Source organism: Dipodomys spectabilis, unplaced genomic scaffold (genome assembly GCF_019054845.1).
Source record: "Dipodomys spectabilis isolate Male_0828 unplaced genomic scaffold, ASM1905484v1 ptg000073l, whole genome shotgun sequence".
Taxonomy (NCBI): domain Eukaryota; kingdom Metazoa; phylum Chordata; class Mammalia; order Rodentia; family Heteromyidae; genus Dipodomys; species Dipodomys spectabilis.
This window is the reverse complement of record NW_024870750.1, coordinates 7,311,105-7,433,000: the sequence shown is the minus strand read 5'-3', so window position 1 is coordinate 7,433,000 and position 121,896 is coordinate 7,311,105. Positions and strand designations below refer to the sequence as shown.

Here is a 121,896-nt window from a genome sequence, read left to right as displayed (position 1 = left end):
TAGTGTGACTTGAACTCAGTACTTGTGATGCCTCCATTACTTTTTTTTTTTTTTTTAAAGCTCAGGAAGACTTTAGCTATTTGTACAACGGCCCCATTTCCAAACACCTTAGCCAGACTAAGTTTTCACCTTCTTACTACATCAGAATGAGGCTCAATTTTCACATAGGAACCCTTGAGGGAGACATTGAAACCATATCCAAACTATAGCATTCCTTCTCCCCGCCTTTGTCCCTAGTGAGTTTGTCCCTTATGACTTATGTGAAGATGAGAATGGAACAAAGTGCAGAAGATGCTACAGGTCCTGGCTTGGGGAGAGGACCTCCATCTTTGCCTCCTCCAGATGGTGACTTCAATGGTAGAGACTCAGTGAAAGGGAAGATGGTAGATAGATAGATTATGAGGCCTCTCTCACTGGGCCCACGGAGCGGCTGTGCATGGTGGAATGTAAGGATTGTGCAGAGTAGAGTCTGGATCCCATTCTCCCTTCTGTAGCCCTAGCAGAGCTGACAGATGACAACTTCTGTGCTTAGAATGGTCTCAATCTCTTCTCCTTCTTTTTCTTTCCTCCTCCTCCTCTTCCTCTCCCTCCTCGTCCACATCTGCCTCCTTGTCCATGACCTCCTCCTCCTCCTTCTCTTCATCTTCCTCATTCTCTTCCTCCTTCTCCTCCTCCTTCTTTTATTTTTTTGGTAGAACTGGGATTTGAACTTAAGTCTTTGTGCTTGCCAGATAGGCACTCTACTACTTGAGCCCAGTCCATCCATTACTTTCTAAACCCAGTGTTTCAAGCAGTCACTTCCCATTGACTGGGGTTGGTGACAGAGATGAAACAAACCCATCGACCACTCCCCAGGACTGCTGAGGCAGATTACAGAATGATGGAGCCAGGATTTCTTTATGTCAAAAAGAGCAAATGCGAGCTGTCCTTTAGAATGGTTGGAAGGCTTGAAGATAATGTACATAAGCACAGCAGAGTCCGGGGTGCTTGGTACTAAGTAGATGTGTAGGAAGGCTGAGTGGTGGTTATGGCGAGGCTGCTGCTGGTGAGAGGCAGGCAAGGTGCCAGGCCTCTGCATGTGAATGCTCTTGGGGATGGGGAAGGAAAGGTGCGACTGGCCTCCCTGGGTTGTCTGTCTGCATTTTGTGACACTGCAAACACAGTGTGTTCTGTTGTGAACAGTGCAAACAGCTCTCTCCAGAAATACAGCTTAGAGAGAGGACTCACTCTCAAGTGATCTTCTGGCCCAGCAACTTAGAAAAATCATGCCAGGTAAACAGTCTGGGCCCACAGTGCTAGACACAGGTTGAAGGGCTGAAGAAAGTTCTTTTATCCCAAGTCTAGGTCCATTGTATGTAACACTCATAAAGTAATCAGGTGCTGCAAATGGGCTGGTGTGTGTTGATGAATCCATTGGGCATTGTTATGCTTTAAAAAAATCAAACCTCTAATGAAAAGTGTATTTCCATAAAGATCATGCCTCTTTTTTTTTTTTTTGCAGAAAATGGAGATGCTTTAACTTCTTTATTTGGTTTCATTAGTTATTTAATATATGTCTTAAATGTCTCTGGCTATGTCATGATTTGCTGTGATGTGTAAACTCCTAAGGGCGAAGATGATGTCTGCTTCATTTACTTTCTAGAACGCCCAGAAAAATGCCATGACAAGTAGGCTTTAATCCATTTGCATGCTATTATTGTAAATTGGAATATCAATTGTGTCCTGTGCAAATTATTATTTTGTTCTTATTTTAACCTTTTAAGCCCAGAAATCTAATGAAATACTTTCATAAGAGCAGCATTGAATGCTGCATAAATATTGCTTTCTTTTCGTTAAAAATATTCATGTTAACTGGCTTTCTATAATAAAAATCAGGCCAATGTGAGAAATGATGAAAATCATATAGAAAAAGAAAAGTAGAAAAGTCATGTTCCATTTCCATACACGAGATAATCATTTTGAATATCTTGGCATTTTCCCCTATATGATTCCTTTAAAGAAACTAACAGTACTGCTTAACTAATTTGAAGACTGTCAACAAGTCTTCTTGTCGTAATAATATTCGTCTTTCAGTGAGGGATCCCATGTTCTTTCCAGTAATCATCATTGTTTGGCTATTTTTCAACGTCTTGGATGTGTGGTGAAGTCAAGAAATGAGTTGGTCATGAGCTACTAGTGACTTAGTCCTGTTTAAAGGAAACGTGTGGTTACCACGAAGGAAAATTTAATCCATCTTGCCCCAGTGCATTTGTTCTCTGAGAACCAGGTGAGTTACCTTTGAGGGTTTTCCTGGGATTATGTCACCCTCTGGGGCAACTTGCTGTTTCAGTAGTTGATGTTAAGAAACAAAACACCACCCTTCAAGTGAATCAGTTTTTGGAAAATAGAGACTGGCTTTATATTCCACAGCTTTGATGTGTTTAGTAGTTCCTGTAAGAATCTGCCTCTCTGGTTTTGATTGACAAGACCTTCCCTATATATTTGAGTAAGCAAGCAGTCCAGTACCAGGGTACATTTACCCAGAGCAAACTTCTGCCCTTCTTTGGGACTTTCTAAAACCTCAGGCACAAGAAGCGTAGGCTCCAGCAAGATCGGGTAAGTAGCTCTCAGTTTTTCTAAGTTCATTCTTCCTAAGAAGAAGCCCATAGTAGCACCTATGATTTGGAGATGCAGCCCATCTCTTGTGATCACCAGCCAGGGTAGCCCATAGATGCAATGTCCCCTACACTTATACATCCAGCTGTGTTCTTTCTAGTGAACCAACCGTAAAAGGCCCATTCCAGTAATGAGAGCGCAGCAAATGGCTGAGACCCAGAGATGAAGTACTTGCCTGTAGATTTGGATTAGGTTGGAAATGTGCTCATTGTTTCCCACCGTTTGGTTTTAAATCGAATGACAGGGCTCATTACAAGTGGAAAGTGGAGATAGTTTGTGGTGAGTAATGATACTTTCATAAATGGCCATGAACTCGGTTCTGTGTCTTGGTTCTGTGGTTCATTGGATTCGTAACAGTTTACATAGGCAGACCATTATTCTGGATCCCCTCTTCATTCAGGCCTGACACTGAAAATATAATCTTGAGCAAAGCTTATAGCATGGCATTCAAATATCCTGGAGCTGAATTAAGACAATATATATGTACTCACATACTATGTTGGGCTATGCATTACTTGTGAACTTCTATTTTGTGTTCATTTTAAAGAGCCCGTTGGGATAAATTTCTTCAATGTCCACATCAACTCCAGCAATTGGGTTATAATAGGAAACCCTTGGGCGTGTACTGCTAGGATTAGGTTCTAGAATACTTCCTATATCTCTTAGTAGAACCTGCTACTGAGGCTCTGGGCATCCTGTGCCGGACACTGTGGGTACTTCCGACTTCCTACCTCATTTCTTCTCTTGTGCCAAGAGCAAGGTCTCTTTGACAGCCACCAGCACATTGTTGGCTGTCCCCCTGTGGGCAGCTGGGTTTGTTAAACTCTACCTTTGCATCTCTCGGAACAGCATGAAGCTCACCTGCCTTGTCCTTGGCACCGGGGCCCTCCTCGTCCTGTGTGTCTGTAGCTCTGTCCTCAGCACCTCCAGCGAGAACCTGCGTACCTTTGTGGGCTGTGCTGTGAGGGAATTTACCTTCCTCGCCAGGAAGCCGGGTTGCAGGGGACTTCGGATCACCACCGATGCCTGCTGGGGCCGCTGCAAGACCTGGGAGGTAAGTAGCAAGGCCACTAATTCAGCATTTTCCAAAAGTGATGGGAAAGATATGAAGTTGCTCCCCTAGGAAAGCATCGATAAGATGCACATCTTGATTCCCATGGTATCTGTGCATTTGGGAGACATCTCCAGGAGGTCAAAATGGGCTCTTATTCCACACATTTCACAGATAGAAAGGGGGCCTAGCTAAGCACTGGTGGCTCACGCCTGGAATCCTAGCTACTCAGGTGGCTGAGATTTGAGGATCGTGGTTCAAAGCCAGCCTGGCCAAGGAAAGTCCGGGAGACCCTTATCTCCAATTAACCACCAGAAAATCAGAAGGGATGCTATGGCTCAAAGTAGTAAAATGCTAGCCTTGAGCTGAAGAGCTGAAGGATGGCGCATAGGCTCAGATCAAGTCCCACAACTGACCAAAAAGAGGGGGAGGTGCTCTGACCACAAAGTCTCATAGAGACAATGTCCAAGCCTTTGACCTGGTCTCTTCCCTATAGGCCTCCATTTGTGGTAATGAACTCCTAAGCTGCTTGGTGAGTGAGGGGTGGTCCCAGGCCCTTCCTCAGTTGCTCACCCCAGCCCTGTTCCCCGCAGGGATGATCAGTGACAGACCAAATAAGTCCCTTTATATATAATTATACCTGGCCTTTCATTTAAAATGGGAATAAAGGGCTGGGAATGTGGCTTAGTGGTACAGTGCTTTCCTCACATGCATGAAGCCCTGGGTTCAATTCCTTAGTACCACATAATCAGAAAGTGCTGTGGCTCAAGTGGTAGAGTGTTAGCCTTGAGCAAAAGCTCAAGGATAGTGCCTAGGCCCACAGTTCAAGCCCCAGGATGGGCAAAATAAAGTAAAATAAAACAAAATGGGACTAAAAATCTGAAAGTCAGAATCTTATTAGACTGAGATGAAGAGTTGGTTGAAGAATGAAGATGAAACCATCTGATCACAACACAAGGTGAGTTGCTGACTCCCTTACCCCAGGCCCAGCTCTGATCTTGTCACTGCCCAGGTTCTTGGCCTTCTGTGACCAGCCATCAATACTGAATTTCAATGTCCTTGGCAATATGGCTTTCCTATGGACTGTTTATCTTTTAAACTTTGGCCTTTTCAGGCTAACTTTTATTTATTTTTTATTTTTTGGTCCGGTCGTGGGGCCTGAACTCTGGGCCTGGGCGCTGTCCCTCAGCTCTTCAGCTCAAGGCTAGCACTCTACCACTTGAGCCACAGCGCCACTTCTGGCTTTTTTTTTCCTGCTTATGTGGTGCTGAGGAATCGAACCCAGGGCCTCATGCATGCAAGGCAAGTGCTCTACCACTGAGCCAACTTCCCAGCCCATCAGGCTAACTTTCAAAAGCTTTATCAAACTCCTTTTAGTCCTTTCCCCACATTCCTTGTCATCCAGCTGTCATTTCTTTCACAATCATATTTGTTCCCCATTGCTCCTTCCCCACACCAGCTCCTTCTCTAAGCTGGCTGGCTTCCTGGCCAGTGCTTGGCTTTCTGTTTTGCATCATCCCCCACCAAACACAGGGTTTTACATTTTGTTGGAGAACTGATCAGGGTCTCTGGTTGGACCATGGAAGCATGGGGACCATGAAAGATTGGATTCTCCTTAATCTGAGCAGCTAGTATGGGGCCTTTGCTGTACAGGAAAAGGGAGGTTAGCTATGGAAATAAGTACAAGGAGGAAATCCATCTTCCCAGAGTTCCTGACATAAAGAACACTTTTTCTTGGCAGCTTCATCAGGGAGAATGTCTGAGAATCAGGATGTTCATGCTGATAGAGGGGCTAGAGTTACTTTTTTGAAGGTAGACCTACTGCTGAAAATTGTGATAGCTCAATTACCTGAATTTATTGTGGCCAGATATAACAAAAACAACAAAACAGCCCCTTCCAACCTCCAAAGCAACCAAATAAAAAAAAGAAAGAAAGGAAGAAAAAAACACCAATTCTCCTGCCAAAGCCAAAGTGAAGTTAATAAAAAGAAGAAAAACCCAGAAAGCCCATGTAAATTCAAATATACAACATTTTTTAGCATAAGTCTAGAATAATGTATATGAGACAGATTAATTATCTGAAATACAAATTTAACTAATGTCTGGTCTGCCTGAGGCCTTTGATAAGAAGACACAAAATAGGGGTGGGAGAAAATGGCTGAGGACAAATTCAGCTTTTCTGTGTGATCATAGGAGCTTGGCATTTCTAGAACACTCAGGCAAGGATTCCACCTCCAACCTTGCCTTGCTTATCATCTACTGTCTATCAGTCTGTCTGTCTACCTATCTATCTATCATCTATCTACTTTGTGTCTATGTATCTACCTACTTAGGTATGTATCTATGCATATATTATCTATCTTCTGCCATATATATATGTATCTGTGTATTAATCTATGTATGTATGTATCTATTATGTATGTATACATGAATCTATGTATTATCTATGTATTTACCTGTTACCTATTGTCCTACGGGAGTGTGTGTGTGTGCATGCACATGGATCCTGGGCATTGTCCTCAAGTTTTTGTGCTCAAGGCTGGTGTTCTACCACTTGAGCCACAACTCCATTTTCAGCTATTTTGGTGCTTTATTAAAGATAAGACTGTCATGGACTTTCTTGCCTAGGCTAGGTTCCATCTCAAATCTCAGCCTCCTGAGTAGTTAGGATTATAGGCATGAGCGACCTGCACCCAACTTCATATTTACCTTTTTTGTGTGTGTGGTGGTGGTTGTTGTTCAGGACAGGCAAAGGCATGGTCCTTTGTAACATAGTTACCTTCCTTACTTCCTTATAATTGCTCTCATGAGAGCAATGGATTACATTTATGGAGCACTTACCTTGCATACATCCTCTTAACTGCCGCCACAATGTATGAGGCTGGTGTTTTGTGGAGGCTTCCTGGATGTCAGTGATTTTCATAGGTTTCCAGGGAGAGGCTGCCTAGCTCAGCAGGTCTAACTTCAGGTCTTGGGGCTTTCCAGTGGCTTGCACTGCTTTTTCTCTGATTTCTGGGCTCTGTCCATCAGAATTACCTTTGAATTCACAGTCCATCGAAGGCGAAGGAGGAGAGTGAGTCCTTAGCCTATCAGAAGAGTGCACGGGCCTGGCTCTGGTGGCTTATGCCAGGAGGCTGAGATCTGAGGATTGCAGTTCGAAGGCAGCCCAGGCAAGAAAGTCTGTGAGATTCTTGTTTCCAGTTAACCACCAAAAAGTTGAAAGTTGCTGGGCACTCACGTCTGTAATCCTAGCTACTCAGGAGGCTGAGATCTGAGGATTGTGGTGCAAAGGCAGCTGGGGCAGGAAAGTCTGTGAGAGTCCTATCTCCAATGAACCACCAGAAAACCGGAAGTGGCGCTGTGGCTCAAGTGGTAGAGTGCTAGTCTTGAGTGAAAGCACTCAGGCCTTGAGTTCAAGCCCCAGGACTGGCAAAAACAAAACAAAAGAAAACAAAAACAAAAACAAAAGATGTGCACAGAGCATCCAGCAATCTGCCAGCTCTGCAGTCTTCCATTGGTATAACCACGAATAGTTACCGAGACCCTTCTGGGTGCTGATCTAGGTACTGAAGCATGGCAGTGGGCAAATGGATGAGCATCCTTGTCCTGCTGAAGCTCACTCACTCGAATGGCAGAAAGGTCTCACAATAGAGTAACAGTGTGTAAGATGTCACGTGGTGTGGAGAAGACCAAGGCAGGAAGTACCATGGCGTGGATGTGGGGATGCCGCCCTTGATAAATAGGATCATCAGGAGCTGCCAATGAGTGGCCCCTGAAGCAACGCAGAAAGGTGGTGAAGGAAGGCATTAGAGCGGAGGGACCAGCATTGGGGCAGAGCCTGGGTAGTTTGGGAGATGAGTTATTGTGCTGTGGACGTTTGGGAGGTGAGCCTGCAGGGAGGGGGTTATGGAGGCTGGTAGGGAATCACAGGGCTCTGTGCTTTCCTGAGTGAGATGAGAAGTCACTAGGGCTGTGAGCCGAGCTGGGCGTGATCCGCCTTGTGTTTTGAAAGGCTTATTCAGGCGGCTGGACTGCCAACAGCCGGTAGGAGGTAGCCTCCTCAACAGTGAGAAGCCATTTGCCGTGATCTACGTGACTCCTTTGCTCCACGTTGACTGAGTGCGCTTCCTGTGTGCAGGGGCCTCTGCGGGAGCTCATGTGGGAGCCAACCAAACCAGCTTCCTGGCTTCAGGAGTTTGTTTTCTCCTGGGAGGAGACAGAGCCATAAGTAAACAAATAGAGCCTGAGTTAATTTCCCAGAGTGCTAAATGGTTTCAAGAAAATGAATGTGGGGGATGGTGAGCTCTAATAGTTCCTTGTTTTCTACTGGTGGGGACAGAAACCCATCCTGCAGCCGCCCTACATTGAAGCACATCATCAAGTCTGCACCTACAAGGAGACCAGACAGGTGACTGTGCAGCTGCCTCACTGTACCCCTGGAGTGAACCCTTTCTACACCTACCCCGCGGCTGTCCGCTGTGAGTGTGGGGGCTGCTCCACGGCCACCACCGAATGCGAGACCATGTAAGGCCCAAGTCACAGGCCTGCAGAAAGCAGCAGGTGGCTCTCCTGACGCTGGCGCTGCCCATCTACCCTCTGGAGTTGAGAACTGTTTAACCCTGACCATCCCTACAGGGGAGATTACCTGTCGCCCTGCAGTCTAGCTTAAGCACAAGGCCCCGGTGCAGAAAATGTATGCTACTCAGTATGTATGCCTTCAACAAAATTATTTCTCTGCTTCAGTTTGTGTCTTTTAATTCTCCCTCAATTTGGAGAGGCAATAGCCATTGGATCCAATGTGTTGGATAAAATAAGGTAGTACGATTGGAAAGTGTAAGTTCTCCGTAAGTTCACTGCTCTCCAGTGGGATTCAGGACCAAGAGCCAGAAATGATCAAAACCAGTATACTAGTCTTCCTTATTCCAAAGGAAATCCAGTTGCAAGTTTCCTTCCAGGAAGTGTCTCACTGCCACTTGAACTGAGCAGTTACCTACACAAAAAACAAACCTCTCAGATCCCTTTGGAAAGGGGGTTGATAAAAAGAATAGCTCAAAGTAACAGGTGTTTGGATTTGATTCATTCTTCTTCCAAGCAAAATTCTCTGCATGCCCTTAAAGACCTTCCTAAATAGTCCACTGGGTGAATAATTATAATCAATAATAATGATAATGTTAAAAAAACTCAGAAAAAAATGCAACTAGAAGCTGCTATTGAGGTTTTCAAACCTCTGAAATTACACTCATGTTTTTAGACTGTGACATTCTCCCCAAACTGTGGCAAATGGTAAATTACAAATATTCTTCTCTCTTTAGTGTGTTTCAAGTTTCAGTGGCAATTTATTAAGCCCAGAAACCTTACATGCTTGTACGGGGAAGCTGCAGTGCTGATCAAGAGGAAATGTATCTGTGATCATCCAGCTTTTGCTAAAGTCTTGCAAAAGCTGTTGTGACCTTTATTGTAAACTCTGATTTTATGCAAATGTCTTTTAATTCTGGCCTTTTGGAAGATGAATTAACCTTGTTCATTTTTTTGCATTAGGCCAAGAAAATCTGTATTAATGACAATAAAATATGCGCTCTGCTTTTTGAATGTATGCAAACGTTTATGTCTTTTTATTTATTTAATATTTATTTATTGCTGGTACTGGGGCTTGCACTCAGGCCCTTGGGGCTATCCCTTCATGTTTTTGCTCAAGGATGGCATTCTACCACTTGAGCCATGGCTTCATTTCCAGCTTTTTGGGTCTCACAGACTTTCCTGCCTGGGCTTGCTTTGTACTGTGATCCTCAGATGTCAGCCTTCTGAGTAACTAGGATTATAGGCATGAACCACCAGTAGTGGGCTCAGAAAGTTTTTTTTTATTTTTAGTCTTTAATACACTTGGTATAGATAGCAGTATGAACATTTCAACCCCAAGGTTATTTTTTGACCGAGTATGAATTAGAGATTTCATATTTGGTAAGGGAAACAGACAGGTGACTCTGGGTAGAAGAGCAAGGTGGTACAGTCTGCAACCCTGGCACATCTCATCTAGGAGACTTGAGCCATGCCAAGAGTCCCTAGGAAAAGGGCTGATGCTCCAGCACTGGGATGGGGTTGGACTTCTGGGAACAACAGGAGAAGATACAAGCAAAATCCACTCCAACCCAAAGCAGGTCTGTGGGCTGGGAAGGAAGTCACTCTGACACAGAAAGGAATGGAGTGCTGGGGGGCGTCTCTGCTAGGGCAGTGGAGATTTGGGCTGATGCTGGACGCCGTCCTGGGGTTTCAAGCTGCCTCTCAGGATTTCCTGGAGGAACAAGGTTTGCCAGAAGTAGAGGTGCGTCAGGAAAGGTCCTGGGAAGAAATGGCTAACATTTCCAGCTGTGTGGGTAAATAAAGTTAAGGAAACACAGGGCACGTTGAACACATCCAGTTTGGAAGTAGTGGTTTTGCTCCAGATGGGAGGAGGAAGGAGAGAGCGGGTCTCACAGGCCAAAGATAACTTCAGCCCGACACAGCGGTGGCCTTTGGAAGGAGGTCCCAGTTATTACCTAGCTGAGTCTTGGGAGGCAGGGGAAGGCGACCCTCCTTCCACTCCGGGTCTTCGATGGAAACAAGTGAGAATCACATGAGAAGGTGGAAAATGAGAGAACCCACAGGGCTGCTCTTTTTATTTTTTGTCTGTCATTAAGTCATGGGGCTTGAACTCAGGACCTGAGTGCTCTCCCTGAGTGCGCACTCTCTCTCTCTCTGTCTCTCTGTCTGTCTCTCTCTCTCTTTGCTCAAGGCTAGTGCTCTACCATTTTGAGCCACAGTACCCCTTTCACATTTTCTGGTGGTTAAATGGAGATAAGAGTCTCAATAGATGTTTTTGCCAGGGTCGGCTTTGAACCTCGATCCTCAGACCTCAGCCTCCTGAGTAGTTAGGATTATAGGCATGAGCCACGGGTGCCTGGCTCATAGGGTTGCTCTTTAAAAGAGTGGGTTTCTGGGCAGGACGGGTCCATAGTGTATCTAAGGAGGACTGGATAAAATCCAGCCTAGCTAACTTTTGGGCAGCGCAGCTAACAATGAGCTCTTCCCATTCATTAATTTTAGTGTCATAAAATCATTTCAGAGTGAACAAGTAAAATCCGTATTTAACGGAAAACAATGTAGCACTGACAGAACAAATTGCATTTCATACAGTTTTCATGGGGTCTGCTTGTCTCCTTCCCAGAAGCCTTTTCTTCAAAACAACTTGCTCCCTACCCTTTCTCCACATCTTCAGAAGCTGAAGCAAATGAGGAAGAAATACTTTTTCCAAAAGTAAAGAAAATTTCAACTATTCTTTAGCAATAATTAGTCTCTGAGTTTTATTTCCTGTTGAAATTTTCTACTAGGAAAACAGTCTTCTGGATTTTAAGAGTTATGGTCCTCATTTGCATAATGAATCTTCTGGCACAGTCAGTAATGGCCTTCCGTCTAATGTGTGGTGGACTGGGCAGCAGGAAGGTTTGAAGTTGTTGTGGGCCTAGAGTGTCTGAAGGGGGCGCCAAAGTGCTCTGAGCAGGTGCTGCTTAGTAGAGGAACAAGCAGTTAGGGAAAGCCTGAGGAAGCAAGGGAGCAGGTGCAGAGCTCTGTAATTGGCAGTGCAAGACACAGCCTTTCCCTGAAGCGCAGGAACTCAGAGGATTAGTCTTGTCTCCTTTCCAGGTCCTCATGATCAGAAGTAAAGTAAACCTTTCCTAAGCTTGTTGGCTTTATAGTTGGCCCCCAGTCTCTCTAGTTGGATGAATCTTTAGCATACTGCCTAACTGAATGTGAAAAAGAAAAGAATTCCTGACACAAAGATAAGGAGTATAATTTGACCTTGATGGTGACCACATGCTCCTGAAAGTGAAAAATATAAACTACCTCCACTGGGGGCAGGGGAACAAGACATTCCCCCAAACCACAACAACACAAACCCTCGTTTCAACGAACTGTCAATATTATCAATATGAGAATGCTATTTTCAATTCTAGAGATTGAATTTGGGGTCTAAAATTTGCTAAGCAAGCACTCCAACACTTGAGCCATGACCCCAGTCATCTTTGCTTTTTTTTTTGTTGTTGTTGTTACGTTTTTTTTTTTTTTGCCTGTCCCTGGGGCAATTTGAACTCAGCGCCTGGGCACTGTCTCTGAGCCGCTTTGTGCTCAAGGCTAGCTATCTACCACTTCATCCAGAGGTCCTCTTCCAGCTTTTTCTGAGGAAAAGAGTCTCATGGACTTTCCTGCTAGGGCTGGCTTCAAATCGTGATCCTGAGATCTCAGCCTCTTGAGTAGCTAAGATTATAGGTGTGAGCCACGGGAGCCTAGCTTGCTCTTAAATTTTTATTTCATTTCTACTCTTATTTTTTTATTTGCTTAAGGACTTATGTTAACTTTGCCTAAGCTGGCCTTGACCCAATGTCCTTCTGACCGCCTCCTGGTACCTGGGATTACAGGTGTACACAGCTCACCCAGCTGAGAATAACTTTCTTTTAGTGATGTTGAAGATAGGAGGCTATAATCAGGGAATAAATGTGAAGATCCCCAAGTCACAAACACAACTTAAAATCATGTGAAAGGCCAGACATCTGTCATCCCAGCTATGTGGGAAGTGTAAATAGGAGGATCAAGGTCCAGGCCACCTGGACCAAAAAACCCCAAAAATGTGAGACTTGAAAAATAACTAATGAAAAAGCTCTGGGGTAGGCGCATGCCTCTAGTGATACAGAGCCTGCTGAGCAAGCATGAAGTCTTGGCATCAATTAGGAGTACCCCAAAACAAAACAAATAACCCCCCAACAAGGTGAACAAACTCACTTGAAAGAACATTTTATTCATGAAAAAGAAACTGTCTACATATAAGATAAAGGATATTGACACATTACTAAGTCACTGGCAGAATTAGGCACTTGACATATACGCACAGATTCCATTTATTATTATTTTTTTTGGATTCACCATGCTGCTTCCTGAACCATCCACAGTGTGGAACAGTGAGCCGTCCAGGTCAGCTGATGGAAGGAAGCCTGCAGGCTGTTTTGAAGCACGGGGGATTGTACTCAGTGCTTCACATCTGACAGGTGAGTGCTGTACCCCTCCCCTTGTCCCCAGCTCTTCTGGGCTGTTTTGAACCTCCAGCTTCCATTTCCTCTTGGAATCTACATATCACAATGAAAATATTTGGAGTCGGGGGGACACAGTTTTCCTGATTCAGAATGTTTTGAGGAGGAAGGTTTTGTTCCGTGTTTGGGTGCTACTTGAGCAAGTTGAAGAAACCTTTGTGTAACATCTCCCCATTGACATATTACACTCATTAATGATACACAAGGTCCAGCTGAGATTGGCCTGCAGTTTCAGCATGATCAGAATTGAGGCCAAGTTCAGGACAAAGTCAGAAGGAGTAATGTGTACCATATGCTAGTCCTGACTCTCTCAGCGTTTTTCAGATGGGGACAAGAGGAGGTGAGTGAATGGGCTCTGACCCGCAGGTTTCTCCTCCTCAGCCTTTGATTGTAGCCATGAGCCCTCAATTAGTAGACACGTTTCTATTATTCAAATGAAGAGAAGCTTTCAGACAGCTTGGACTAGAAATGAAATTCTTAAAAAGAACAAGCAAAAAATAAGGATTCTTTTGTCTTCCATGAAGAGGGCAAAACTGACAGGAAGAGTAGGGGGAGAGGGAGAGAGCCAGAGAGGTGTTTAGGTAAGGAGCTGGGCTGTGTAGGCCACAGGCACTACTAGCAGAAGCACTTTAAAAAACACACACACACCATTTTTTTTTCTCCTAGCTCGCATCAGTGGTTACAAGCAAAAAATCAGGGCTACATTTGCAGCGGTGAAAATAATCTTTGGTAAGATTCCATTTTGGGATCTGATCAAACCCTTTCAAGAATTCTAGCTGCTTTGATGAGCCCTATTTCTCCCAGATGTATAAAAAGGTGGCCCAGTTTAAAAGCCTCTCCATTGCAAGGTCCTCTGGGGACACAGGTGGGCTCCTACTTGTAAGTCAGGACACCTGGCTGCAAGTGTGGAGGTCAGGCCTTGGTCTGGGAAGGCATGCCCTTCTGAGGAAGACCAATGGAGATGGTCCTTCATCAAGGGGGGAGGCCCTTAGGGGCTTGGCTGCCCAGTGGCAAAGAACCTTCTTCTGAAACCCAATCACTAAGAGGAAGCTTGCTCCAAGGAAGGTGGTTTGTACACAGCTCATCTTCAGCAACAGTGGGATTTGAGTAAGACCACAGGCTTCCCTGTGTGGAGATTTCCTGAGAGTTCTGGATGGAGAGTAAAACATGGTTCCAGGATCTTTAGCGAAACTGCTGAACAGGTAAGACTCTGGTCTGTGCTTAAGACTTGAGCCTGTGGAATGGGCCCAGGTCCTGTGTAGGAAGTAAATTGTGTGCAGTAAGCCCTGGTAGAGAGTCCATGGCTTTTAAACAATGAAGACAAGTGTTTTGAAAACATTTAGGTCTTAGAAATTTGTTTAATTTTGTGTGTGCCCTGATTTGGGGGCTTGAATTTAGAGCCTGGATGCTGTCTCTGAGCTTTTGTGCTCAAGAGGAATGCTCTACTACTTGAGCCACAGCTCTACTTGTGACTTTTTTCGGGTGTTTAATTGGCAATAAGAGTCTCATGGAGTTTTCCTGCCCTGACTGGCTTTAAATCACAGTCCTCAACAGAGGTACTATAGACCTCACATCTTCTAAACCAGGTGCTGCTTTTTCTGTTTGATTCCAAAACATGCCTATTTGTTTGCTGCAGCAGACAGGGCAGGAAAAAGAAAGGACTTCAGCTGACCCTTTTATTCATCCAGTAAATGTGAGGGACTCGAATGAATGCTGACCTAAGGAAGAATCACGAAGCAGCACGGGGGAGGGGCTGGAGCAGTCCTGTGTTCTCCTGATAGCTCAGAGCGATGATACACACTTGTCATGGACCTGGTTACAATCTGTTTCAGAGACTGATTCTTCCCTCATTTGAATGTACGTACGAATCACATGGGGGCTTGTTGAAAGGTAGATTCAGATGTAGCAGGGCCGGGCTGGGCCTGAGATGTAATGGTCTAAACTAGCTACCAGGTGTAGCTGATTGGGTCTGGTTTAGGAGTCAGTGCACCTGTCCAACTTCCCAATGAGATCCTGTGCCTGAATCCAAAGGCCGGGGCAAACCGCTTCAGATAACCCACAAGTGGGAATAGGAACACAAAAAAAGGCTAAGGATTTGAAAGTCAGAACACGCCACACAATAACTGGCAAGGCAAAGCAATACATGCAATAGCATTCCGTTCATGAGGGAACAGGTAGATAGCAATGGTATTCTACAGGGCTCAGGTTGAAGCAAGCGGGCAGCGCTGGTCCCTTGACTGTGCAGATGGCGTTGGACAGAAGACGAGAGAGAAAAAGAAAACTCCCTGCTGAATGTCCTTAACCACGAATGCTGTTTGCAGAGAGCAAAAGACAGGTTCCCCAGGCGATGGGAACATAGGCATCGTTCACTTTCTTACCTGTGGCTCCTTGAGTAGAAAAATGATTTACAAAATGGTAGGGTGAAGTACTTTTAGGTATGTGTTTTCAACCGACTTGAAACCTACTGCTATGTGGAGGAAGCGTTTCTGTTATTTTATTCAACTCCCCCACTCTCCCCCCAAAGAACTAACATAAACTCAAGAAGACTGCTCACAGGGAGCATGATGACCTCTTCCCACGGCCCATAGCGCACAGGTCCTGCTCAGTAAACCCATCTGCACACCGAGTGCCTCAGAGGACACGGCTAAAAATACACCCTGATCGCTCCAGCTATATCCCACACCGCTCAGAGCCACTGCCGAGCTCATACAGCGACATGAAATCGCCAGGGGAGAACGTGGTTTAGGCGCACACACACCAAAGCAACCCTAGGTTTTGCAATGATTTTCCCCTGAGGAGGAGAATCACCCAGATGGAGACCAAGATGAATCAGCCAGCATTTACTCTCATTTCCTGTTGGGCCATTTCAAAGCCAACAACTGCTCTTGAACTTGTATCCTATCCCCTCACAGAGGAGCCAAACTGTCTGCGACCCATCCTTCCCCCTGACAAAGAGCTCCCCAAAGAGCCTGGCTCAGTCCTCATGGCAGGAGAGAGGCCTAGCCGAGAGAGCTTGGTGCCTCAGTTTCCTTTTTGGTCTTTGTTGACCATGAATGAGTGCATCATTGTGTTATTGCGTTTGTGTATAGTAAACATCCTCTTTCTATATGGAAGTATCTCACTGAAGTGATTCATATGGCTTTTTTTTCCCCTGGGTATCTCAAGGTTATTCCCCCCTCCCCCGTTTTGAAGTCCTGTTCATGAGCTCAAGGAAGCTTTCAAAGTCTAAATTAATTCACTCAGAGGTCTCCGTAAGTGTCCCTTGACTATGTGCCATACACAAGCAGAGAAGGTGAAAGGGTTAGGGTCCACCCTGTATTTAAATACCCCAAGGGTCCACTTGTGATTGGAGTTACCTAGCACTCATGCAGGGCTGCTGCAGGTGAGCAAGGGGGTGTCCACATCGGTATTCTTACCCTCCCTGAGCCTCTGGGGGCTGGGCCGTGTGTTTTGCCTTTAGCTTCCACTCTATTCTCCCAATGTTTTCTTTTTTTCTTTTAAGTGCCTGGCTTTCTTGGTAAGAAATCCAGTTACCCTGACCTTTGCCTTTTCTTTTCTGCTTCTATTAGTCCTGAGATGACATTTTGTGAGGATCCTCATTTGTACTTGGACAGCTATTCAAAGACTCCTGGGGAGCTAGCTGAAGATCACTGGTTCTCTCAGTGGGGAGAGCACACATCCACATCATTGCAGCTGGATGGATTTAAGAAGAAACATGTCTTGTGAGATATTATCTCTAGCACGATGTTAAGTATGCCTTTTAAAAACCACCACGGTTTGGACTCATCTAGCATGTTGGTCTCATGAATGAGCTTACTTTTGTGGATATGACAGAATATCATTTTTTTTAAAAAAAATGGAGACAGTCTTCCTACATAGTCAAACTGGCCTTGAATTTGAGACCCTGATTCCTTGGCCTCCCAGGTGCTGAGATTAAAGGCTGTTCCACTGTGACAGCCTGAGTCATATGGTATCCTAGGAGTCTTGCCTCAAATCAAATATTTCTCCTTGAAGACACTCACTAACTGAGAAGTGCTTACAGGTGCTTTGACTGTAACGCATCACATTTCTGTTGGATTCAAACTCCATATTTAGTTTTTAAGGTTTCCTAAAATCGAGAAGATAGCTGCAATTGCTCTTTTGCTATCATTTGAAACACTATTTCCTTTACCGACTGTCCGATGAAAATGGAATGTGTCGGCTTCATTTGGCACTTTTCTTTGCCATCAGCATCAGGCATTGCCAACTGAAGCTTTGGGATCAAAACCTTCTTCCTGCCCACCAGTGCACTTCCTAGTGTAGGGTTGCTATAGATACTGTTGTCTGTGGTTGCTCTTTGAGAAGTGTTTCTCAGCAGAAATCAGTCCAGATTTCTTACCATGGGCATAGTGTTGACTTATGCCTTCTTCCTTTTTTTTTTTTAACTTCCATACTAGCCTAAGGAGGAGAGGAGGCATGGGCCAAGTGGTAGAGCACCAGGTGTGAATAAATAAGCCCAATTAATTTGCCCAAGGAGTCCATTCATCTTATTAGTCAACTATCTGAGTGGAAAAATAAAATCTGTCCAACTAGCTGCTTGATTGAGCTGTTAGGTTGGGAATTACATTGCTGTTCCTGCTGGATTCCAGGCATTTGTACATAGATTAAATCTTAGTCTCTAGTTTACTAGTAATTGGATGGATTGACGTTGCTTAGATTAGCCTAGCTACCTAAAGTTATGTGTTCAAACTGTGGCTAGAGATCTGGGTGCCTATGGCTCACGCCTATCATCCTGGCTACTCAAGAGGTTGAGATGAAAGGATTAGAGGTTCAAAGCCAGCCCAGGCAGTAAAGTCCATGAGACTCATCTCCAATTAACCACCACAAAACAAACACACAACTGGGAATGGAGATGTGCCTCAAGGGTAGGTACCCTCCTTGAGAGAAAAAGCTATAAGATAGCACCCAAGTCTGAGTTCATGGCCCAGTATTGGCACACACACACACACACACACAATGTGGCAGAAAAGCTGATGTTTGCCTAGCTCAGCCAAAAGACCTCTCTTTTGATCCATGGAGTTAATTTCTCATTTGACTCTGAGGGATGGCCCTGTGAGATCATCCATCTGAGGCCCAGAAGATTGTTCTGGAGATCAGCTGCTGCTGGCTGACTTGTGAATACAGTACAGACCACGAGTGAATCTTCCTTCAGATGTCAGTCTCTTTCTATTTATAGTTTCTGAGCAATTTCATAGCACACACTCTCATGACCATGGTAATGATTAATTTGGTGGGATGACATCACCTCATGAAGTGGCTTTGCTCATCACGGCTTTCTTTTATTTAGTAATTGGCTCCTATGACCCCTTCCGAGTCTGTACAGCAGCCTGACACCCACAGGCTCTTGTTGGGGTTCAGGTTCTCGTTGAGAGAGTGAGCTTCCTGCCAGGAATGCGTTGATCCCTGGGGCCCAGGGAGAAGATGCTGACCTGTGGAGCCATTTGCCTGGTGAATGCACACGGCTAGAAAATTCTCCTTGACCAGAGCAAACACACTGCTTTCAGTTTTTCATCACATCAGTGAGGAGTGGCTCTTTAGCAAGCCATGACTCTGTCATAATGTGATAGAGCTGGCTCCCACGTGCTGCCTGTATTACAGGGCTAAAGGATCTTTATTGTGTACCAAGGATGAATAGTAACCTCAGCAGGGACAATTCCAACACCCAATTGATTTCCCCTTAGCCAAGGCAGAAATCCTCCTCCCCGAATGTCAAGCTCTGATTTATAAAACTTTCCTTTTAGGGGTGTATATTTGCCTCTGTGTATGTGTATGTATTTATACATATATATGTATGTGTATATGCACGTGTGTGTACACACGTATGTACATATGCACACGTGTATGTATTTGCTTATGAAAATATCAAACAGTTTAGGTGGATTGAAAAGTGAAATAATACTTGAAATGTAGAAGGGCCACCACATACCAGAAATGCCAAACAGAACTCAAGTGACAAAGATTTCAGGGACGGTCTTAAGAGAAATGATCTATATCACCAAATTATTTTCTGTGTCGTTCCTTCGGGAGGGGGAGAGACTACCAGTGACTGGCTTTTCTCAACAGAGGGAGCTTGAAACTGGAAAAGTTGGTGTAATTTCATACTGCCAAGCTATACTTTCTTTATGCAACAACATAAAAAAGTTAAGTATATGGGAGATTCCAAGAATCAAAGATTATTTAGAAGGCAAGATAGCCTCTAATTAAATGGTAGGAACTAACTCACATGATGGTACGGATGTCCTGGGTGTCTGGATTCATGTAGAGACAGCACATGGTTCCTCAGCCTTTCCTTCCTCAAGGATAAAGTCCTTGTTCTATGGAGAAGTGTTTCTGAGGAAGGGTGAGGCATTGGGAAGGAGAGAGGCAATCATTCATCTTGGTTGTAACTGGAAGGTGTCACTCAAACACAGTGGGACCTCATAAGGAACAAGCTGAGGAGCACTTGGAGTTACAGGTAGAACTATGGAGGTATTTCACCTGACCTTTAGGATTTTGAGATTCTTGCTTTTCCATGCCTACTGTGCAAATCCTTTGGTTAGGTCAGGTTAGGTTATGACTGGAGAGAACAGAAGACATTGGACTGGAGAGAGTGTAAAATTACAGGAGGAAGAGAGGGAGCAGGAGAGGCCACTGAGCTCAGAAAAGAATATTTGATCAGCCAGGTGCTGGTGGTTCATGTCTGTAATCCAAGCTACTCAGGAGGCTGGGATCTGAGGATTATAGTTCAAAACCAGCTCAGGAAGGTAATTTTCAGATTCTTATCTCCGATTAACCAGCAAAAAGCCAGAAGCGGAGGTATGGCTCAAGTGATAGAGCATCAGTCTTGAGCTTGTAAAAGCTAAAGGACAGTGCCCAGGCCCTGAGTTCAAGACCCAGTACTGGTGTGTACATGTCTACACACACACACACACACACACACACAGACTCAGACACACACAATATTTTCAAAGATCCAGCATATTCTTGCCCTTGTTGACTTGGATGAAAAGAAGAAGAACTACTTTCTTAAACACAGTTTATCTTTAGTTTTCATGATCATATGATATGGGAAAAAGCAGCCACCTATCAATGTAAGCAATTTATAGGTTAAAAATCTTTGGCAAAATTGTTGACTTGCAATATCGTAGTGTCTTGTTCCCACCAGGTTTAAAACTTATGGCTCTGTAAATTTATAAAAGTGTTTTTAAAGTTTCCTTACAATCAGGCATTCAGAAACACACATTGATTCTCATAAGTTGGTTGAAACCTGCTGAAAATAGCAATGAACATCCATCCACTCCCATGTCCTTAGGCTACTTTGGTATGGATTTGTTAAGGCCTGAGGAAGTTGGAAATTAGGCAATTGCTTGTAATATAAATGCATATAAGACACATGAGCAAAAGAGGAAAGGTTAGTGTTGTATCCTCAGGTTTTGTGGAGACAGGGAATAAGGCCACAGTTCAGGAACCAGCACTCCTTTGATTTTCCTGCGACAATTTCCTATCAGCTTGAGTTCATGAGCCGGAGATGGACCCTGTTGGATGACCTCTGACCTCACATCCACCTTGTGCAGCAGGGTCCTGAGGGAGTGTGGGAAAGGGCAGCTGGTCGGCAGGGCGCTGTGCTCAGGATGGCTAGCAGGTGGAGGACTCTCCTGGTGGGCAGGACTTCCTGTATGGTCATGCCCTGTACTGGGGCTGGAGGTCTTGTCAGTCAGGACACTTCAGACAACGGAACAGCCACTGCAACATGCCCGGCAGCCTTTCTTCTTCTTCTTGGGGTGGAAGATGGTGAGGAGTGCTTCATCAAAAACTGCTTTGAGACCTTTCTGCGTCAGGGCTGAGCACTCCAAGTAGCACTGGGCTCCGATCTTAAACACAGACAGAAAGCCATGAATGAGGGGAAAAGAGAGAGAGAGAGAGAATAAAAACCCCACACAATAAAAACAAGCACCTATGAGCTTGCCAACTCTACCTATCATGTTCTGTTTGTGAGTCTCTTTCACAAATAGCCAGGGTTTGGTCTGGATCCTGCCTTTTTGTTTTTTGACATTCTAATTTTCATTGGCTACTCTATATGTTTTTTTTTTTTTTAACACCCTTTCTTTTTGTGTATGTGTGCTGGTACTGGGGTTTGAACTTAGGGCCTTTCATTCATTTCAGCTTGCTTGTTTAGGCTGTCTCTAAGAGACGGAGCCTTAGAGACAGAGCCTTGTGGAAGCTTCTGCCTGAGCTGCCTTTGACCTGTGGTTCTTAGGATCTCAGCTTGCTGAGGAGGATTACGGGCACTGGCTTCCATTTTTCTACATTTGTATGGGAAAGCAGTAAGTTGTATGTCAGTTTTGGCAAGCAGATTCCTAAAGTGATCCACCACTATTTGTTCCTGATGGAAGAATATGAAACAATAAATCTATTTTAAAAAACTAAGAGGAGATTTAAAACAAGCAGTAGTCTTTGAATATGTTTTGTGAAGATTAGGGTTTCGTGATGCTGTTTGTAACAGCTTCTCATTTGTCTGAGGAATGTGAAAGTCAAGTTCAAGTGAAATGCATTTCCTGGGTGTGAAGGCAGAGAGGTAGCCTGGCAGAGAAAGCATGTAGAAAGGAGTGAGTGATAGGGCCTCAGGTCATTCTGGGCTCGCATGGACTTCTGCTAGGTCATCACTTAACAAGGTAATATCGGGTAGGTATTTTTATCTAGTATTAACATACTTATATACTTTAAGAAATTAGAAGATATAAACATTTAAAATAATTTATTGACAGAGACATCTTCCTTGTCGGGGTATAGGCTGTATTTATTTATTTTGGGGTGCTGGGGCTCCAACCCAGGGCCTTATGCTATATGCAGTTACTACTGAAGTATACCCTAAGCCCTTGCCTGCCTGCCTGCCTTCCTCCTCCTCCTCTTCCCTCTTCCTCCTCTCCCACCTCCTCCTCCTCCTCCCCTCCTCCTCTTCTTCCTCCTCCTCCTCCTCTTCCTCCTCCTCCTCCTCCTCTTCCTCCTCCTCCTTTTCTTCTTCTCTCCCTGTTCTTTCTTCCCTTCCTTTCCCTTCCCTTTCCTTCTTGCGCTGATCCTGGGACTTGAACTCAGGGCCTAGACTCTGTCTCTGAGTTTTTTCTTTCCACAAGGCTAGTGCTCCACTACTTGAGCCACAGCTCCACTTTTTCTTTGGCCATTCCTGGGGGCTTGAACTCAGGGCCTGGGTGCTGTCCCTGAACTTCTTTTGCTCGTGGCTAGTACTCTTATTACTTGAGCCACATGCCACTTCTGGCTTTTTCTGTTTATGTGGTACTGGGGAATTGAACCCAGGGCTTCATGCCTGCTAGGCAAGCACTCTTATCACTAAGCCACATTCCCAGCCCCACAGTTCCGCCTTTGTACCTAATTGGAGATTCAAGTCTCACTGACTTTCCTGCTTGGGCTGGCTCTGAACCATGATCTTTAGATCTCAGTCTCCCAAGTAGCTACAATTATAGGTGTGAGCCACTGACCGCCTGGCTTAGCTCTTGCATTTTTTATTTTTGTTTTTGTTTTTGGGAGGCCCGGTTGTGGGGCCTGAACTCTGGGCCTGGGTGCTGTCCCTCAGCTCTTCAGCTCAAGGCTAGCGCTCTACCACTTGAGCCACAGCACCACTTCCGGCTTTTTTCTTTTTGCTTATGTGGTGCTGAGGAATCGAACCCAGGGCCTCATGCATGCAAGGCAAGCGCTCTACCTCTGAGCCACCTTCCCAGCCCATGCTCTTGGATATTTTGAGTCAGAGTTTCACTATATAGCTCAGACTAGCCTGGAACTCACTATGTAGTTAAGGTTAACCTAGAACTTATGATCCTCTAACTTCTATCTCCCCAGTGGTGGGAGTATATACCCTATACCCAGTCTGTACATTAAGGGTAAAGTATTTTGTGCTTGTTTAGAGCTTCATTTCAAAGCTTTTGGTTAATTTTATGACGACAGTATATTCGATAATCATAGAATCCTCAAGAGAAGCAGCAAGCCAAGCCAGAACTGTAAGCTTTCTTGAAGAAAACCACAGCTTGTTTGGCAGACAGCTTCACCGAAGGAGATCAGGGGTGTGATTGCCCACAAGCTCAGGAGACGCCAGCAGGGTGGCTCTCCTCAGAGGAAAGCATCTGGAGAAAAACTTTTATTTTTCATTTCATATAGTAAGACTAACTTTGGCACGTTAAAGGTGATTCAGAGGAGTCTGGCTGGATGGTGATTGCTTGCCAAGTCTGGCGATGAGCAGTTACAACAGGGTAGCAGAATCCCATGCCCACCGAGGCCAGCTGCTACATCGACAAATAAAGCAGTGTGGAGTGGGATGATGGAGCAGTGAGGCCGTGGTGGGAGGGGAAGCCTGCGTCCTGGGGGGGGGGGGGGGTGCTCTTTCCCTGTCTCCCTAGGGGAAGGCTGGGTCATGGCTGCTCAAGTCTGTATTGTTCAAGAGGAGTTGGAAGTTGGATATTTAATATTTAGTTATTTATAAAAACCATCCTGTGGGCCAAACAGGACACTGCTGAGAACATGTTTGGCTGTGGCCAGTCCATTTGCAATGTGTGGACGAGGGAAAAACCTGTTTAGCTCAGACTAGAGTAGGCGCAGCTCCAAAACAGACTGTTCCAGGGCGTTAGGTAGGAAGTAAGAAGACCAGACTTCAATTCTGGGCCTTTGCAGGTGGTAACCGAGACCCTTATCACTCAGCCCTGGGATGATCTGGTCAGGAAGACAGATAAATAGGTTAAGTCACGCATTGGAAAGGCCACAGATACAAAGACTTATATGAAATAGAGTGGTTTTGGCTGGGCCTGGAAATTACTTTCTAACTTCTCCAATAGATACTATGCACTTCTGTGTGTGTGCGTGCGTGCGTGCGTGTGTGTGCGTGCGTGCGTGTGTGTGCGCGTGCGTGCGTGCGTGCGTGTGTGTGTGCGCGCGCGCGCGCGTGCCAGTCCTGAGGCTTGAACTGAGGCCCTGGGTGCTGTCCCTGAGCTTCTCTTGCTCAAGGCTAGCACTCTACCACTACTACAGCGCCACTTCCAGCTTTTTCTGAGTAGTTAGTTCATTGGAGATAAGAGTCTCAGGCTTTCCTGCCTTAGCTGGCTTCAAACTGTGATGCTTAGATCTCAGTCTCCTGAGCGTGAGCCACCAGCGCCCAGCTGCCTTTTTTTTTTTTTTTTTTTTTAATGACAAGAATAAGCCAAAAGAAAATATCAAAAGCATGGTACTGAAACCATCACTGGGTATTGTAAACTTGTCTCGTGGTTTTTATCTTGACCACAGTTTGACCTTTAGATGAGGAAATAGCTTCCTTTTAAAAAGTAATGGAAAACAGTAGGTTGTGAAAGAGGAGTAGAAGGCAGAGACTATTTTTCCTAATCCTGTCAGGAAATATAATCTGTTATATTTGGTGCAGTGTTGATGCTTGATATAAACATGAGGCGGGGTGGGGAGAGGGGCGTACAAACATTTAGTGAGGGAACCTATTGTTTATCAAGGCAGCTCCTGTCCATCATGCTAAATACCTAGAAGGGACCCTGGGGCCACCATGGCAGAAGAGGGGGGTATATGGACGGACTTCCTACCAAGCTGATCCTGAACTTTGAACTCTGAACTGAGCTGAACTCTGCTTTCACTGTGCAGCCTAGCAGGATGGTGGTGTGAGGGGTCCTGCAGGATGGGTGGACCCCTCTTTTCTCCTTTCCCAAAGCACCGCCAACTGCCAGCAGATGAGACTCTGCTATTGGATGGTGCCGGATGAGCCTGAACTTGTCTCTCCCCATTCTGACCTCACTGAAGTTAATGCGACAGTAGATAAAGGCATGGTTATGTAATGAGGTTAGCATAATATTCTGAGTTCCTGGGAAAGTAGCCAGCAGATGTTGATGTGTAAGAAAGAGAATCGATTCTGAGGTGCGTACTGGTCCCACATTTTACGTTCCCGAGGGCTGGAGAGAGGAATTCCTGTTGGTTCAGGGAAGAAGCAGAGCTATATTAACAGCCATGAAGGAAAAAAAATCCATTTGTGTCATCAAATGTGAAACAGAGAACTTTTTTGAGAACTTTTTTCTAGGGCAGCAATCTTTTTGGAGTGATGTATTCAGCAATATGTTTAGAATCCATCTGCAAGAGCTCAGGGTTTGGGGATCCTTGTTTGGACATGCATGCTAGCAATCTGCAACATGCTTTACCAAATGGACATGTTTTCTTTCTTTCTTTTAGCTGGAAGTGGGGCTTGAACTCCACCGGGGTGCTGTCCCTGAGCTCTTCAGCTCAAGGCTAGAACTCTACCACTTAAGCCACAGTGCCACTTCTTGTTTTTGAGCGGTTAATTGGAGATAAAAGTCTCACTTTTCTGCAAATGGACATATTTTCAAGAAAAAAAGAGACTGGAGCTATAAATAAGGAAGACACTTTTCTGATAATTTTACATAATAGCTGAAATGTAATTGTTTCCAAAGCTGGGAAACATGTCATCAGCGCACAGAAAATGCCAGAGTGTTAATGTGTGACCAACGAGTTCAATGTTGGCTACTAAAGCACATTAAAAATACCTGGGTAAGGCTGGGAGAATATGGCTTAGTGGTACAATGCTTGCCTAGCATGCATGAAGCCCTGGGTTCAATTCCTCAGTACCAACCACATAAACAGAAAAAACCAGAAGTGGCACTGTGGCTCAAGTGATAGAGTACTAGCCATGAGCAAAAGAAGCTCAGGGACAATGCCCAGGCCCTGAGTTCAAGCTCCAGGACTGGCAAACAAACAGTGTGAGCCAGGTGCTGGTGCCTGATGCTTGTAATCCTTGCTTCCAGGAGGCTGAGATCTAAAGACCAGAGTCCAAATCATCTCCAATTAGCCAGCGAAGAGCTGGAAGTGGACGTATGACTAGAAGTAGAGTGCTAGACTTAAGAGCAAAAGAGCAAGGGGCTGGGAAGTTGGCTCAGTGGTAGAGTGCTTGCCTCGCATGCATGAGGCTCTGGGTTCGATTTCTCAGCACCATATAAGCAGAAAAAAGCCGGAATTCATGCTGTGGTTCAAGTGATAAGGTGCTAGCCTTGAGCTGAAGAGCTGAGGGACAGTGTCCAGGCCCAGAGGTCAGCCTCCATGACTGACCAAAAAAAAAAAGCTGAGCAAGAGTACGAGGTCCTGAGTTCAAGCCCCAGTACTAGCATCCAAACTTGTGTGAATTGATCAGGCTCTCTGTGGGTAAAGTGACTGATCAGTTTCCAGGACACTGGAAGCTGTGCCTGAGAAGATGCCTCTGAACACTGGTGTCCCTGCCTGTTTTTGTCCACCTTAGGGTGGAGGATCCCCAGCTGACATGTCTGCTGTGTTGGGAAGCCTCTTCTGGGCCCTTCCTTCTTGGAGTGTGTCCATGTGCTTTGCCTGGGCCTGTCACTCTGCCCCATCATGCCATGTGCTTATTTGCCTGGCTCTCTCTGCTTCTGGCCTATGGGCCATGCTTGTGGTGAACTGACCTGCCTGCCATAACCAGGGAAGAAAAGGAGATGGTCGACAGGGCAGGCCCCTGCGTCCCTGCATACAAGGCAGGATGGAAGACTCTACTAGCTCCTCATCAACTAACACTGACACAGTGTTTTTGCTGCTTTTAATCCCATCTGGGCATTTAAAAACCCAAGGGAAACAGGTGTCAAGTTAGAGTGACAAAAACAGAAGGCATAAGGTGAAGAAGATGGTGGGAGAGGATGAAGAGAAGCCAGAGATGAGCCAGAAGAAAAACAGGAAAGAGTCGTATGAAGAAATAATATAGGAAGTTTAAGCTGGGTGTGGTGGTGCACACCTAGTTCCAGAACAGGAAGAAAATTGTGAGTTCAAGGTCAGCCTGGACCCTGTCTCAAAACAAAAACAAAAAAAGTAATAAATCTGAACTTAAGAAGTCATATTTGGGCTTCATCAGATGGAAATGAGAAAGAATGCCCAATGTTAATCCTTGAGCTCATCTGTAGTATCCAGAATGGTACCTGGGACATAAGTAGGTGCTTATTTTGAATAGTTCTAGTAGCAGTCTATGGACATTTATATAAGTGTAGGCTGAGGATTAAAAACAATAATTGAACGGGGGCACTGGTGGCTCACACCTGTAATCCAAGCTGCTCAGGAAGTTGAGATCTGAGGATTGTGCTTTGAAGCCTGCCTAGATAGGAAAGTCTGTGAGACTTATCTTCAGTTAAACACCAACAAAACCAGAAGTGTAGTTATGGCTCAAATGGTAGAGCACGGCCTTGAGTGAAGGAGCTAAGGGACAGTTTCCAAACCTTAGGTCCAACCCCAGTACCAGAACAAACCAAACAAAACCCCAAACAAGCAACAACCAAGAGACATTCCAAACCTAAGGGTTTCTTAGAGGAAGGAGGCAAACAAAACTCTGTGGTTCAAGCATTGTTTCCTACTCCCGCTCTGCTGCTTTCTAGCTATGTGTCCATCCATCAGCCTCAGTTTCCTCTCGGAAAGCAGTGGTACTCCTATATACCCCTCTGGGGGTGGCTGTGAGGAGTAATTATGATGAATCATGTAAAGCAATGGCCCTGCAGCCTTGCACATTATGAACACTCTGTCCATGCTAGCTCTTATAATCAACTACTGGCCGGAGAAGCAAAGACTAGAGACACTTAAAGCATCTCTATAATTACAGGAATTGGGATGAAACAAGTTAAAAACCTTGTTTGGCTTTTCCTCTAAATTGGATTTTGTAAGCTGAACCTGATTGTCTAGCAGAGTGCAGTTGCTAGGAGAGACTGGAAAAAGGCAGGAAATTGGAGAGCTCAGCCATTCTTCTTAAAATAAGTCTGAAATGAGATGGGAGGCTTTAGAGTAACTTCTTTGGAGTGGGGGAGGAACCCCCCCAACCCCCAAAACCTCCCAAGTGAGAAATGAGGAAAGGAAGCTGATGGGATAAAGGTGGGAGAGAGGTCCGGGGACCTCGTGCTAGGATGCTGTGTAATTATTTCTAGAGCTCTGTGTTAAGTGTGGTAATGGGAGTGGCTGAGGTTGAAGGAATGCTTGGGGAGGAGGAAGCATTCATGCTCCCAGCAGAAATGCATATGGCATTTCTGGTCTGAGGCCCATGCAGCAGTGTCACAGAGCTGGATGGGGACTTCTTTGTTATTGTTAGGGGTGTGAGTCAAATGTGTGTCTCCTTCCAGACCCCTGATTGATGAAGTGAGACTTTCTCTGGATGTATGGGGATTATTGTGAGCCTGAATTATGGGAAAATTTGTTAAAATGCTTAGTGTCCTAAGAACTCGGGGTTAAGCTGGGCTCTGGTGGCTCAGGTCTGTAATCCCAGCTACTCAGGAGGCTGAGATTTAAGGATTGCAGTTTGAAGCCAGCCCAGGCAGGAAAGACCCTTATCTCCAATTAGCCACCAGAAAACTGATGTGGAGCTATGGCTCAAAGTGGTAGAGCTCTAGCCTTGAGCACAAAAGCTCCAGGACAGCTCCCAGGCCCTGAGTTCAAGGTCCCTGACCGACAAAACAAAACAACAACTAAAACCAAGCAAAAATCCTCTTACAATGGCTGGAATTGGACTGTTCACATGACTGTTCACAAAAGTAGGAAGAGTCTGGCATTCCTGAAATGTGCTTGTGAGTGCAGTGCCTAAGGACATCTTATTTGATTTCTTTTTATTCACTTTTTGTCATCTATAAATGACCTTGAAAAGAAGATGCATACTACATTGTTTTTGGTGGTATTGGGGTTTGAACTCAGAGTGTTATGCTTGTTCAGTAGATGTTCTACTACACTTAAGCCATATTCCCAGCCCCTTTGTTCATTGCTTATTTTTGTGAGGCTTATTTTCTTTAGACCTAGATTGGCTTGAACTGTAATCCTCCTATTTGTGCTTCTTTGCCACTGGATGACAAACATGTGCTTCTGCACCCAGACATGGTGCTTCTTCTGGAACAACAGGCACACTACCATCTCCAGTTGAGATGGAATAGCTCAACCAATGGAGAATTTTTCACACTCAGGCTGCCTTCCAACCGTGATCCCCTGACTTCCACCAAGTGAGTATCTAGGATTACAGGTTTGATCTACTGTACTCAGCTTGTAGTTAATATTGTTATGAACTGGTGTGTGTGTGTGTGGAGAGAGAGAGAGAGAGAGAGAGAAAAAGAGAGAGAGAGAGAGAGAGAGAGAGAGAGAGAGAGAGAGAGAGAGAGAGAGACTTCTAACTCCCCAGGGAATGCATTTTTCAGGGTTACTTTCTTACAAAGTAAAACAAAGCCAAGCCTAATAGCACATATCTGAATCCAGCGTGGGCACAAGTGTGAGACTCTTACAAAATGGACCAAAGCAAAAGGGCCTCCGGATGTGTTCCAAGTGCTAGATAGAATCCTTGCCTAGCAACTGTGAAATCCTGAATTCAATACCTAATGTGTGGCTGGGTGGTGGAGGGAGGGAGGAAGAAGAAAAGAAAGTAAAATAGAAAAATGTAAAGCCTACTTGGATCAGTGGATTTATGATTAATTCAGTAGGGGAATGAATTGAAATGATGGGAGTGTGATTTTTATACGCCTCCTTGTTCATGGATTACTTGTGTCCATTTTAGTGGCTGCTTTGCAGATGTCTTGTGGTTAACAGAGAGGCCAAGATTTGTGGGCTGGCAAATTCTTTGTGAAGTATTTCCTCCACGCAGTTGTTATCTTGGTAAACTCTCAAGAATGAAGAAAGGTCTGGGAAAACAGATCCAGCTCTGAGCAAATTGCCTTAATCTGTGAGCAGCTGCTTAGATTCCCCAACAAGTTGATCTTCGGTGTATGTTATTTTTCCGTATGTTGTTTGCAACAGCCGAAGTGGCTTTTCATTATACGTGGAGGAAATATGGGATAAATATAACCCTGTCAGATTCTCACCTCAGTCTCTCCCAAGAAAATCACAAAATGCCTTGCTTGGGCCATTTAAATGAGTTACACTGATAATAAGCAATGAGAGTTGCAAATGTTCATCTTGAATGCCCACTAAACATGGCAATAGATGTTCTTGAGGCTGCTAAATCAAAATAATAAGTGTTATAGCTGTTTTGACTCACAAGATTTCTTTCTTAATGAGAAACAGGCAATGCTGGCTGACAAGAACACCAACCAAATGGCCTCCTCCCGCCCCCTTCAAACACAAGGAGGGGATACAGAACAAAATGATTCTGAACACATCATGGTGGAAAGCAAATCCTATATTGCTCACACATTCCCAAGAACACACCCATCCTTCGGCATGCATGAAGAACTGAGTTCAAATCTGACTGTACCGCTTTGGCAAGTTTCACACCATGCTCATAGGTGAGGGGTTTCTCCTTCATGTACAGCAGACGGGCCAAGGTTTTGGGGTCATCCCGGAGATCAATCTGGCAAAAAACATACCCATGATGAACTTGTGTCTGTGTGTCTGTTTGTGCATGTGTGTGTATGTGTACCATACTGAGGCTTGAACTTAGGGCCTTGGGCTCTTGCATGGACTCAAGACTGGCAGTCTGTCACTTGAGTCACAGCTCCATTTCCAGCTTTTTGCTTGTTAATTAGAGATCATCGCTTGGATTTGTCTGCTTGGGCTGGCCTTGACCTGTGATCCTCAGATTTCAGCCTCCTAAGAAGCTAGGATTACAGGAATGAGTTACGGGGCTTGAACTTACTTGTTTTACCCACTTACTAACTGTGACCTACTAGAGTTATTTTAGCCTCCCAAATATCTGCGTTTGCAGAATTTTCTTTAAGAAAGTACATCACCCAGGCCCTTGTTCTGTTTGAAAAGGTAAGATGTTTTCTTTGTAAATAGATACTGGCATGTCTTTATACTGTCTGCTTCAAAGTGGTCACCCGGGGGCTGAGGGCTTACTGCTGTAATTCTGGTGCTGTTGTGATTTTTATTTGTTGATTGATTTCTCGATTTCATTGGTAAGGGCAGAAAAGACAACCAGGCAAAAAACAACACAGCAGCGGTGATTTATTTAACCCTAAGTGATATGACTCATTATTTAGTACTTATTTCCTAGCTCTGGCCACTTTCTTTTCCAAATCAAATCTTCATCTGTTTTTTTTTTTTGGGTGGGGGTGGGGGGAGATTTGCTCCCTATGAGACTATTCATCAAATAACAAAGATCTGGAGAGCTCTGGAAAGCAAGTTCCAAAGAAGGTTTCTTCAATGAATAAACATGAATCTTGGCAAAGACAGAATTTCATGGAAGGGAGCACATATTAGATTTGATAATTCAATTAAATATCCTGAGTACATTTCAACTTTACTGTGTATATGAACTTGAGAGTGAGCACACAGACCTGGTGTCTTAAAGAAAAACCAATCTGCTCATTGATGAGCCTGGCGCTCAACACTACTAAGCCACGTTTTGTTTTCTCCTCCTTTTGTTTTTCTTAATTATTCCACTTAGTGTATGTGATCAAATAGGCTCAAAAATGACCCTAATGTGTTTGAATGTCCCTTCTAGGCTCCATCAGTATGGAAAAATGCTAATATTTGTAATTTAAAGCAAAAGACTTCATTTAAATAAAGGATTATCGGCTGGGTGCTCGTGGCTCAGGCCTGTAATCCTAGCTACTCAGGAGGCTGATATCTGAGGATTCTGGTTTGAAGCCAGTCTGGGCAGGAAAGTCCATGAAACAGTTATCGCTAATAAATAACCAAAAAGCTGGAAGAGGAGATGTGCCTCCAGTGGTAGAGGGCTAGCTTTAAGCAAAAACAAAAGCTCAGTGCATCAGGCCCAGAGTTCAAGCCCCAAGACCTGTAAAAATAAAAATAAAGGAGGACGGCTGGGTGCTGGTGGCTCATACCTATAATCCTAGCTACTCAGAAGGCTGAGATCTGAGAATCCTAGTTCAAAAGCCAACCTGGGAAGGAAAGTCCATGAAACCCTCATCTCCAATAAACCAGCAAAAAGCCAGAGTAGAACTGTGGCTCAAGTGGTAGAGCATTAGCTTTGAGCAAGAGGAACAGCAACCAGATCCTAAGTTCAAACCCAGGACTGGCACAAACAAAACCAAACAAGTAGGAGGAGGAGGGAGCAAGAGGAGGGGGGAGGATGAATAAAGAGAGGAAGGAGGGATGTAGTTATAAAATTCAAGGCATATCCAACATTGAGGGAAGGGGTGGGGTTGGGAGGGATGGGGGAGAAGGATAAGGAGGGACACTGATCCAGATGCCCTGTATTCATAAACTACTTTGTTGAATGGCAACTCCTTCATACAACTACTTAAAGATCAAAACAAAACAAAACACCCAAACTTCATTTTTACCAAACAGGGAGAGTTATCACACCAAAACAAAATCATAAAGCCCCTCAGGGTTGCTGGCTTCCGCTGTCTTTGGAATAGTACTTGAAGGTTTTAAGAAAGCAAAGACCATTGAAAACTACAAAAAGCCAGGGCAGGCTTTAATCCATGTATACAATTTGGAAATTCAAATTATGGAACTTTATTAATTTCCAAACACTTGAAAGGTCTTGACCATCCAAGTGTGTTTATCTTGTGTACATGTATTTCAACCTTATTTTCTCCCTAAGATCCAGATGATCAAGGTTTTTTAAAAGAAGAAGGAGAACAAATGGTTTCTCTCTTCCATCTCTTGGTGTGTTATGAAGGAGCTCTGTCATCATATGCCCATCTCGATTACTGGGGTCATTTTGATCTTCACACCAATTTTGTGATTTTAAAACACCTGTAGATTTCAGCTAGAAAAAGTTTTAGAAAATTTGTTCAGCCAATATTCTTACTCTGTTACTCCCGTTTAGGGCCAGAGAAGAGTATTTAAAAAATTATTTTGTCTGTTGCGCCCTGGTGGCACATACCTGTAATTTAGCTACTCAGCTGAGATCTGAGGATTGTGGTTTGAAGCCAGCCCAGGCAGGAGTCTGTGAGATGCTTATCCCAAGTTCACTATCAAAAAAGCCAGAAGTGGAGCTGTGGCTCAAGTGGTAGAGCATTAGCCCAGAGGAAAAAAGCTCAGAGGCAGCACCCAGGCCCTGAATTCAAGCTCCAAGACACACACTATTTTGTTATTTTAAAAAAGTTGAGATTATTATTGTTTTTGTCAGTTTTGGGGCTTGAACTCTGAGCCTGGGCACTGTCCTTCAGTTCTTCAGCCCAAGGCTAATGCTCTACCACTTGATCCACAGAGCTACTTTGGTCTTTTGGTAGTTTATTGGAGATAAGAGTCTCATGGACTTTCCTGCCCAGGCTGGCTTTGAAATGCGATCCTCAGAGGAGTAGCTAGGATTACAGGCATGAGCCACCAGCACCTGGCTTGAGATTATTTTTGAAAGGTCATATCAAAACTTCCTGCTTCATATTATTTAATATGAAGTTATAAATAGTCAATATAAATTTCATTTTCTGCTCCAGACTAAGTCATCATGCATGCCTAAAGAACATCTGTTCTCGGAAGAGATAAGAGCCCGAGCCTCTTCCATAGCTTTGGTAGAAAACGTGGTGTTAGCAACAGGTCTCTCTCGCAGCCCACCCCACCCAGCCATGGTCCCTGTTTTCACCTGGGTCCCAATCAGGATGTAAGGCACATGGGGCATGCAGTCCTTCAGCTCTGGGACCCACTCCTCCTGGACGTTGTGGTAGGAGGCAGGATTGACCACGGAGAAGCAGATCAAAAACACATCGGTGTTGGGGTAGGAGAGTGGCCGCAGCTGGTTGTAGTCCTCCTGTGGGAGGAGCAGACAAGAGTTTGTTCAGCCTGGGGGGCTGAACCACTGTGGTAGATGGTGGTTCAGTTCCTTCCCCTGTGCCGGAGTGTAGTAGGTCTCTCTATTACCAGAAGTAAAGGAGCCATCCCTCGGGAAAGCTCATTCTCGATGATACTGCACATTGCACATATACATCGACATCACACGCCTCCTCCTCTGAAGATGAGCTTAAAAAGATGTGAGCGGCTTTCTTATGCTATAACTTATACACAGTGAAGTTCACCCGTTTATTTTTAAATTGCTTTTCTTTCTTTCTTTGGTGGAACTGGAGTTGAACCTCAAGGCTTTCTAGGCCGGTGCTCTACTATTCGAGCCATATCCCCAGCCCTTTTTGCTTTAGTTATTTTTCAGATAGAATCTTGTAGTTTCCCCTCCTCCCCCTTTGGGCCTGGGTAGACCTGGACTATGATCCTCCTATTTCTATACCTCCCAGATAGCTGAGATGATAGGTGTGAACCACCATGCTTTGCCACCCACTTATTTTTCACGACTAAATTATCTATACTTCGGGCGCACAATATGATGTTTACATAGTCAAATTAGCATATCCATTTCCAGAAGCAGTTATCTTTTAAGTGGGTAACAGCACCTGAAATGTTCTTTCTTAGTGAATTTCCAGTATACAATATAGGTATTATTAAATATAGTCCTCACACTGTGTACATTAGCTCTCTAGAATTATTCCTTGTGTGTAACTGTAGCTTTGTACCTACAAACCATCTTCTCTCCATTTCCTGCTCCTCCGTGCCCCTGATAACCACCATCCTACTCAGTTTCTATATATTTAAAAGGTCCCCCATTCCAAAGTGTGTAATTCAATAAAAGTCACTGCAATCAGAGAGACAAACGGCACATGGTCTCCCTGATCTGTGGCTGTTAAATTCAAAATGCAAGGAGATATGACTAAGTAAACAGGACTCAAGAAACACAGGACCTCTACTTAATTTGCTGTATCATTTCTAGATGACTCCATGTTTGTGACCTCAAATATGGTATATACATGTGCACATCTGAAGGAAGCTAGGAGGAAGGCACAGAATCAGAGGAAAACAGGAAAAAATACAACAGAGAGGCCCATCAACTGCTCTAGACATTGATGAAAATGAACTAAGCAACTCAAGGGCAGCGATGGGAGGGAGGGAATGAGAGGAAAAGAGGGAACAGCTTACACTAAGCAAAAGGAAAGAAATGTACATATCACCCGATGTGGAAGAAATAGTTGTATTGTCAAAGCTCATAGAATTCACAAACATTATAGATCATGATAATGACAATTTGCCTTGTGAAGGTTAAAATGTGTTTGTAACTTTAACTATCACTATCCCACAATACTGTGAAATTTATGTAATCATTTAATCTCAATAAAAAATTATTTAAGGGCTGGGAAGGTAGCTTAGTGGTAGAGTGCTTGCCTTGCATACAGGAGGCCCTGGGTTTGATTCCTCAGTACCACATAAGCAGAAAAAGCCAGAAGTGGTGTGTGGCTCAAGTGGTATAGCACTAGCCTTGAGCTGAAGAGCCGAGGGACAGCATCCAGGCCTAGAGTTCAAGCCCCATGGCCAACAAAAACAAAAACAAAGTCACTGCATTTCTCACATTGTGATTGTCCTATACAAAGCATGCATTTAAATCAGTAGGCCACTGGCCAAAGCAAAGCAATCTTATATAGTTTTGGGAAATTGTTTCCACACTTAATGTGGAATAAGCTAACCACAATACAACACAAAGCATTGTTTGTTTTGAAGAAATATGTGGGGTGAAGATTTAGAGCTAAAAATTTGGGTCTTGTTTCTAAATTTACTTCAACCACACAATGTGGGCAAACAAATACAATGCAGATCTTTTTGTTCCCAAGACCTCTCCAGATCTTTCAGTAGGAAGTCTTGCATGTTTTCATAGAATTTAGGAACCAATAAACTGAAAGTAATGTGTGTACATATGCCCACACCCTGTATATTTACACATCCCATATAACATGCATTCAAAGATGTATATAGAGCGCAGTGTGTACATGCATACACTTCATGTGCACACGTGCAACCAGATGCACACGTGAACCAGACCCACATGCTCACACACAGGTTAGATAGTGTATCGTAAACATAGCTGGCAAATCCACTCATTTGCTGGAGTCCTGACTGCTCTTCCTTGCATTTCAAAAATTATGAAACACTGATGTATTCACTGCAAATGCAGGCATTGCCAAAATGCTGAGATAAGGAGGGAACAGTCAGAAGTAGCCCCTTGACCCACCAAAAAAAAAAAGAGGGAACATTTGTTTCCATTTCCAATGTGTTTTCCAAGATTTTTTCTCTTACAAGGAACCACTGCCTTAATTGCCCTTCCAAACTTCTAAGATTTCTTTATGTATATAATGTTTAATTTAAAGACATTAATATATATATAGTTCATATTGTTGGGCCACTTATTTTAAAAAGCAATGCCATGGGTTTTAGTTCATATTTTTTTCTTTTAAGACTGGAACTCACTCAGCATCTGTTGCTTTTGCTCATTGGCTGTCGCTCTACCACCTGAGTCATGTCTCCAGCCCGTAACTGTATTTTTGATATAGGGTTATGCTGTGTAACCCAGATTGGCCCGGAACTAACTGAATTGTCCTGGCTGGCCTCAAACTCAAGAGGATGTCTCTGCCTCCTGAGAGCTGGTCTTATAGGCATGGGCCATCACCTTGACTACCTTTCTACTGACTCTACTGGTATCTTTATAAAAAGGCACAGACAAACACGCACACATGTGACCGGAAGGAAGTGCCTTGGACTGTTAGGTGTGGTTGTCTCTGCCTGGTGGCCACATTGTATCATTGAGCTCATCAAAGCACCCAGAACAGGGCTCAGTACCTGTAGTTATTATCATTGCTATGATTAAAACAAAGTGAGGCACAAGTTGCTCTTGCCTGTAGTCTGAGATCTGAGATCAAAGTTCAAAGTCAACCTGAGTAGACAAATCTGAGAAACTCTTATCTCCAATTAACCAGCAAAAAACAAGTGGAAGGGTGGGTCAAATGGTGGAGCAGCAAAGAGTTTTGAGTGAAAAAGCTAAATGAGAGCTCAAGGGCGTGAGTTCAAACCCCAGTACTGGAACACACACACAACACACATATACACACACCACCACTACCACCACCAAAACTTAAGCAAAGATTTTAGGTACTTAAGTACAATGCAAGGCAAGATATCAAGAACACAGAAACATGAAAATCAAAGAGCTGAAGCTGGGCGCCAGTGACTCAGGCCTGTAATCCTAGCTACTCAGGAAGCTGAGATCTGAGGATCATGGTTCAAAGCCAGCCCAGGCAGGAAAGTCCATGAGACTCTTCAATAAACCACTCAGAAAACCGGAAGTGGTGCTGTGGCTCAGATAGTAAAGTGCTTGCCTTGAGCTGAAGAGCTGAGGGACAGCGCCCAGGCCCAGAGTTCAAGCCCCACGACCAACAACAACAGCAACAAAAGAGCTGAAGAGCCACATTTCTATGAAAATGAAAAATGGGGAGTTGAATGCAGAGCTGAATAAATGTTAGTTACAGTAGGAAGTGAGGGCTAGAGCTAGTGATGGCATCTTAGCCCAGTTATGCCCATGTCTGTCTGGGTGGGCTGTGAGGGATGGTAGGGGTGGCGGTGTGTGTGTGTGTGTGTGTGTGTGAATAGCTTATCTCTTGGGACTCCCCTTTCTTCTTTAAAAAACAGCTCTGAGCACCACACTTTCTCTTCCCAGCACTGTTTATGTCTCCCCTTTATCTCTAGAGTATTTCCTCAGAGAGTAGCAAGTTGACTTATGAATTATCTTGAGCTGTAATTGGTAACTGTTCCCTACTCTTCCTGCCCTCCGCCCCTTCTTCCCATTGGGACTGTCACCATATCTAGGCCTAGGGCTAGCTCAAGACGATTTTTTTGTCTCATTCTCCACTTGCGCGTTGCACATTGCAAACCTTCCAAGAATGTGACTGACTCATTGGAAGAAATGGGGTCGCCGGTGACCTCCAAATAAACACAGCTTTCTTTCTTTCTTTTTGTTTCACAGAACAGAGCTGGAGAACCTTTATTAATTTCAAGCAAATCAGACAGAGCAAGAAAAATAATCACAAATTAAAAAGATTTCATAATAAAAATTGATAATAGATATACATATGCAAGAAGATGTAAAAGGCTTTAATTCACATGTGTCCCATAAACTACCAAATGTGAGAAAAAAAATGACAGAACTACAAAAAGAACTAGACAGATTCCTTATAATACCTAGAAATTTCAACATCCCAGATAGTAATGGAAAGAACCATCAGGTAGAAAATGAGTGAAGGCATATTTAGACTGAAGAGCACTATCAGTTAACTGAATACTATTAACACTTGCAGAGTATTTTGTAAAACAATAGCAGAGCACAAATCATTGTCAAGCTCAGTGGAACCATTACTGTAGGTCATTTCTGCACTAGAAACCACATTTTAACAAAAAAAGAGAAATCAAATCAGGTATGCTTTCAAATAAAATAAAACTAGATATTAATTATGGGAAATGAAGCAGAAAATCTGCAAGTATTTGAAGACCCAAAGCAGTTTTTTTTCATTTTCCCTTTAAAAATAGTATAGAGGAATTATACAAAGGGATTTCATGGGTATATTTATAACATGAATATAATAGACATTGATCAAAATACAATTATATATTGTTTATTGACATACGTGCACTTGTCATATGCCACACATGCCATAAATGCCATGCATGTCATAAATGACACACACTGTACATGCCTTATGCCACACACATCACACATTATACATGTCATACATGCAATTCATGTCACACACCTTAAATGTCAGGCACGGGACGCATTACATACATGCCACATTAGTCATACGTGCCACACATGCCATACCTGTCATATGCCACATATGTCAGATGTCATAGTGCCTTCTATGTCATGCATGTCATGTTATATCACACATGCCATATATGTTACAATGCCATGCATGCTGTATAGGTTATACATGTCGTATATGTAACACATGTCATATATGGCGGCAGTCATGATGAATTACACATGCAAGAATGCCATCAATCCAGCTATCTTGTTGGGATGACATTTTTAATTCAGAAAGAAAATTCCTAGTACTGATTCATACTGAGAAATTAAACCGCTGGCACCATACTCCATTCACTTACTCTAATGGGAGAGTAAAAAGAGGAATGTAGTCCATGAACTTCTGACAGGCATAGTCAGGAGGTGAGGATGGGGTGGGGAGGAGATATAAGTAGAAAGCTATAAAAACTTGTTCTCATTTAAAATTAATATAACATGCCCTGGAATCTCATAATATTGTGTGTGTGTGTGTGTGTGTGTGTGTGATAATACTGGGGCTTGAACTCAGTACTGTTCTTTAGGCTTTTCACTCAAGGCTGGCACTTGACCATTTGAGCCACACCTCTACTTCCATCTTTTTGCCAGTTAAGAGGAAATAAGTCTCATGGACTCTGCTTGGGTTGGCTTTGAGCTGCAATCCTTAGATCTCAGCCTCCTGACTAGCTAGGATTATTGTGAACCACGGGTGCTCAGCCTGCAGTCTCATCTGTTAACAGCAGATCTGTTCTTTCTTGTGGTTTTTCTGTCATGAGCAGTCCTATCACTAGGTTGGTCTCTGATCAAACCTCTCAGTATAATCTAGGAGTGATTTCCTGACAATGATTAAGCTCCTCAGAGAAAAGAAGCTTATTGGAGGGCTGTTTTGAGCTTGACATTAACTCTTTGAAGATGCCTCTCCATGCTACTTAGTACTTTTATCGTCTCCTAATAACTCACAGGCTAAAATATTCCTTCTTAACAAGGAAACATTGTCTCTTTAAACTGAAGTCACTAGTTCTATATTGGTGAAAATTCATATGCTTCCATTTCAGAAGAAAAATGCTGAGAAAACCGTATTTCAGGGAAGCTACACAGTTCTGAACACAAATTCACCTGTGGCATATTAGCCAAAATACAAAAGTGCAATCCAAAAGTCCTCCCACTTTCTCTTTTTGGCTATCCTTGCCATTAGCAAATGGTTGGCCCAGCCGAAGGACTCCACTCCCCCCATGACACATTAGTGAGCAAGCCACTAACTCATGTCTCTCCTCCTTTGCTGTGTATTTATGGGCCACTGAGAATCCCCTGTGGCTCAGCTTCTCACAGCTCTTCTCTCTCTACCTCTGGCTCTCCCTTGTCTGATTCCCTGCTGATTCTGATGACTGAAATGAACTCACTGCGATCCCATTCACAGCAAGGGAAGCTACCTGAGCCTCTCCCTCAACTCCATGATGTCACTTATCCATCTTTAGCTTTCTCTCCTATTCCCACAGCACTGACCCTGGGAGGTGGTAATGCAGGGGACCCCATTACCACCAGCCTTTCTTTAGCTTCACTGTAAATGGATATATTGATTGCAGAAAGGCAGGGCCAGCATCCATTCAGTATCCCCAGAGAAGGCTTGCCATGAGAAGCTTAGTCTTTTCCATTTTCCACTGAAGGACTCTTTCCCCCTCTTCTCTTGGGATTGGCTTTAAATCTGTGTGTTCTCCATCACTTAAGCTCCCCACTTGGATTCTTTTTTCTTCCTTTGACATCTCATTCTCTTTTCCTTTTCCTTTTCTTCCCTCTATTTTTCTTCTTTCTTCCTCCTTCAATCTTCACAATAGCTTTTTTTTAAACCAGGAAACATGATAAAGCTTATATGAAAACCCTGTGTCCTGGTAGCATGTAGCTGGAAACACATGTATATTTTTAGAAGAGAATGTGCTTAATAGAAAAGGTCATGTGGGGCTGGGAATGTGGCTTAGTGGTAGCGTGCTTGCCCAACATGCATGAAGCTCTGGGTTCCATTCCTCAGAACCACATGAACAAAAAAGGCTGGAAGAGGTGCTGTGGCTCAAGTGGTAGAGTGCTAGCCTTGAGCAAAAGAAGCTCAGGGAGAGCTTGGAAGGTGGCTCAGTGGTAGAGTGCTTGCCCTGCATGCCTGAGGCCCTGGGTTTGATTCCTCAGCACCACATAAGCAAAAAGAAAAAAGCCAGAAGTGGCGCTGTGGCTCAAGTGGTAGAGCACTAGCCTTGAGCTGAAGAGCTGAGGAACAGTGCCCAGGCCCAGAGTTCAGGCCCCATGACCGGACTCTCTCCCCCTCCTCCCCCCCCCAAAAAAAAGGAGCTCCAGGACTGTGTCCGGGTCCTGAGTTCAAGCCCCAGGGCTGGCAAAAGAAAGAAAGAAAAGAAAGGAAGGAAGGACAGAAAAGAAAGAGAGAGAAAGAAAGAAAGAAAGAAAGAAAGAAAGAAAGAAAGAAAGAAAGAAAGAAAGAAAGGAAAGAAAGAAAGGAAGGAAGGAAGGAAAGAAGGAAGGAAAGGAAGGAAGGGCCATGTGAAGGGCGTGCTGAGTGAAATGCACAAGTGATGATTTGTGTTTCAGGCTCCACACATGATACAATGAGTTATAGTACAGATTGTACCTGAGCAGGAGGTTTTTACATACCCTCTCCATATGGTTTTGTCATGAGTTATCCATACACATACGACAATGGAAATCCTCCATATGCTTGTCCACATGGGTATGGCCGGCAGGATAATACATGTGTGGCATGGCCTCCATCATCTATCCCCAGCGTCTGTAATAGCACTTCCTATCAGCTTCCTAGAAGGGCCTTAGTTTCTCAAAAGACCAGTTTCTCAAACTAGTATTCCAAGAGACTTTGCTCACTTGGTACAGTTCATGCATAGGAAGTTCACTTCCTATTCCTGCAAAAAACAAACAAAAAAACAAAAGAACAACCCCCCCGCCAAACCCCACCACTACTGACAGACTAATGGGTGAAAACATAAACAGAACATGTACAGAAGAGAATGACATTCTGCCACAAAAATGAAATCCTCGAATCTGCCTCAGTATGGACGAGCCTAGAGGATAGTATGCTGCGTGAAATCAGCCAGGCACAAACAAACAAATGGGGCATGCTTTCACTGACATCTGGAAGCTGAACAGGTTGATTTTGTAGTATTGAGAGTAGAATGAGGATTACAAGAAGCTGGGAAGGTGAGGGAGGAGGATAGGGAGATGATTGTTAGTGGATACGGGTGGATAAGAGGAATAACTTAGGCGGGAGCTGGTGGCTCACCCCTGTAATCCTAGCTATTCAGGAGCCTGAGATCTGAGGATCATGGTTCAAAGCCAGACCTGGCAGAAAAGTCCATTGAGACTCTTTAATAAACCACTAGAAAACCAGAAGTGATGCTGTGGCTCAAGTGGTAGAGTGCTCGCCTTGCTCTGAAGAGCTGAGGGACAGTGCCTAGGCCCAGAGTTCAAGCCCCACGACCAACCAAAAAGAAAAAAAAAAAGAGAATAACTTGCAGTATTCTAAACACAGTACTACATCTGTGACAACTAATTGCCTATTTCAAAATGGCTAGGAGAGAGGATTGTAAATGTTCCCAATGCCAAGAAATGGTAACTGTTGGGCTGGGCATCGTGGTTCACCCTTGTCACCTCTGATGATTGAGAAGCGCAAATAGGGATCAGGTATATGACACCAGCCAGAACAAAGTTTATAGGACCTTATCTCAAAAACTAGCTGGGCATAGTGGCACATGCCTGTAATCCCAGCTTTTTCTGATGTAGAGAGGAGCATATCAGTCTGAGGGTACTTCAGCTAAAAATATGAAACACTGCCTGAATAAGAATAAGGCAAAAAGAGGTAGGAGCGTGACTCAAGTAGCAGAGTGTTTGCCTAAGCATGAGGCCTTGAAAAAATAACTCCAATATCATAAAAAGATAAATGTTTCAGGTGATAAATAGGTCTGTATTTTAATATTACAATTTATAGATGTGTCAATATATGTCATCAAAAATTTAAAAATGTATTAAACAAGGATATATAAGTATCAAATATTTACTGTAGTTATGACACTACTAGTTACTGCATCATGAGTTATTTTTCTGTCCCTTAAGAAATTATCAACATGTGTAATAGGACAATACTTTGCATTAGTAGTCAGTTATAATTGTATTTTTTTATTTTTTGGAAGTTGACTATTGTGTAATTTGAAGACAGTTACCAACATGCAATACTTTCCATATGTCACAATAACAAAGTAGGAACTCATATAAATTATCTCAACCAGTCTTCTTTTAATTTTAACCAGTATTACAATTCCCCCAAGGGAATCATATTTAACGATGCCACCTTAAAAACATTTTGACCAGGATTTTTTTGCAACATGGTTTTTCAAATACAATTTCTACTTGGATGGGGTAAGGCTGCAAAAGCAGCTGTGATGTCGAAGAGTTACAAAAAAAAGAGTCCTTGCGGAAGAAACAGTTTCTTTTCAACTGATTTATATCTAAGCCATCTTCTGCGTAATACTTAAAAAGTATATTAACATTTATAAAGAATAAAACTACAAAGGCTGTGTGTGTGTGTGTGTGTGTGTGTGTGTGTGTGTGTGTGTGTGTTTTATCTAGTCCCACATTTCTTGCATTTACCTTGACATTTACCTGGACTTTCGAATGGCATTTATACCTAACAATATATTCTTAACATGTATCTTACCATGTTATTCTCAGAAGAAGTTCTTAGTAAATATAGGCCAAGAATAAGGAATAATGATATATTAAGGAAGGTAATATTGGCTCTGACTTTTAGCAAATCTTTGTAGATAGACAGATAGATATAGAGATAGATAGATACATCATTAGCATTTACTGGCTGAGTTCTAATGTATCTCATGAAAATTTCTAGGAATGATTTCAGCACTCTGGGAGAAATAGTATTTTAAGGTGTTGTGAGACACGACTTACTAATGTGGCTTTGCTACATCTCACTTATTCAGAGACTCCAACTTAACAACCTTAAGGTTATACCACAGAGTCCCTGGAGAGTCAAAAGTCACCCAGGTTGTGCTCTGATTTGACAAAAATATATTGTCTCTTATTACTAGATTATGTGTTTCTTAGGAAGTGAACAAGATGCACGTATTTCTTGCCACCTGATGCTTAAGCTTAGTGGAGAATACAGGCAAATAAATGGACAACTGCAACACCATGTGTTCGTATTTTCTAAATGATGACTCACAATGATACCAAGACAATTTGCTTGGAGGGCTCTTCAGGACTCTTCTCCAAGCAGAATGAATCTGCATCTGCATTTGGAAGGCCAAGCCCGGTAAACTAGGAGTGACAGCTCATTTCCCAAAGGAAATGTATTTCAAAAAGGGATGAGAAGTTATGGAGGAGGAGAGGCTTGTGTGGGGTTTCTGTCATGGTGGGCTGAGGGTCAATACTGGTATGGGGTTCCACTTTGAGAGAACAGAAGGCATTATGGGAATCTAAGCAATTAGTTATTACAAGAGCACCACTGCACAAGCATGGAAGGATTCAGGGGTTGAGAGATATAAAATCAGAGAGGTAAACTCTAGGATATACAAGATCATAGACAGCTTGTTAAAGAATAGCCCAACAGCAATGAGAAATGGTTGATGCCAAGAGAAACTCACTGTCACCATTATATGTTGTTTCTGGCTCAGCTGAAGGTTTAGATGCTACTAATACTCATGTACAGAGCTCAGAAGGAAAAAGTTCAGTCCCTGCTTCTTAGTATTTTGCTTTCTGTAGTTTTACATTGTACATCATCAGGATTATGTGGTGAAATTTCATGCATCCCTTCTCCATCCTATTCAAGATACAAACATCCCTTGTCCAATGTGTCCACACCATCTTGCTCATGAGACCACTGATCCTCAATGGTTAATCAACACTGCGCTGGGGGTTCACTGTGCTGCAGTATCCTAAGGCTGCATCATAATGCTTATGTTACTCAACTCAATTCATCTCATGTACATACCATATCACCTCTTCCTTGAAATAATGGTATAGAATATCATAAAATATTTTAAGAGAAAAACCACTTTCACATAACACTACACACATTTCAAATGGACGCACTTCAGCCGGGCGCTGGTGGCTCACGCCTGTAATCCTAGCTACTCAGGAGGCTGAGATCTGAGGATCGCGGTTCAAAGCCAGCCCGGGCAGGAGAGACCGTGAGACTCCTATCTCCAGTAAACCACCAGAAAACCGGAAGTGGCGCTGTAGCTCAAGTGGTAGAGTGTTCGCCTTGAGCTGAAGAGCTGAGGGACAGCGCCCAGGCCCAGAGTTCAAGCCCCACTACCGACAAAAAAAAAAAAAAAAAAAAAAAGAAATGGACACACTTCAAAAATGAAACACACACATCAAAGTCAACATACATGTCAAAATTGACACATGCCATAAATGACACACATGGCAAAATCAACACAAATGCCAAATAAATATATGTCAGAACGGACACACATGCCCAACCCAACACATGTCACAAATGACATCAAAATAAACATGCATGTCAAAATTGGCACACATGGAAAATCTGTCACACAAACCAACACATCAAAATCAACACACATGACAACTGACAGGTCAAAAACTGTGAAAATAGACAAAACCAACATGTCAAAATCAACATACATGTAAGAAGCAAAACATGTCAAAATCACATAGGTCAAAATAACACATGCCAAAATGGACACACATATCAAAATGACATGCCCCAAACGATAAACATCAGGTGGGACATGCATGTCATCAGAATGTGTTATGCATGTGATATGAGGCATACAACACACATGGTATATGTGACACAAATATGGCCAATGACATGCATGTAGGCCACATGCACAGTACATGAAACACATAACATGCATAACACAATACACAACATACAACTGACATGCGACAGCATATATAACACTGGTGCCATGCATGACACACATGACACGAACATGTCACATGAACGGCAAACATGGCATATGACACATATGATGTGCAACACACACGGCATTTGTGACAGATAACATATGCAATGTGTCACACGTGTCACACCCACACATGTCTCAATATGTCACATATGACACGACACATCACAAATGGCATACATGGCATACTGGTATGCATATCACACACGACATATATGTGACATATATGTAATGCATGCAACCTCCACTACATGACATATATGTCATATGTGACACACATAATTTGTGAAATACATGTCATTTGCAACAGACTACATGTGTCCCACACGGAGTGTACATGTCTTATATGTCATGTACCCCACCTGCAACATGTCATGCATGCCATATGCACCATACATATATCATTCATGTTATATACCAAATGCCATGCACATATCATGCACATGTTACATGTTAAACATGTCATATCATGTGCTATATGCTATTTGTCATATATCATCATGCCAACACATGTCATATATGGGTATAACCTGTTTCACATTTGTCCTAAGGCACATATGTATGTCATGCAAGATTTATGTGACATCTACATGGCACATGACCCATGTCCCTCAGCTCTTCAGCTCAAGGCTAGCGCTCTACCACTTGAGCAACAGCGCCACTTCCGGCTTTTTTTTCTTTTTGCTTATATGGTGCTGAGGAATCAAACCCAGGGCCTCTGGCATGTAAGGCAAGCGCTCTACCACTGAGCCACCTTCCCAGCCCCTCAAATATTTTTGACCTAAAGTCAGTCATATCATTTGCAGAACCCATGGGTATAGCAGGCTCACTATACAGAGAGAATTTTTACAGATCTATCGATATTTAACTTTTTAATGCATCTCTTAGCTATTATGTGCAAATTTTGGGACTCCCAATTTATGCATATCTTTTGTTCACTATCTAGAATATAAAGAGAAATAGGCAAGTGGATTTTCTTTTGGACTGATTCAGAAATTGTCCTTTCCTATGTAAGAATGTACTGTGTGAATGTTAACAACATTTTGAAAAGAACATTACTTCCGGTTTCTACCCCTCCATCTTCTCTATTCTGAGAAAGCATCTTTCCAGGGTTGGCACAGCCACTTCTGTGGCACTTCTGAACAGAGGGGACCCATTGACCCAGACGTGGCAGCAGAGACATAGAGAAATGTCCACGTGGGCCTCAATGTTCACCACAAAGGCTGATGCTATGATTTTGGGTTGAGCTGGGACAGCCAAATCTGAGTGGTCATGTGTTCCATAATTTTCATCTTTTTAGGTGAGGATAAAATGCAGATCTTCCAAAGCATGAGTCCCAGAGAGACAGAGCGGCACCCTCCCCCACCCCCAATACTCTAAGAGCAATGATATCAATTGCTAGCCTTTATCCCTGCAACAGAATCAATGTACATTTAATGAAATGGCAAAGACAAATGCAAATTCTTGCTGTCTTCTTTCCCACTGGATACTTTATTCATTTTCATGTATTGTCTTCCCCAGCTACAGCAAAGTGCCTTTATTTTTCATTTCCTCATAATTCCTTATGCTTGGTGCTCTGAAAACACTGATCTCTTTGTGTCGACTCTCTTTCACCTTCCCATTCCTGACTGATTATCCCATTAGGAACTCAAATCAGACACTGCCATTTCTATGCCAGGATCCCCTCTGGGCACTTCTAGAGCACCTGGGCTTCTTTCCACCACAGAATTGACCACACTGTATTATAATTTTCTGCTTACTTAATAAGAATACTCCTCCTAGATGAGCACATGTAGGGCAGAACTAGTGTATTTCATGTTGTAATCCTTCTACCTAGTAGACTGGTTCATTAGTGATGTTTAATAAACATCTGGTAAAACAAAACAGACCATTAAATAATCAAATGCACTGAACTTTGACCCACATTCACCAAGATACAGCTGTGACCAAATCTAGGTATACTCATTTAGTTACTTATTACCATACATCAAAAGGTACTGGATATAGTGCATCTGTCAATGACCTGATCAAATTAAAGCCAGTTCCTGGGGTGTCCATCCAGAACACAGAAATCTCCAGACACATATCTTGTTCAAGCCCTCCAAGGCCATCGACAAATGTATTCTCATTATATACAACTTCACTTCAAATCAAAGCTTAGTTGGATGGTATTAAGTCCTGCATATATTCAGTTTACTTCTTTTTTTTTTTTAAATCGGTTGTGGGGCTTGAACTCTGGGCTTGGGTGCTGTCCCTGCACGCTTCAGCTCAAGGCGAACACTCTACCGCTTGAGCCACAGCATCACTTCCGGTTTTCTAGTGGTTTTTATTGGAGACAAGAGTCTCATGGACTTTCCTGTCTGGGCTGGCTTTGAACTGCGATCCTCAGATCTCAGCCTCCTGAGTAGCTAGGATTACAGCCATGAGCCACCAGCGCCTGGCTCAGTTTACTTCTTATAAACTTCAATTTCATCCTTTTGTCGCTATGTGTGAGAAAAGACATCTGATGCATGTGTTCAAGGGTTTTCACAAAGGTCAACTAGCATTCAAATTTGTGCTGGTGAAATTCACTCCTCTTTCAAAAACTTAATGAGAAAGGACAGCGTTGTGAAATGGGGGAGCAAGAACAATATTGCTTAAATAAATTGGCATTTGCACTTTGATTACCCTGAAGTTTCTGCCATACTTGTTCTAGTTCCCCACCCATGATTTCTGTAACTCAGAATTTTAAGTGACAGATCAAGCATCTTTCAAATTTTCTTTTCCAGGAATCAGCATAGACTCAGGAGTTACCCAGGTATGGAAGAAATTGTGGTTACCCACAAATGTTTATTAGTTATCTGGCATCTGCTTAACCTACCACAAGATGGCAGCAGACACTATATATTTAAAACCTCAAAGCCCCAAACCAAGAGTCAAGAGAAACATCAGAATTAGATAAGGCAGGACAAATAACTGGTACTCTGCAAGTCTCATACCAGTTTGATTCTGTACCCGTCAGCTATTGGATAGATAGGGCTTTCATGATAGAAAAGTTAGGGAGACCAGGGGTTGCTGGACTGCTGGAGGGAAGGGGAGAGGAGGGCTCTGTTGCTCAGTGAGTCTGCATTGGGCTTCACAGTGTTCTGTATTTCGGAGTTTTTTCCCCTGTGGGAAATCGGAGTCCTGCTGCATAAGTCTACTGGCCAACAGGATTGTTTATTGAATGTGTAACAGAGTTAAGGATGCTAAATGTACTACCTTAGGTGAATAAGAAATGGCCATTGAGTTGGAAAAAGAAAATGCAAAATCCTGAAACCATGTGAATGGAGAGAGGTGAAGTTTCCTTTGGCCCTACGCCTCATCTCCTTTTCTTGGAGCTGGCAATGGGGCTTGAACTCAGGGCCTCACACTCTCATTTGACTTTCCTATTCAAGGCAGGAGCTCTACTTCCATTTTTTTGCTCTTTTATTGGAGATAATTGTCTCATGGCCTTTTGGTGCCTGGGCTGGATTTGTACCCTAAGTCTCAGATCTCAGCCTCCTGTATAGATAGGATTACGGGCGTGAGCCACTAGGGACTGGCTCTCTTGCCTTCTGTTAGTTAATCTGGTAATTCAGGCTGAATTGGCAAAGTATGTGCTCCTTGAAGAGATAGTGTCTTCACTTACAAGAGCCCCTTGTTGGGCCTTCCAGGTTCACGGAGGGCATGGGGTGATGGTGCTGGGGTGAGGTGGAGAAGGGCAATGGGGTGAGGGGAGATCTTTCAGTGCTTCTCGGACTTTCTGTGCATGTGAATCACTTGGGGACCTTGTAAAATCACAGCTTCTTATACAGCAGCAAGATCGGAGGACACAGCCGGAGAATTACATTTCTAACAAGCTTCCGTGTGCCCTGCAGGTACGGCTGACCAACCCCACAGTAGTGGAGAGCCTCGTGGAGCACAGCTCCTTCCTCCCACCCCCAGCATCAGTCCCATGTTCATATTACTCCCTCAGTCAAGCTTGCTTTGCGAAATCTTAGTCCCCTGTATATACAGTCAGGAGGCAAAGAGACAAATTCTCTGTGTTCAAATCCCCACCCTGCCAGGTACTACAGTGAGGTTTTAGGTAAGTTCTTTCTGCCTCTCTTTCCTTTTCTGTAAAATAGATATGATAAAATGCTGGCCTTGGGGTTGTTAGGAAGAGAAAAAAAATGTGTTGGTATTTGTGGACTATTGGGAATGAGGTCTTGAACCTAAGTAAGCTTAGCTTTGCTTTGTGTGTGTGTGTGTGTGTGAGAGAGAGAGAGAGAGAGAGAGAGAGAGAGACAGAGAGACAGAGAGACAGAGAGACAGAGAGACAGAGACAGAGAGAGACAGAGAGACAGAGAGAATGAGTGTCCTGGGGGAGGGGGGGCTGGGTGCTGTCCCTGAGCTTCTTTTGTTCCAGGCTAGTGCTCTACCACTTAAGTCACAGCTCCACTTTTGGCTTTTATTGAATAGTTTATTGGAGATAAGATTCTCGTGGACTTCCTGTCCAGACTGGCTTCGAACTGTAATCCTCACATCCCAGTCTCTTGAGTAGCTAGGATCATAGGTGTGAGCCTCTGGGTCTAGCTCTAGAAAACTCTTAAATGATTGTGTGGAAGACCACACCCTCCATCCCCTGTCAACCACAGCTGCAAGGCAGGGTGCTGGTACCTATTAGATACTAAGCCTGACTGAAGTTAACTTTGCTGAACTGAGGAGTAATGAGACCCAAACGTTTCCCATGGGACCAGTGGGTCTGTGTCCTTTTAGCTCCATTTTGCATGCTCTGGGGAGAAGTAACATTAAAACCTAAAGGATTTTGACCAGTAACTTGTCACGTGGGCAGACTTTTCCCTACTCCTCCAATCTGCATTGCTCCAAGAGTGAAAAAGTTTGACTCGCTTTTATGAAGGCAAAGCATCTGTTCTGAGCTTTTCCACAAACTCTCTGTGGGGCACGGATGCCAGCTTTTACCCTAAGATGGTCCCATGGACTCAGCCAATCGCGAAGCAGGCCTGGCCTGCATGCAGGCCACCCCGGAACTGAGGGGTTTACCTTGCTGGAATAAACCTGGTACCAGGTTGGCTCCTGACAGCAGAAGCAGCTCTGGCTCTTTTGCCAGTGTGTTTTTATGTCTTGGGGTTGGGCCTGAAAGGTTGCAGGCCCCAGCAGGCTTTTCTCGGCTCACCTGCCTGGGTGAGGTGAGAGTCCAGCCACTGGGAGAAGGAGGTAGCACTCCTCAGTGTCATGGCTGCTGCAGTCTAGGATGCTGGCAGTGAGTGGCAGGACCTGGCTCCAAGCTGTGAGCTGTTCCCTGTTCCTCAGGTCCAGGGTTTGCTACACACCCTCCCCCTCCATATCCTGATTGCTTGGTCTCTCTCGCCACTCTCTGACCACGTTGGCTGGCCTAGAGAACATCATGAAGCAGTCAGCCTGGGGACTCTGCAGCTGAGCCAAAGATCTGAGCTTTAGAAATCCTTCCAGCAACACAGGAAAAGGGGCTTACGCTGTAAGCCAGTCGTTGGCGGGACCTAAATAGATTTGGCCAGAGGCCGCACCTTGCGGCAGGTCTGGTGTGATGGGAGGGGAAAACCCTTTCCTTCGCCTAATGGGATGGTTGGAATTTTCCCCAATAGATGATCCTGACTTCTGAAGACTTTATCGTCAGTGCACTCCACTCCATGTTAGTTTGTTTCAGGGGTTTAGGGAGCGAGGTGATGTTGAATAGCAGCTGTCATGGGCTGGCAGGGCACGGGTGTGATTTCCTTAGAAACTGTTGTTAGCAAATGCCCGGCTGAATTGTGTGAGTACAGGAGAGAGTGGAGCCCAGGCTTTGCTGAAGCCATGTCTGAGGCAGGCTGAGACCTCAAATGGACGTATCCAGGCCAAAGAGTTTCAATTTAGGGTTGCCTTTGAGGATAGAAATGAGTTCCTATCAGGCCACCTTGCAGGGCGCATTTGCTTTTTGAGGTTGTTTTGGTTAACTTTGACCCACTGAAAGATGAGAGTACTGCTCTTTGGTTTATGCCTATAAGAAAATTTAATTTTCAAGTAAGATGGAATTCTCTAGACAAACTCAGAGATTTTCCCTTCCTTCTTTTCCTTCTTTCCTTTCCTTTCCTTCCTTCCTTCCTTCCTTCCTTCCTTCCTTCCTTCCTTCCTTCCTTCCTTCCTTCCTTCCTTCCTTCCTTGCTTTCTTCTTCCCTCCCTCCCTTTTTCCCTCCCTCCCTTTTTCCCTCCCTCCCTTTCTCTTTTTCCCCTCTCTCCCTCTCCCTTGTGGTTCCAGGTTCATCCATTGGTTTGGAGATCTCCTTTTCTTCATTGCGCATTGGCCAACTGAGTAATGTTGAATCATAGATATTTCTTAGCTATGCGATCTCAGCAGCATTACATGGGATACAATTAAGGAAGGGTGGCTTGTCCAAGTTGAGCTGAGAATGGAACTTTGGGGACAAGGCTTCTCAATGAGATTTGTTGCAAAGACTTCTGCATTATAGCCCTACAGGCATTAATTTGGGCAAAGGTTCTCTTCCACTGACTTCTAACTTTGGGAACAATGCCTCACTCACTAAAGGCTTCACCTGGGAGAATCATCATCATCACCACCACCAGCATCACCACCATCATCTTCCTCCTCCACCTCTTCCTCTTCCTCCTCTTCATTCTCCTTCTTCCTTCTTTCTTCTTATCCTCCTTTTCCTCCTTGTGCCAGTCCTGAGGCTTGAACTCAGGGCCTGGGCATTGTCTCTAAAAGCTATTCTGTTCAAGGCTAGCACTCTCCAGATTTTTGCAGGTTAATTGGAGATAAGAGTCTCATGAACTTTTCTGCCTAAGCTGGCTTTGAACCACGATTCTCAGATCTCAGCCTCCTGACTAGCTAGGATTACAAGTGTGAGCCACCATGCCTGGACCAGGGGAATCTTCTTAAAGTAATTTCCCAATTCTGCCAGCTAGACCCAGGGCCCTGATGCCTGCATTTCTAATATGTGTCCCGGTGATGTCCACGTTGTGGCTCAGGGAGTCACAGTTTGAATGCGGATCTTCTAAAACAATGCTTCCTAAGTCTGCTGACCAGTCACAGTGCCAGGAATCCCATTAGAAATGCAGACTCTAGATGGGCGCTAGTGGCTCACACCTGTACTTCTAGCTACTCAGGAGTCTGAGATCTGAGGATCACAGTTCAAATCCAGCCCAGGCAGGAAAGTCCACGAGACTCTTATCTCCAATAAACCACCAGAAAACCAGAAGTGCCTCTGTGGCTCAAGTGGGGGAGCACTTTCCTTGAGCTGAAGAGCTGAGGGACAGCACCCAGGCCTGGAGTTCAAGCCCCACTACTGACAAAAAAAAAGAAAAAAGAAATCAGACTCTTGCTGCTCACTCTGGACTGGGAGAATCAGAAATTCTGGAGGAAAGGGCCCAGGGCTGAGTTTATAACAAGCCCTGCAAATGATTCTGATGCATGCTCAAGTTGGAGACCCGCTGTTCTAAAGAATGAATCGCAGCTTATTCTTCTGTGCAGCATATTCCAATATTTAAAATTTTTACTACTGAAAGGTCTCCTTTGGATCTTACCTCAAATATTTTTGCCCAATTCCTCTATGGTTTTATTTGTTTATTAAGTACTGGAGTTTGAACTCAGGGTCTTGTGTTTGCTAAGCAGGTGCTCTACTAATGAGCCATGCCTCCAGTCTTTTGTTGTGTTGGTAATTTCTGAGACCGTTTTGCTTCTTGCAAAGGTGGTGCTTGGACCTTGACTACCTATTTTAGGGTTCTTGAAGCACCTAGGATGAGTTGCGTGCTAGCATGCCTAGCTTCTTTCTGCCTGGACTGGCCCGATCTCACACAGCTAGATGACGTTTTCTTGACATCTTTTCTTTTTGAGGGCGGGAGAGTCATACTGGAGACTATGTAATTAGAACCATGTCCCCAAACCTTTTCTTACTTTTTCTTTTTCTTTCTCCCCCCCCCCCCCCCCAGTTTGGTTTTTAGGTAGAACTCAGGCTACAGTCTTCCTACTTCTGCCTCTTGGATAATGGGATTTCAGGCATACAGCGCCATGCCTGGCCTGGAAGTTATTTTTTCAGGTTCTCAACATGGAATCTGAGGCCTAGAGGGAACATAGGACATATTCGGATTCCTTTTCCCCATGCTTTCTACTTCCATGAACCTGACTACCTCTAAGCTTTCAATATAATTGGCAGAAGGCACTAAAGTGAAAGTTAAGTTGAAGACACACCTAGAATACACTTGTTATTTTATCACTTCAGTGTCAGAAGCTTGAACTATCCTGCTTGCTTTGATTTGGAATTTAAAGAAAAATGTACGGTGCCTTATAGCTTTAGCTCCTAGACTAGTATTATTTTTAAAAATATCAAAAAGGACAAAGAAATAGAAAAGAATAATTATACTCTAGAAGAGCTTTGAAAATTAAAAAAAAATGAACTTAAGTAGAGGCCTTGGGAAGTTGCTTGTGGGCCAATTAATACCCAGAAACCAGCAACTGCCACAGGTTACCAGGGAGGAGGGGAGCTGAGCGGACACTGGGGTCTTAGCTTTGGAGAAGGCAAGGGAACCAGAGAGAGGTTTCAGAGCCGTGAAATAATCCTCTCTGTACTGAACTTTGCAAACTGGGTTAGACTCTGACCTCTGAGTATGAGCGAGGAAGGTGTGAGTGCTCTGTCATGCTGTGAGGTCCTGCTGAGTGGAGATAACCCAATGGGTGTGGCTACGTTGAGTGGGCAGTTCCAGCCCCCAAAGCAGTGTCCCCCCCATTACTGAGTACCTTTAGGTAGAGGATATAAAATATGAGCTGCATGAGAGCAAATAGCCTGGTTTTCTCATTGGTGGACTGGGGAGCATTCTTTCCCAGTTATGTGTTTTGCAATTGAAGTGAGAAGTCACTTCTACTCCTTAATTCCTGACAGCGGCTGGTCAAAACAGTCATCTGACCATGGTGAGAAACTGGATGCTCCCAGAAGCCTTGAGTCTGGAGCTAGATTTAACAGTCTCCTGGCCCTGACTAAACAACGCCAGCTTTTGGTGCCTTACTTACAGATACTCTTGAAGAGAACCCATTGATTTGTTTTCTAGTGGCCAGCTTTTAAATCAAGCCAAACAACCTATCTCTAGATACTTGTGAAAATAAAATTAAAGGCCTAGATGAGTACATAATTATTGACAATGACCAGGAAAATCATGGTGGCTAACACTAAGGTCAAATGCTTCCTCCTAAGGACTTAGATGTCTCCATTGGATAGATTGCTGATTTTGACCTAAAGAAATGATCCAAGACATAGGGTAAGAAACTGTCTAAAAGATGGGGCCACAGCCATCAAATTGCTTCTCCATTTCCTCTCCTCCAACACATGAAGCTGTGATGTTAGAAGTTCTCCAGAGCCAATGTATGGAATGCTGGGAAAGACAAGGTGGTGGTTGCTTCACCTGAGCAGAGAATGTATTAGCTTAGTAAATGTTGACAATTCAAGTTGATGGCCTTAGGTGATTTAAAAAAATCCTAGAGAATTTAGGTCAGTTCAGACTTTGACCTTCCTTTTTGCAAAGTATTTAGAGTCCTGCATTTTCTTTATTCCAATAATGAATACAGTTTCTCTCCTATCTCCTCCCCTTTTCACAGTTCATTAGGCAAATCAAAGAGAGGGTGGGCAAAGAAAATAACATAAAAGCATTAAACTTAAAATTTATAAAATGGACCCATTAATATTGGGTTGGACTTGGTTTGGGTAGAAGGAAATTGAAACTCTGTAAAAAATGTTATTTGAGTATCCAGGGCAGGAGCATAAGCCTGTCATCTAACTACTTAAGAGGCAAAGATCAGAGAATTGAGGTTCAAAGCCAGCCCTGTTAGACTCTTATCTCTAATTATCCAGCAAAATGCTTGAAGTGAAGCTATGGCTCAAGTGGTAGAGAGCTAACTAGCCTTGAGCATAAAAGCTCAGAGACAGTGCCCAGACCCTGAGGTCAAGCCCCAGGACTGGTACAACAAAAGGGGGCAGCGTAAAATAGTTTCATTATTGAGGTTATCAAAGAATAACTTACTATTTGTCAGTAAGGCAGGTAATATAATGATTCCATCTTTTCTAGTTATACTTACTTTTTTTTTTCTTAAAAGGGTTAAGATGTGCTTTTGGTTCTCACTCAGGTGGATAAGAAGTTGGACCCAAATAATCAAGACGAGTAACATCTGTGCTGTCATTCCCACACCCCTAGCCACCGGGGTCATTCTTTCTTGTTCACCCCCTTCTCCAACCCTCAATGAATCAACAAACGAAAACATACCTGTCCGGCAGTGTCATAGAGCCCCAACAAGTGTTGCTTGCCTCCCACTGTCACCGTAACTAGGAGAGAAGGGGAGAGGAAAGTCTATAAACACGAGCTTCCATCAGGAGGTCTCGCCGTTTCCCAAGCCAGCATGTTTCTGGGCCTCAGGGAAAGCATATGCCTCCCCAGTGTAGATGCTAACCCGAGCAGACAGCACAATCGCCAAATGAAAGGCAACCAGGAGCTGTAGCGATAGCAGATGGCCAGAGCCAAGTCTAAATTTCTCAACCAACATGAATCTTCTCAGTGTTCCTGGGGCACCGGAAAGCTGTTCATCGATCCTTGTTGGGCTCTAGAATAGCAAACTCCTGAAGGAGAAAGGGTGCGGACTCCTTTCTGGTGAGGTCTTTGTTTTGGGTTTAGCACCTTTCAGAACACAAAGATGAAGTGGCGCTGTGGCTCAAGGCTCAAGCCTTGAGCTGAAGAGCTCAGGGACAGCGCCCAGACCCAGCGTTTAAGCCCCACAATCGACAAAACCAAACAAACAAAACAGAATACAAAGCTGTGTAAGCAACTTGCCTGTTGAAATCTCTCTGGTATTATCTGGCTTTGAGAGATGAATAAAAGCCAGAAAACAAAGAAAATTAGCCCACCTGCATATTTTATAGTCTCTCAAGCAAAGAAAAAAAAAAATGAAAGGATGGAAAAAAATGAAAAGAAAAAAGCTTAGTCTTTAGTCTAAAAATGTCTTCTCATTAAATAGATAAGCTTGATTGAAAACAGCAGAGTTGTTTTAGTTCAACCGAATCCTCATTATTTTGAGGCTTTGGTTGTGGGAACTGTACAGATTTGGCCTCACATAGCTGAAGGGCGTAGAGAGAGTGAGAAGTCTCCGGTTTGCTGTGCCCAGTAGGCTCACTGCTGTGTCTAGCCTTGTGCTCACAAGTGAGAAGGGGTAATGGGATCATCCCAACCCACTCCACATATGTCTAGAAATGAAATACAATCTCAACTTGCAAGTGCCCCGAGAGGGAGCAGACTGAATACAGGAGCAATAGAATTCTCGGCGTGAAAGAAAGAGCAAATTTAAATGCGCAGAAATCATCGAATTTCTGTTTGGAAACAGGAAATAAAACATGAAGGAAAGAGTGAGGAATTCAGTTTTTTAAAAATTGCAAATGTGACGTAAAGATTCCTTCTATGAGGAATTATAATCTCTCTAATCTCTGCCCACCATTCTCTAGTCAGCTGTGGGAGGCTTGATTGGGTGCTGATGTTCACCTGGGTTTCTTCCCAGGTTCCTGGGTTACATGTCTGAAAACATGTCTTCATGTCGATGTTGGGAAAGCACTCGTTTAAAAGTACTACCTGCCCCTAATACTGAAGAGGATTTTTGGGATCTATTCACTCCAGATGTGTTCAGATGTTGATAATATGACTGCAGTTATCCACATGTGTGAAATGTGTGTTGCTGGTGGTGAACCCAGCTGCCGTGAACCCTGGTGACAAAGCTGGCAGAGGAAGGGCATGTAGACATGGTACCTGCATGCATAAGTTAGGGTAGCAATGAGAATGAAGGTGTGAATGGGTGATCCTGAAATTTGTCCTGTTTTCTATCTATTTTCTGTACACTGGGTAGAAGATATTAGCCTGGTCAGATGTCTTGAAATTGGCCTAAATGTTTTCTTTAATGACCAATCAGCTACTTAGTCATGGATCAGGAATGAAGGGAAGAAATCCAGCCATTACAACATGGAATTTCCTGTCTCCAGCGAGCCCAATATATGTAGGTCAGGGCCAGCTGTTCCCGGAATCCCCTTAGACTCTTCTAAAAACATGCAGGCCCAGGGTCATGTATGGATCAGCTAGAAGCAAAGTCATCCTCATGGTGAGACCGTGAAAATATGCCTAAGCAACAGCTCTGAGCTTTGTCACCAAGAGCCCTGATCTGCCTGCTAGGGCTGGTGTATTTTCTCAGGAAGAGTCATTCCTTCCAGCCTCCTTTTCCTTTCCCTTTCCCCTTTCCTCTCGGCAGCTCCGGCTCCAGGGAAATTTTTACCAGGCCTGAAGCTAGTGTGAGCAAGAAAGGCCTGGGCCAAGAGTCCAGGCATGGACCGTCTCCCCTCACTTCCTTCCCTTCTTCAAGTGTCTGCTCAGTTCCTGCATTGAGCAGGAACAGGAAAGAGCAGACACTGGACCTGCTCAGAACTGAAAGAGCAGATGCAGTTTCTCCTCTGTCAGGGAGCATGGAGGCAAGTGCTTTACGGGTAAAGCACAGTCACAGTGCAGTGTAGCACGCCCTAGTCCAAGACAGCTGGTGGCATGGCTAAGCGTGCAGGCATCTGTGTTCCCAACAGTGCTGGAGCTTGGTCAAAGACAGCTCAGTACTATGCAGGGTACCCTGGGAGAGATAATGCTGAAGAGTGTGTATGCAGGGCAGAACTCATTAACTCAGGCTTTATTTGGAAGGTTTTGTTAAGCTGTGAAAATTCAGAATTATTCCTTTTCCTTAAATCAAAGAAAAAAAATCACACTAATTTCCATGGATGAAGGGAATACGGCAGAAGGGAGGAGGATGGCATCTTTGGTGTGGGAGCCATGTTGGATTTTTAGCTTGGCTGTGTCTACTCTGCCTATGTGTGCAGGGCCAGGCTTCTTGAAGGGATACGAAAGGAAACGTGGAGGGCTTCTGACTTTATTCTCTCTTCCCTGCCATTTCATTCTTCCATCCTATTGGAAGGAATTAAATGAATCACCGTATGCTTCCATCAGAAAGAATAACACCGCCCCATTTGTAAGGAAATGGAAGGACTTGGAAAAAAATCATATTAAGTGAAGTAAGGCAGACCCAAAGAAACATAGGTGCCATGGTCTCCCTTATTTGTAATAACTAGTATATATCTAGGATAATCTTAGCAGATGAGCAGAATAGCTCAATAGCTATGTACATATGCCCATATAAATGAGTCCTTGAGCTTTTCTGCTCAAGGCTAGAGCTCTACCACTTGAACAACAGCTCCACTCTAGTTTTCAGTGGTGAACTGACTTTTCCTGCCTGAACACTGGCTTAGAACAATGATCCTCAGATCTCAGCCTTCTGAGCAGCTGGAATGATAAGCATGAGCCACTGGTACCAAGCCATGATGAATTTCTTAATTTTCTTCACATCTCCAGTTGCATCCATTTTCTTGAAACTGGCAAATTTGCCTTCTTGCATCTTTTTCCTGTTTTGTCTTGTTTTGTTTTGTTGGCGCTAGTATTGGGAGTTGAACTGGCCTGGTGCTCTTGCTTATCTTTTTCATTCAAGGTTGGTGCTCTACCCCTTGAGCCATACTTCCAGTTCTAGGTTTCTTTTTGCTGGTTCATTGGTAATAAGAGTCTCTTGGATTTGTCTGCCTTGACTGGCTTTGAACTTCAACCCTCAGATCTCAGCTACCTGAGTAGTGAGGATTGCAGGGATGAGGCTGAGGGCTGAGGGTCAAAGTCAGCCAGGGCAGACCCATCCGCTCCCACTCCCTGGGGAGACACTGCTGAGCAGGCCAGGGTCCAGCACAGCTGCCGGCAGACAGTGGTCAGGCACCTGTCCCATATCGCCTTCTGTTCTGGGAGCTATTAGAGTTGTTTTCTGAACCTGAGGAGGTTTTATAGAGAGTAGGTCAAATGACCCACTAATAGCTCAGATGGTTCTTTCAATAAAGTGTGAAGAGTCGTCAGTGACCTGTTTAGACTGTAAAATGAAGGGTCTTTCCTCACACCCACTGAGCACTCTGCTTCCTCGTCTTTCTTCTTGGAGTCAATTGGAGTGGCTAAGCCTATTTGGTAGTATGAGGTAGTAATGAAGCCTAAGTTATAGTGTCTTAGGATCAGCTAGCTTGAACCAGAAAGAAAATCTCCCAGCCAGGATCTTAGGCCTTCTTCCCTCAGGATTTCAGTCATGTGGCAGAGCTGTATGTCTCTCTCAAACCTAGACAAAGCACTGTGGGTCATACTCAGTACTGATGCCAATCCAGGCTGTCATCCAGGCCACCCGTGGCAGCAGGAACCTGGTTCAGAGCCCCTTCCCTGTGGGTGCTGGGCTGTCTCAGCTGTCAAGAGCAGTGTTTTGGAGTGGATGAAGATATGGTGAACTCTAAAGGTGGAAATGCCAGGCAATGTAGGGGGAAGCCCTCAAGGACCCTCATACACAGCCAGCTGTCTACGGCACTGTTGTGGAATGCCCTCTATTTGGTGAGCAGGATGCAGCCTCCCTGGCTATGGGGACTGGAGGACATCATGAAGGTTCTGCTCTGGAGATTTTAGATATAGCAAGATATAGCATTTTAGGGAAATTCAAAACATGGCCCTCATGGAAATATACAATGGGGCATGCTCAAAGATTTATTAACTCATTAGTAAGTGAATCAATAAGATGGTAAATCTCATCCAAAGAGCCCTTTGGGGAAGTAGGTGCTTAAAAAGCAGCATGGGTATAGAGTGGCTAAAGTTCAACAGGAAAATGGCACAGGGCATGGTGGTACATAACTGTAGTCCCAGTGGTGGAGAGGTCGAGGATAGCCAAATTTGAGGCCAGCCAAAGCTGTGTGGTGAGACTCTGTCTCAACCAACAAATTGGTTGTTGAACTATGCTCTTTTCTAATAAATAGGAAGTATTTGCATTTCTTCCCGACTAGACAGAAATGAATGTGTAACTGTGCAACAGCTAAGCTGTTAGTTAATAGAATGAAACACGTTTACCTTCCTCCAGGTGATTAGGGGATCCAGGGCCCAGGGAGAGGTACGTGTGAAGTGCTGCCCAGCATGGCATTGAATGGACATATTACTTATATCTAATTTTTCAGAGCATTTTTTAAAAAATGCGCATGCTTTGGCAAGCATCTAGGGGCCTCTGTCTCCAGCTGTGCTCACTCTGATCAAAGGTGTTCAAAAGTCACAGGCAATTGTTGCTACAGGTTGCATCTATGTAGACAGGGCTGAGTGATGGAGAATTTAAATGAGAAGTCACAATTCTGAGCCTCCTTTTAGGGCCTACAGATCGGGTTTGTATATGCTGCCTTTCCATCAGAACTGACCTCATCCCCGCTCTTTCCTTACTTGTGTTTGGGAAGATTTTTGTCTGGGACAGTGATACCCTTCCTCTACCCCTCCTAGTCCCCACCCCACTCCTGTGAGCTCCAGAATCCATTCCCAGAGGCTACTTGGCTGTGTTTAACACCTGCTTTGAGCCTCATAACTCTGTGTGTGAGTGTGTGTGTGTGTGTGTGTGTGTGTGTGTGTGATTAAGGGGCAGAGAAGCACCAGAGATAAAATTTCCCCAAATCAAAATGAGTCTGAAAGCAGTTTAGTATGGCAACTAGAAATGAACACTGCCTTTTCCTAACTGAATGGTGGGACTTCCTTCTTCCAGGGGGTTTCAGCCTTCCAGGACCTGTGTTCCTTTTAGTACTACACTCCAGCTGCTTCTCACCCATCCCTTGTGTGCTCGGTTCCCTCCTTAGGGAGATTTCCTCTTGTGATCTGAGCAGCTGTATGTGCATGTACGTGTGAAATAAAAGTTGTTCAGGGAAGTCTGTAATTAATGTGCTGGCATCAGGTCCGGTTTCTGTAGAACAGAGATGGAGGAGAAAGCCAAACAGGCTTCCTGAGGAGGAGCTAAGGGCTTCCTTGTCTTAGGTCTGTATATTCATCCTCTATACATGGGCCCGTTTGGAAGGGTGACTCTCGAGGGTGGCGTCTGTGCTCATGGTGACTACAGCATTCACTAGCTACAAGGAAGCCCATGCTCAGGTATCTGGATGGTCCCATAGCTGCAGGGCTGTAACTGGGACATTCACCAATCAAGGACAAGCTTGGGATAAGTTATGGGGGAGAAGTGAAATCTGTACATGGGGCCATGGCCTACAAACCAGAGTGCGTTTTTGGTGCTAAGATTCTTTATTTCTGAGTAGGGAGACAGGAGCAAGTGCTCCTTCAATCGTATCACACATTGATGGAAACTCAGTTTAATTTAGTTGTTATTGAATTATGGTGGAAGAAATAACTGATTCTGAGGCAGACTTTTTTTGGGGGAGGATTGGGAGAGGAAATACTGGGATTTGCACTCAGAGCCTCACACTGCTAGGCAAGTGCTCTACTCACTGCTAGGCAAGTGCTCTACTACTTGAGTCACGTCCCCAGTCCTTTTAGTTTTATAGTTCAGATAAGGCCTTGCGTTTTTGCCTAGGCTATTCTTGGATCCTGATTGATCTTTTCTCCAAGGCCTCTTGCATATTTATAGGTGCACACCATCAGGCCTGGTTTGTTGGATGAGATGGGATTTTGCTATCTTTCCATGTAGCTTGGCCTCAAATTGTAATCCTCCCAATCTCTGCCTCCTGAATAGCTTATACCGCCATACCTTTCCCAAGGCAGACACTTTTCACATTAGTCTTGACTGTGATTCATGATTTAAATTCTTGTTGCAGTCATCAAGAAGAGCTACTTAAAAACATGGCTTTCCTGGTTTTATACCCACCTCTAAGAGTCTGGAAGACTGTACTTTTAACAAATGTGAGTTCACTCATCTAGAATCATAATAACTCTTATAGTTATCTGAATATCCTATCCACTTTAGAGGTTATGTGGCTAGCAGATGAGACAGCCTATAGGGTTCCACACAAGCATTAATTCCTTTGATCATGTTAGACGCCAGGGCAGGCACAGAATAGCCTGTAGGAACAGCCTTCTTCTCTCCTTGTTGAAACATGTCACTGAGCACATCCACAGCTCTTGGTGATGATAAACATGGACCACAACATTCCTGGTAAGAGGGTTCGTAACAAGATAAAAATATGGTGAATATCCTTTTCGGAATGACAGCAAAATCTATAAAGTATTCTGGAGTGCATAAAGAATTTCTTGGAAAAAAAAGCACTACACTTTAACTACATAAAAGAAGAGAAATGTTCTGTGGTAGAAGCTCTCTATGTTGGAAAGAGGTCAGACCTTCTATGGGATAAGTTGAATTTCAATAGATTTTCAAGTGAAGACTATAACAATTGATTATAGAAGTCATAGGAACTTAAATTGGTGAGGACAGCTAAGAATAAAATCAAGAATGATTTAAGATATGTATGTTAACACATATACATACATTATAAAGCTCCACTAAAATGAAAGAGTAAATTTTGTTATAAAACTAGAAGTTTCAGTAGATTAGTTAGGGCCTAGGACCCCTGGTGAACATCTTTTTGTTGTTGTTGTTGGTCGTGGGGCCTGAACTCTGGGCCTGGGCACTGTCCCTCAGCTCTTGAGCTCAAGGCTAGCACTCTACCACTTGAGCCACAGCGCCACTTCCACCTTTTATGTGGTGCTGAGGAATCAAACCCAGGGCCTCATGCATGCAAGGCAAGCGCTCTACCACTGAGCCACCTTCCCAGCCCTCTGGTGAACATTTTGAAGTGGAAGGAATTGCTGGCTTGGTGATCTACCTCCATCCTTTCTAATTTCTCATAATCTTAGGGGTGTGTGTGTATGTGTGTGTGTGTGTGCGCACGCATGCACGCTCGCGTGCATGTACGTCCATAGAGGAAACAGACCGAAATTGAGAAGTACATTTTCAGGTATACGGACTCACAGTATCTCAGCTGGTCTTCTTTGATTGGTCTATTGTCCTATACCTCATTTACTTAGGGGTGACCAATCAGAGTATAGCTCAGGGTATAAAAACCTCCAGAGCCTGATCCCGAGGGAGACAGAAAAATTACATGATGGCTAGGGAGACCAGACACATATAACAGTAGTAGCTTTGGTGAAGATGCTTCTCTGAATAAGTTCTTTGCATTCATCCTCCATTGTCCTGGACTTCATCTGTTGAGTGATTTGTACAATGTCTACCAAGACAGTTAGAAGCCAAGAAGGCTGTCAGTGGTAGCACTGGCAGTGGAGTTATAACACTGGCAGGTAGTGTCTGCTGCTGAAGTGTAGCACTAAGCTAGGGTTGCCTGACACAGGGCTGCATACCTAGTTGGTGGTCACTGCTGGCTGGGGGCCAGAAAGACTGTAACTTGAATGCACTCTGCCCACCATGAGCAGCAGCAGAAAATGCCATATTAAAAGAAGTGTCATTCCACCATGAGACAATCAGACCCAATACCCATGCTATGCATAAATGGCAAAAAGCAAAGGGAGAAAATCATAAAGAAAAAGACTTAACAGATTCAACAAAAAAAGATTTATGTTGTAGAAAAACTGGTCACAATAAAGAAAGATCAAAGATGATTACTTTTCAAACCTATGCATATTGTTTAATCAATAATATATACTATACTATATATGTATATGTAATAATATAATATGTTTACCTTAAAAAAGACCTTGGGCATTGTACAAAGAATCTCTAATAAAGGACCAACATTTTGAATCAAGGAAAGATACAATTTTGGCCTATCAAACTGGCAACGGTAAAGAGCATGATACCTAGGACCAGTTAGTGCACTGGGCTGTGGGCTCACACTGCTGGAGGAAATGTAACTTTGCTCAGGCTTTCTGGAAAGCCACTTAGCAATATGGATTAAAAGCCTAAATGTGAAGCATGGTTTTCACCTCTGGCTTTGTGTTCTTCTCTGCAACACATTCTAAGAATGATGAGACCTTGTGTAGACATGAAGAAAGCAGAAAAATCACTTGTCACACTTTAGAAAAGAAGTTACTGAGAGGAGAAATGCACACACACTAAATATTTACTTGGCTAGTTTATCTCACGCTGACTATACATTGTCAATGAAGGGTTGTGTTTAAAACCCATTTTGTACCATTGTCTCCACAGATCATCTGTTTTTAGTTTGTAACTTTGGCGGATCACTGCAAATAATATGTATAATATATGAATAAAATATGAATATAGTATGATATATACATATAAGAATATTCATCACCAACATGTTTATAATAGACAATAATTGGAAACAGCTTAACTATTCAATAATCAGAGACTGGTCCTTAGCAGTTAGAATGTCCTTATCATGGAACCTTTCAAAGAATAATTAGGAATATGGTAACATATTGAGGGCATAATTCCTAGGAGGTAGGAAAAAATTCTCTATTACATGTGCACAAATATGCAGAGAAAACTTTGTTTTGCTTATTTTCAGTTATGGTGGACATATAAGACAATGCTCAATCATTGTGGATATGATGCAATTATTATTGTTATGTATAGATTGGCTTACATGTCATCTACATTACCTTCTATCATTTAAATTCTGTTGTTTTTCCTAGGTTCACTCCTAAGGTTTTGTGGTAGACGTGTTCAGATGTATTTTGAGCTGTAGGACCAAGCTTATGATTTATGAGGAGACTATGTAATGGATAGGTTTGCTGTAGTTAGGTTTATACACTGTGTGTTAGCAGAAACCCATCTTTTTCAGAGAATTATGATGAACCACTAATGCTCTCCCTATGCTTGCTTTTTGAAGGTACCAAGGAAATAGGATGCATTTGAGAATGCATGAGTCTGCCAAAGTGGAGTAATTGCAAACTGAAGGAAGTCTGTGAGCTATAGGGACAACAGTAGTTAATTGGTTTCAAATATAGCCCTTCATTGATGATGTCGAGGCTGAGTGAGGCAAACCAGCCAAGTGAATAGTGTGTGTGTGTGTGTGTGTGTGTGTTTCTGCTCTCAATAGCTTCTTTTCTAAAGTATTATGACATCATTTAGCAAATTTTATGGTTTCTACCTTTGTGCATGGTCATTAACCTAAGATTGTATTTACTCTTTTGTCTTTTTGTTATTCAGTTCTGGAATTTCACATGTTTGTGTTTTTTATTGTTTTCTTTTCCCTCCCTCCCTCCCTCTGTCCTTCCTTTCCTCCCTTCCTTCCTTCCTTTCCTTTCCCCTTTCTTTCTTTCTTTCTTTCTTTCTTTCTTTCTTTCTTTCTTTCTTTCTTTCTTTCTTTCTTTCTTTCTTTCTTTCTTTCTTTCTTTCTTTCTTTCTTTCTCTCTTTCTTTTTCTTTCTTTCTTTGTGTCAGTTGTAGGGCTTGAACTCTGGGCCTGGATGCTCAGCTCTTCAGCTCAAAGCTAGTGCTCTACCAGTTGAGCCACAGTGCCACTTCCAGTTTTCTGGTGGTTAATTGGAGATAAGAGTCTCATGGACTTTCTTGCCCTTTCCTGCCCAGGCTGGTTTTGAACTGTGATCCTCAGATCTCAGCCTCCTGAGTAGTTAGGATTATAGGCATAAGCCACCGCCAGCACCCAGCTGTTGTTTTCTTTATCTTCATCTAGCAATATGTCCAACATAGTTACTATCTTTGGAGATAATAAATAGGAGTTCTTGGGCTGGGGGCATGGCTCAAGTGGTAGATTATCTGCCTGACAAGCGCAAGGCTCAAACCCCAGTATTGCCATTCATTTCCACAATGAATTCTCTTCCAGTAAAAATATACACAAAACATCTTTGCCTTGTACTTCTATTGTTATGGTGACATGTACCAGTTTTATGACCTTGTTCACACAGTTTTCCTGATGGCTTTCCCTCAAACCGTACACACACACACACACACACACACACGAGTGTAGGTGCTTGGCTAGCCTGTCCTGGCTAGTGTGTCCTATCAAGGAGAAGCTGATAGGAGTGTGTTGATATTTTCATATTAGAGACTGTGGTGGCACTGTCACCACTGTACTCAGAGCCAGAAAGATGCCATGTACAACGTGTAGCCCCTTGGGCCAGTGGGCTGGTAGGTCAGTAATCTCAGGCTTTGTGTTCCTAGAGGATTTGATGACTTTGGCCTCACAGCACCTCCCTCCGTTTTGATTTATGACCCTTTCTCTGGGAAAACCCAACCCAGTTTGGAAGATGCTTAACCTCCTAGGAACTGGGCGTGGCCAGTGAGCCTACTGGCCTGAACCTGGGTATGGCTCTGGAGTGACAAGATCTCATGGATGACAAATCAGATGGAGCAAGAGCTATAGTGATTCTTGCTACTTTTTCCTGGCCTGTTATTTTCTGGTTGTGCTCATACATGCAGAGCCCTGTCTTTTGCGAAGTGTGGTATGACCTGGGAGCCACATGAACACAGCCACTGTCTTCACTGTAGCTTTGGCCTCTCATCTCTCCTCTCCAAGCACAAATTCTGGTGAGGGCTAAACAGGACTGTGCAATCAAATCCACAAGCTCCTATGTAGAAGACAAATGTCTAACAACATATTTGGTCCACTTTAGGGATTCCGAAAGTAGGTAATGATTAGAAGAATCATTTCAGCCACAGGTTGTTAAGAGCTAAGTGATCTGCTGCCAACGGGTATACTGTGCAGGGGTCAGGGACCCAGGACATGGGCTATAGGAGGGGAGGGTGAGGAACAGGAGAAGCAAGGAGCCAGGGTGAATTACAAATGTCTTGCCCACAGTGACACAGCGTGTCCTTCTGGCAATGGTGGAGTCAATGCAAGAACCACTTCTTACAACCCTGAGACATGGCTCCAACACAGAGATAGAATAAAGCACATGGAGAGGCGGCCCTTCAATTCAGAGAGAGATGGGCAAGAGAGCAGGGCTGGAGCTCTTTTTACTCCCTGGGACGTCAGAGATAGGAGTAGATCAGGAGCAGGGTGGGTGTGGGGGATGAGGAGGCCGAGGAAGGGCTAGGTGTAGTCTGCTTCTGAGTAGATTTGAATCTGTTGGTGTTGATGAGGCCCCAGGATACTTTTATTAGCTTTTTCCTGTTCTTTTTCCCATTTCCATTCCTTTTCTCTTCTCTTTTTCTTTTCTTTCTTTTTTCTTTTTCTTTTTTTGAGATACATTCTCACTTTGTAGCCCAGGCTGACCTGGAACTCAGGATCTTACTATCTCACTCTCCCCAGTGCTGGGATTTCGGGTGTGTTTCACCACATCTGGTTAGAATCTACATTTCTAACGAGCTCCTACTTGTCTGCAGACCACCCACCCCGTCCTGCTCTCACTTGCTGCCATCACATCCTCTCTGAGCCCCTCAGGTCACTGACCAACCATACATAGGAGAGGGGCAGTACATTCCATGAAAGAAATGCAGGAGAACATTGGATCTGGGCACAGAGGCGGTGCTTACTCATACGCGTTCTCATTGGTCTTGAGAAATGAAGGAGATGACGTGTGTGTGTGTGTGTGTGTGTGTGTGTGTGTGTGTGTGTGTGTGTGTGTGTGTGAGTGACCGACCCCCATCCTGTCTGAGTTCTGCAGGGAGCTGCAGTGATCTGCTATGGGGAACCCTCCCTAGGGAGTTGTTGGTTTAAGGAATGGAAAGGACTTTGGCTAACAAAGACGAAAGAGATAAAATGATAAACAAGTCATCTTGGGGCTTGGAATGTCTCCCTCCCTTGGGTCAACACTGGGATGTTGATTTCACAATCCGAGAGCATTTGGTGATGGGAGGGAAATAAGCCACGGGGGCCATGGGTACTGTGGAAATTGCTGCTTTCTGAGTTGTTGAGTAGATTGTACCTGGCACCTCGGATCACTATGAAAACCCAATGAGGTTTATTCTAGGGATGGGGGTAGAGGGGCTTCTATATCTCTTTTGGAAGTCTGTGACCTAATTTTTTTTCTCTTTTCTTTTTTTTTTTTAATTTAATTTAATTTTATTTGTGAACATACTGTACAGAGGGGTTACAATTACATGGGCAGGATAATGCGTACATTTCTTACCAAGTATTGCAGCCTCCTCCTTTGGTTTACCCTTCACATCCCTTCCCAGCCTCCCCCCTCCCCCCCAATCCCAATCCTTCTCCTTCCCCCCCCTTCCCCCCTCCCCCCCCCCCCCGACCGACGTTGTAAAGCTCGTTTTGGACATGACAACTTGTACTTCTCATTGTTGCAACAGGTCCACCTGTATCCTTAAACAACTGGTTTTTCCCCATCTCCTCCATAAGTTATACTGACATCAAATATAGTGAAAGCAGGGGTTATACTGTGGGGGAGGGACATACAAAGCAACAAAGAGATAATCTTATAAATGCGTTAGAAACACATGCATGAAAGAAAAAAACATTAAAATACATATCTAAGGGTTCATTTTCCTGACATCACATTATCTGACCTTTTGCGCTTGACTCATACATATACTAGATATTGCAAATAAGGGAAACCATGGGACCTATGTTTCTTTGGGCCTGGCTTACTTCACTTAATATAATTTTTTCCAAGTTTTTCTATTTCCTAACAAATGGGGCAATGTCATTCTTTCTGATGGAGGTATAGAATTCCATTGTGTATATATACCACATTTTCTTGATCCATTCATCTACTGAGGGGCATCTGGGTTGGTTCCATATCTTAGCTATGGTAAATAATGCTGCAATAAACTTTGTTGTGCTGGTAGCTTTAGTGTGGTCTTGTTTGTAAACATTTGGGTAAATGCCCAAAAGTGGGATTGCTGGGTCATAGGGGAGTTCTATGTGAAGTCTTTTGAGGAACCTCCATACTGCTTTCCAAAGTGGTTGAACAAGTTTACATTCCCACCAACAATGAAGTAAGGTTCCTTTCTGTCCACATCCCCTCCAGCATCTGTTGTTGTTAGAGTTCTTGATTTTTGCCGTTCTAACTGGGGTGAGGCGATATCTCAATTGTGACCTAATTTTTAAAACCCCACTTCTGAACAAGTAGATGTCCCTGCTCTGAACACGTGCCCACCTGGTTTCCATGGCGGCCCGTGTGGTCCTGGTTTGAGGAGCAACTAGGAAAGCCAGTGACTTTATCTTCTCAGGATGTGTTCTCTTCACTTGTTTTTCCTCTGTGGCTCTGTTAATTGGTATCCCGCCTTTCTCTTCTCCCATCTTTTCATCTATTCTGCTTTCTTATTCCTCATACACTGAGGTAATAATCTAACAGTCATTAATTCCCAGCTAGACCATGTACTCCTTATAGGCAAACCTCTAGGGCCCAGCATGGTGGCTTGCTGGTGATGAGTGTCCCCTTAGTGGGTATATATTGAATGAATGGATAGTCTAAAGGTCCTTTTGCAGCCTTCAGAAGGGGATTGCTTCCAGAGTGATGGTAGCCAATGGCTCCAGCTTCCATTGGGATCTAGGAGCATTTGGTAAGTAGCGGGGGTGGGAAGGGGTAGGCGTGCGGAGTCTTGCAGATTCCCCAGCAGTCAGGAAAGCACACTAGAAGGTGCTGGTGATCCGTTCTGCATGAATGCCACGAGACATAGTTGGTGAATTGGAAGTGATCAATTCTAGGAAACAAAGAGGGCCATTGAGCTATGACCTGGGCCCATGCCAAGAAAGACAATGAGAGCCTTTGGGTCCAGTTTCTATGACTAGCAGCTGAGTCTACTCTGATCTTGTGAGATCTCAGGCAGCCATTGAAATATCAGCCTTAGGGATGGAGAGGGTTTGCTCGAGCCCCTGACCTGCAGCCTCTGCAAGGGGCTGGCTCTGTGATCACTGCAGTACCATGCTGCTCCTGGGCACCATGGGTGACAAGGCCAGATCAGCTGTGCTTCTGCACAGAGACAAATAGCAAAGCGCACCTGCTAATTATGTACCAGATTCAAAAGAGAAAAAAAAACAGGGTAAATGACCATTATCCCCATCTCTTGAGACAAATCCAAACTGTTTTATAACTGTCAACATTGCTTGACATTTCAGCTGTCGGCAAAAATGTTTTACTCTTTTAGTTCTGGCATTTGTAGCTGGTTGTTTTCTGTACGATCTCTGAAACAGTGAGAAGGGAGTAACCTTACAAATCAATAAGTGCTGACCCGCCTAAGAATAGAAATGGTTGGAGAAGGGAGGAGGATGGCAAGAAAGATGAAAAAAAAAACAGAATAAAAGATGATGCTAAAGCAATGATTTAAAACATTTCCTAGCAATGCTCTTGAAGTATTTTGGGCAAATGTACTTTTAGTGGGTGGGGGTTTATAAGCCAGCCTGTGGGGACAAATGACAACCTGAGGCTCAGGAGTAGTAACAAACATGCATGTACCAAGCGCCCCTTGCAGAGCAGGACACTGGTTCTGAAGGGCATTTGCCTTGAGAAGAACAGATGACTTGACTTTTTATAGCATTGTGTGTTTTTGTTTGTTTGTTTTGTCAGTCACGGGGCTTGAACTCTGGGCCTGGGTGCTGTCCCTCAGCTCTTCAGCTCAAGGCGAGTGCTCTACCACTTGAGCCACAATGCCACTTCTGGTTTTCTGGAGGTTTATAAGAGATAAGGATCTCATGGACCTTCCTGCCCAGGCTGGCTTTGAACCGAGATCCAAAGATCTCAGACTCCTGAGTAGCTAGGATTATAGGTGTGAGCCACCAGCACCCGGCTTTTTATAGAGTTTATCACAACGTAAAGGAAGACAAGATGAATGTAGATATATATCATATAATATTTTTATAGAATATTATGATATATAAAATAGTTACATATTATAATTGTGTATAATATATATCTTATATATAAATATATATATATCTTATAAAATATGTAATGTAGAATAAAATAGATATTATTATAATAGATAAGTAATACAATAAATATATATTAATAAACATATAATAAATAAGCATATAATAAACATATAATAAATAAAGTATATTTATATCTATATATCTAGAATTAGAAGGAAGGCTAGAAATATTGAAATCCCCCCATACTTTTTTTTGGAGAGGGTGCAGGTCCTGGTGTCTGGGTACTTTCCCCGAGCTTCTTTTGCTCAAGGCTAGAGCTCTACCACTTGAGCCACAGTACCACTTCCAGTATTTTCTGAGTAGTTTATTGGAGACAAAAGTCTCACAAACTTTCCTGCCTGGGCTGGCTTTGAACCGTGATCCTCAGATGTCAGCCTCCTGAGTAACTAGGATTACAGGCATCTGGCTTGTCCCTGAACCTTTTTGCTCAAGGCTAGCGCTCTACCACTTGAACCATCATTCTGTTTCTGGCTTTTTTGGTGGTTTATTGGGGATGGGTTTCAGTCTTTCCTGCCCTGGCTGGCTGGCTTTGAACCACGATCCTCAGATCTCAGCCTCTTGAGTAGTTATGTTTACAGAAGTAAGCCACCAAAGCTTGGCTCCAAATCCCTTCCTAAAAAGTTCTGGCTAATTTTCTCATTTCTTTGTTAAATTTGATGTTCTCTGCCTCATGTTCCTGTTTTTAGAGATGCTTCTTAGCTCATCATGTCTCTGTTCTGATGCTCTTGCATGTTTGGTGGATGTTGGGGAGTGAAGGGAAGAGGTAGAGACTGGGAGCGGGAGAGAAGGGGCAGAGTCTGAGGAAGAACAGAGTGAATTCTAGGTAAGAGGAATGAAAAAAAGCAACCGGGCATGCGGGAGGGCTATTGATCAGCAATTATGATAGTTTTAGGATTGAAATCAGTATTGAGAAATGTCTCCAGGCCACTTCTCTATATTGAAAAAGTATTTTGTAGCATATCTTTGGGCTAAAGTATCTGAATTCATAAACTAGATGTTGTTTGACACTGGAGATGATTTCGTTTTAACTGCATCTCAAATTCATACCACGATGTACCCATAGATTCTCAATTATTTAGTATAACTAATTACTTAGTATAATTATTTGGTATAACCTAATTATTTAGTATAGAATGGTCCTCTATCTTAATTGAACAAAAAGGACCTGACTGGTGTGGCTAGATAAGGATTTTTAAAATATTTTATTTTATTGTAAAAGTGATGTACAGAGGGGTTACAATTACTTAAGTAAGGTAATAAGTACATTTCTTGTCAAACACTGTTACCCCTTCCCCCCGTTGAGGAGATTATGTTGGATTACCTGGTTGGTCCATGTAATCACAAGGTCTTTATGAGAGAATGAGGGAGGAAGGATCAGAGAAGGATATATTGGAACAGAAGCAGAGGTTGGAAACGATAAGGAGGCCTGGGGGTCAAGGAATGCAGGCCGGAGGACAAGGCCAGGTATGGCTTCTCCCCTAGAGTTGATTTTAATCTAGTGAGGCACCATTTTGGATTTCAGACCTTCAGAAGGATAAGAAATATACTTGTTGTAATTTGTAATAGTAACAATAGACAACCAATGTAGTATCTTTATGCTGTGTAATATTTCCTAGTGGACATAAATGTTACAATGTGTTCCTGTGCTCATGCCAAGGGCATTACTTAGTGTTAATGATCTTGGTCTGACTGACCCCTGGGGAGTAGGAAGAATTATCTGATCGGCAAATTTGGGAGCAGGAACAGTGAGCATGCTCAGGAAGAGTCCTTTCTCTGTGGGATCTGTCTACAGAGAGGGTGATAAAACACACACACACACACACACACACACACACACACACACACACGCGTGCACACACACATGCATACACACATGCACACACACATGCACACACATGCACACACACATGCACACACACACACACACGCACACACATGCACACACACACGCACACACACTTTTGTTTCCCAGAGCTGCTAGAAACCCTCTGTGCCCATGTGTTTAGGCTTGCTCATCTTTTTTTTTTTCTGTTTAACTTTCTTTCTTTCTCTCAAACAAGGAAGAGATGTCATTTGTTATATTCCTGAAAACACAACTAGCCACGAGATTGTTTCTCTTTTTCTTGAATCAGTTATGTTCACTCTTTATTTCTTTGGCCTTGATTAGCTCCAGGGAGTCTAAAAAGTGATTTCTAACCATATTTGAACAATTAGTAAGAAACAGAGGGAAAATGGAGGTGGGTTGATGAGATGAAATGGAAACGAGTTTAGAATGGCAAGTATGTATCAGGAGAAGCTGTTCTGGTACTGGCAGGGGGGTGGGATGGGTTAGGTCTACAGATTTGGCTCTGAGTTTCTTAATCAGTCAAAGCATAGAAGCAAGCCTAATTGATGAATGATTTATAGAATCATTATAGAATGAAAATACTATGATTTATGGAATAATCAAGAAAAAATATAAGCAATCCTCTAACTGAGACTGCAAATGCTCATCCTGAGGGCTTTGTAAATGACACACATTTGTGTAGAGGAGATCATCTTGAGTAACCATAGCTTAATACTTAATATGTTATTTCACATAGTATCCTAAAATGTAGATGAATGGATAGAACACACTTTTGTGTGCGTGTACACCAGTACTGGGGGGCTTGAACTCAGGGCCTAGGCATTGTCCCTGAACTCTTTTGCTCAAGACTAGCATTTTACTACTCGAGCCATACACCTCCACTTCTGGCTTTTTGGTTCTTAATTGGAGATAAGAGTTTCACAGACTTTCTTGCCTGGGCTCACTTTGAATTGTAATCCTTGTATCTCAGCCTCCTGAGTAGTCAGGATTATAAGTGTGAGCCATTGGGGCCTGGCTAGAACATACTTCATGCTGGATAATTTGATATGTGCTAGGGATAAGGTTGGGTGTGAGGACTACATGGATGAACAAAAGAGAATGTGCCTTATCTTTAGCAAGTGTCCAGTTGGAAGAGAAAGCCAGATGCTAACACATGCCTTCCCCCCAGCCCCAAGTAGGCAGATATAAAGTAGGCACAGAGATTGAACTAGTGAGGATCAGCCTCCCTGAGAAAGTGACATTTAAACAGACTATTCACATGTTTAGTGGGAAGAGGTCAGCTAAGTGTATGTGGAACATTCTAGGCAATGGAGACCACACATACTGAAGCCCTGAGATGGGAAAGGGATGGAGGAGAAGAAAGGCTGTGAGGGCAAGCAGACCTGGGGAGCTTGTGCATTTTGTATCTGGGAAGTTTACTGGAGTCAAGTATGAAAGTCAAGTATGATAGACAGGAGGAGGCCATGGAGCAATAGGAGCTATGTCTATGGCAGGGGCGGAAGCTCTCTCTCTCGCGGAGATGGCCTGCTGTTCTGGAGAATGCTTCTCTTTATTTCTCTAGGTCAACTTGAACTGTTTAATTGTGAGCGCAAGTTGGGTGAGTCTCCTAGGAGACACATCTTTCCTTGGACAAAGTTCTTCTTACAGACTTGGCCTCACCCTAGACCCATTACTTCAGAACCTGTTAGACGTATGCATTGGCATTTTCTAAAGCTCCCACAATTGTTTACCACTGGCTTAGAACATTGGATTGATAAGGAGGTATGAAATGTGAGGTTAGAATTGAATTCAGCATCCCAAGTGGAGAAGGAGGCAAGGGAAGAATATTCTATTCCCATGAAGTCTGAGGAGAACTGAATATTTGGCAATTTTCTCTACCCAGCTTGACATGGGGGAAATTAAATCATGATTAATTGAGGAAACTAACATCCTTGCAAACACTTTAACTTTCAGTAGCTCTTGTCAAATTTATCAGAAATCCTGAACTTTATAAATAAAGATGAATTCTGAGGCCCAGTATGAATCAAAGTGTAGGCTAATTGGACATGAAAGGTTTCACCTCTAAATCACTGCCAGAGGCCAGCAGCTATGAGCATATGGCGGCTGCTGAGTGGTGGGTTTTAACAGAACACACCACCTGTATCCTGTCGCTATGGGAAGACTCCATGGCTGCATGCTAGTTAGCCTCATCTACTGGAAATGATTCATGTGTGTGCTCAGCTCACGGTCCCATCATCCTGCCAACTCTAGAGGCGATTAGCGCTGTCAGGACAGGGACTGCAGTGGTCATACACCATTTCTTCCAATGTCATTGTGAAGCCCTATTCTTCCTAAAAATGCCCTGAGCTTCTTTAGTCATATGTAATAGGCTCTGGACTGGCTGTAAGAGTAAACTCTGGTTAGCTTAAGTCTGTCATCTATCTTACATCCTGGTTACAATGATTGGTTAAGAGGTGAGACATAACTCAAGTCGACCAATAGAGACCAACAAGACTCTTAAGACCATTATTTGAGGATGAGGGGAGGACATGAGGACACAGCCCCAGGAGCGGCTGACAGCCATCTTAGAACTGTATAAAGAAACCTGAAGCAGATGAACAGAGCGTGGAAGGGTAGGTAGATACAGGCATGCTATTCAATGTACATATGTTAAAATGGAACCAGGGGTGGCTTGAAGAGATGGCAAAGAGTAACAGCATGATGACATTGATCAAGATGCATTGTCCTTATAAACTGACATATTGAACTGAAACCCCTTTGTACAACTGCTTAAAAATAACAGAAAAAAGGGATCTGAGAGAGACATTGGCGCCATGTAACCATCTTCATGTGGAACCAGCACGACTCCCATAACTTGTAGCAATACAGGCACTGTATCTGCTTTGCTCCTTCTCTAGCATGCCAGTAAATGTCAAATGAGTAAGTGGTAGAGAAGGAAAGAACATGATGTTAGGAACAGAAATAAGTATTCAGATGATATAATCACAGAAGAACAAACCATTCCAGTAGGACCAAACTCTGATCCTTTTCCTGTCTCTGGAATCTCAAAATAGCACAATATGGAATTCCCTTCTGATTACCTTGGAAATGATAAAGATAGCTAGGATGGAAAAGTGAAGTAATAAATCTGGCTGTGAGGTGCATGGGTGGGAACAAATTCTTTTCCCTTAACGCTATCGAGGGAAGTGTGACTCAGATTTAAGGCATGTAAGTCAATGCATTCCCAAAGTGAAATATTTTATTTCCTTAGCTCTACAAATGTTCCAACCATGTTAAATCACATTTATCTTGGCACATGATCAGAATTTGCCAATATTGAAGTTTTGTAGAATCCCTGGATCATAAAGGAAAATGTTCATGTTTGGACATGCTACTTAAGATGAGCATACTTAGTCAAGGATCCATATCATCATTTATTCATATGATGCTTTACTGGGGACTGTAAGAGCACTTTTTTTTAAATAAAATCCATCATATTTCACAAAAACAGATAAGAAGACAAAGAATTATTTCAGGTCAAGATGAAGACTCTACCATGATTTTACCAAAGGACACACTGCCGTAAGTGTGAATAAAGATGGTTTGCATTTGACAATAAAAGTTTGCAATTTAAAGCCAGGCACTGGTGGCTCACACCTGTAATCCTAGCTACTCAGGAGGCTGAGATCTGAGGATCACGATTCCAACCCAGCCTGGACAGGAAAGTCTGTGAGTCTCTTATCTCCAAGTTACCACCAGAAAAAGCTAGGAGTGGCGCTGTGGCTCAAGTGGTAGAGTGCTAGTCTTGAGCAAAAGAAGCTCAGAGACAGCACCTAGACCCTCAGTTTGAGCCTCAGGACTGGTTTTAAAAATGAAAAATTTAATTACTTATTCTCTTCTCCTCACTAGGACACTAGAATCTGGGGCTGCAGGAAAGAAGAACACATCAGCACAAGACCAGGGTAAAGGCTTTAGTTTCACACTTCATATTATAAACACCCAGGCAGCCAACAGTGGAGCTGTGGCTCCAGATCCGAACTTTCCTGCTGAGGCCTAAGAAGCGTGCACAACATGAATTACCACGTATTTACTGCTTCAGCGTTACACTACCAACTGCTACTCAGTGTTTGATCTGGCTACTCTTTCACTCTGTTCTTCTTCCCACCATCCAAAATTCTTCTGAGGGGCTGGGAAGGTAGCTCAGTGGTAGAGCACTTGCCTTGCTTGCCTGAGGCCCTGGGTTCAATTCCTCAGCACCACATAAGAAAAAAGCCGGAAGTGGCGCTGTGGCTCAAGTAGTAGAGCGCTAGCCTTGAGCTGAAGAGCTGAGGGACAGCGCCCAGGCCCAGAGTTCAGGCCCCATGACCGGACCCAAAAAAAAGGCACAGGAGCCAATGGAAAAATCTATAATAGATAACACTACAATACTTTAATAACCAAAGCAAAGTACTATTGGTTTATGACCCAAATATAAAATATTAATAAATTAAAACTTCCACTGATGGAAAAAAATGACTTAAACCAAAATTCTTCTGAAAGCCTCCCTGATAAACTACAATTCTTTCCAGATCCCAGACTTGTTCTGCATTTCCTTCCTATTTTATCTCAAAACCTGTAACATTGAGATGAGTGGCAGCCAGGGAACAGTTAAATGAACCACACAGTCCGATTCCACAAAGGCCAGCTCTAACAGGTTCTCATAGACATGTGTAAACAGAGAATTTGGAACTTGGAATATATTTATCTGTCTATCCCACCACGTCTCAGTACTTCACTTCCAATGCTGTCTCACCAGGACAAGTAACAGGCTGACTTCTTCCATACATATAAAAAACAGTAGAAGGTTTTCTTGCTCCTCATACTGTTACAATAGAAAAAAAAACTTAAACATTTAATTTGGGTGGGGTGCCAGTAACTCACGCCTGTAATCTTGGCTACTTAGGAGGCTGAGATCTGAGGATTGCAGTTGGAAGCCAGCCCAGGCAGGAAAGTCAATCAGACTCTTATCTCCCATAAATTATTAAAAAAATCCAGAAGTGGGGGTGTGGTCCAAGTGGTAGGGCACTAGCCTTGAGCAAAAGAAGCTCAGGGGCAGAACCTAGGCTCTAAATTCAAGCTGCAGGGCAGGGCTGTAACACACACACAAAGCTTGGAACTTAGTGGTCAAGGAAAACAAGGAGCAAGAGATAGGAGGAGAGAGAGAATATTAAGAATTAGCTAACATTTGCCAGTTGCTGGTAGCTCAAGCCTGTAATCCTAATTACTCAGGAGACTGATATTTGAGGATTTCAGTTTGATGCCAGCCCTGACAGAAAAGACACACACACACACACACACACACACACACACACACACACACACACACACACACACACACACACACGGTATACAACATTCAATATATGCTTCTTACCCCACACAGATACTGTACTAAGTACTTTATGTAAATCATTTCCTTTAATTTCTCACTTCATCAGTAAAGGAGAAAGGTGTCTGAAGCTTTGTGATTCTTCTTCTTCTTTTTTTTTTTCAAGAACATACTAGCAGTAGTAGGGTTCAGAACACTGGATTTTCTAGTTGTAAAGCCCAGGCTTTGCCTACAATGTAGTTGTTTGTTGTTGTTGTTTTTTAAAATAGAGATTGTGAAGAAAACCTCTGGATACTTACACAGCTCTTAAATGTCACTGGTTTATTATTGAGCCCAATTTCCCTAAGCATGCATGACGAATTTTTAATATTTTTTTATTTTTGCAGATGTGTCTTCCTCCCACATATAAAGCGGAGGGAAATTGCCTGAGACTAACAGCAAATGACTTTGGAGAGCAGTGGGAAAGCCCGAAGGCTCGGGATATGTAGTGAGCGGGAGGACAGAAGTAGGAGGGGGGCGGGGGTGGAACAGTAAATACTCAAGCAGGTGATAGGAAGCAGCCCAGGGGGCTGCCCTTCCCTGGAGCCTAGTCCAGTTCCTGGGCTCTTGCCAAAGAAGACCTAGTGCTAGGAGTGAGGGGTGGCTCCCTTCAGTTGGGCCTTTGAAGTATCAGGAATCCTTGCACCAGAGAGCTCTTCTGGGGTTTGTGAAAAGGTCACAACTAATCACATTAGTTACGTGGATAGTAAATGACTGAAGTAAGATTAGATTTCAGGTGTATTTGAATTCTGAGGTGTCCCTTCTTTGGATGCCCTGATTACTGTGACTATGAATCTGTTCTGCAAGGTCAGTCCCGAGGCTGGCTATCGATTGTACAAGTTTTTTTTTGGTCTTTTAAAGTTCCAATGGGTAAGCATTATGCCAGATTCATGGACCAATCTATACTTGGGTCAGAGTTATAGAGTTGAAAAAAATGCTTTCTCCCCTAAACAGCAGGCCCTGGGCATTGATGAAGCCTGTTTTCTGACATTTGTTTTTAATGAAGCAAGCCAATCTTGAACGTCTTTCTTGTAGAGACAGAAGCCTGGAATAAGTTTAATCAGATGGATACAGAGTTCTTTAGAAGGAGGTGGAGACACTTTCAGTTTTACATTTGGAATTGGAGATGACTGGAGAGATGAAGGAACAGTTGGTTTCTGGTTGTTCAGTGACATTGCTGAGCAGAGAGGGTCACAGAGCCCGTAGTGTGGATAAATCCACATTGTATGATATACACAGCTCATGTTCTTTGCAGCTACGCAGTACTGCTTTTAGAGTGTGCGAGCACACGGGTGGGCAAGAACATACATGCATGGGAGTAGACACAAGGAGAGACCAGTATAATGACATCACAGCCAAGCCTTTGTCTACCTGAAAACTCCTTTCTTTATTGAAATTAATTTTTTCATAGTCCTATGATTTTGGACAAACTGTTGAATATTTGAGTTTTAGTTTCCTCAGTTTGAAATAGAATCTTCGCACATGTGTTATATTATTGTAAGGATTAAAGATAATATGTATAGAGATCACTAAGACAATGCTTAGATTTGGTAGATTGAAAAAATGGTGGCGGTTATTAATTTCCAAAGATAATAATTTCAGCCAAGTATCATCTTGATTTGACAACACCCCTAATAGTTTTGCAAACAAACATAATAACAGTAATAATACTAGTAGTAGTAGTTATAGCTTTAAAACCTTTTTGCATCTGGGTGCTGGTGGCTCATGCTTGTAATCCTAGCTACTCAGGAAGCTGAGATCTGAGGATGGCAGGAAACTGAGATCTGAGGATCGCAGTTCAAAGCCAGTCTGGGCAGGAAAATCTGTGAAACTCTTTGTCTTGTGTATACATGCCTACGTGTACACACACACACACACATGTGTGTGCACGTACCAGAAGTGGAGCTGTGGATCAAGTAGTAGAGCACTAGTCTTGAATCAAAATCATTCAGGGACACCATCCAGAATTCAGGTGTATTTGAATTCAAAGTTCAGGAATTGAAATTGAACTTAAAGCCCCAGGACTGCTATCCCTCAAAAAAAGATAATGGAAACTTTATTTTGAACTCATTTGTCAAAAGTTTCTATTTATAGAAAAATACTACATGTGAGATACTTGGTATGCAAGCACACACCTGTAATGTCAGCACTGAGGAGGCAGGCGGTTTGCAAGTTTAGGGCAGAATGGGCTAAGGGTCAGAACTTGTCTCAACACACACCAAAGGAAATGTGTATCAAAAGGTTGTGGCCATTTCATTTTACATCTTTGAGTTATCACACGCTTGACGTAACTGCTTGTATTGGTCTGTGGAGGGTCATATTTGGTTTGGATAAGAGGTTACGGATTTTCACAGAAAATGGCTTAGCTAAAGAGCTTCGTGGCTGAGCAGTGTTACTTGCAGATGCCTGCCTCCCACCAAGATGAAGCTTCTCAAACTGGGTCTGTGGTGTGAGGTGCAGGGACGGAGCCCTTCTTCCTGCTGTATCAGCTGCCACTAAAACCCCCTGCTAGCAACATTTCCCTTCTCCATCAAACCAGGGAATGATGTCTTATGGGATACAATCCAAATCCACAGAAATACATGAGAAAAAGTAGCACAATGAAGAATTTTTTTCTATTTATCACCCTGGGGGGGGGGGACACTCCCATAGATTACCCCCCTCCCCCCCCCCCACACCCCTAAGCCATTCACCTTCCCTTTGACTTATCATCAAAGGTCTTACTTGGCAATCATTGCCAAACATAGGACAACATTTGGTAGAAACAACTGAAATTTCTATTGGCAATGTCACCCATGACACATTAATTCACCTTAGGTGAGTAGTATGTTACATTTTTTTTTTTTCTGTCGGTCGTGGGGTTTGAACTCTGGGCCTGGGCGCTGTCCTTCAGCTCTTCAGCTCAAGGCTAGTGCTCTACCACTTGAGCCACAGAGCCACTTCTGGTTTTCTGGTGGTTTATTGGAGAGGAGAGTCTCACGGACTTTTCCTGCCGGGCTGGCTTTGAACCGCGATCCTCAGATCTCAGCCTCCTAAGTAGTTAGGATTACAGGCGTGAGCCAGAGATTCTTATATTATTTATTCCTCTATTCCATACACTCTTTTGGCCTGAATATAAACTTGCTTGATCTTTAGCCAGTGGGCCCACCAGCCCCAGTGGGGGCATTGTTCCTGCCGATGCCCTGCATGCCTCTTGGCTCTGGGGGCCAGCCTGCACTTTCTCCCTCTTCATTTCTTCACAACCTCAGGAACTGCTCTGCAGTTAACAGGATATTGATGTCCCTGTCAACGGCAAAGCTGCAGTGAGCACATAATGCCAGTTAATGGGAGAGTTCTTTTCTGATACTTGCTTTCTTTTATATCAATAAATCCTCAATCCTCCCCTGGAGCCACCGTACACAAGTGGCAAGTCATCCTTTCTGAATGTATGCCCAGACACAGAGGAAACAAGTATTTGTTTAAAATCTAAAAATAAAACTGGCAAGTTTGATGGGATTAGAAACCTCTTCCTCTCTCCCCATCTTGGTGCTTCTAAGTATTTATGACTGTACCAAAAGAGTCAGGAGGATGCAAATGAGTTTAGGTCCTTGCTTCCCCAGAAAGCTGGAGAAAAGATGATCAATGCTATTTGGGCATTATATTTTTAACTCCTTCAGAAAATCTGCATTTTGAAATGTAGATGTTCCAATGAAGGCAGAATGAATGAATGAATGTGGAATGAATGCATGCATATTTTGTGGTAACTCCTGCTACTTTTGGCTTTTCCCTGAGTACCATTTTGTGAGCTACTTGAAAACATAATTACTCCAAGCAACTTTTCTTGGCACTGCCTTGGTTACCTGGAGATTATTTATATTAGTCATTAGTTCTCATGAGCTCTTTGGGGGGAAAAAGCAAGTGAAATATTGCGGGTTGAATTTGATATCAGAAGCTTCACATGCTTAATCATTTGCTGCATACCTTCTTAGCAAGCTATAATTGCCATTATAAAGAAACGAGAAAACAAATATGATGGATTCCTGTTATACATGTGTTAGCTGCATTAAATGAGTTAAGTTTGATGAGGAAAAATCCTGACATACTTTGATTTCAAACAAAAATTTTTGAGACATGGAATATTCTCCCTACGTTGCCTAGGTTGGTTTTAAATTAATAATCCTACTGCCTTAGAGTAAAGTGTTGGGATTACAAGCATGTCCCTCAGTGCCTAGTGATTGCACTACTTGTTCTAAAAAGCCAGTAGATATTTATGAATACCATTTGACCTTTTAACAAGAATATAAAATAAATAGTCCTATAGTTTGTGCACTTGATTTTGTAAGTTTCTTTTTTGACAGTTTCTGCTGGGCTTGGATCATCTGCTCCATTCCTTACTGATTCTGCTATATAACCCATGTAAAAATTCCCTATTTTTTTTCCTCATACTAAGATTTGAACTCAGGCAGGGCCTGGAACTCATTCACCTTTCTTGCTTGTGGCTGGTATTCTACCATTTCAGCTATACCTCCAACCCAGCATTTTGCTGGTAAATTGAAAATGGAGTCAGACTTTTCTACCTGGGCTGGATTTGAACCAAGATCTTCTAAGTCTCAGCCTCCTGAGTAGGTGGGATTGCAGACAGGAGCCCCAAGGACCAACTTGTGTCTCCCTGTTTAGTCACTATTTTTCTGCTGTTGCCTGGACCCTTTTCCATCTTCAGCCATCTTTCTTTCTCTCTTCTGTGAGATCAACCAACCAGCAAGAATTTGTTATACTGGGCTGGGAAGGTGGCTCAGTGGTAGAGCGCTTGCCTTGCATGCTTGAGGCCCTGGGTTCGATTCCTTAGCACCACATAAGCAAAAAGAAAAAAGCCGGAAGTGGAGCTGTGGCTCAAGAGGTAGAGCGCTAACCTTGAGTTGAAGAGCTTAGGGACAGCGCCCAGGCCCAGAGTTCAGGCCCCACAACCGGACCCCCCCCCCCCCAAAAAAAAAGAATTTGTTATACTGCACTGTAGCAGGAACTAGATGATAATTCCTGAAGGATTTCAGTCTAAATTGCTGTGCATAGCAACTAACCGCAAGTATCTCATGCCAAGTAGCACTTAGTACTTTTGATTTCCATGGTAAATATAGTAAAGGATGGGAACTGTTTTTCTTTTAAACACAAATGTGCTTAGACTTATTGCAAAAAGAAAGTTTATTCACATATAAATAAAACTTCTTTCTTTCCTTCCTTCCTTCTTCCTTTCTTTCTTTCTTGTCAGCCATGGGGCTTGAACTCAGGGCCAGGGTGCTGTCTCAGAGCTCTTTTGCTCAAGGCTAGTGCTCTACCACTTTGATCCACAGCTCCACTTCTGGTTTTTGAATGGTTAACTGGAGATAAGAGTGTGATGGGACTTTTCTGTCTGGGCTGGTTTTGAACGGTGATCTTCAGATCTTAGCTTCTTGAGTAGCTAGGATTACAGGCATGAGGCATTGGTTCCTGGTTCATCTGTACTCTTCTCATGTAGAGCTAACTTGCCTCATAAGCTCCCCTTTTCTTCTGCCATTAATTGTACAAAGTATTACACACACACCATGGTAAGGTGCTCTCTTTTTCCCTTTCTCTAATCACCTTGAGAGAGATACCTGCTTTCTTGTATTGCCGTCCTACAAATACTCAACAGCAGCTACTATAATGCTGATCGCAGCCAAGGTCCCCACTTTACTTCTTAACCACAGAAATAGAAAGGACACCTTTGACATATGCAGGAGGCGGCCAAGTTCTAGCAACCCAGTCAGTTCTGTGAAAGCACTTATATTTCCTGAGTCAGTAAAACAGTTGGGATTCTTGAGTCTAACGTTCACTGAATGATATGAAAGTCATAAAATCTATGCTCCCCTTGCAATGTTTCTCTGATACATGGATCAAACATATTGCATGAACTCTTATTCCAGTTTCCATCTTTATTTTTTGGTGCTTGTCCCTTGGTGTTTGAACTCAGGGCTGGGGTGCTGTCCCTGAGTTTCTTTTGCTCAGCACTATCACTCTGCTACTTGTCCAATTCCTTTTTGTTTTGGTGGTTAATAGAAGATAAGAGCCTCATGGGCTTCTAATCCCAGCTGGCTTCAAACTGGGACCTTCAGATCTCAGCCTCCTGAGTGGCTAGGATCATAGGAGTAAGCCATGAGCGCCCAGCCCAATTTCCATTTTTGTGAAGGATTGTTATTCATTTGAACTAATTACGGTCAGCAGTATGTAAAAATCAAAAAGATCATGGGCTGAGTTTGGGGTTCCATTCCCTCATCACCCTACCTAAGTCAGATCTACTTGTGTGGTTTTTATGGTGAAGAACATGAGATGGGCTGGGTGCTGGCGGCTCATGCCTGTCATGCTAGCTACACAGGAGGCTGAGATCTGAGGATCATGGTTCAAAGCCAGACTGGGCAGGAAAAGTCCAAGAGACTCTTATCTCGTATAAACCACTCAGAAAACTGGAAGTGGTGCCATGAACAAGTGGCAGAGCACTAGCCTTGAGTTGAAGAGCTGAGGGACAGCGCCCCGGCCCAGAGTTCAAGCTCCAGGACCAACAACAAAACAGAACAACAACAAAAACCATGAGATGAAATTGCAGCACCGCACCAGTGACCATAGCACACATCGCCACTGCATTGTATTGTTCTCATCTCCAGAAATAGGGAAATTAGTTATCTCCCGGATACCTAGGGCTATGCAGTTATGTATGTGACAAATCCCTCTGTAGCTCCTAGACATGAGCAGGTCCTTAGATTTCATACTGACTGTATAGGTTTGTACCCCTTATCTGAAATGCTCGACACCAGGAGTGTTTCAAAGGTCAGAGTCTGGGCCCAAGTATAAACATGGAATTCAGTAATTTCATATGTACTTTAAATACATAGTCTGAAGGAAATTTCGTAGTAGGTTTTTAGTGCGTCTACGTTTTGACTACGACTTGTTATCTGTAGCCAGGTGTGGAGTACCACTTGTGGTGTCATGTCCGTGCTCCAAAAGTTGAGAATTTTGGGTTCCCAGCAGGACAGAGCAGAGTGGCAAAAAGCCAGGCTTAATTAAGTGGCACATTCACACTAGAAGTACATATATATAACCCCGAGATTTTTCTTTTTAAAAATTTTCTATTATTATTATTATTATTGTGCTAGCCCCTAGGGCTTGAATTCAGCATTTGGGCACTGCCCCTGAGCTTTTTTGCTCAAGGTTAGCACTCTACCATAGGAGCCACAGCTCTATTTCTGGCTTTTTGGTGGTTAATTAGGGATAATAGCCTCATGGACTTTTCCTGCTTGGGCTGCCTTTGCACTGCAATCTTCAGCTCTCAGCCTCCCCAGTAGCTAGGATTACAGGTATGCGCCACCAGTGCCTAGTTCCAAGACTTCCTTTTGATCCTGGTTTTTTGCAGAGCTAGTTTTGTACCATGTGAATTGCTGACCATTGCTTTGACCATTTACACAGCTTCTTAAAACTGATCTGGTTTGCACTATGTGTGTCTCCTGTGTTCAAGGAAAACAAGGAAATCAACCTCCAAAGCAGGCAAAATGTAGTAGCAATGACCTCTAATAGTACTTCTTTCATAAATTGGACTTTAGCTTTCTTGATCTACTGAACGCTATAATTTTTGGTCATCTCTCACTTAGGAGTTGTCAGAAAAAATATTTCTTCCCAGCATGAAAGATTTGCCATGTTAAGCCATAATTCACTGAGGTGAAAATGAAGGCCGCCAGCTGAGGTCATTCGAGGTGTGTGGTGAAACTGTTCAAGCGCTTTTCAATGGTTGGCAGCTGCAGGACCGGCAGGACAGAGCGGAGGAGGCCAACAGCCAGGCTTCAGTGGCAAGGAGAATACTTTTCACACCTAAGTTGTACTTGCTAAAGAATGAGAGGCATGTGAAGATTTCCTGAGACACGATGATGTGACCAGGTGAGATGCAGACAGTCTAATGACTGTCATCAATAATTCAGTCTAACTTTCACAGTCAGGAGCAATCCATAATAAAATCCACCCATAAAAACGGATGGAGGTGGCTCAGTGGTAGAGTGCTTGCCTTGAATGCATGAGGCCCTAGGTTCAATTCCTCAGCACCACATAAGCAAAAAGAAAAAAGCCAGAAGTGGTGCTGTGGCTCAAGTGGTAGAGCACTAGCTTTGAGCGGAAGAGCTGAGGGACAGCACCCAGGCCTGGAATTCAGGCCCCATGACCGCCAAAAAAAAAAAAAAAAAAGAAGTATGGAATGCTCATGAGCATTTCTGCATCCATATTGAGAAATGCTGAAAATGTCTACCAAATTTAGCTACTATTTGGAAAAACAGAAGAAATTGCCCTTTGCAGCTACCAAAATTGAAACAAAACTGGAATTTAACAAGTAGGTAATTGCAGCCCTTGGATGGATGCTAAGCAGAACAGAAGTCCTACATTGTTTTCCTATATTGGCCTAAGAGGGAAGCTGGGAGGCTTTAAGAAATGACAATGATGATCTGGATAACAGTAATCTTAGTCACCTGGGAGGCTGAGATCTGAGGATCTGCACAGGCTGGGCAGAGACTCTTATCTCCACATACCCAGTGAAAAGCTGTAAGTGGAGCTGTGGTTCAAGTGGTACAGTGCCAGTCTCCAGTAGAAAATGCTCAGGGATAGTGCCCAGGCTTGAGTTCAGGCCCACTGGCACAAAACAAAATGACTGTCAAGCATAGATACTTTTTAGTGTTTAAAAATAAAAAAAATGTTCGGGGACTACCATTGACTCGACATTCGTACTACTTCAAATGTTGTGTAGAGTGCTTTGAAAACTAAAGAAAATGATGGTTTTTAAGTGTTAAAGTCTTTCCAAATGAAGTAATTTGGACTGGTTAATGTTTCATCTGAGCATGCTTATTAGATTATGACAGCTCATTTTTGGCTAAGGCTATGTTCTATCTGAAAAAGAACAGAAAAAATAATTTTTTGTTTTATTCATATGTTTCTTATTTTTATAGGCAAACTAGAGTGCATGAAATATCCTCTTTTGTCTGTTCAAAGTCCTCTGGAGTTGGTTCACACCTGTGAGCCACTCAGGAGGCTGAGATCTGAATTGTGCTTTGAAGTCAGTCCCAGTAGGAAAGTCTGTGAGATTCCTATCAAGAATTAAACACTGACAAGCTGGAAGTGGAGCTGTGATTCAAGTGGTAGAATGCTTGAGCAAAGATAAAAACCAACCTTGGGCAAAGAAACAAAGCTTGGGGACAGCACCCAGGCTCAAAGTTCGAGCCAAGACCTACACACACAAGAAAGTCTTTGAAATATATTTCTGTGTGTGTGTGTGTGTGTGTGTGTGTGTGTTCACGTGTTTGTGTTTCAAATTCTTTGCTATGAAGAGAGAATTCTGGGCACTTCATTAATTGTTGACCATTAGAAACCTTCCATGTCATATACAAACTTCGAAAGAGTATTCTAGAAGGCACTGGCCATCTGCCATTCCAACAGGTTCATACAACTAGCTTGGTTCATTAGGTCTTACTAAATAATAATAGTAATAATAATAAGTATTATATATCAAGTGACTCATGAAACACATGAACCTGCCCTTCCTTAGAACTTGCTGGCTACGTCAGAAGCCTGTGGGGTCAGGGGACAAAGACAGGACAAAGAAAGGAAGATTGGATATATATGAAAAACAATGGAAAAACATCAGTTTGAAGCCTTTGAGACTGCTGCGTATACTTTTTGGAACACTGAAGTAATGAAGAAACTCATTAGTGAAGGAGAATTTCTTCCATATGTTGCCATATGCACACATCCTCCTCTCCGCCCGGGAATACTTGCTTAAGCCAAGGTATTTATTAGAGACTGTTGTAAACTTGTATAGTTTGATGTTTCCTCTCAAGGAGAAAATAATTCTGACCATGATATTTTTGATAAGTTCTAGAGTAGGTTTAGAGGATTTCGGTTTTTTGTTTGTTTGCTTGGATTTAAACACAGTGCCAAAATTTATAATCAGCAACCAAGTCTGACATTTGAATACTGTCAATTACTCACAATATACAACTCATTTCTGGTACCAATTTCAAAAAATGTGGGCTAAAGCAGGACAATAGGTATTACTAAAACACCCTGTTTGCAGAGGTTCTTGTTCTACTTTTTGTTTCGCAATTGTTTTTATTTGCATGTTATCCTTCCTCAGGGCTAGGCTGGTCTCCGTATTGTTCCCCTTTTAGTATGTGTGTTGCCAAATGAGCACTGTTTTGAAAGTTTTGAAATATATTTGAAGATTAAAAGAATGCTAGGAGCATCCAAACTCTGCTGGCAACCCAGATTCAACAATGTTATTTTGCCACAAAATGCTTTCTCTGGATATAGGTACACAATGGACAGCCTTTCTCTACCCCCTGTGACTCCAAACCATTTGAAAGTAAATTGTAGACGTGGTGATAGTTTCCCCAAAATAGCAGCATCTCCTAAGAGCAAGGTCATTCTCCAGTATAAACACAGCAGTAGGACCTTACTCAAGAGAAATAACGTCAGTTTCTCTTTTATGGGATTGGGCTCAGGGCCTTGTAAGCTGTGATTATACTAAAAATCTATTGACCTGTATACTTGCAGTGGCTGCATTGTATAATATGTGAATCATATCTCAATAAAAGGCTGAAAAATGTGGTACTGTACCCCTGCTAGGGGATATGCTCAATACCTTTCATGGATGAGTATTGCTAGAGATAGTTTGAACCCTAATGTACTATATTTTCTCCTATATATACAGACCTGTCATGGTTCAATTTATACAAGAGTACACTCAAAGATGAACATAACTAATAATAAATAACTCTAAAAATAGAGTGTAATATAAAAAAATGGAGCTGCTAACAGGGGAAAAGGTCAAGATTTGATGGCGTTTGCTACATGGTGGGATAGCAGAGGACAGGGGCTGGGAGCACTGGAAGAGAGACATCTCTGCACCCTGCTTGCAACTGGTCATGGGAAAGATGACAGCTGGAAAAAATTTGGGTATATGTGGCCAGGTACCAGTAGCTTGTGTCTGTAATCTGAGCTCCTTATGGGCCTGAGTTCTGAGCATCAAGGTTTAAAGCCAGGCATGAAAACCAGTGAGATTCTTATCTCCAATTAACTAGCAAAAAGCCTGAAGTAGAGCTGTAGCTCAACTGGTAGAGGAAGAGCTCTGGATGATAAAACTGATGGACAAGACCCAGGCCATAAGTTCAACTCCAGTAATGGCACAAGGAAAAAAAATAAGTTTAAAGATATATATATATATATATATATATATATATATTATAATGAATTTTCTTAAAATTTATAAATTTTTATTTCTGAAACTTGTCAATGTTTTCAGACTGTGTTGATGTCATGTACCAGAAATACAGAAAGCAGAACCACAAATAAGGAGGGTGTTCCATTACTGAAAAAAAGAAAACATGAAGATAGTGGTCTCCTTGTATATAAGAGTTATTAAACTCAGCCTTTGCCTGGTGGCTCATGCCTGTAATCCTAGCTACTCAGGAGGCTGAGATCTGATGTGAGGATTTTGGTTAAAAGCTAGCCTGGGCAGGAAAGTCCACGAACCCTTATCTCCAATAAACCACCAGAAAACCAGAAGTGGAGCTTCATGAACTAAGACCTTACAGAAGGACCAAAAAGTTCATCTAGTGTATCCACTGCATGCACAAAAACAGCGGCTAAACCCACTAATGTGTATTCAACATTGCTCCATACGTTGCAGATAGCTCACTTAATCCTTGCGGAGTACGTCCTACCATGATTTTCATTTTACAAATGAAGAGACTATAGCTTAGAAAGTAAATGACTAAGATCAAATCCTCACTGAAGAACAGAACTGAGTGTTTTAATTGGGCTATGCTTGATTCCAAATCACATCTTTTTGACTTTTTATATGTGCACCTGTTCCTAATATGGCTGTGGAACATGATTATTAAGATGCAGCTTTGCAAAGGCATGACTCTTTGCCCCTGAAACCAGGAAAACCTGGCTTAGGAACAGCATGTTATACAGTAGGTAATTTTGATTTGTTTGCTTAGCTGCTAATGTTATTCTGCAAGAATGCCTGGTTAACACATAAGTTATGGGTAAATTTTTCCCTGCTTATTCATGTGCATGCTTTAATATTCATTGTAAAGGGCTCATAAATTCAGAAGGAAAGGGTAGAGATGAAGGCAAATGAGTGTTTAAATGAAGGTAGAATCAACATATAAAAATAACTAGGGTGTGAAAGCATTGCATCACTGTAAGCTTTCAGTCATCTCAAAATATTTATTGAGTGCTAGACATTCTTTCTATTTTAGAGATATGGCTCCTTGTTTTAATGACTATCTGAAGGAATGTGTGTACACCTATATGTTTTCGATACATTAAATGGTGTTAAAGTCTCTTGAAAAATAAAGCAAGGTACACGGAATACCTGTCTTGTTTACATAGTGTGATTAGGGAACTCTTTACCACTAATGTCACATTAGGGCAGAGCCCTGGGGCAGGGGCGCAGGCTAGTTGCGTGGGTCACATGTGAGTTGCTTGTAGAATAAAAGATATGTCTCATTCATCAAATTTCAATACCCCATTACATAAGTGATGTCTTAGTGTTTTCTTTATTCTTTCAGATCTTAAAAGTAGGTGTACAGTAAGTACAGTTGTGATTCTGCCCTTTTTCGCCCATAGCAGACTTTACACACCTTTTTTTTTTCTGTAGCTCAATTTTATTTTATTTTTTACATAGTGTTTTGCCTTGAGATTTTTATTTGTCAATACTCAATAGGTTTTCTCATTATTTTGGCGCTTGTGTGCTATTCCGTTATATATGCATGCCATCCTTTATTGAATTAATCTCCTGTTCGTAGATATTTGGAATATCTCCAACTACTTGCTGTTATAAGAAATACTGCCCCAAAGCAAGATTGTAAATCATTTTGTACACGCACAAGAGCAGTTGAGGAAAAAACTTTTTAGAAGACAGATATTGAGTTAAATGGTTATGCATTTGCAAATTTGATTAATGACTCAATTTACATCCTCATTATCGATGGATGAGATTGCCGAAGGAGCTTAAGCATATGGAATTTTGGGGTACTTCTTAAAAAAGAAAATACAAACTGATGGAAGTATATGTTTATCTGGGGAAAGGAAGTCATCTCATATCAAAGCTTATATTCCCCGCTGCAATGTCTCTGCGGTTTATAGATGTAAGGCCAAATATTTAGATGTGCTCCTATGGGAATAGAGCCTTAGGCTCTCATCTTTAACTTCTAGCACTGAGTGAATTGATATGTGGGCTTCAGAATGCTCCTGGACACCATTTCAGCCCGAGGAAGGTTGGCAATGACTTAACTGTGCATATAAGTAGGTAACAAATTAATCCATGACCTAAGTTTGCCTTAGCTGGAGTCTCAAAGTGCCTGCTAATTCAAGGACAAGAATATCACTGTGATAGAAAGGAAAAAGACCACTATCGTACCCCATCACACTTGTAATAGATTAGAACACATCCTCTGTCAAATCACTTGCCTGAGTAAGACCATCTAGCCTTGGAAGTGACATGGGGTTATGAACCTTAATCCGTATTAGCTTCACCACAAATCTGTCTCCAGTCAGATCTTTGTCAGTCCAGTGTGTCATTAAACTTAGATCGTTGTCAGATACAGGGGATTTGAAATCTATTAAATAATTTGTTTTCCCTCCACTGTAGTTCTGTTTGTCTATGTTTTGACTCTTATACTACTAGTCTGCCAGTCTCTGTGTCAGTTCCACAGTCTTTTCATTACTGAGACTTTGTAATTATCTTTTCATACTTGCTCAGGAAATTACTCCTCTTTTTAAAACTTCTTTGTGTCAATTCCAGGTTTTTATTTTCTCCCAATAGAAAGTGTAACTTGCTAGAAGTTATGCTAAATACATCAATTAGTTAAGGTGGAGTTTGTTACATTTGTAACTTGTAGTATCTTGTAAGTATTTCAATTTGTTCAATCATTTTGGTTCTCTTTTTTAAATATTTTAAAAACTTTTTTCTTATTTTTAAAACTTTTTCTTTTTCTAAATTATTTTTAGACATAAATCCTTTCATTCTTAGTGTAAATGGAGTAATCTTTCCCATTATATTTTCTTAAAAATTTTTTTATTGTGAAGATACTGTACAGAGGGGTTACAGTTACATGAGTAATGTAGTGAGGACATTTCCTATCTAGCATTGTTACCCCCTCCTTTGTTTTTCCCCTCCTATCCCTCCCCTCCCTGATATTTTCTAACTTATAACTGTCTGTCTGTCTGCCTGCCTCCCTGTCTGTCTGTCTGAACTATTTACAATTTATAAATTGTGTTTAATGTTGCCCTAATTTTTGAATTGATTTTTCTAGGTGTGTTACCTATTACGAGTGATAGTTCTAGCTCTTCTTTAACCTTTTTCTTTTTTTTTTGTGAAACTTTCAACATTTCACTCATCCAAAAGGCATCATCTTGGACATTTATAAAATGTTAAATACTAATGATAATTAGAAAACCTCTATGCCTTATTCCAAATTTCAGTGGAAATACATTCTCCATTTCCATATCCTGACTTTTGGCCTGAGACAGATATATCAAGAAAAGATTCATGCATTCGTTGTCTCTTAAGTCACACCAACATTTGATGATTTAAAACAAAAATCGTTTCGTTATTGCTTCCATTTTTTTGTGCTCATTAGGTTCTATTGGGCAGCTTTTTTGTTTTAGTTGTGTGGGGCCTGACTGGGTTGGAGCATTCAAGATGGCTGACTCCTATGTGTGGTAGGTAGTATGGACTGGTAACCAACTGACACTGTTGGCCACTGTACCTTAATTCTCATTGTCATTTTTCCATATTTCTAGGATTTCTTAGGATTGAGAGTTGAGTCCAAAGAGCAAGGAAACTATTTCAGAAGTACTAGGAAATGCATTTCTCCACATTCTCTTGGTTAAGCTATTCATAGGGCCAGGGGAATAAACTTCATCTTTCTATTTTTCCTTTTTGTACTGGAGTTTAAACTTTTTAATTTATATCTTGATACCTCCATTCATTTAAAGAATCTTTCAGTATCACATTGTTTTGGGCATGTATTCTATATTTAGTATAGAATTTGTAGTAGTTTTGTTATCTAATCAGAAATTTCTTTTAAATCCAGTGCTGGTGGCTCAGACTCTAATCCTAGCTACCTGGAAGGCTGAAGATCATAGTTCGAAATCAGTGTGGGCAGAAAAGTCCCCATGAGATTTTTATCTCCAATAAACTACTCAATAAAGCTGGAAGACTGTGGATCAAGTAGTAGAGTGCTAGCCTTGAGGACCAAGAGGCTCAGGGACAGTGTCTCACCCTTGAGTTCAAGCCCCAGGACTGGCAATAAAAGAAAAGATTGTTTTTACAAATAGGTTGATTTGACAGTTTATATTTGTTGATAATAGTTATGATTGGCTCCGGTTTGGTTAAATGAATATTTTTGTCTTTTCACTTCCTTTTTGCCTTATCTACTTTTGGAGAATAGTATTATCATTCTTAAGATGTATCACAATTCTGTTACTAAGTTTCTTAGCTTTATGTGGGTTTTTATTGACTTCTAGTTTTATAGACAAAGCATTTAATATGACTTATCTTTTTCCTTTACCCTCTTCCATTTTCCTGTAACCAATTTATATTGCTCTAGGGGAAGAATTCTCAGGGATATTTATTTTTACAGGAATAAATATTTAAATATCAAATTGATTTTTTGTAACCCATCAATGGGCAATTTTAGAGTTGAAATTTTTTTGAGAAATGCAAGGTCTTGATATTTATGAAAATCAGGTTGATACCATTTACAAATGACTTTCTCTTTTCTTTGATAACAAATTTAACTATCTGGAAAGCTAGAACTCTAAGAAAAAATTTTTCTCTTGTCAACTTCTATCTATAGCTTAAAAGTTATAGCTATATAAGGGGTAAGGATTGCATAAGTGATCGTTGGAGGTAGCTGGGGAGAATTGGCCTTCCTTAAAGTTGGCCTCAAATATTTCCGAATTGTGATGGGGTTGCAAGGCTGAGGAACATAGCTGGGAGTTAGGGAGAAGCAACCAGAATGAGCAAATGGGACAACACTGAGTACTAAATTCGCAAGTCAGAGAATGCTAGGAAAATCAGCAGGGGAGCAACATCTTCCAACTAACCACATTATGGATCTATCCAGTTCCTGCTGACAGTACTACCCTTTTGTCATGGCTGGCCTTGCTTCTTTGATTTTCATTACCCATGACCAACCAAGGCTTGAAACTATGGAACATTCCCCAAGTAATTCATACATTTTAAGTTGTGTGACATCTGAGCAATCAGAAATTATACATCATCCCATTCTGTCCAGTCCAGGAGGTGATCCATCCTTTGCCCAGTGTATCCATGCTGTATATGTTACTCTCCCATTCATCTCTTACTAGTTAGCTATCAAGTTGACTGCCATGGCACCACAGTGCTTCCACTGAAGTAACCTTTAGGTAGTAGTCCAACCCTAGGTCGCAATGTCTGTCTCATTAAGTTTACTTCCTATCACCATGTTGGCATTGTATCCTCTCACGTCATCATAAGAAAGGTGAATAAAATACCCAGCTAGAAAGATAAAGTACATTCACATACTGTTACTAATGTATACAATTAAGATTGTTCTATTTCATTATTATTATTACTAGACTCGCTCTGCACTTAAGTTTGTATACCAAACTCAATCATAAGTGTGTATGTATAGGAAAAACAGGGCATTTATAGAATGATATATTATCTGCAGTGTTAGGGCAGCCTCTGGAGTCCTGGAAGGCATCCTCCACAGGTAGGGGGTGCTAGGGTAACTACTCTGTCAATTGGCTGCCAAGAAGGTCCACATTCTAAATTGCCTGAAGTATCTATGGCAAGTGTTACCATGTTTTGCCATTATGACTTTAAAACAGGGTGTTTTAATTTTCAAATATTCTTACTGTGAGTCTTGTAGGTTATAAAATGGAATTACATGCTTGGTTAGAAACCAGAGTTGGTACTGAAGCTGGGTGATCTGTGTTGTGAAGGTCTCTCCCCATGTCCCCACACCCCCTGCCCTGCTGCTGAGATAATGTCAGCAGTAATACCCATAAAAGGAACAAGGAGACTATGTGTATAAGTTATAGAAAACGAAGCAGAGAGGTTCACTTCTGAGCCCGTATTGCTTATGCATGTGTGAAGGAACAAATAAGATTAACTGCATTCTCAGAGAGGCGGTGTTGGGGAAAAAGGAAGTCTTTGCTTTTATGATTTTGCTGTAGCTTGTGGCTAATTACATACTGTGTCATTCCACACTTAATGGCACATTTAATAAATAAAGTGATTTATTACTAATAAGAAACAACATTCTCTTGTGCTCCTAAGCATACAACATGCTTTCACGTACATTAGATAATTTGTTGTTTCTTGGGGGTATTTCTCTAACACATATTAGTTGCCTGGGGACCCCTGCAGCATGGCGTTGTCAAGGAGACAGGAATTTCCTAGATGCCTGGCTTCAGTGCAAAATTGCATTAGAGTGAATTGTGGTAATAGGCTCAACAAAATATTTTTAGAGGCTCTCAGAGTTGAGTGAAATTGAACTGTGAAAAGAGATTATAACCATTTTTTGAAGAGCTTCATTGGTAATATCATTTTATCTTAAAAAATTAAAATGTGTCGAAGCCATTTTTTAAGAATGTAGTCAAAAGGGGTGACATTGATCAAAATATATTATATTTATAAACTGCTGTGTTAAATGGCAACTCCTTTGTAGAGCTACTTAAAGATAATGATAAAAAGAAAAAAAAAATAGAACGTGGTCAAACCTTGAGCTTGAAAACAACAGTATACAGGGCCCTGGAGGGCAATGGCAGAGGAATATAGGCAATATACCACCACTGCCTTCTTGTTCTGTCAGGAGACTGTAGGGCTTGTGTCTCTTTTTATCTATTTCTTTTGGTCTCTTTCTCTTTGTCTCTGTCTTTCTCAGCCTCACACGCAGAAACCACCATGCATTTGATTACACTTATTTCATGAAATTCAAGGTTGGACTATTCATTGTGACAGCTTTCTTTCCCTTCTTGAGTTGATGTGGTAGATCTAGAAGCTAAGCATTATGATTATTTCAAAGCTCTACCATGAAACTCTGCAGGTAGTAATCTCTTTGTAATAAAAGCACTGAGACAGAATGAGCACAACAGAATGGGATTTGGGGGGTGGGCAGTACTTACTGAGTGTCCTCCCCTTCCGGACACCTCTGTAGATCACGTGAGAGGATGGAAGGGCAGGCTAAAGAACTTGGGTAGAGACAAGACAAAACCATCCGTAACACTAAGGAAGAGCTGTCTGGCAGAGGTGAGGATTTGGAACCAAAAAGATGGGTGGTGCCACGAGGACAGGACTTCTAAGTCCCGCCTGAACCAGTGGTCCAAGTGTCTGAACTTCTCCTTCTCCTCAGCTGTACCCAGTAACTGCACATAGCTGGAGGAAACATCTCCAAAGTGGAGCCTCAGAGAGGTGTTGCACCTGTGGATTTTGGGAAAACAAGCCCAAGAGCCAGTAAATTGCTCATGAGCCTTAAATTCTGCTCTGACTCATCCTTTTCGCTTTCAACAGCACTAGGTGAGCTGAGAGCAGGAGGAATTATTTCTCCTTCCTTCCCTGCTCCTTTGCATTTTTCAGGTACACAGCCTTGAAGAGACCAAGAATCAAATGCTTTTGGAAAGAGTTGTGTTGTTTTGCCTTCATTCTATGGAGATTCAGAGTCAACACAAGATCAGGCTGCTGTGTGTGTGTGTGTGTGTGTTTCTTGTATGTGTGTGTGTGTGTGTGTGTGTGTGCGCGCACATGCACGTGCATGGGCCAGTCATGGGCACTGACCCTGAGTGGGCTCAAAACTAGTGATCCATGGGAGCTATACAACACAGTTCTCATCAGTGGAGTATCTGTTTTGTTTTTAATACTGGGAAAAGTGCTATATGCTTTATGATTATTCTCTGGTATTGGGAATATAATCAACACTTATTACTAAGTGCCTATTATAAGCCAACGTATTGTGGGGAAAGAGGCTTGCCTCATTTGGATAAAAGAGGTGCTGAGTGGCTATCATTTAGCTGAGAGACAACAGGCAAGGAGGTATAGAAAAAGGAATTTTATTGCCCCGAGATCAAGCAGAACAGTATAATATTTAGACACAGGAAAAGATTTCAGTTTTGCTCACTGCATTTCTTCATGTTTAGCCACTGAAAGATAGTAGCCATGAGGTGGGAAGGAGTTGTGGAAATGAAGTTGAAATGAACCTTTTATTTGACTGAACATGCGGATCTTAGAATTATCGAGGTCTCTCTCATTCAGTGAGCATTCTGTTTAATAAACCAGCACTTCAGGAAAAACCTGTTTTAAAAGTAGTATATCTGGGTGTGGTGTCTGAGGAAGCTGAGATCTGAGGATCTCTTTTTGAAGCAAGTCTGGGCAGGAAAGTTAATGAGATTCTTAACTCCAATTAACTACCAAAAGGCAGAAGTAGAGCTGTGGCTCAGGTGGTAGAGGGATAGCCTTGAGCAAAAAAGCTCAGGGACAATGCTCAGGCCCTGAGTTCAAGCCATAGGACAGGACACAGACAGATGGACAGACAGACAGACAGACAGACACACACACACACACACACACACACGTATAAATGGCCAATACTGTTTGAAAAGAAGTAATACTTTTGAAAAAATAAGGAGAGAGGGAGTTAGAAAAAAAGTAATACTTCTTTTCAAAAGGTACAAATGACCAATAAAGATATAACTGCTCAACATCCTTAGCTATAAAGGAAATGTAAATCAAAATGACACCGAGATTTCTACTATAAACATGTTTATAGCAACACTATAACAATCAAGATACAAAACAGCCAATAGTTGGATAAAATTTTTTGATACATATGTATCATGGAATATTATTCAACTACAAAGAAGAATGAAATTACACTGGAGATAATCATGCTAGCGATAAGCAAAGCTCAGAAAGAAAAATCTCATGTATATAGACTCTAGACTTAAAAAAATCACAATATGCTTTGACTTTTTTTTGAGGAGTAAGAAGTTGGTGGGTAGAAGGGCAAAGCAGAAGGTGATGGGTATGAATACTGTAGAGGTGCCTTTTACATATGATTGTACGTATGAATATATCTGTATAAACATATGCATATATGCATGGAAATAGCATAATGAAATTCACGAAAAATTATTAAGTAGAAGGGGAGAGGAGAGAGGAGGTTTGGAAGGAGCCATAATATCCCATAAGGAGCCAAATATCTCAATAGAACCCCTTCATGCTAATACAAATTTATGCTCATAAAAACTTTTTTTTAAAGCACTTCTCTTGGGCAGTGAGATGGAGCCACCCTCTGAGATTCCAGGGACCAGAGAGCTCCTGGGCTGACTTTTTACCCTAGAATACATAGAACTTTCTGTTTTCTGAGACTTGCAACCAAAATGGGACAAAAACAAGGAGAATATAATAGTAATAGGATAGGCTTGCTACCTACAACAAAGCAAGGATACTAAAGATCTTGTTATGTTATTAAGATCCTTGTTATGTTATTGGTTTTTTCTTTTAAAATTGTATGACAGGATCTCACACTGTAGCCCACACTGGCTTCAAATTCAGAATCCTCTTACCTCAGCCTCCCAATATGTCTCAATGCCCAGCCTCTGAGGAGCTTCGTAGGAAAACTCTCATAGGTTTAAGATTGAGAGAATAATCCACAGGGGCAATTTTTACTTAATTTTTGTCTTCTCATAGATTTGCTAGACATTGCTTCTAGGACAGACTCATGTTATTTCTCACGCATCACTGATTAATTCGCCAAAGAAGAAATAGGCAGTTCTTTCTTATTCACCCTGCATTCCAGAGTGATTTCCATAAATGAATTCCTAGGGTTCTCACATATACCATAAAAGCATTTCTTGAATCTTTTCCTTGATAAAGCATATCATTTCAATTAGGCTTGTCAGGAGCTGTTCCTCAAGTCGGCATGCACGCCATTGCCTTTCTCTTGAAGACATGAATTGCCCTCTTGTGGAATTCACTACATGTAGGGTGGGAGGAGAAGTTTTCAGGTACATGTCAAGGAAAGTTTGGGAACCTTTGAAGAATGAGTGAGGGAGCACCAAACAATGGAATAGAACACACACAGTCTTTCATGAGCAAATGAATGATTTTAAGAACCCTGAAGAGAAAAATGATGAACATTAAATGTGCTGAGGGCACATGTCACATACTTTGTTCAAAGATTTCTGGTACCCATTTGCAAAAAAAAAAATTAGTATCTTTTAATGGACAAATGAATAATTCTGTAGGCAGATCCTTCAAAGTGCTTTACTCTGGGCTAGGTGTTGGTGGCTCATGCTTGTAATATTAGCTTCTTCAATCTGAGGATTGAAGTGCAAAGCCAGCTCAGGTCCTCAACAACATTCTTATCTCCAATTAACCAACAAAAAAGCCACCAGAGAAGCTATGGCTCAAGTGGTAAAATGCTAACCTTGAGCAAAAAAAGCTCAGGCACAATGCGGAGTTCAAGCCCAGGACTAGCATTAAAAAAAGTCTTTTTTTTCCTCTTTGTAATACTGAGCCTCACTCTTTTTTTTTTTTTTTATTGTGAAAATACCATACAGAGGAGTTACAATTACATGGGCAAGATAATGAGTACATTTCTTATCAAGCATTGTAGCCTCCTCCTTTGTTTCCTCTTCCCATCTGAGCCTCACTCTTGCTTTACCACTTGAGTCCTGTGGTTAATCCTCCCGACCCCCCCCCCCCCACACCCTTTTAAAAAAACTTTTTTATTTTTTGTTGAGATAGACTCTTCCTAACTTTTGCCTGGACTGGCCTTGAACCATAATTCTTCTGTAATACCTGAATAGTTGTAGCTGATATTACAGGCATGTAGCACCATGCTTGCCTTAATGCTTTTATTTAATTTATCAATTGCCGTAAATGGAATGAAGTGTTAAGGTAACTTTGTATAACTTGTGATTTATAATAGAATATGTCCTAGTAAGACAGGAGTATCTGTTAAGCTGCTAAGGGTATCCAGAACTATAAAGAACAATCATCTATGGTGGTGAGTGCAGTGATCCAAATGTCTCCTGTAAAAACCAAAGTTGGGTTCAACCTAAGGAGCTAATATTGCATATGCTCTTTGATATGCCATATAGAAAGATCTCATAACTCATGAATTCCAAGATCCAAAACAATAAATCCTATCTTTCGAAAGCCCTAGTGTGATATTATGTAGATAAGCCTGGAGTTCATTGGAGGGAGATCTATTATATTATATTATATTGTATTATAGTAGTGGCTTCAGTTTGCTGTATTTAGTTAAGTACACCTCAATTAAATTGAATAGCAAGGGAAAAATCAAAACAGAGATTGTGTACTCTAGACTTCTCCATCCCATCAGAATGGCATGTAGCCATGGCACAACACCTGTTCCTACAGGAAAGTTGCAAAAACAATTGTAGTTTTGAAATGTAAAATGGCTGTGTCTGACATAAAGTGAATCCAAGAGAAGCTCCCCCTTAAAGGAAGGGAGAGGGTAAAGAATAGGGTTATTATGCAGGGAGCTAGAGTATATCACGGATGGAAATTTCCTTGCTCTTCAAACACATGAAGAGCCATTCTTTGAAGATGATAATGAGTTTTTCGCCATCGTGGCTGAGCCTGGCAGAGAGGAAATGGCTGAGAGATTCAGTTTAATTGAACAGAAAGAACTTGGAAGAGAGCATTATTGAGAGATGGATGAATGAAATGAATAGAGCAGAATTTCTTTAACCAGGTTGAGGTCTAATATTGACCCTTAAGATTTAACATCCACTTCTGTTTCTTTTGAGAAGTTTGGTTAGAAACAGGTTCCCTATGGAAAATTCTTAGGGCCCTTATTTACCAGAGCTTGAACTATTGCAAATGTCATAAGAAATTCATTTTAGTCAGAAAGAAGCATTTAGGTTTCAGAGCAAGTAGAGGGAAAGAATCCCAAAGAGAAATGCACAGCCTTTTTTCTTTACTGCTAGCTTTTGCTTTGACAAGTGTAAGAGCCCCATTATTAGGGTAGATGAACATATTCACAGCCTTTCTTACAAGCATACCAGCTGAAAATTGCTATACTTTGTATGAGATGAATAGTTGTGTTTTTATAAACATCATTCATGATTTTAGGAGGCTTATACATTGATACATATTGAGATTACTTGTTTGTTATTTTACTCTTAATTACCCTCATTATTTAGAAAAATGAGTTCTACAGTGTATCTTTTAAGACATTGAGTTTTTTTCTTTTTTTCCTTTTTGCTTCTAGGTATTGAAAAGAAGAGATAAAACAGATCCTTCATATAATTAGGAAAACAATTTTTTTTTTTTTTTTGCCTAGATAAAGCACTGAGAATGCACAAGTTTGAAGTTTTTCTGGAAGCTTTGCCTTTTAATAAGTTTTAATCAGTTTTTAGCATTTTTAATAGTTTTTTTCAAATATAATTTTATTGTTATTACTAAGGCGTTATATGGACGGGTTCCCATTTCATAAGTCAAATGTGAGTACAGTTCTTTTTTAATGTGTGAGTGCAATTATTTCTGGACAATGTTACCCCTTTATTTTCCCCCCAGTTTCTCCCTCCCGTCCCTGCCCACAAGTTGCAGAGTTCATTTTCTACATAGTATTTTGTAAGTTTTTTTGGGGGGGGGGTTCCGGTCATGGGGCCTGAACTCTGGGCCTGGGAGCTGTCCCTCAGCTCTTCAGCTCAAGGCTAGCGCTCTACCACTTGAGCCACAGTGCCACTTCTGGCTTTTTTCTTTTGCTTATATGGTGCTGAGGAATCGAACCCAGGGCCTCAGGCATGCAAGGCAAGCGCTCTACCACTGAGCCACCTTCCCAGCTATTTTGTAAGTTTTAAACATGACATGCAATCTTTTTGCATGTATGTTCAGGATACTTTGGATACATCCTTTTAATATCTTGGAGAATAAAAATAATTGCACTGTTGAAAAGCACTCTGATAGTTCACACACCATGCTACCATCAGTGATGTGCAATGGTTAAAGACGGTCAGACTCCAGAAGTCATTCATTCACTTGGTCATTCAACAAACATTTCTAGATGGCTATTAAGTTGTGGGTTCATTCCTGGGCATTGGAAACATCAGAGTAAAGAAGACAGAAAGAACCTTGCCTTCTGCAAGTTGTATAATTTAGAGGGAGAATGCAATAGATAATTAAATGAACAAGATAAAAGCTCAAGAGTAAATGAACAAGTTTGGAAAGGGATCTCACTTTCATCTGGGTGGTCTGACCTCTCACTGGAAGACAACATGTGACCTGATAGATTTGAGTGCCAACTCTGTCACTGAACTTTAGTTTTCTCACCTGTGAAACAAGCATATCTAGAGATAATGTGAAATTCGAGCAAGATGGCTAGGGTAGCACAGGGCCTGAAATATCGGAAATATCCTGCAACTTAATATTTGCTGCTGCTGCTGCTTCTTCTTTTTTCCTCCTCCTCCTCCTCCTCCTCCTCCTCCTCCTCCTCCTCCTCCTCCTCCTCCTCCTCCTCCTCCTCCTCCTCCTCCTCCTCCTCCTCCTCCTCCTCCTCCTCCTCCTCCTCCTCCTCCTCCTCCTCCTCCTCCTCCTCCTCCTCCTCCTCCTCCTCCTCCTCCTCCTCCTCCTCCTCCTCCTCCTCCTCCTCCTTCTCCTCCTTCTCCTTCAATATTATATTTAAAAAAATCAATTTTGTTCTGGTGCCCAATTTTGTTCCCCATGGAGCTTTGTGCTCAGGTCACACCAAGTCATTTCTCTCTTGCTGGCAAGTAGGATCATGGTTACAGGCCACATCTGTCAGTTTATATTAAGATAGCCTGACATGGATTTCCATTGAGAGACTCCAGCAGGAATGTCTGTCAACTGGCTATCCAGATGTGAGTGGGTAAGCCCAATTATACAATTCCTGCCTGTTCCACTACGTGAATACTCCATCTTTCAGGACCCCAGATTCTAGCCTATATTGAGGTTGTTTTGGGACTAAGTACTCAATTGTTTTCCCTATTTTGTTTTTTTTTTCTCCTTTCTCCCAAATGTTAAGCCAGAGCAAGAAGCAGAACAGAAGGATTTGCAGAGGAGAAACAGATGTTTACTGTTCCTTTCATAATCACAGAGCTGGATGAACATGGAAGAACAATAATAGTTTCCAAGGCTGAACGGCACCCAACTACCCTCAGGCTCTCAGGCTCTTCCTGTTTTTTGTTTGTTTGTTTGATTGATTGATTTTTAAGACTCCTTTGCTTCTTCCCAGGAGAGAAGGTGCTCTATAACTTTCCTGGGTGGCTCCTCCCAAGGTCTTATAGTCGTGTTGATGGTTGGTTTTATGGACAGCAATCTCAGCAGCTTTGTGGCTCACGCTCCAGGTGGTTCCTCCAGCAGCTGGTATATGGTGCACCAAGCTGGCCTGGTTCCCCTCCCACTGTTTTGCATTCCAATTTCCACAGGCCACTCACAGGCTTCTCTGCGCTCCTGGGTATTACTCTCCCAGTACTTGCTGATACTCTGCCTCCTGCTTCTTCCAGGGTCTGTCTCCAGTGTCAGCTATGGATACAGAGCTGATTTGAGAGCACCTCGGATCCTTATGTAGGAGTTCGCTAGTGGTTCTCTGAGATACTCTCAAGGCTACTTCTGTGTTACATAATCCACTAGGAACTCTCAAGACAAGGCATCTGATATGCACATCTTTTTAAAATTACTTCTTACTGACTGATGGTTGATTACAGAATTGCACCCCAAAAGTCCTGTGTGATGACAGCCAAAGATAGAAATAAATCAACCCTCCAGCGACCACACAGAACATCTATCTTGTCAGCCTGAAAAGCTGACCCAAACTCACATAATAATGAAAGAGGATTCCACTGGTTGGAGCTGTTACATGTTTGCACTTACTGCAGTATGTTAACCTACCTTGTCATGTGAGGTATCACTACACAAAGCTAGAAAGTATATAATTAGCTTAGTTGTTGGGTGACAGATGTTGAGAAAACAGAGACTGGATAGATGAGGGTATGTGTTTGTACTGTGGCAAAATATTTTCTGAAACTATTATCTGTGAAACCTGGATGGTCAATTTACTTCCCGGTAACTCCATAGCCCTCTATGAAGAGACTAGCATAATAAGCCATTGGAATCAGTGTGCATTAATTATTACCTTATATGTTTAGCAAGACATTGCAAGACAGGGAAGAACTAAATTGTTTTCCTAAAACAGAGATAGAGAGAACACAGTTATCAATGGCATTACAGAACGAAAAGACCATTGTTTCTTGATGCCACAGATAGAAGATAAAAGAAAAAAGAACTTGAGCAACAAATATCTTTTTAATTAGGAGAATCTGTTCTGTGTCATTGGTGTGATCTGAGGTGTGGCATTCTTGTCTAAGCTCTGTTCCATGTGGCCTCAAAGTAGCTGTTGTTGGTTTGAAAGCAAAAGGAAATGGACAAATAAGCCATACTTAAGAAGTATGTCAAGGAAAGACAGTTTGGGATTACTGGTTTACTAGAGACCTGGTAAACATCTGAGAGAATTGTATTTCCAAAGAAACTTCTTTAAGTGAGAACGGATGTTTAAGACTATAAAATAACAAGTGAATGCCGGCCCCACATTATACAATCAAGAAGTAAGCTGAGAAAACTATGCAGCCCCCAAGAAAATCATATACCTTAAGACTCAGCTCAGATGGGGGGCGGGCATGGAGGATAATGGACAAGGAGCAGGAATGTGCCAGAGAACTGAGCCAAGAAAAGTTGACAGCAATGCAGCAAGGTATTTCTCTCAGATGGCAGATTTAGCATTGCATGAAGAGCTTTTCCTCATTGTATGGAGCCTGCCATCAGGATTCTATTAGTCTATCACGATACCTCCAATTCTTCTCTCTCTGAATGAGCTGGTGTATTTTGGTCACTCCATTATTGTTCCTCCATCTTATAAGTGATGATGGTATGTGTGGGTGGGAAACTGTGTCTTTCATTCAACCACAGGGAACCATCAATAGATCACATTGAGCGGACCATAATACTGATGCTGGACTTTTGGTATTGGTGGCAGTTTTACCATGGGATCCTGGGTGGCCCCTCTGGGAAAAGGGGTGAGCTCATTTTATATGTAGAAAAAAATGTGTAAGGGTATTGGGTGGCATCTACCATGGAGAGGGACTAGAACTGACTGCCTCTTCCATTCCTGGTCCATGAGACTCCATTCAAGCATCTCCATGTTCTTTCTCATTAGGCTGGTTGATGCAGAGAACTTTGACCTCCCAGGGGAAGGGAGGGTCCACCACAGGGGGACAGCAGCCCTACAGACTGCAATATGAAACACACAGGATCAAGGACTACCTGTCACGGGGTTAATATTTGTGTTTAGTTGCTGTAGGCAGTTTTGTGAAAGCTATCCCCAAACCGGTTTACTGGAATCTACTTTCAATGGACAGTTGAAGAGTCAAATTTATGAAGCATTGTATAATTCACACAGTGAAAGGAGCCAGGCTATACAGAACTAAAAGCCTGAGCATAGTGTCTGTTCACTTCAGCCACACACCATGGGATTAGGGACCAGTAAGTGGGTGTAGTGGCCAATCCTAGAACAGGATTTTCTTTAGTCTTCTTGCAATCCTGGGACTCAGGACTTTGTCCAGGACCTTGTGCTTGCTTGCTAGGCAAGTACTCTTCCACTGAGCTACATTCCTAGCCCTTCTCACAGCTCTTTGTAGATCTCTGACTTGGTTTTTATTCAATCTTGGTCATTTTATGAATCCTCCCATTACTGTGGATTGGGCACAGTTCCCCTCTGTTCTAGACACTATGGTTGTGGCTGAGTTCTACCTTGGGCTGATTTCTTTATTTTATTTTTGTTTTTATTGTAGAGGTGATAGACAGAGGGGTTACAGTTATTTAAGCTATTTAAGTTATTTAAGTTATTTAAGGTATTGAGTCTATATGTCATCCCTCCCTCATTTTCTCCCAGGTTTCCCTCTCCTAGGCTCCCTCCCTCCAAGTTGTATAGTTCGTTTTCAACATAGTGTCTAGTGAATAACCCTGCTGGGTTAGTTCACCCTTTGTCCCACTGTTTCTGTGCTTTCCCTTCCCCAAATCAGATAATCTTACATACAAGCCAAAAGGTACAGAAATCAAATACAATGACAAAAGGGAAAAATAGGGGGAAAAAAGAACCGCAAAAAGTAAAAAGCCCCTCTTGCATCCACTTCTTGGAGTTCATTTGAATAAGCATCATTTTATCTGATCATATGCACATCGTTATTGAGCTATTGGGCTGATTTCTATTTGGTGGAAAAAGTTAGAACTGCTTCTAGTTCTCTGTGTACACAACTTCCTTTTATATCTCCCTCAGCTGATAGAGTAACTGAATTTTCCTCTTTTCCATGAATTGTGTTAACTTCCTGCACAGGCAATCTGGGCTTGGCTACATGGGCTTACAGTGAATTTCCAAACGTGATGGGGCTTGACCACAGAGCCCTCAGGTTGCTGAGTATGGAAAGAGCCTTAGTCACATGCTGTGAAAGAGAAGATTATGGGAAGGGTAAGTCAGGTGCATTGTGAGCACACTTCAATGGAAGCTTATTGTACTCATTGTGTACCCCAGTGTAAAAACCTACGCACACAATTCTGTAAGTCATTTACTTGTTGAGAAGAGATAGAGAAAGTGGCAAAGAAGATGGAGAGAGCTTTGCAGCTGAGTAGAGTAAGAACATGAGAAGCTGGAACCCAAGTGAAGAAAGTGTTTTTAAGAAGAGGATTAAATGAACATCCACAGGTTTCCAACAGACCCAAATCAGGACTGGATCTGGCAAGTCCTAACTCTTTTCTTTTAGGAAGGTGCTCAGGGGCTGGGAAGATGGCTCAGTGGTAGAGTGCTTGCCTTGCATGCATGAGGCCCTGGGTTCGATTCCTCAGCTGAGGGACCGTGCCCAGGCCCAGAGTTCAGGCCCCACGACCGGACCACCCAAAAAACAAAAACATTACTTAAGGAAGGTGCTCAGGACACAGTAGGGGTGGAAAAGTGAGGAAACATATTAGCCACAGCACAGTGGCGGGGAGATGTGCCCCAGAGAGGCAGACACATTTTGGGAGGTGATTAAAGATAGATGGAGGAATTCTCCTTAGAAAAACAAGGAAAGGCACATGGAGTAGATGGACTTTTGAACTGTGCCAGTTAGGAGGAAGGGATAAAACCAGGATTCAGTTATTTTTGCCCTCATTCATGTAAAACTCTAATGTTAATCTACATGTTGTTATTCTTTTTTTGGGGGGGGGGTCATAGTGCTTGAACTCTGGGCCTGGGTGCTGTCCTTGAGCTCTTCAGCTCAAGGAGAGTGCTCTACCACTTGAGCCACAGCTCCACTTCTGGTTTTCTGGTAGCTAATTGGAAATAAGAGTCTCACGGACTTTCCTGCCCTGCTGGCTGTGAACCACAATCCTCAGATCTCAGCTTCTAGAGTTGCTATGATTACAGGTGTGAGCCACCAGCACCTGTGTGTCGATGATCAATAGCGACATGGTTGCTATTTTACATGGACAGTAATACACTCCATCACGTTCTTCTTTCTAGAGCATACCCTTGGACTTATGTCCTTCTCTTCCCTTCCCTTCCTTTCCCTTCCTTTCCTTCACTTCCGTCTCTCTTTCTTTTTGTATTTGGGGTTGAATCTCAGGGCCTCCCCCATGCTAACCAAGCACTCTACTACTTGAACCATGCCCCCAGCCCCTTTGTTTGTATTTTGGTTTTTTGAGATGGGACCTTGCTAACTTTTTCCAGGGTAGCCTCAAAATTGTATTCCTCATACTCCTGGCCTCCAAAATAGCTGGTAGACATGTTCACCAGACCAGGCCAATTTCTAATCTTTGAATTCCATTTTTAATTCAGTATTAGAACAGTGTATGTGACTGTACAAGCCTTAGTCTCAATAATAGCTACCAAACAAACCTGACATCACCTGTCAAGCATTGAAAATGTATATGAAGTCATTTTGTTTTCACAAACAAGCCAACACCTTTATTGTCCTGTTTTTACTTTGTCATAATGGAAGCAGAGAGGAGTTAAGTAACTTGCTCAAGGCTACAGAGTAAATGTCATGTGTCTTCAGTGGTCATTGTCAGCAAAGTGCTGTACTTCTATTTTATTTTTTTACTATTATGTATATACTTGGCTAGGATGGGCAAATCATTAGAGAAAAATCCTCACAGGATGGACTCTCTTTGACTTCACCTTTCACTTTTCTAAAGACTTGGAAAGAAATTGCAGGTTGTCATTTCAGGGTAGGGCCTAGGTACTGAATACTGGCTCTGGATACTTGAAGAAGTTTAAAGTGTCACTAGCAACCATCATCACAGATATCTACTATATGCAAAGACTTCTCTGGGCATAGTGACTGTGCTTTCTTGGGAGCTGAAAGAATACAGTCAGTCTGTGAGAAGTTTTAAGGCTCAAATGCCATTAAGTGTATACAGGATTGGAATATAAAATAAGTAGATTCTAGCAGAATCTAGTGGTAGGTCAGCCTTGGTTTGATTCCTAATGCTCTTTCTTTTCTTTCCTCTCCTCTTCTTTCTTTTCCTCTTCTCTCCTCTTTTCTGTGCTGATATTAGGGCTTGAAATTAGTGCCTGGGTGCTATCCCTTAGCTTTTTCACTCAAGACTGGTGCTCTATCCCTTGAACCATACCTTTACATTGCTGCTTAATTGGAGACAATAGTGCCAGATCTTAGCCTCCTGAGTATCCAGGTTTACAGGCATGGGCCAATAGGCCCTGGCTCTAATGCTTTATTTTTAAATTTAAATAGGTCAATTTATTTCCAAAGATGTATTTATTCTCTTTCTTCCTGAGACTTCTATAAATTGGTTCATCCTGTTGATAATGATTGGGATAAATAATTTTCCTAAGCGTTTGAAGTCTCTCCTTTTAGTAGGTTTTGAGTTTCCACTTTTGATCTAAAAGTTTTTGAAATAAGGTCCTAGCTAATTTTCTCTTCTTGGCAGACATAAGGAGAGGAAATAACTTTTGCTATGATACTTTCAGGATCAGAACTAGATGAACTTTCTCAAAGCACAGAGCCATACCATTAGCTTTTTTTTTTTCTCTCAAGATGGAAGTCTGTTCTTGTTATTCTGTTCTTATTAAAATGCTGCTCACTGGGAATGCTTATTTTGAGATCTAGCATTAAAACTTGCTCATAATTTCTACAAATATGGAAAACTTGTTGGAGAATATTTACCATATTTCTTGTGGATCGCTTCCTGTCTGCTATGTAATATTGTTGTAAATCATGGATACATTGAAGGAAGAAACACTTAGGTGATTGTCTTACTCTAGAAAAGAAGCTACTTCCTAAAGAAGAGGGAGTTCTTTTTTCTTTTTTTTTTTTTTTCCTTTTTCATGGCCACAGAGCAAAGCAAACACTCACCCTGGTTTCCTGTCGGTCATTTCCTCTCTGCTGATCCTGATCTGAAGCCAGGGCAAAGGAAGAGAAATCCTCTCTCCAACTCTCAAATCTCTGTTAACTCAGTGTGCCCATGACTAAGTTTAAAATCGTATAAAACCTAAGCTGCTGCAAGCTTCTAGAATTTCACGGATGTACAGATGAGAAGCGTGGTAAGACTGTTTTTAGAAGTTAAAAAGAAAAAGTCAAAATCAAAATGAGGAAATTTTGATGATGCGAATTTCCAGTCTTGGGAACTTGAGAACACTCAAAAGCCCCAAATCCATGGAGGAATTAAATTGTGACTGTTGCGTTTTAAAATATTTTAGGCTCCAGTTGTCTTTTTGGGACACACATTAAAACCATTTTATTTGTATCTGTGCTTAAAAAAAAAAAGAACTTAGCAATTGGAAATCATTTCTTTAAATCCAAGATACAGATTTCCTAATTGATACTTTAAACCTTTTAAACATTTCTTTTTTCCCCAACCACAACTCCAGGAAAATCAAAGTACAGCATTTTGGCATCAAGTACTGTAGAAAAAAGAGGGTTTTGCTTTTTGATCTTAATACTTGTTCTGAATAACCATCACTTTTATTGATTCAGAATGGCATGAGGTGAGAAGACAAAAATGTAGCAAGAAAAGGTCTTTCACTAGTGTGTTTAGTAGGAATATAGTTTTTTTTTTTTTTTCTGGTGACACGATCCCAGTACATTGAAAAATATATTCACCCTATAAAAGTTAATGAACCTTGAGGCAAATGTGAAGTAAAACTTCTGGTCCCCAAAGTCTAAAGGCAGTGTAGGGAGGCTAGTTTTCCCCAGGATTCTTCACTTATTTAAGTGGATCCCATACAAACAGAGGAACGAATTTTCCTCATAGTCCCAGCAAAACCTTCGGTTGTATATTGTCCCAAACCACGAAGAACCTGCCAGGGCGCCCCCACCCACCCCACCCACCCCGCGCTGGCTTTCCAGCCACCAAGTCAGGACCCTATGATGGGCAGGGAGGGGGGTGGGGGGTCGTCTCCCTCACTTTGCGCCAGGACAGCGAGAGAGGTTCCCGCTTTTTTTTTTTTCTTACCTGCATAGTGGTCAAACACGGTGGGCACGTACTCCTCCGGGAAGGCGTCGTTGGCGTAGCTCATCAGCAAGCAGGTTTTGCCCACCGCTCCGTCGCCCACCACCACGCACTTCAGCATCTTCTTCTCAGCACCTCCAGCACGGCCGCTGCAGCTGCCCTGGCTGCCCTCTGGGCGGCTCATGCTTGGGGTTCGGGGGCTGCTGGAGCTTCCAGAGCGCGTGGAGCGCCGGCTGCACGCCGCCCGCCTTCGCCTACCTGGCGGCCGGCAGGCGCATGGCGGGGCGCAGGGCCGCGCGGGCTCACCGCACCGCAAAGCAAAGCATCCTCGGGGGAGCGAGTGAACACAAGAAATCGCAGCGCAGTTCCTGCTCCCTAAGTCGACGCGAGGCACGGAAACCTTCCTGTCCACAAACTTCTAGTAGTCTGGCAGTCTGGTCATTTCAGGAGTCCCCCCCTGCGCCCCGCCTTCTGCGCTTCCTCTCGGTCTCTCCAGCCCCCTGGAGGGCACAGCGGTGGGACTTCCTCGGACTCCTCTCTGTTTTCCACCTCACGTCGGACATGGAAGGAAGCTGGGCTTTTTCATGGAGTTTCCCCCTAGCTTCCTCCAGCACGCCCGAGTGTCAGGAAATCATGGGTTTCCTGCTGCATTCCATATTAGGACCCGTGGGCTGGGAAGGGCTGCGCCCCTGGAGCGCTGCGTGCATGCGTGTGTGTGTGTGTTTGTGTGTGTGTGTGTGTGTGTGTGTGTGTGTACACTTCTGGGGGAGCCGTGCCAGCACTGGGAGAGCTCTCGGGCCCGCTGCACACTCCAGCCTGCAGACTTCCTGTGCCTGGTGCGCTCGGCTGGCACGGCCGGTGTGCGCGCAGGGAGCTGGCTGGGCAGGGGCGGGTGGGGAAGGGAGCTGGCTGGGCAGGGGCCGGTGGGGAAGGGCGAGAAGCCGGGCAGTGCAGCACCCTGGGGGGAGGGGAGAGGGGGGAGGAGGAGGGGGAGGGCTGGCCGGAGCCGAGCCGGAGAGCCCTGCCAGGGTTACAGGGTAACAGATGACATCAACCCTCCCTGAGTCACCAGTTGAAAGCTCTGCGAGTGAGAAAGGGATTTTTTCCCCCTCCCTTTCTTTACAGGAGACACCCTGTGGTGTTCTTTTCTAGAATAAAGAACACCAGCTAAACCAGGTGCTGGTGGCTCATGCCTGTGAATTGACTCAGGAAGTTGATGGAGGAGGATCCAGGTTCAAAGCCAGCCTGGGCAGGCACATCCATGAGACTCTTATTTCCGATTAACCACCCAAAAAGCTGGAAGTGGACGTGTGGCTCAAGTGGTAGGGCGCTAGCCTTGAGTGAAAAAAGTAAGTGACAGTGTCCAGGCAGTGCAAGTCCCTGTAGGATGGAGGGGGGGGGAGGGGGGGAAAAGGAAAGGGAGGGGAAGGAGGAGGTCTTCCAGAGTTATGTGGCACCAAAGTGCACATTTTGTAGAGGCCCTATATAGGATCATATCTATAGCTGTCACACAGCATAATGCTCAGACAGGTGTCCCACACAGAAACGTGCCTCTGGTTGTAGCATAGGAGAAATCAATCAGACATGGACACTGGACGTTTCCTGTTAGTAAACACATCTGTGTTGGCACAGACTTAACACCCTTGGAAATGAGAGGGCTGCTTGGTTTGCTTAAGGTGCCTAGTGCTGGTTTTGCTTAAATGTTTTCCTTTTTTTACTTAGGCCTCTTCCCTTGGGTCAGCCTGCCCTCCCCCTTCAATACAAAGGAGCCATTGGCAGCTAGTTTATTTATCTGTTGGGACCCTTAAAGCGAAGCCTCTTTGAAGTGATGCATGTGATTAATGTACTTGGTCTTGGAAAAGAGGTGGAGCTCTGCAAATGATTTTGACCCAAGGATCAACATGGGCCCTTTTTATTCTTTGAGATTTTGAAGAGTTCAGATTATCCATATTCTTTGGGAAGTTTTTTTTTTTTTATTTTTGGAGGGGCAGGGGATGGGAGAAAAAGACTTTTAGTCAGTAGTTATTAATAACATGTATCTATCTATCTATCTATATATATGCTACCATATAATAATGATAGCTCTTTTTTTTTTTTTTTTTTTTTTTTTTGGTCAGTCATGGGACTTGAACTCTGGGCCTGGGCACTGCCCCTCAGCTCTTCAGCTCAAGGCGAGCACTTGACTTCTTGAGCCACAGAGTAACTTCGGTTTTCTGAGTTGTTTATTGGAGATAAAAGTCTCACAGACCTTCCTACCCCTGCTGGCTTTGAACCGTGATCCTCAGATCTTAGCCTCCTGAGTAGCTAGGATCACAGGTGTGGGCCACCGGTCCCCGGCTCAAATTTCTTTTGTTTTAGATAAATTAGAATAGCATTTGCTATAATTATGCCTCAACATTTCTTTCTAATGAAAAAGTGATGTTTCAATTGAGTTAGATTGTGTCATCATCTAGTGTATGTTGCAGTAACAACCCCATCCCCACCAAAGCTCACTGACTTAAAATAACACTGTCTTGTCTTTTCTTTTCTTTTTGTTATTGTATATTACTGTCATTTTTACTCAGAGATCTAGGCTGATTGAGCAGTCACATTGTTCTTATAGGCTCAGGTGTGCATAGACTGTCTACCCAGATAGAATGGTCAGAACTATGCCTTGACATTTATATGTATGAACTTCGAAGTAACATGAAGACCATGCCTAAAGCACTGTTTACCAGAGGCCTGTTGTTTGGGGTCTTGGTCCATGCCAATGATTGAGTAGTGGTTACATAGCCATTAATTATTTGGTTTACCTCACTACCACATTTATGCAAACTTAACCAGCACAGGGTGAAATTTTGAGTGGTAGTTCCTGCTTTTCACAAGACATCTCAATTCTCTGGCTCTCTTGTCTTCTGAGCTTAGGTCTGAGCTTTGGCTTTACCTGAATTTCTTCAAATACCAGCATAAAAAAATTCTGACTCCTTTGATCATATCTAGTTTTGGTCCTTTCCTTATCTTCTTCCTTTGTGCTTAAAGCGAGAAGTTATAGTCTAGGCACCAGTGGCTTATGCCCGTAATCTTAGCTACTCAGGAATCTGAGATCTGAGGGTCGCACTTAGAGCCAGGGCTTAAAAGTTCATGAGACTCTTATCTCCAATTAACTGTTAAAAAAAAACTGGGAGAGGTGCTGTTGTTCAAGTGGTAGGACACCAGCCTTGAACAAAAAAGCTCAGGGATAGCACCCATACTCTTAATTGAAGCCCCAGGACCTGCACAAACAATAAGAAGAAAATAAACAAAAATTTTAAAAAACAGGACAAAGGAAGGATGAGGATTAAAAAATATTGTGCTAGTATTGGGGTTTGAACTCTCATGTGGCTTTTTTTGCTTAGGATAGTGTTCTACCACTTGAGCCACAGTTGTACTTCTGGCTTTTTAATTGGTTAATTGGAAATAAGAGTCTCATGGATTTTTTCCTGCATGGGCTGGAATTGAGATCCTTAGATTTCAGCCTTAAAAACAGGATTATAGGTGTGAGCCACCAAGGTCTGGTGAGAATTAAAACCTTTCATGATAGGAACAGAGGTTGGATGAAATCATGGTACAAAGGACACATGGCCTTCATATTAGGTGTCTTCGAAAAGTCACCCTTATTTTCAAGATGTGGCAATTTTGCCAAGTATTTATTTTCTAGACAATTTTGTGAAATTTCCTCTTTTTCTTGTGTGTGTGTTGTGTTTATATTTACAAGTGTGCTGTCTTATTGAATGAACGCTTTTAATAAATAAAAAATGGTACGCAGTGGTTTTTAATTTGCTGGTATTGTTATTGACTATATTATATTTTGTATTTTTTTTTGAAAATTGAAAAAATGTCATTGGTTCAATAAAGGCATCTATCTCTTGTCTGAAAGAAGATGTGTTTTCTTATCTGGAAGTAACTACTTTTTGCAGTAACTATATGATAAAATAATGTAACTTGTAATTCACTTTGTCATGGGGAAATAGACAATCTTTTTAAAATGCTTTGATGGGCTGGGAAGTTGGCTCAGTGGTAGAGCACTTGCCTTGCATGCCTGAGGCCCTGGGTTCAATTCCTCAGCACCACATAAGCAAAAAGAAAAAACCCGGAAGTGGCGGCTCTGTGACTCAAGTGGTAGAGCGCTAGCCTTGAGCTGAAGAGCTGAGGGACAGTGCCTAGGCCCAGAGTTCAGGCCCCACGACCGGACCCAAAAAAAAAAAATGCTTTGAGTATTTTGAATTTCATGCACATCTTTCATCCACCTTATACTGCATCCTTCTGTATAAAAATGGCTTCCATCTGCAAAGCATTTGTGGCAGTTTCTATCACAGCAAAATGTGTACTGTCATTTATTTCCATCTTGAATGCGGAGCCTTTGTAGTAATAGGTGCCTAATCTGTAGCTACCTAAAGATTTATTTTTATTATATTTTCACTTTTTATTATGCCTCAAAATCTTTATGAACTTTTATCTCATTGAATCTGGAAGTGGCTTTTGTAATTATCAAATCCAACTTTGCAAAAAAAAAAAGGATTTTTTAAGTTAAAAAATTAAAAATTAAAAAGTTTTAATTTCAATTAACTACAAAAAGCCAAAAAGTGGAGCTATGGTTCAAGTGGTAGAGCACCAGTGTTGAGCAAAAAGCTAAGCAACAGCATCCAGGCTCTGAGTTAAGCTGCATAATAAGCGGGCGGGGTGGGGGTGGGGACAAAAAAGCAAAACGAACCATCTCTGGGGCTTTTCTTAAGTTCTTACTGAAGAACTTCCCATGGAATTTTCTCCCATAGAACTCTCACATACAGAAGCACACAAGTTTGTTGTTGGAGCCATCGTTGCCACAGGTGTAAGAGCTTTACTGACACTGCTAACTGATGATGATGGAAGTGTAAAAAATAAATGTGTGTGTGTGTGTGTGTGTGTGTGTGTGTGTGTGTGTGTGTGTTCTAGTCTTGAGGCTTGAACTCAAGGCCTGGGTGCTGTCCCTGAGCTTTTGTGCTCAAGGCTAGCACTCCTACTACTTGAGACACAGCTCCACTTTCAGTTTTTATTTTAGTGCTTAGTTGGGGATAAGAATCTCACAAACTTTCCTTCCCAGGCTGGCTTCAAACTGGGACCCTCAGATCTCAGCCTCCTGAATACAGGCTTGAGTCACTGGCACCCAGCTAATATTTTTTTTATTTAATTTATATTTTATCTAATTTATCCAAACCCATGAGGCAGATTCCTGTTTTTATCAATGAGAACTCTGAGAGGGAACGGAGTTGAGGGGTAAGGAGAGTAGTTATAAAACAGCTAGGAAACAATGGGCCCAGGAGTCTAAACCTTGCCTTCTGCTTCTAAAGCTCATGATTTTTATCATTATATTACAAACAACAACAAAAGAAACTGAAAGACACAGAGAAAACTAAATTCTTGATCAGCCATTTGAGCTTATAATCTTGAATTGCCTTTATGAAGAGCTAGAACCAGCTGCATGTGGTAGTGCATGCCTGTAACCAAAGCTATGCAGGTGGTAGAGGTAGGAGGATCGTGGTCTGAGGCAACTATAGACCATACTTGAAAAATAAACTAAAGCAAAAAGGACTGGTGATACTGCTCAAGCAGTAAAGACTCCAAATTCAGAACTCCCTACAACCAACCAACCAACTAACCAACCAACCAACCAAAAAGCTAATGCTTCTGTTGATTTGGGATGGATTTCTTTCCCTTTCACTGTAAAAGAGCCCTGAAAAATCTACATTACATGAAGTATGGTACAGTCCCTTTGGCTGTGGAATTTGCACTTGAGCTTTGCTAGGTATATCTCTGTAGTTGTTCTAGCCATTCCTTAATGGATAATGGCTTTAAATAAAGTTCTCACATTTCCCTAGCTTCCTTTTATGTAATCAAAGGACTCAAATGGTGTGAAATTTCATGGCTTGCATGTAATCAATGTAGCGCTTTTAGCTAGAGATTTTGTGATGCTATAAAACAGAAGCTATCTAATCTCCTCCCCCATCCCCATACTGGGGCTTGAACTTGGGGCCTGTGTGCTGTCTCTGAGCTTTTCTGCTCAAGGCACTCTACTGCCTGAATCATAGCTTCACTTCTGGCTTCTTGGTTGTTAAGTGGAAATGAAATTCTCATTTTCTTGCTTGGGCTGGCTTTGAACAGCAATCCTCAGATCTCAGCCTTCTGAATACTAGAATTATAGGCATGAACTACCAGTGTCCACCCATCTATTATTTTATTTTTACTTTATTCTGGTAGGTAAATTTGACTCCTCCCTTCTTTTGTGGATATAGAGACTTATTGTCAGATAAGTTGAGCATCTTTGGTGCCATTGGGGAAAAAAAGGATGAATGTTTTTCTTGCTTTCTTCCTCTAAAATGTAATTTGGACATGATATGTATTTGGCCATTATATGTATTTAAAAAGATAAGCTTCTATATACTCCACATCATGAAAATATAATCTATGTGGCTACTGGGCTAAATCAACTTGATGACTATCATGTCTAAGAGAATAACTATGTCCATTTCTCAAGAGTGTTTCTTTAGTTAACATCTGTCACCTGCACTCAATCTTTTTTTACACTAAGAGAATCAATAAAATGCTTAAAATTTCTGGATTAAAGATCTTTTCAAACTGTATTGGAATTTTCTTTATGTCACCAAGTAAGTAAATGTGGCCTTTTGAAATCCCGTGGAAGACCCCGGATTTGAGAAGCTGATTAACTAACCTTCTGTGTGTTTGTAAATCCAGCCCTGAACATAGAGGAAAAGACAGATGCATAAAATAAAGTGACAGCTCAGATGGTTTGAAAAGCCTTTGTAGAAATATAGATTTTCCACTGTCTTTCCTTAAGCCTCCTTAACCACAGAAATAATTCTACAGTTGCAGCTGATATGTCTCAGCTCCACTCAGTTATATTAGAAAAATCTAGCAAGCATTTTGAGAAGTTTCATAGAAGATTCTTCAGTGAGGCAGCAATTGTCATTCTTCTGGAAGCCAAATGTTACTATGGATCGAATAGGTGCCCCTCAAATTATTATTATTTTTTTGTTGGTCATGGGGCTTGAATTCTGGGCTTGGGTGCTGTCCCTCAGCTCTTCAGCTCAAGACTAGTGCTCTACCACCTGAGACTCAGCGCCACTTCTAGTTTTCTGAGTGGTTTATTGGAGATAAGAGTCTCACAGACTTTCCGGCCCAGGCTGTCTTTGAACCGTAATCCTCATGTCTCAGCCTCCTGAGTAGCTAGGATTACAGGCATGAGCCACTGGTGCCTGGCTCCCCTCAAATTCTTAATCCCCAAATTCATATGTGCAGGGCATTGGAAGGCCTTTGGCAGATAATCAGATAATCAGGATTAAATGAAAGCATGGGTAAGGCCCCATGAGAGACCAGAACTTGTGTAACTACTCTTCCTTCCTTCCTTCCTTCCTTCCTTCCTTCCTTCCTTCCTTCCTTCCTTCCTTCCTTCCTTCCTTCCTTCCTTCCTTCCTTCCTTTCTTCCTTTCTTTCTTTCTTTCTTTCTTTCTTTCCTTCTTTCTTTCTTTCTTCCTTCCTTCCTTCCTTTGATTCTTTCTTTTTTTTTTTTTTCCATTTTGAATCAAATAGGCTTTATTTTATTTTTTTTTTTTCTTCAGTTTTTTTTTTATTATTATTATTTTTTTTATTGTAAAGCTACTATACAGAGGGTTACAGTTACATGAGTGAGGTTATGAGTACACTTCCTCTTGAACATTGTTACCCCCTCCATTGTTTTCCCCCTACCATCCCCTCCCTCCCTCCCTTCCCCGAGATTCTTTTTTTTTTTTTTTTTTTTTTGATTGTGATTAAATGATTACATAATTTCAAAGTCACAAGTTCATTCTAACTTCCCTGGAGCAAATTGTCTACCACAGTCTGTAATATATAACAGTGTTCACATGTTATATACCATATTTGTGATCAGCAGCATGAGGATATTTAGTAGTGGTTCAACCAGATGAGCGGGAGTTCTTTGTTTCTTAAGTCCTGTTAGTTTTGTCGTATCACCTAACCTTTTGGATTTAGCATCCACTTATGAGGGAGACCATGTACCGTTTGTCTCTTCGTTCTTGGCTTACCTCGCTCAACATGATTCCTTCTAGCTCCATCCATTTCCCTGCAAATGCCATTATTTTGTCATTTCTAATGGCTGCATAATATTCCATTGTGTATAGATACCACAATTTTTGGATCCATTCATCTGTGGTGGGGCACCTAGGTTGTTTCCATATCCTAGCTATTGCGAACAGTGCTGCAATAAACATGGAGGTGCACGTGTCCTTGTATATTGGTTCCTGTTGTTCAGGGTAGATGCCTAGAAGTGGTATGACTGGGTCGTAAGGGAGGTCAATCTTTAGCTTTCTAAGGACCCTCCAGACTGCTTTCCAAAGTGGTTGTATAAGTGTACATTCCCACCAGCAGTGTAATAGGGTTCCTCTTTCTCCACATCCCCTCCAGCATTTGTCGTTGGCTGATTTGTGGATGTGGGACATTCTGACTGGGGTAAGGTGGTATCTCAGGGTTGTCTTTATTTGCATTTCCTTCACCACCAGGGATGATGAACATTTCCTCATGTGTTTCTTTGCCATTTTTATTTCTTCATTTGAGAAGTCCCTCTTTAGTTCCCTTGCCCATTTAGTAATTGGTTTGTTAGGTTTGGGAGGGATTAGTTTCTTGAGTTCCCTGTATATACAGGATGTTAACCCCTTGTCTGATATATTGCTGGTAAATATTTTTTCCCAATTAGTTGGTTGTCTTTCTAGCTTAGTTGCGATAGATTTAGCTGTGCAGAAGCTTTTTATTTTAAGGTAGTCCCATTTGTCGAGTCTCTCTCCAACTTGTTGTGACCCTGGGACTCTGTTCAGGAAGTTCCTTCCTGTGCCTATTAGTTCAAGTGTCTCTCCTACTCTGTCCTGCAGTAGTTTCAGAGATTCAGGTTTAATGTTAAGGTCTTTAATCCATTTTGAGTTGATGTTGGTGCATGGTGATAGGCTGGGGTCCACTTTTAGTTTTCTGCATGTGGCTGCCCAGTTTTCCCAGCACCAGCGGTTGAAGAGGCTGTGTTTCTTCCATTGTATGTCTTTGGCTCCTTTGTCGAATATCAGCTGGCTGTAGGCCTGTGGATTTATATCTGGATCTTCTATTCTGTTCCATTGGTCTTCGGGTCTGTTTGTGTGCCAGTACCATGCTGTCTTTGTGATTATAGCTCTGTAGTAGAGTTTGAAGTTCGGCATGGATAGCCCTCCCATATTGTCTTTATCCCCTAGAATTGTTTTGGCTATTCTAGGTCTTTTGTTGTTCCATATAAATTTTTGGACTGTTTTCTGTATTTCAGTGATGTACGTCATTGGGATTTTAATAGGAATTGCATTGAATTTGTATATTAGTTTTGGAAGTATCACCATCTTTACTATATTAAGTCGGCCTATCCAGGAGCATGGGAGGTCTTTCCATTTCCTAGTGTCTTCTGCAATTTCTTTCTTTAACATTTTATAGTTCTCATTAAATAGTTCTTTTACATCTTTGGTTAGGTTAATTCCTAAATATTTTATTTTTTGGGAGGTTATTGTGAATGGGGTTGCTCCCTTTATTTCCCTCTCTTCCTGTGCGTTATCAGTGTATAGGAAGGCAACTGATTTTTGTGGGTTTATTTTGTATCCTGCTATTTTGCCGAAGTGACTTATGATTTCTAAAAGTTTGGGGATGGAGTTTTTGGGATCGTGGAGGTATAGTATCATGTCGTCTGCAAAAAGGGATAGTTTCACTTCTTCTTTCCCTATGCGGATCCCTTTAATGTCTTTTTCTTGCCTTATTGCCCTGGCTAAGGGTTCTAGGACTATGTTGAAGAGGAGTGGAGACAGTGGACATCCTTGCCTTGTTCCTGTTTTTAGGAGGATTGGTTGTAGCTTTTCCCCATTAAGTATAATATTGGCTATTGGTCTGTCATAAATGGCTTTTATTGTTTTTAGAAATGTTCCTTCTATTCCTATTTTCTCCAGAGCTTTTAGCATGAATGAATGTTGAATTTTATCAAAGGCCTTTTCTGCATCTGTGGCGATAATCATGTGATTCTTGACCTTGGCTCTGTTGATATGCTGGATTACATTTATTGACTTACGTATGTTAAACCATCCCTGTGTCTCTGGGATGAAGCCTACCTGATCATAGTGTATTATTTTTTTTATGTGTTTCTGGATTCTGTTAGCTAGAATCTTGTTAAGGATCTTTGCATCTGTGTTCATCAAGGAGATTGGCCTGTAATTCTCCTTTTTGGTGGGGTCTTTGCCTGGTTTGGGGATGAGTGTGATATTGGCTTCGTAGAATGAGTTTGGGATAGCTCCCTCCTTCTCTGTTTCTCTGAAGAGCTTGAGGAGTATGGGTATTAGTTCTTCTTTAAAGGTCTTATAGAATTCTGCTGTGAATCCATCTGGTCCTGGGCTTTTTTTTGTTGGAAGACTTTTGATAGCTTCCTGTATCTCATTATAGGATATTGGCTTATTTAATTGGTTAACTTCTTCTTTGCTCAGTTTGGGTAACTTGTATTTCTCTAAAAATGCATCCATTTCCGCCAGATTTTCTTCCTTTAGAGAGTATAGCTTTTGAAAGTAGTCTGTTAGAATTGTTTGGATATCTTGGGTACGTGTTGTGATGTTTCCCGTGGCATCCCTAATCCTATTAATATGGGTTTCCTCTCTTCTTTTTTTAATTAATCTTGCCAACGGGCCATCAATTTTGTTTATTTTTTCAAAGAACCAGCTTTTTGTTTGGTTTATTTTGGTTATGGTTTTCTGATTTTCTAATTGGTTAATCTCTGCTCTCAATTTGGTTATCTGGCTTCGTCTAGTAGCTTTAGGTCCCATTTTTTCTTGTTTTTCTAGCTGTTTTAGTTGCAACATGAGATTATTTACTTGGTCTGTCTCCATTCTCTTGATGTGGGCACTGAGGGCAATAAATTTGCCCCTCAGGACTGCTTTTGCTGTGTCCCACAAGTTTCTTTGTGAGGTGTTTTCATTTTCATTGAGTTCTAGGAA

The 121,896-nt window shown here is 42.5% G+C and overlaps 2 protein-coding genes across 2 annotated transcripts; one reads left to right on the top strand and one right to left on the bottom strand.

The window, feature by feature from the left end:
• Window positions 1–3,505: 3,505 nt before the first annotated feature.
• On the top strand, window positions 3,506–8,234 carry Gphb5 (glycoprotein hormone subunit beta 5). The gene is made up of 2 exons (XM_042682617.1): window positions 3,506–3,709; window positions 8,046–8,234. The coding sequence occupies exons 1-2, from the start codon at window positions 3,506–3,508 to the stop codon at window positions 8,232–8,234; spliced, it is 393 nt and encodes a 130-aa protein (XP_042538551.1).
• An 11,625-nt stretch (window positions 8,235–19,859) lies between these two features.
• Window positions 19,860–111,130, bottom strand: Rhoj (ras homolog family member J). Its single transcript, XM_042682534.1, has 5 exons — window positions 110,855–111,130; window positions 55,657–55,715; window positions 33,356–33,520; window positions 30,110–30,205; window positions 19,860–20,711 (listed from the first exon to the last, which is right to left on the bottom strand). The coding sequence occupies exons 1-5, from the start codon at window positions 111,033–111,035 to the stop codon at window positions 20,565–20,567; spliced, it is 648 nt and encodes a 215-aa protein (XP_042538468.1). The 5' UTR covers window positions 111,036–111,130; the 3' UTR covers window positions 19,860–20,564.
• Between the last annotated feature and the right edge of the window lie 10,766 nt (window positions 111,131–121,896).

Coding starts and splice junctions, on each gene's coding strand:
- Gphb5 (XM_042682617.1), top strand. CDS start 3,506: ATGAAGCTCACCTGCCTTGTCCTTGGCACCGGGGCCCTCCTCGTCCTG. Junction 3,710..8,045: donor GCCGCTGCAAGACCTGGGAG/GTAAGTAGCAAG, acceptor TGGTGGGGACAG/AAACCCATCCTGCAGCCGCC.
- Rhoj (XM_042682534.1), bottom strand. CDS start 111,035: ATGAGCCGCCCAGAGGGCAGCCAGGGCAGCTGCAGCGGCCGTGCTGGA. Junction 33,521..55,656: donor TCTATGACACTGCCGGACAG/GTATGTTTTCGT, acceptor CTCCTCCCACAG/GAGGACTACAACCAGCTGCG. Junction 30,206..33,355: donor ACATCCTGATTGGGACCCAG/GTGAAAACAGGG, acceptor GTTTTTTGCCAG/ATTGATCTCCGGGATGACCC.